Raw genomic sequence first — 144,179 nt, forward strand, 5'->3', positions numbered from 1 at the left:
AGGCGTTTCTTTACAACAACCCACCATCTCTCAGACATTGGAGCGGCGGCAGAAATACACTGCTAACCACCCACACGCGCAAGCCTTGAACGCCAACATCGCTAAACTGCTGGCCCAGGAGATGTTGGCGTTCCGGCTTGTTGAAACTCCCGCCTTCCTGGACCTGATGGCAACTGCGGCACCTCGCTATGCCGTCCCTAGCCGTCACTACTTCTCCCGGTGTGCCGTCCCCGCCTTGCACCAGCACGTGTCACTCAACATCAGGCGGGCCCTTAGTTCCGCGCTTTGCACAAAGGTCCACTTGACCACCGACGCGTGGACAAGTGCATGCGGACAGGGACGCTACATTTCACTGACGGCACATTGGGTGAATGTAGTTGAGGCTGGGACTGCTTCCCAAACTGGCCCGGTGTACCTCGTCTCCCCGCCTAACATTCCTGGCAGGGACACGAGAAGAACACCCCCCTCCTCCTCCTCCTCTACCGCCTCCTCCTCCGCCACCGCCTCCTCCTCCGCCACCGCCTCCTCCTCCGCTGTTAGATTGACCCCAGCTACGAGTTGGAAACGTTGCAGCACTGGCGTTGGTAGACGTCAGCAGGCTGTGCTGAAGCTGATCAGCTTGGGGGACAGACAGCACACTGCCTCCGAGGTGAGGGATGCCCTCCTCGATGAGACGGCAATATGGTTTGAGCCGCTGCACCTGGGCCCAGGCATGGTCGTTTGTGATAACGGCCGGAACCTGGTAGCAGCTCTGGAGCTTGCCGGACTCCAACATGTTCCATGCCTGGCCCACGTCTTCAACCTAGTGGTGCAACGTTTCCTAAAGAGCTACCCCAATGTTCCAGAGCTACTGGTGAAAGTGCGGCGCATGTGCGCCCACTTTCGCAAGTCGACAGTAGCCGCTGCTAGCTTAAAATCTCTCCAGCAACGCCTGCATGTGCCACAACACCGGCTTTTGTGCGACGTCCCCACACGCTGGAACTCAACGTTTCAGATGTTGAATAGAGTGGTTGAGCAGCAGAGACCTTTGATGGAATACCAGCTACAAAACCCTAGGGTGCCACAAAGTCAGCTGCCTCAGTTTCACATCCATGAGTGGCCATGGATGAGAGACCTTTGTGACATCCTACGGGTCTTTGAGGAGTCCACAAGGAGGGTGAGCTCTGAGGATGCGATGGTGAGCCTTACAATCCCGCTCTTGTGTGTTCTGAGAGAATCCCTGATTGACATCAGGGATAACTCAGATCACACAGAGGAGTTAGGGATAGCATCCGATCCGTCACAGCTGGAGAGTAGGTCCACACATCTGTCCGCTTCACTGCGTTTAATGGAGGAGGAGGAGGAGGAGGAGGAGGAAGAAGAGTTGTCCGATGATGTGATGGTGATACAGGAGGCTTCCGGGCAACTTCGAATCGTCCCATTGTTGCAGCGCGGATGGGTAGACATGGAGGATGAGGAGGAAATGGAGATTGAACTTTCCGGTGGGGCCAGAGGAGTCATGCCAACTAACACTGTGGCAGACATGGCTGAGTTCATGTTGGGGTGCTTTACAACCGACAAGCGTATTGTCAAAATCATGGAGGACAACCAGTACTGGATCTTTGCTATCCTTGACCCCCGGTATAAAAACAACATCTCGTCTTTTATTCCGGTAGAGGGGAGGGCCAATCGCATCAATGCTTGCCACAGGCAATTGGTGCAGAATATGATGGAGATGTTTCCAGCATGTGACGTTGGCGGCAGGGAGGGCAGTTCCTCCAGTAGGCAACCAAGTTCTCACCGGTCCACACAAACGAGGGGCACACTGTCTAAGGTCTGGGACACCTTGATGGCACCCCCTCGCCAAAGTGCCGCCACGGAGGGTCCTAGTGTCACCAGGCGTGAGAAGTATAGGCACATGTTGCGGGAATACCTTTCCGACCACAGCCCTGTCCTCTCCGACCCCTCTGCGCCCTACACGTATTGGGTGTCGAAGTTGGACCTGTGGCTTGAACTTGCCCTATATGCCTTGGAGGTGCTGTCCTGTCCTGCCGCCAGCGTCCTATCTGAGAGGGTGTTCAGTGCAGCCGGTGGCATCATCACTGACAAGCGCACCCGTCTGTCAGCTGAGAGTGCCGACCGGCTCACTTTGATAAAAATGAACCACCACTGGATAGAGCCTTCATTTTTGTGCCCACCTGTGTAAAGCACCCCAACATGAAACTCCATGTCTGTACTCAACCTCTCCAATTCCTCCGCATCCTCATACTCATCCACCATAAGCGTTGCACAATTCTGCTAATACTAGGCTCCCTCCAACATGATTTCCCCCAACTCTGCTGGTTAGAGGCTCCCTCCACCCTGATTTCCACCAACTCTGCTGGTTAGAGGCTCCCTCCACCCTGCTTTCCCACAACTCTGCTGGTTAGAGGCTCCTTCCACCATGAATTTGCCAAAACTGGGCTGTTTAGAGGCTCCCTCCACCATGAATTGGTCCAAACTGGGCTGGTTAGAGGCTCCCTCCACCATTAATTGGTCCAAACTGGGCTGGTTAGAGGCTCCCTCCACCATGAATTTGCCCAAACTGGGCTGTTTAGAGGCTCCCTCCACCATGAATTTGCCCAAACTGGGCTGTTTAGAGGCTCCCTCCACCATGAATTGGTCCAAACTGGGTTTTTTAGAGGCTCCCTCCACCATGAATTGGTCCAAACTGGGCTGGTTAGAGGCTCCCTCCACCATGAATTGATCCAAACTGGGGTGGTTAGAGGCTCCCTCCACCATTAATTGGTCCAAACTGGGCTGGTTAGAGGCTCCCTCCACCATTAATTGGTCCAAACTGGGCTGGTTAGAGGCTCCCTCCACCATTAATTGGTCCAAACTGGGCTGGTTAGAGGCTCCCTCCACCATGAATTTGCCCAAACTGGGCTGTTTAGAGGCTCCCTCCACCATGAATTTGCCCAAACTGGGCTGGTTAGAGGCTCCCTCCACCATGAATTGGTCCAAACTGGGGTTTTTAGAGGCTCCCTCCACCATGAATTGGTCCAAACTTGGCTGTTTAGAGGCTCCCTCCACCATTAATTGGTCCAAACTGGGCTGGTTAGAGGCTCCCTCCACCATGAATTGGTCCAAACTGGGTTTTTTAGAGGCTCCCTCCACCATGAATTTGCCCAAACTGGGCTGTTTAGAGGCTCCCTCCACCATGAATTTGCCCAAACTGGGCTGGTTAGAGGCTCCCTCCACCATGAATTGGTCCAAACTGGGGTTTTTAGAGGCTCCCTCCACCATGAATTGGTCCAAACTTGGCTGTTTAGAGGCTCCCTCCACCATGAATTGGTCCAAACTGGGGTGGTTAGAGGCTCCCTCCACCATTAATTGGTCCAAACTGGGCTGGTTAGAGGCTCCCTCCACCATTAATTGGTCCAAACTGGGCTGGTTAGAGGCTCCCTCCACCATGAATTGGTCCAAACTGGGTTTTTTAGAGGCTCCCTCCACCATGAATTTGCCCAAACTGGGCTGTTTAGAGGCTCCCTCCACCATGAATTGGTCCAAACTGGGCTGGTTAGAGGCTCCCTCCACCATGAATTTCCCAAAACTTGGCTGTTTAGAGGCTCCCTCCACCATTAATTGGTCCAAACTGGGCTGGTTAGAGGCTCCCTCCACCATGAATTGGTCCAAACTGGGGTTTTTAGAGGCTCCCTCCACCATGAATTGGTCCAAACTTGGCTGTTTAGAGGCTCCCTCCACCATGAATTGGTCCAAACTGGGGTGGTTAGAGGCTCCCTCCACCATTAATTGGTCCAAACTGGGCTGGTTAGAGGCTCCCTCCACCATTAATTGGTCCAAACTGGGCTGGTTAGAGGCTCCCTCCACCATGAATTTGCCCAAACTGGGCTGTTTAGAGGCTCCCTCCACCATGAATTTGCCCAAACTGGGCTGGTTAGAGGCTCCCTCCACCATGAATTGGTCCAAACGGGTTTTTAGAGGCTCCCTTCACCATGAATTGGTCCAAACTTGGCTGTTTAGAGGCTCCCTCCACCATGAATTGGTCCAAACTGGGTTTTTTAGAGGCTCCCTCCACCATGAATTTGCCCAAACTGGGCTGTTTAGAGGCTCCCTCCACCATGAATTTGCCCAAACTGGGCTGGTTAGAGGCTCCCTCCACCATGAATTGGTCCAAACTGGGGTTTTTAGAGGCTCCCTCCACCATGAATTGGTCCAAACTTGGCTGTTTAGAGGCTCCCTCCACCATGAATTGGTCCAAACTGGGGTGGTTAGAGGCTCCCTCCACCATTAATTGGTCCAAACTGGGCTGGTTAGAGGCTCCCTCCACCATTAATTGGTCCAAACTGGGCTGGTTAGAGGCTCCCTCCACCATGAATTGGTCCAAACTGGGTTTTTTAGAGGCTCCCTCCACCATGAATTTGCCCAAACTGGGCTGTTTAGAGGCTCCCTCCACCATGAATTGGTCCAAACTGGGCTGGTTAGAGGCTCCCTCCACCATGAATTTCCCAAAACTTGGCTGTTTAGAGGCTCCCTCCACCATTAATTGGTCCAAACTGGGCTGGTTAGAGGCTCCCTCCACCATGAATTGGTCCAAACTGGGGTTTTTAGAGGCTCCCTCCACCATGAATTGGTCCAAACTTGGCTGTTTAGAGGCTCCCTCCACCATGAATTGGTCCAAACTGGGGTGGTTAGAGGCTCCCTCCACCATTAATTGGTCCAAACTGGGCTGGTTAGAGGCTCCCTCCACCATTAATTGGTCCAAACTGGGCTGGTTAGAGGCTCCCTCCACCATGAATTTGCCCAAACTGGGCTGTTTAGAGGCTCCCTCCACCATGAATTTGCCCAAACTGGGCTGGTTAGAGGCTCCCTCCACCATGAATTGGTCCAAACGGGTTTTTAGAGGCTCCCTTCACCATGAATTGGTCCAAACTTGGCTGTTTAGAGGCTCCCTCCACCATGAATTGGTCCAAACTGGGGTGGTTAGAGGCTCCCTCCACCATTAATTGGTCCAAACTGGGCTGGTTAGAGGCTCCCTCCACCATTAATTGGTCCAAACTGGGCTGGTTAGAGGCTCCCTCCACCATGAATTGGTCCAAACTGGGGTTTTTAGAGGCTCCCTCCACCATGAATTGGTCCAAACTTGGCTGTTTAGAGGCTCCCTCCACCATTAATTGGTCCAAACTGGGCTGGTTAGAGGCTCCCTCCACCATGAATTGGTCCAAACTGGGTTTTTTAGAGGCTCCCTCCACCATGAATTTGCCCAAACTGGGCTGGTTAGAGGCTCCCTCCACCATGAATTGGTCCAAACTGGGTTTTTTAGAGGCTCCCTCCACCATGAATTGGTCCAAACTGGGCTGGTTAGAGGCTCCCTCCACCATGAATTGGTCCAAACTGGGGTGGTTAGAGGCTCCCTCCACCATTAATTGGTCCAAACTGGGCTGGTTAGAGGCTCCCTCCACCATGAATTGGTCCAAACTGGGCTGGTTAGAGGCTCCCTCCACCATTAATTGGTCCAAACTGGGCTGGTTAGAGGCTCCCTCCACCATGAATTTGCCCAAACTGGGCTGTTTAGAGGCTCCCTCCACCATGAATTTGCCCAAACTGGGCTGGTTAGAGGCTCCCTCCACCATTAATTGGTCCAAACTGGGGTTTTTAGAGGCTCCCTCCACCATGAATTGGTCCAAACTTGGCTGTTTAGAGGCTCCCTCCACCATTAATTGGTCCAAACTGGGCTGGTTAGAGGCTCCCTCCACCATGAATTGGTCCAAACTGGGTTTTTTAGAGGCTCCATCCACCATGAATTTGCCCAAACTGGGCTGTTTAGAGGCTCCCTCCACCATGAATTGGTCCAAACTGGGGTGGTTAGAGGCTCCCTCCACCATTAATTGGTCCAAACTGGGCTGGTTAGAGGCTCCCTCCACCATTAATTGGTCCAAACTGGGCTGGTTAGAGGCTCCCTCCACCATGAATTGGTCCAAACTGGGGTTTTTAGAGGCTCCCTCCACCATGAATTGGTCCAAACTTGGCTGTTTAGAGGCTCCCTCCACCATTAATTGGTCCAAACTGGGCTGGTTAGAGGCTCCCTCCACCATGAATTGGTCCAAACTGGGTTTTTTAGAGGCTCCCTCCACCATGAATTTGCCCAAACTGGGCTGTTTAGAGGCTCCCTCCACCATGAATTGGTCCAAACTGGGGTGGTTAGAGGCTCCCTCCACCATTAATTGGTCCAAACTGGGCTGGTTAGAGGCTCCCTCCACCATTAATTGGTCCAAACTGGGCTGGTTAGAGGCTCCCTCCACCATGAATTGGTCCAAACTGGGGTTTTTAGAGGCTCCCTCCACCATGAATTGGTCCAAACTTGGCTGTTTAGAGGCTCCCTCCACCATTAATTGGTCCAAACTGGGCTGGTTAGAGGCTCCCTCCACCATGAATTGGTCCAAACTGGGTTTTTTAGAGGCTCCCTCCACCATGAATTTGCCCAAACTGGGCTGTTTAGAGGCTCCCTCCACCATGAATTGGTCCAAACTGGGTTTTTTAGAGGCTCCCTCCACCATGAATTGGTCCAAACTGGGCTGGTTAGAGGCTCCCTCCACCATGAATTGGTCCAAACTGGGGTGGTTAGAGGCTCCCTCCACCATTAATTGGTCCAAACTGGGCTGGTTAGAGGCTCCCTCCACCATTAATTGGTCCAAACTGGGCTGGTTAGAGGCTCCCTCCACCATTAATTGGTCCAAACTGGGCTGGTTAGAGGCTCCCTCCACCATGAATTTGCCCAAACTGGGCTGTTTAGAGGCTCCCTCCACCATGAATTTGCCCAAACTGGGCTGGTTAGAGGCTCCCTCCACCATGAATTGGTCCAAACTGGGGTTTTTAGAGGCTCCCTCCACCATGAATTGGTCCAAACTTGGCTGTTTAGAGGCTCCCTCCACCATTAATTGGTCCAAACTGGGCTGGTTAGAGGCTCCCTCCACCATGAATTGGTCCAAACTGGGTTTTTTAGAGGCTCCCTCCACCATGAATTTGCCCAAACTGGGCTGTTTAGAGGCTCCCTTCACCATGAATTGGTCCAAACTGGGGTGGTTAGAGGCTCCCTCCACCATTAATTGGTCCAAACTGGGCTGGTTAGAGGCTCCCTCCACCATTAATTGGTCCAAACTGGGCTGGTTAGAGGCTCCCTCCACCATGAATTTGCCCAAACTGGGCTGGTTAGAGGCTCCCTCCACCATGAATTGGTCCAAACTGGGTTTTTTAGAGGCTCCCTCCACCATGAATTTGCCCAAACTGGGCTGGTTAGAGGCTCCCTCCACCATGAATTGGTCCAAACTGGGGTTTTTAGAGGCTCCCTCCACCATGAATTTGCCCAAACTGGGCTGTTTAGAGGCTCCCTCCACCATGAATTGGTCCAAACTGGGTTTTTTAGAGGCTCCCTCCACCATGAATTGGTCCAAACTGGGCTGGTTAGAGGCTCCCTCCACCATGAATTGGTCCAAACTGGGGTGGTTAGAGGCTCCCTCCACCATTAATTGGTCCAAACTGGGCTGGTTAGAGGCTCCCTCCACCATTAATTGGTCCAAACTGGGCTGGTTAGAGGCTCCCTCCACCATGAATTTGCCCAAACTGGGCTTTTTAGAGGCTCCCTCCACCATGAATTTGCCCAAACTGGTCTGGTTAGAGGCTCCCTCCACCATGAATTGGTCCAAACTGGGGTTTTTAGAGGCTCCCTCCACCATGAATTGGTCCAAACTTGGCTGTTTAGAGGCTCCCTCCACCATTAATTGGTCCAAACTGGGCTGGTTAGAGGCTCCCTCCACCATGAATTGGTCCAAACTGGGTTTTTTAGAGGCTCCCTCCACCATGAATTTGCCCAAACTGGGCTGTTTAGAGGCTCCCTCCACCATGAATTGGTCCAAACTGGGGTGGTTAGAGGCTCCCTCCACCATTAATTGGTCCAAACTGGGCTGGTTAGAGGCTCCCTCCACCATTAATTGGTCCAAACTGGGCTGGTTAGAGGCTCCCTCCACCATGAATTTGCCCAAACTGGGCTGTTTAGAGGCTCCCTCCACCATGAATTGGTCCAAACTGGGTTTTTTAGAGGCTCCCTCCACCATGAATTTGCCCAAACTGGGCTGGTTAGAGGCTCCCTCCACCATGAATTGGTCCAAACTGGGGTTTTTAGAGGCTCCCTCCACCATGAATTTGCCCAAACTCTGCTGGTTAGAGGCTCAATCCACCCTGATTTTCAAAACAAATGTTGGTGCCAACCTCAACTTACTACAAGGGCCAAATTCACTGCTGGTGACAAGCTCTCCTCACTGCAAGTGCCAAATACACATGTTTCAAGGTGTTTTCCTACTGTCAGAGAGGTGGTATTGAGTGTGTAAAGTGTGTAGTTGTTAGGCTGTGATGTTGGGGTAATAGAGGGTCTTTGGTGTGTTAGATGCCCCCAGACATGCTTCCCCTGCTGTCCCAGTGTCATTCCAGAGGTGTTGGCATCATTTCCTGGGGTGTCATAGTGGACTTGGTGACCCTCCAGACACGGATTTGGGTTTCCCCCTTAACGAGTATCTGTTCCCCATAGACTATAATGGGGTTCGAAACCCGTTCGAACACACGAACATTGAGCGGCTGTTCGAATCGAATTTCGAACCTCGAACATTTTAGTGTTCGCTCATCTCTAGCTATGATCAGTTATAGCTGACAGACTCCATACAACAAGTTGAAACATATAAGAAAAACCCTGGAGCCTGAGAAGGCCATTTTCTATGACATAAGAAGATACCAGTATTAGGGATGAGGGCCCCTTTATCAATTTTGCATTGGGGCCCAGGAGCTTCATGAACCTGTGGATGTTTTAACACATTGTTATCTGAAAGCTAGCAGTGCATCATTTCACTATTTTACTTAGTAGAGTTAGAAAGTGTATACATGCTCATATTGTTTAATACCTGCAATATCTTTAAGTTTTAGGCTGGTCTTACACGACCGTAGTTTTGTACCGCAAATGGTCCGCAATTGCGGGTTCAAAATTGCGGACCATTTACGGTCCCATAATTTTTTTTTAATGTAGATTGTGAGCCCCACACAGAGCTCACAATGTACATTTTTTCCCTATCAGTATGTCTTTGGAATATGGGATGGAAATCCATGCAAACACAGGGAGAACATACAAACTCCTTGCAGATGGTTTTCTGCCCTTGGCGGGATTTGAGCACCAGGACTCCAGCGCTGCAAGGCTGCAGTGCTAACCACTGAGCCACCGTGTGGCCCCCTACGGTCCCATAATTTTCTATGAGGCCTCTTGCGGATGTCTGCGGAATTAATTTTTAAAGTGAAATTTGTGTTTCAAAAAAACACTACAGTCGTGCAAGACCAGCCTTTGATTGCACTTTGATCCTCTGCATTATTTTAGTTTACCACTGTATTTATTGGGTTTAGGTGTTGTAAATGTCAGATTGTCTTAATCGTCTGTCAATAGATACGACCAACGCAGGGACCTTCTATTCTGTGAAACCTGTCCATGATTTCCTTGTGATGTGATTGTATTTCTGTGCAAGCATTGTTTTGATAATCTGTCCACAATAACAAAATCATGGCTGGGTTTTGGCAAATGTCAGACCATAGAAAGTTCCTGCATTTATGGTCGTATCCACTGGCAAGCATTGAAAACTAAAGACTATAACCATTAAGAAGAAAATCTTAACATTTTTTAAATAATTTATATATGCAACATGTTAGTATCTAGTTGTCTAAATCTAAATATGATTATATTGGTGGAAATACCCCTTTAAAGAAGACATTTCACATAGATATACCATTAGAAAGCTGAATTCAGTACAGTGTCGGCTTTCCTGGTATGCACCCAAAATGCTGGAGCTATAGGTGCCGTTACCCTGAGATGTAAGGGCCCCTTCGCACGGCGTAAGCGCTCGGCTCATTCCGAGCCGTACACGCGAGTGCTTCTAAACACTTTCCATTCACTTCAATGGGTGCGCGTGTAAAACCGGCTTTACGAGCGCTCCCATTGAAGTGAATGGGAAGTGTTTAGAAGCGCTTGCGTGTACGGCTTGGAATGAGCCGAGCGCTTTCGCCGTGTAAAGGGGCCATAAGGCCTGCTCTTCTGACAGTGGAGAGATATAGGTGCTGTTACCCTGAGATGTAAGGCCACCCTTCCGACAGTGGGGAGATACAGGTGCCGAAATGAACAGCACCAATATCTCCTGCACCAGGGCGTATGTCAAGAAAGCATATGCTGAATTCAGTGTACCGTTGGCTTTTTAGCGGTATGCAATACCACATATCTATGAGGACCTGAAAGATCCTCTCTAAATTGAAAGAAAAGGTCACCCTTAAGAATGACATACTTTTCTACACTGATTACTATTAAATTGTGGTCTGGTTTATTATCACAATTACAAAGTCAATCTAACTATACTAATAATACTAACCAATGTGCTGTTCATGTTTTATTGAGCCCAATGAGTAAACATCCACAGTGCAGAGAGGAAGAGAACCCTTAGATTTAATAACCTGTGCATCCCCCTTTAGCAGCAGTCACCCTTACTAATCAGTTTCTGTAGCTGCTTGGTCGGTCCAATATACAAATTGTCTTCTGTTTTTTACAATTCTTTGCAGACAAATGGAGCGATGTACACCCTGATCTTTAACAATGCTTTTGCAGCTTTTTCCAGCTTCATGCCTTTGTTTAACAAGTCTTCTGAAAGTTGTTTGCCTACAGGCAAGGTTCACACTAGCCAATCTTTCTTGCCTTTATTTAAAGGGTGAAGGACCTGTGAAACCTACATTTCCAATCTCATTTACTTAATTGAATTACATTTTGCCAATTAGTTTTTGGAGACATCATTAACATTTGCCTTCACGTGTGTCTTATTGTGGGTGTTTTGCTCTATGTGCTCAGTAAAGGACATGAACTCTACATTGTTTGTGTGATACTAGTTTAGTTAGATTGTCTTTGTCTAGAATTGTGACTTATTAATGTTAACTTATTATGTGATTTATTAATAATGAATACAGAAATCAGGGTAATTACAAAGGTTTCAGTTATTTTCCCATACAACTATGTAAATCCCCCCAAAATATAAAGCAATATTTAAATCATAACATCAATGACATAAAATAAAGGGAAATGAACGGGGATTGGATATTAAAGAATGTATACACAAGAGAATCCGATTCCTCTCTCAGTGTCCTTCAGTGCAGGAAGTAGTTCAGAATTCATTGTCATTACAGCACATTATAAGGTTTAACAATAATCTATTGGCATACTAGAGTATATAGATTATTCTGACCTGCTGAGGCATTCCAGTTTTACAAATCTTGAGGTGTACATTCATTTTAATGGCTACATTGGATTATTTACATAATCCAGAATAGAAAATTGTGCAAAGGTCTCATGAGAAGCAGGTGAGCAGCGCTGCCCTCTAGTGGTGGTTGTATGAATGAACTGCAGGCAAAGAAGATCAGCACTTTCAGTTCAGCAAAAAAGCCCCTGTCCAGAGCGAAACCTACTTGGCATTACATAGATATTTCTAGGAATCAATGGTAGTCCAATATCCAATACTACACCAATGAATTTTCTCATCTGTATCTGTGAAATATTGTGAGATTTTTTTCTTTTAATTAAAAATTTTAACGTCTATGGTACGTCTTAAACCTTTCCTTTTATAAATACTCTTGATATTAGAGGGCTGAAACGAAATAATCTTGAAACCAGACCCAATTACTAATACGGTAAGGGTTGGCTAATTTGATCATATTTATGGTAACAAGGCGTTGATTAGGCAATCTAGGTATGTGTATCTGCGTTCGGCAATCCGTTCACAGGAACCTCCCAAACACACTACCGGACACATTGGCAAGCAGTGTGCGGTGAAAACACATGAACCCTATAAGAAAGCAGATTGTGAAGTACTTTTCTGTCCACATGTTCCGTGCGGACACCACGCAGAAGGCACACGGAGCCATTACAGTCTATGGGGACAGTGTGCTTTCACTGCACACCACTTGCTAATGCGTTCGCTAGTCCGTTTGGGGGGGGTCCCAGGCGGACTCCCCGAACGGATTACCGTTCATAGATTGTAAGCTCTTGCGAGCAGGGCCCTTAGTCCCATTGTGTGAAATTACTTTCTTTGTAATGTATCTTTCTGTCTGTATTTGAACCCTACAAATTGTACAGCGCTGCAGAATATGTTGGCGCTATATAAATAAAATTTATTATTATTATTACCGAACGCAGATGTGAACCAGTCCTCAGATACACTTAGCGACAGAGAATTGTTCCAATCTTATAGTTCCCAGCTATGATAATTGGGATTCCATACTGGGACAATGGATGGTTTCATTAGAAAGAGGATCCAGGGGGAATGTCTATTTCATAAATGAGATTTAGACTTTTCTTATTTTTATAAAATGCTTTATTTTTATACACTCATTTTATATATCACACAGATCTGTGCTCACTCCTCGTATATAACATGCAGCCCTTATGTACTGCAGAGCAGTATACCTTGCCTTTTAGGTCTTCTGTGCCATAATCCTTAGGATCACAATGTGTTCTCCTGTAAGGTGCTGTGGATAGAATTAACGCTCTCCAGCTGTTCAGCTCTCTGTTTAGAGAGAAGGTAATTGTAGTGTTAGGATTTCACTCTCCCAGGAGCAGCAGCAGCAGCTGGAAAAACAAAAACTGCTTGTACAAGTTTTATCAACTGTGTAAGAAATTAACAAGAGCTCTCCCTGATGATGGTGGGGTAGCCACTGAATGAGGGACCCTGCTCTACTGACAGCTAACCAGACAATTATTCAGATTATCAATAGGAAATCTATTGATGATCTCAATACTTAGGTAATCGTCTAAATAGGAAATCATTTTCTGAACTGCCAGAAGACATCACACGTGTCAAAAATATCTTCTGGCATGTGTCGTGCACAATAGAAGTTATGGAGGGTACACTTTGCTTTACTGTGCATGACCAGGAAGTTGAATAAAACATTGCTGGTTTCAGAGGTCAAGAAAGGATGTAGTGTGGCGTCTGTAACATTAATCATACTAGGAGGGATGTCTTCAGATGAGAGTGCCTGACTCCTCAGACTTACAGCAAACACCTCTCAAGATAATTTACATATGGGGGGAAATTTATTAAAATTGGCATTCTGAACGTCAGTTTTAATAAGGTCTCAGACTGTTGGTGTGCTTAAATTATTCAGAGACTCCAGCATCTTAATTCTGGGTCACTCCCCTATACCAGAATTGAAATTACACCAGTCTCAATCTGGCATATATTTCCTCTAAAACTCATGTCAGTTTTTAGGCACGTGTTATAGTAAATTTGTTGGGTCAAGGCATACCTATCTCGCCCTATCACCCACTTTCAAAAAAAAGTTGTCGCAAAACAGTCTGATGCATCAAAAATGTGCCACAACTATTTCTATCTAGGCCATATTCTAATGTGGAACCTGTCCACACTAAATTATGCTGCATTGGCCACATTATATATCAGGATTATAAAAACTGAAAAGTTTTTCTACTTGATCAAATTCCACTTCAAAATTTTTCTGCCTCCCATTCACTTCAATGGGAGTTATCATGTGGAATCCACCTGGAGATCGAGCATGTGTCCTAGAATGCATCCTTTTAGGCAAGCCTATCATATTTCATATCTTGATTCTTGTTTCTTTATCACCAGAATTCCTTAGAATTGTTGTTTGCTATTTTTTTTCCCACTAACTGAAAAAAAATCATTGGAGCTGATTTTGAAATTCATCTGTGTGAACATAGCTCAAGAAGTTAATAGTGACTTGGGTGCCAAAATCCTTCAGAAAGGCCCCTATTACTTTTATATTTCTCTAAATGTAGGAACCTTTGTTGCCTGTCAGCTTCAGAAGAGCTTAATGTAAAATAATAAAGTAAAATCACAAAACCCCCACAATCATTCAATTGCAATAATATCAAAATCCGAAATATAAACATGTGACGTAGTAAATACATTTTAAAATAAATGTGGTTTATAAAATGTGGCAGGATTCATTTGAATGTAAAAAGAATTATCATTAAACGAATGACTTCATTATTAATAATATTTTTAAATATATGTTGCTTATTATACATTTATTTTATAATTCTAAAATATATATTTTACCAAATGCTGCCTAGTGAATTATATTTACATTATCTCTCTATCTTATATCTGTCTGTCTATATGTCTGTTGTATGTCTATTTCTTGTTCCAATTGCTGTAACTCATTACTAACCGGTCTTCCTCCTCTCACTAACCCTCTTCCCCTCCCCCCTTCCAACTGTCCTGAATAGAGCAGCCAGTCTCATCTTTCTCCCTAACCAGTAACCTCCTCTGTTCTGCCAATGATCCAAGTAACATTCTCCATAATCTAAACCTCTCGGTTTGACAATCAGCTTCATTTCCAACATCTACAGTAGTTTTATACGTGTCTTAGAATATCTGCCTATCATATTTCATACCTTGATTCTTGTTCTTTTATCAGCAGAATTCCTTAGAACTTGATCCCTTTATTCACAAGATACAAGCTACACTCCTTGTATGCTAATACACTTCATGTCTGTGCATACAGAGATACTAGCAGGTGACTGGCTCATATGTGTATGACCGTGTTTTGTACAGAAGAAGGCTGGATCATTGTATAGAACTAGTATTTTATTTTTTGTATTATTTCTCCTTCTTCATAGATTGTAAACTTTTACTAACATAGCCATCAGTTTGAGTTGTTATTGTTGTAAAGTGCTGTGAAATATTGTATTATTATATTAAACAGAATAATAATTTGTTTCCGTCCGGTAACCCTTTAGTTGCAGTATTAATAAATAAAGCAATTATATATGTTGAGATGAGTTAATGAATTATGCTATTACTAGTAATGATAGTTCTTCACATGTGACATTCTTTATGAATGTCTTCCCGCCTTGAGCTCTTGCTGCAGTACAGACACAGAAGGTTGTACCATGTCCATATGATGCTGCCAGTGATTGTTCTGGAGCAGGATGGATGGAGCCAGGCGGGATGAGGGCTCTCTTGTGATTCTTACAGCTCTTTGTCGTGTAAATGTGACTGGCCCGGGGTCGTTCTGTCTGATTCCCCCCAACCCCTCTCCTCTTCTTCTAAGCCATATGAATGGAACCTGCTGGAAAGGCTGATTAATCCTCAGCACAGTTTACAGATTACAATGTATAGGTAAAACTAAGCAAGAATATAAAGTGATGTACTGTGAGCACTGCCCGCCATAGACAGACAATATGCACACTCGTATGAAAGCAGAACATCCAGTTTTTCCAGACTGTGCTACACTGTGTACACAAACTGCACAGCGCAGCAAACCATAGTGATTATAGTGGTAGTCGTAGCCGGAGAAGCCAAATGGTACTAATATTGTAACAATAATTATATAATATTCTGTATTATAAAACCTCTTTATTAGAAGAGTGATCTGTATATGAACATATGAGATAAACTGGGTCTCCATTTACGTATGTGACCATAAAACAAAGGTTATAGTCACATAGCTTGTCGACAACTCTGTCAAGTTAAAAAGATAGAACAGGGCAGCATGTGACTGAACCTGTTATAAATCAGTGGAATCTGTTTTATGAATCTAATAGTGCAGCCTTGGGTAAGGCCCGGTTCACATCTACATTCGGTACTCCGTTTGGGGAGTCTGCTTGGGGACCCCCCGAACAGAAACCTATACGCATTAAAAAGGCTAAGCTAAGAAACCACACGGACCCCATAAACTATAATTGGGTCCGTGTGTTTTCCGCACGGTGTCTGCATGAGCCATGTGGAGAGAAAAGTACTACAAGCAGCACTTTTCTTACAAGCAGCACTTTTCTCTCTGCATGTTTCGTGCGGACACCGAGCAGAAACTACCACAGACCCAATTATACGTTTATGGGGTCCGTGTAGTTTCTTAGCTAGCTCTTTTTTAATGCGTATAGTTTTCCATTCAGGGGGCCCCCAAGTGGACTCCCCGAACGGAATACCGAACGCAGATGTGAACCAGGTCTAAAAGGGCCTGTCTTCTATACTATTGTGTACATGGACGGCTTCCATAGAAGTAGGATTAAAAAAGAATACAGACTATTGGGGCCAAGTGGCTAGACAAAGAGGACCTAAGAAGATACAAGATATTCCATAGACGTGTAGCTGGCCATGAAACAAAAACTATTCTAAAAATAAACTGTGCTGTTATGTATGTTCTTGCATTGTTCATTGTATGTCAATTGATACTGTTTAAGGCCTGGTCCCCAAATTGCGAAAACACTAGGTTTTAGAGTACTTGAAAAGAGGATCGGATTGCAGAAGAAAACTCTATGGACTTTCTATGAAAAACACTGTGAGAACATAACACAATATGTTTACCATGCATTTTTTTCTGCAGCATTTTTTGCTGTGTCTCGCTACGTGGGGCCTTAACCTAAAGTGAAGTTGTTTTTACTTTATATTAAAGTTCACTTTATATTATTTGCTTGTAGGTCTAAGCTCCTGTGTTGATTTTTTCTTAATATATTTTTATAGCAGCCGCAGATCTATTTCTTTTTGCTATGGAGTCATACGTGCCTATAGAGGGGAATTTATAAAGCTCTGCACACTGGAATTCTGCTATCAAAAAGTTGCAAAATTTGATTTTTGCTGACTTTTTGGACTTAGGCTACGTTCACATCTATGCACTACTGGTTTCTGTCGGTCCCAGGGGACCCCAACCACAGAGACTCAGACTGCTAAAATAGCAGTTCCCTGTCGTCCCTACCAGCGGCACAATGTGGGGTATTTCGTGCCCCTGTGTGCTGGTAGGACAGGCGGAATTTTAATTAGCCATGTATTAATTTCACATGGCTTGTTCCCTTTAAGAGGGCACAGATACCTCCCCCCTGTGCGTTTTTTTCTGTCCTGTGTAAAGGATCGGACAGGTGGGGAGGACTCTGTGTCCTCCTAAAGAGAAAGAGTAAGAAGAAGTTTCAGGTACTTACCTGCTCAGACCTGTTCAGGTGTCTTCAATGATGCACTCTGCCCCTTTGGACTTCTGTCGGTCCTGCAAAGAGAATAGGTAAGATTAAAGTTACCTATTTTGCCCACCTCCCTCACGCAATCCTACCTCCTGTTCCCCGGCATCCAGTCCTGCTGGGCTTCGGAGCCGCGCGCAGCCAGCCGGCGTGTTCGCGCGGCTCCATGAGGGGAACTTCCGGTTTTCGCGGAACCTTTCCTCTGTGTAGGAGGGTTCCGGCCGGTCGTTTAGAAGTGTAACACCGGCAACTTCCGGTTTTCGGCATTCGCCGCTCCGGGACCACGCGAACAGCAGCGTTGGACACTGGAGGTCCTCAGGAGATTAAGGTACGTGCCAATGTAGTTGGCTCAAAGGGGGAGCGTGACTTGAAGGGCTAGGAGTGTTATGAAGGGCAAAGGAACGGAGCTTTTGACTAAGGCCACGCCCCTTCCGGATATGGGGCTGTAAAAAAGGGGGCAGGTTGCATCCCTCATTGCCTGCTAGTCTAATCCCTAGCTGGTTTCTCCGCTGTGGCTTGTGGTTACCGCTTCAATCTGCATTTATTCTACTGCAAACTCTGCTGAAGGTTGGTAAGTGGCCTGCAGAAGCTGGGTGAGTCTCCTCATATGGTTCCTTGAATGTACTCCTCTGATGTTTCATATTCCATGCTTAGGTATCGCTGAAAGCTAGTTTCTATTTGTCATGTCTTCCTCTTCTACCCCTCCCGGGGATCAAGTAAGACGGAAGAAGTCTTCTAAAAGGAGACACCTGGCTTGCATTGATTGTGACGTTCCACTACCTGATGGTAGGTGCGGTTTTTTCGTCTGCTAATTCTCCCAATGGTGGGAGTATCCTGAATGTCATTGTTTTGCCTTTAGGCTATGACTGGTCACGCTGCCAGCAATGCAGGGGACCTCTGCGGGAGGAACCCGTTACCAGTGATATGGTAGCATGGGTCAAGGAGTACATGGTGAGTACGGTTGCCGCAAAGAGGGGAAGGGTCCCCTCCGGCTTCTAAGTATCCTTGTGTTTTTTGCAGGATGATTCTTTAAAGGATATCCGTACTTCACTGGCTCAGCTCACCAAGAAGCAGCGCGTGGAAAGGCGTTCTGCTTCACTGCCCTCCCTGGAGCGCCTCCAGGTGGAGGAGGTGTCCATATCATCGGACGATCAGTCCTCCTGTACCAGCAGACCAATTTTCCATCGGGAAAAGACTAATAAACTGCTGAAGGCCATCCGGTCGTGGGACCAGGTTGGCGAGGGGGAAGCCTCTGCGTCCACCTCTGGGAAGCGGAGGGTTTTCCAAGTGGACGCCTCCATGGCCAGCCTAATGGAACAAGAATGGAAGCAGCCGGAGAAGGCTTACGTCACCACCAGAGCTTTCAAAGCAGTGTATCCGATTGATCCCTCCCAGCTGGATCGCTGGGGTCCGCCACCCAAGGTGGATTTAGCCATCTCTAAGCTTTCCCGTCGCACTGTCGTGCCCATCGATGACGGGTCAAATCTTCAGGATTTGCTTGATAGAAGAGTGGATTCAACGCTCAAGAAGGCGTATTCGTCTGCTTCAGCCCAGGTGACGGTGGGCATCGCCTCAACGGAAGTAGCTGATAAGCTTCAAGCCCGGCTGGACCGCCTGGAACGGGATATCGACTCCGGGGTTAACAGGGACGACATCCTGGCATCCATGGGGGAGATCCGTCTCGCTACGGATTTCCTGAGAGAATCGGCAAGACAGCAGGTGAAGCTGGCTTCCAAGGCCATGGCCCTCAATACCGCCGCCAGGAGGCCCTTGTGGCTCAAACCTTGGCGGGCTGATGTCGCCTCCAAGTTTTCTTTGTGTTCCCTCCCCTTTCAACCTGGGAAGGTTTTCGGCCAAGGGCTGGACGATCTGATGGAGGGATTGGCTGATGGTAGAGGGAGATCACTACCACAAGCAACCAGAGAAAGAAGGCCTCCCCCTTCTAGGGGTCGAGGCTCCACGTCTCAATACAGGCCTCAACAAGGAAGCCAGAGACGCCCCAGATACCGTCCGAAAGGGGCGGGTCGCGGGATCCCCAAGGAGGACCCTAAGAAGAAGGGGTTTTGAGGAGACGCCGCTCTCTGTGACCAGCTCTCCCGTAGGAGGGCGCCTTTCGAATTTCCTTGTGGCATGGCATCTTCACATTCTGGACCCATGGGTCTTTCAAGTTGTTCAGCGAGGATACGCAATAGAGTTCTCCCATCCTCCGGTGGATCGTTTCATCACTACGCGGGTCTTACCAGCCCTACAACAAGACTGCCTGGAGGCTTCCGTCGCAGAATATCTCTTAAAGGGGGCCCTGGAAAGGGTCCCTCCTCCCGAAGTGGGTCAAGGAGTTTATTCACCCGTGTTCTTGGTTCCAAAGTCCACAGGAGGGTGGCGGATGATTATAGATCTTCGGTTCCTCAACCTCTTCATAAAGAAAAAACCTTTCAGGATGGAGTCCATAGACTCAGTAACCAATTTCCTATTGCGCAACGAGGTCATGGTCACCCTGGACCTGAAGGATGCCTACTTACATATCCCCATCTTCCCGCCACACAGGAAATATCTACGTATAGCCGTTCTTATGGCTGGTCACAGAGAGCACCTACAGTTCACTGCTCTGCCATTCGGCATATCGTCAGCTCCGTATGTATTCACCAAGATGGTCGCACCAGTTGCCGCCGCTCTCAGACTTCAAGGCCTCTTCGTGGTTCCCTACCTCGACGACTGGCTTATAAAAGCTCAGTCTACTTCAATTCTCCATCACCACCTCCAGATAGCCATCGCCTTCCTCCAGGAGTTAGGTTGGCTGATCAATTGGGAGACGTCAGAAATAGTGCCATCCACCCGGAAGAAATTCCTAGGGTTTGTTCTGGATTCCCAGAGCATGCAGATTTTCCTATCTCGTCCAAGGCGAGCAAAAATAGAAGCTTCGGTTCGGGGCCTCCTCAGGTCCCGATGGATCACCATTCGCACCGCCATGCGGGTCCTAGGCCTGATGTCTTCTTCAGCCAAGGCGGTCCCTTGGGCTTTATGGCACTTGCGTCCCCTTCAGATGGAAGTGTTGAGAGCCTGGAACGGATCTCCACGGGGACTGCACAGGAAGATCTGCCTTTCTCCCGGTACCCGTCTTTCCCTCAGATGGTGGAGACACCTGAAAGACGGAAGGTCCTCGGTTCAACCTCGTTGGACCCTGTTGACAACAGATGCGTCCCATTCGGGATGGGGAGCCCACCTGGACGGCAGGACTGTCCAGGGTCTGTGGAGGAATCCAGAGGTAGGAACCTCCAACCTGAAGGAGCTAAAAGCAGTGTATCTGGCGCTGAAGTACTTCGCCCCCTTTCTCGAAGGGAAGGCAGTCAAGGTCCGGTCAGACAATATGACGACGGTAATATACTTGAGCAAACAGGGCGGCACCAGGGTTCCAGCCCTACTGAGAGAGGCGAACTTGATCTTCACGTGGGCAGAGAAGAATCTGACCCACCTATCCGCTGTTCACATCAAGGGCTCCCTGAACATAGTAGCGGATCAGTTGAGTCGGGGTATCCCTGTATCAGGAGAATGGTCTCTCAATCAAGACATATTCCATCAGATTGTCCAAACATGGGGCCTTCCGGATGTCGACCTCATGGCAACCCGACTCAACGCCAAGGTGGAAACCTTCTGCTCTCTGTACCAGGAGGACAATGCCTTGGCAGTGGATGCCCTGTCCATCCCATGGAGGTTCAGGCTGATATACATTTTCCCTCCAGTTTCCATCATACCCAAGGTATTGATGAAAATCAGACAGGACCAAGTCTCGGGAATTGCCATAATCCCGTTCTGGCCGAAAAGGACTTGGTTTGCCCAGCTCATGTGGATGAGTCAAGGCAGGTATTGGAGGCTTCCCCCCCTCCCAGATCTGGTGACACAAGGAGAGCTGAGACACCACGATCTGAGGAGATTCAATCTGACAGCCTGGAGGTTGACCAGTCCCTATTAAGGAATAGAGGACTGTCTCAAGGCGTCCTAAGGACTTTAGCCAGCGCCAGAGCCACCTCGACCAATAAGAATTACCGTAGGATCGGTAATATTTTCCAGGCCTGGTGCACGGAACACGAAGTGGACTCCTCCGATCCCCCTGTGAGGGCGATCCTGGATTTCCTGCAGGACGGCCTAGACAGAGGGCTTGCAGCTTCTACCCTGAAGGTACATGTAGCCGCTTTGTCCGCCTATCTGGGGAGGCGGTTGTCTCAGGATCCTTTAGTGAGCACCTTTATCAAAGGGGCAACTAGGCTGAGACCAGCAGTTTCTGCTCCTGTCCACCAATGGGACCTCAGCAAGGTCCTAACGGCACTTTGTGTTGCTCCATTCGAACCTCTGGAGGAGGTGGATCTAAAGTGGCTGACCTATAAGGTATCTTTTCTCCTCGCTATCACCTCGGCAAAAAGAGTAGGGGAGCTTCAAGCACTCTCATCGGAAGCTCCTTACATTGCCTTCTTTGAAGACCGTGTTCAGTTGAGATTTCTGCCAGGATTCAGGCCGAAAGTTTCTTCTAGGGCGAATGTGAGTCAGCTCATTTGCTTGCCAACCTTTTTTCCCGTGCCCACTTCCCCTGAGGAGGAGAAGTGGCATACCCTAGATTTAGTCCGGAACCTGCAGATTTACCTTCAGCGCACACGCGCTTTCAGGAGATCTGAGAACTTGTTAATAAATTATGTAGGGGGCCATAAAGGCCGCAAGGCTTCTAAGGTCACCATCTCTCGCTGGGTGAAGGAAGCAATCAAGTTGGCGTTTGTGAGTCAGAACTTACCTCCGCCGACCGTCCTAAGGGCCCATTCGACGCGGGCAGTATCGACCTCTTGGGCAGAGGTCAAGGCTCTCACCTTGGACCAGATTTGTGCAGCAGCATCCTGGTCTTCAGAATTGACCTTTGTGAAGCACTACCGACTTGATCGGTATGGCTCAGAAGCTACTGCCTTCGGGCGTACTGTATTACATTCTGCTTGTGTTTAATCTCCCACCCTTATGGGGATTACTTGCTATTTCCCCACATTGTGCCGCTGGTAGGGACGACAGGGAACAAAGGATTATGTAGATAATCTTGTTTCCCTTAGTCCTAACAGCGGCACAAGGATTCCCCCCCTATTGTTGTTTATTTTGGAATGTATGTATTATTACTTGTTATTTACGCACAGGGGGGAGGTATCTGTGCCCTCTTAAAGGGAACAAGCCATGTGAAATTAATACATGGCTAATTAAAATTCCGCCTGTCCTACCAGCACACAGGGGCACGAAATACCCCACATTGTGCCGCTGTTAGGACTAAGGGAAACAAGATTATCTACATAATCCTTTGTTAACTGCAGACTCCATAGACTGTAATGGGGTCCGCCAGGTCTCTGTAGTTTTTATACTGACACCTCTCAGTATTTTTCTCTCCGATGTCTATGGTGGATTCTCTAATGGAGACTCCGGCACAGATGTGAGCCTAGCCTAATAAAATTGTGACATTGTACATTTTTACACTGCTGAATCTGTTTTAGAGGAGTGGCTGCGGTGCCTGATGAGGTCATGTACATAAGATTTAGCACATTTTGACTCCTTAAGAAGTTGTTGCAGTCTCAAATCCACTAAGGAGAAGGAGTAGAAGCAGTAGAGAAACTATGGTAACAAAGACTTCAGCAACAACGATTATAAAAATTCCCCTCTTGATAATTTTTTTCCATTATGTTACGTAATAAAATTCTGTGGACCTGCAGCCACTATCAGGGGGAATTCCGGCACTTCCTACATGATGTGTTACTATTGTGCTGAATGTCATAATAGTACACTGAATTTATTGAGAATTTGGCGCATCTTTTGGCTGCCAGTGCACCACAATCTGAACACTAGACCAGCTAGCAGCTGTCCTCTAGCCAGTGCAGCAATAGGTTGTGGGGGAGGGGAGTTGTGGGACACTTTAAGCCAAAAAACTAGATTCCATACTCCATTACAACCAGTAACAACATTAGAAGAGCAAAGTCTATGTGTCCTGAGGTGTCTCAGTTCTCGATAACAATTCTTAGTCTCCCGCTCTAGTTCCTGCAAGAAGACTCTCAAGAAAAAAAGAAGGCATTTTCTTACAGAGAAGTGAAATTGTAGCAGGTATTTATACAGTGAAGCATCAGAGCACTTCCTCTGTAAACCAAAACCTCACAGAAACAGATAAAAAAAAAACATCCTTAGCTCCCAGAAGTCTTTGCAAACAACTTCCTTTTTTAAGTAAAAACCCCTGTGACTATCAGCGGTGAGGGAGGGATATGTCATGGCAGAGACGGTCTACAATTACACACATCTACACGTATAGAATGTGTATGATACCATATACTACCTATAGGAAATTATCCTCCAGCTGGTTGTTCTGCTGGAAAATGTTTTTATTTTATTTATTTTTTTAAAATTTATATTTATCATCCTAAAATGTTAAAGAAATACGCTATAGAAGTAATACAAAACAACACTGTGAGTACATATTTTATTTCCATACTGCTCTGTATAATGCAGTCGCCACCTAAGTGACAGAATGGAAGCGGTCGGTTATAGAAGTCAGGCTGTAATACCTTGCATTGTTCTCGCTCAGCAGTTTTCCTTATTGTTTTGTACACACATCCTATCACCACCTGCTGCCCCCTGGTGGCAGTGATGCCTTATTGCAAATCCTGGAAGAAACTCTCAGTGAATAAAACACCTGTCACCACACACATGGTGGGGAAGCCATTTTGTGTACTCAGTTGTTATGAGACCTGTTGTTTTTCCACAAGATACTGGTTTTGATATATTACATCCCACTAAATATCAGTTCAGTTTAAAATTGGTAGCTAATACAGTTTAAGATACACTTCTGCACAGTGTATCTAAGCGCTTTATATACAGACCACCTGTTTCTAATCTTATTAATTGTGATTCTCTTTGCTGATCTGCTGTATCTAAGCCTATCGTGTGTGGCATTGCATGTAGAGCTGGTATAGCTAAGCCTATCATGGGTGATACAAACTGCTGAGTTGTTGTATCTAAATCCTATCATGAGTATGTATGTTTATCATACATTATTGGGTTCTGCTGTATCTAAGCCTATTATGTATTGTACTGTCTAATGAACTGATGTCTGAGACTATCAGGTCACACTGTCTAATAGTTATAGAATGTTTATTGTACAATACTATATATTGATACTGTATACAAGTCTATTATAAGTAATATTGTTTGCATTTCTCTGCTGTATCTTATCTTGTCATATTTGATACTGTCTGCTGTGCTGTGTACCTAATCCCTTTAGGTTTGATACTGTATGCTCAGCTGTGTATCTAATCCCTTTAGGTTTGATACTGTATGCTGTGCTGTGTATCTAATCCCTTTAGGTTTGATACTGTATGCTCAGCTGTGTATCTAATCCCTTAATGTTTGATACTGTCTGCTGTGCTGTGTATCTAATCCCTTTATGTTTGATACTGTCTGCTCAGCTGTGTATCTCATCCTTTTATATGTGCTCCTCTCTGCTCTATCTTGGATTGTATGACTGGTGAATCCTGATAGTTTTCCGCTTGTGCTGTGACTATGTAGGATCCTTTCCTATCCGCTGTGATCCTACAATGCTGAGCTGATTCATTGCAGCCCCATGTGTAATATTTTCTGTCAGCAGGAACAATGACATCAGAAATTATAATTGAAAGTGAATGTCAGGTGTTATTTTGCATGAATGAGTAAGAAATCTTACTACGAAGAAATGATAGGGAGAGAAATAAGAAGACTGAGATAGTTTCAGGTCCGCACAGAGCCCTATGGACGACCACATACCTTACAGTCATTACAGAATATGTGTAAATCCTAACATAGTCAGGGAAAGTCCTTTTGCTCTGGTGAAATATTGAAAATCCGGCACTTCCGGAATACCTCTGCTTAGAAAAACAATATGATGCCGGCAGATTTTATGGTGATATTTTATTTTGGGCTGCCGGATCCCACAAAGGTTCACTATCCTCTCAAGAAAGACTTATAGACTTTACTCTGACTGATAATTCAGAACCTGTAAAATCCTATTGAGTATGCTGGAACATTTCCAAAATAGAGGAGAAAATCGTCAGCTCCATCACTGGGAACCTCCTGCTTGTCAGTCCCTGACCCTGACATTAGTTCAGACATAACTAAACAGTCAACCCGATAAGAGAAAGTCCTAGAGACCTCCTCAACAACATATCTATAGGAGATTCTGAGGTTGGACAGGAGGTTAAGGTGGTCCAATGGCTCTTATATAGGAGGATTCCCCAACCAGAAATGGCATGTGATATTTTGGGGGGTGTAGAGGCGTTTCATCAGGGCACAGAAGCTTTATCTTAGGTCTCTGGTACCTCCAATCTGTAGTGGAGGTGAATATAAGTGATTCCCTAATATCATCTACAGTATAATGAACCAAAGAAGAGGTTTCCTTGCTTTATACATTGCTTTATATAAGGAAGTGACTGAAGAAAATGTCCTATAAAAGGTGCTAGAGACCAGGCCTGAGTCTTGTGAGCAATTCTATAGTAGTTTCCTGTTTCCTTGTGAGAGAAATCTGAGAGCCACTACATATGCGAGAGATCCTGAAGCAGGAATTTATAGCTTTCGTGTCATAAACAATGTTTACAGACTTTTGCTGCCGTCCATTGTGCTGCAGTATTATTTCCATGTGATTGTATCTAGTATAGACATGATCCAACCACATCAAGAAAATTAAAGACGCCCGTGCATGAAATCACTCTTATCTGACAACAAGCAGAGGTCTACAGAAATTTACTCAATGGCCCCTTTACTATCAGACCTTTTAGGCTGGGGCCACACGGGACATCCCATGGTGGCAACACATCGTGGTTCTTCCCGCAGAGCTTTAGACAGAAAATTAGTGGAGTTTTTGTCTGCAGACTTTCTGTTACAATTATACCTATGGGGAAACTACCGGTGTTTCCGTAGGTATAATTGACATGCTGTAATTTCCAAAACCGCGCCGGTTTTGGAAACCACATCATGTCCATGACCATGGTCCATGATCATGGTTTTTACCGCAAAGTGGGCATGAGATTCTCTAGAATCCCATCCACTTTTCCCTAAAACTCCGTGATTTTTTACCGCAAAGTGGGCATGAGATTCTCTAGAATCCCATCCACTTTTCCCTAAAACTCCGTGATTTTACAACGTAGTCAAATTATGCCGTTTGCGTCCCATGGGGCCCCAGCCTTAGGGAGCCTTCACACGATGTAACACTGCGCTCATTCTGATCGTAAAAACACGTTTTGAATGAGCACGTAAAAAGCAGCTCTCATTGATCTGAATTGGAGCCCGCATACGTGCGCTCCCCATTGAAATCAATGGGAGGCATAGGGAAAAAAGCCCCAATTGATTTAAATGGGGAGCGCACGTATGCCGGCTCCCATTAAAGTCAATGGGAACTTCTTTTTACACGCTCATTCTGAACATGTTTTTACGATCAGAATGAGCGCAGCGTTACATCGTGTGAAGGCTCCCTTAGATGAGAATCCTAGGCAGGTATTCAGTACTGAAGTCATGTCCATGTCCATGCACAGTACAACTGGGATTTCTCATACCAAGCCGAATAACCTACCCAGTGGTAGACAGCCAAATTGTGCATGGGTGTGCCAATTCACCAGTAATTCTGAGAAATACAGATGGGCCACCATTCCTGCTAGGCTCCAGTGTAGTCTGCAAACACATTGGAGGGAATTCATCAATTCTTCTATTCTAGTTTTCTGGTGTGGAGGGATGCTATTGTGATGCACATTTGGTGCAAGTCACTGTCTTCCGCCAAACATACCCCACAAAATCCCATTTCCTACCTTTCTTGCCACAGTTTTCTGGCTTGAGCTATAATAGAAACCTACGTTCCTACCTGGCGTAGCTTTCCATCTGGGATGTGCAGGTGATTTATGAAGAGCCCAGTCTGAGTAAACTTTTGGCCCTCACTTTTGGCAGATCATCATTTGGCACTCACCCAAATGATGATCTTTTTCTTAAAATTCCTTAAACTTTTATTGAAGTATATTGTTTAAAAACAGAGCCAGAAGGGAGAAGTGACATACAGTGGCGTTGGCAACAGCCGTTTCGCACCGATACAGGTGCTTTCTCAAGCCTAGTATGACAAGTGAGTGCCCCCCACTTTTTTCCTCTACAAAGTTTATGCTATTTTGTTTCTTTTTGGGATGTTGAGCACCACCCTGAAGATCCCTATGTGACCAGTTACAAATATATACATGATGTTGGATTTCTGGAACATGGAGTGATAGTGCCACTGTTTTCTTCAAAACCGTACCAGTCTGAGTAAATCTGGCCCATTATGTCCATTCCTGGCCTCCTATATTATATAGCTCATATAGCCCCATTTTTAACCCCGTCACCAAGAAGAAACTACTGCGTGACATTCGATTGCCGCTATTCACATAACCAGTTGAAGGATGTCATTTAGCACTGTGTACTTGGTGACCAATCCTCTATAATGCCATTGATGATACAGCGTGGCTACTGGATGAACTTAATGTAACACTGCACAAGTTGACACCAACTGTTAGGAATGGATTGAATTTATTTATCTCTGTACACCAAACAGAATTTTTTTTATTGAATACCATGGAGAAAACAGGGAGCAAATATTACATACAGAAATAAACCGGCACATGAAATGAAAGGTTACAGATAGCAATGGCAAGTGATTTTCCGACAAAGACTCGTTAGTGCTCATTAGCTAATCAAACAACCACAGCTCACATTAGACTTGATCATCAAACAAGTGGTGTAAGTTATCATACAGTGATTTAGTGTGTGACAATGTCGCCCCCTGCTGATGGTTTTTTTTATACCTATCATACCAAGCTTAAAAAAGAATCATGTCATATATATTTAATAATTTTTGTGATATTATTGTATCAATATAACTCTCCACATTCTATTTCTTTCATAAATGACCCCAAATAACATGCAGAACCTTCTGGAACAGCCGTATAAGAAGAAGGAACATTGTTAATTGCTGGAAGAAGCCACAGGGTTAACTTTGCAGTATCTGTAAGTGCAAACAATCATCTCTATGTCTCTTTTAGGGTTCTGATGATGTTGTTAGAGAATATTACATAAAAAGTGAGAACATTTCCATTTAAAGGAGACTCTATTTACTGATATGTCAATGAGAGAAGAGCTGGGTTTATAGGCTTGGACCCCCATGACCTGGGTTGTTCAAACAAAATAAATGGCATTTTCCATCTCTCAGACACAATATGGCAAAATCTAGTTCACAGTTCTCCATTGCAATATGTAATGGATTTATCATGCTAGACATCTTCAAGCAGTGATGGATTTGGGCTTTCTTGGGCTCCCTATGACCGCTGCATTACTGATCCCTAAATATTGCAACTCCCGACATGAATATATATTTCAGTGGAATTCCCATTAAACTGCTATTTTGCATCATCATGTACACAGTTTACACTCAACATGTTTTAGTATTTCCCTTTATATGTATACATCAGCTGAAGGTGTATGGACGATTGCATGTTCTCGTGTTGTAGCACAGTCTTGTGTCAGTCTACCGTGTTGCAATACTGTAGCGCTCACTAGGGGTCACCATAGTCCCACTTTCTCATACCTTCTGTAAGCCTATTACTGTTTGCTACAAAGGGAGATAATAAACCAGCTGCAGCCTAGACAGACATGAATAATATATAAAACCCTGGGTCTGTCACAAACTTGCGTTTTCCCTCCATCACATCACAGGGGAATGCACCGAAATATCTCTGTACAGATTACAGCTGAAATATACATTAGCGTCTTCTACACTCCTCCCCGCTGCAGCCAGCGCCGCCTCAGTTTTACAAATAGTCATTTAGTCTTCTCTGCAGGTAAGATGGTGACTGGATCTGTCTGCACCTCGGCATCACACATGCGTCTTGGCCCCTGAAATGATGAATTACATAGTCAAGTTATATGAGTACAGCTGGTTAGGCTAAGGACACACATTCAGGTTTTGTAGATGCAGTTTTTGAAGCCAAAACCAGGAGTGGATTGTAAATGGTGAGCGCTGATGTATAATAGAATAATCTCTACACACCAAGAAATAGTTCATTTCTGAGAGCCACCTAACTGGATGAATCTTACCACTCTTTATATAAGGTTTGTAGTGAGGGAATCAGCAGCGAGGAATGGAAGACCTCTTCACCTGAAAACTCTTTCAGAATGGTGTCTTGTATCTTAACACTGTAAGGAACGTTGGACCATTATAATCTTGCCATCTTGTAGACGTGCATGGTGTACTTACGATGGCTTTAAAAAAGCTGCCCAGGGACTGCCTCTTCTCTGTCCTCTTCAGCTGGCCATCTTTAGATGTGCCTACCCCGATATCCACTTGCACTGGGTCTGGACTTTGGAGCTGTATCGACGCAGCTGCCTCAGCGCTCTCGCGACTCTCCTGCTTGTTTAGTTTCTCTGCTGATGCTTTTTTCTCCTTCATGTTGTCCTTTCCCTTCTGTGGTGGTGGTGGTGGTGGTGGAGGCTCCACTACAGCAGTGACCACTGTTTTGTCATTCTTACTGACCTCCACTCCATCTGTGATGTCCAGAGTCTAAAAAGGTATAATGAATACATGCAGCACCTATTATACAGTGGTTAACCATAGTCCATGGTTTCTGCTGGTTGGATAAGAATTTCGACCATCTATGGGGTAAAATTCAACAGCTTTGGATAGGAAGCATCTCACAGAAAAACTTCAAGATGTTTGAAATATGCATTTATGGTGGTACAACTCTGAGATGACTGTGGCTTTAAAGTCAATCTTAGTAATATTTTATTTTTGGATCTAAATTTTTCAGAGTAATGTTTATGTTATTATTGATGTCAGCGATGAAGAAACTAAAGCTTTAACAGAATGTTTAAAATGGATTTAAGTCACCAAATATTTCTTCTGCTACGTATGAACACCTTGACATTGACCATATGCATTAGATGAAATAAGGGTCTTTTTTAAGGCTAAAGTCCCACGTAGTGGGCTACATCAAAAAAGCGCTGCAGGAAAAAACTGCAGCGGCAACGTATCGTTTAGGGGGCATTCAAATGGAGTAACGCCAGGCGTGTATCACAGCCGTACACGCCGGCGTTACGGCAGACTGCCAAACACTTCCCATTCACTTCAATGGGAGCGCTCGTAAACACCGCTGTTACGAGCGCTCCCATTGAAGTGAATGGGAAGTGTTCGGCAGTCTGCCGTAACGCCGGCGTGTACGACTGTGATACACGCCCGGCGTTACTCCGTGTGAATGCCCCCTTATTTTTTCCGCAGCGCTTGTCACAAAAAGTCTGCAAAGGTTTCCTCTGTGGAATTTCTGCTTCCATTATACCTATAGGGAGACTGCTGGATATTCTGTAGGTACAATTAATATGCTGCGATTTATAAAACCGTAGTGGTTCTGTAAATTGCAGCATGTCCGCTGCACATGTTTTTCCGCAATGTATAGATGAGATTCGCTAGAGTCCCATCCACTTTACATGGACTGTTAAACACTGTGTTGCTGGCAACACTGCCTCAATATCACCGTAAACCGGGGCCCTAAAAACACTGTGATTTGGCCGATGCATTTTACAGCAACCACAAAATGGGTGGAATTCTGGCTAATCCTATCCAGACACTGCAGAAAAATAGCAGAGGAAATGATGTGATTTAAAAAACTGTTGCGTTTTTGTAAATCACAGCATTTCAGTTTTAACACAGAAATGCTGGCATTTTCCGTATAGGTATAATAGGGACAGAAAGTCTACAGAGGAAAACTCTGTGGACTTTCTTTGAAAAGCGCTGCAAAAAAAAAAAAACCGCAACACATTTCTGCCACAGTCTTTTACTCAGCATTTTTTGGATCACTACGTCACTAATACTCAAAGCAAGTATTAAGGCTCCCATACACAATAAAAATAAACTGTTTTATGCATATGTTGACCCCTTGACTCTCTTATAACAGATGTTGATAGATGGAAGGAGTTTACTCGCCTCTCTACATTTTAAACACAAGCATGCTCATCTATCTAAGTTGTACAGTTCACCTAAAGGGAATTTATCACCACCAAAATTGTTTCTAAACTACTGATATGCCGTTTTAGGGGCTGTTAGTGACTTTGTGGGCATACCTTTTATGTGTCAAAGTACAAAGCAACTTAGAATTTGTTTGCAAATGAACCGTCCAGTGCACCTCGGATGTGGCCACATCTGCTAGAGCACCTACCTTCACCTGTGTTATCAGAGTGAAAAATGGGTGCATACAGAGTGCATACAAATTAAGGATTGATTTTCTTGGCATATTGCACTATTCCATTTTGGTAGTGATAGATTCTCTTTTAAGTTTATTTAAATATTCCATCAAAAGCTGCTAGCCTTCCGGTTAGATTATTCCATTAGAAGCAATCTTTATCATGACTCAACTAAAAAATATGTAAGAATCACCCAACAATTTTAATTACAGATTACAAATTCTATTAACTGATTGACAACCATATATATATACATACATATATATATGAGACTGATAATGTAGATTTCAAATAGATAGGGAAATATGAGGCACACATATAAGGATTTTACCACCACCAAAATCGCCCCTAAACCATTTATATGCTGTTTTGCATAGTCTTGATGACCATTCTCTGCAACAGTTTAATATCCGTTGCTGTCATCCTATGACGGAAGACAGCATCGGCCATTTACAATGGTAGTGTGATCTCCCCCTAAGCCACTATCTTCCAGCATATACATAAATGGTTTGGAAGCAATTTGTCTATATCCTTTAAATATAATTTAAATGAAAATCCCATCACCAGAGCCATCTGTATTATAAAATCTTCACTTACAGGCTCCTGGTTGCTTTTCTCGGTACTCTCCTCTGGGCTGATATTACTTGCATCGCCCAACACTGACTATAATAACAAGTAATAAACAAGTAGTTTTGTTTTTTCAGTTCTACGTTCTCTTTAGTGAAATAATAATAAAATTATAAAATAGGTATTACAATAAAAAGGCTTCAATATTTGGTTACAAGGTAGGGAATATCTCTGACTGATCCCAGGTGGTGTCTTTCAATAGGCTAAATAGGCTTACCAACTGTTTGAAGAACATCATGATTTTGGGTTTGGAAGACTTTCCATCTTCTGGTCTCTTGTTCTCTGGAGTTTTGCTCCCTGGAGTAGCTGCTCCAGTGTTGGATTTGCTGCTTTGGGGTTCTGGTTCGGATGAACTCTATGTTTAAAGATTATAAAATTTCAAAAAGGTAAAGAAAAATTCTGTAAATTCTGTGTAACTCTGGCACCAAAGAGCTAATCTATTAAGGGCGAGAATGGAGGAGGATCAGAAAGTTGTCCACTAACTATCTCATAATATTGTTCTGACCCATTGATACATAGAATCTAGGAGACTTCAGGAAGTGTACTATGGTATCAAGATGGTAGCAGCAGATCCTTTTTTAAATTGAAAGGTAGACCCTCAATTGATCAGACATGCATCAGTGAGCTTAGAGTACCTATGATCCTGTCATCTTCTTTAGATTACTATTGGTAGATATTATGAACATTACACCCAGTGCACAAAAAAAGTGGGAGTGCCACTAAGAAGAACATGTACAGGATATGTCTGAAAATGGTGACTCATCTCAAAAGAGAATAGGCTCCCAACTTTCCCCAGACTACTGGACCAAAAGGTACCAAGCAGCCTGAGGCTTACAACTGCTTCCTGCCTGAGCAGGGAGGCTACTTGCTCTAGTTTCCTCAAGGGCTCTCACCCCAAGAGTACTCCAAGAGCCTGCAACTATGTCCACCTCCACAAAACTCAGGGAGGAGGAAACGTAATGGCACCAACATACAACTCCTACACGTCAGGAGGGACCCAAAAGGGTTATCCACACCCCTTAATCCTAAAACTAGACACACAGTGACAAAACAGTGATGAGATACAAAAAATAATAAATAAGTTGATAGAGTGCCAGTGAAGGCCCGGTCTATCCGCTGGATCTATAAAAATTACCCATGCTGGTAAGACCAGGCATAAGCGTGGGTGCTCTGAAAGTGTAATGTAGTGCAAAGAACCACAATGTTGCTAGATCTAGTAGTGCTCCTGATGTAGGTGAACTTAGATGGGACTCCAGGGGGTAGGGCCAGGGGATCAGGCAATCTAACTAAAGGCCAGGGCAGGTGGTACAGAATCCGGTTTGTGGAACAGATCCAAGGTTAGGTATAAAGAAACCCCATATGCAGCAATTGCTTCCATGGTGAGCGAAAACAGGTGATTGTTAGCACTCCTATTACCCCAAATTGCTTTGCTGTATGCAAATTTCATCCCTATCACCTTGGGGGACACATGCTGTAATTTGTAGATAAACAGATGACCTTCTTAATGCTTTACTCAAGGATACTTACATTAATAGTCATATAGCAGAGAATGATTTGGACTCTGACTAGTAAGAGGTGTACATACAGTGCGTGTGGCATCATACAGAAGATCCTGGTGCCAGTGAGCAGAGTCAATTGTACAATTAGGACACTTACACAACAGTGGGCCAGGGGCATTGCCAGCTTCATATATTTTTGCATACAATCTATATATTGGTCTCACATTGATTTTTGGCTACAGCAAGTTGTTTAAATAAAAAACATGATTGTACTTAACCTAAGTTTCAACCTGTGTAATGCTCTAGAGCTGCGCTTACTATTCCGCTGGTGGAGTCAGCGGGGGCAGTTTTCTGGTGTAGATGGATGATATTGTGGCGCACATTTGCTGTAAGGCCCTTTCTTGCACCTTGCCTTAACTGTCTTGCCTTAACAGTTCTAGATCTCCAGTCTGGCACAAGGGAATACACATGAGTTATGTTCTGTATAGATTTTGCATTATGTCCTACTTTTCAAGCCACTCTTGGCTTTGGCTGAAATTCAGCATAATCTACAAGAAGAAATTTCTGCAACTGACAGTTCCATTCATTTGAATGAGATTGTTTTAATGTGAAGCACCCAGGATTCTGCAAATCCAGTTTACATGAATGAAGCTGATTTTATGTCACAGAAAGTACTGCAACAAGATCTGCTGTGTTTGACAGCCCCCTTTTACTCCTGAGCGGTGCTCACTTTTCTGCTGGAGGAGTCAAGATGTACATAAATTACATTATCCAGTTCCTTATCCAGTTCTGTATCATACTCCAGAGCTGTACTCACTAGTCTGCTAGTGGAGTCACTGCATATACACTACTTATCCTGTAATACCCCTGAATTACCTCTTGTAATATATTCCAGATCTGCACTAACAATTTTGCAGGTTCTAGAGTTTTAATCTCCAACAATATCTGCATTCTCAGTAGGGATTATTTTTATACATCTGCCCCTTTTCTGGCTATATTTTTCACAGGTGTGCCTTTTATTTTGACTAGTTTTACTGTGGTTCCTATTTATGATGTTGGTGCACCTACTTATTAAATGTTGGGTATGTGATAGTTTATAAAGGTGTATTTGAACACTGTGCACTTTGCCTATTTTTTGTTCAAAAAGGCGCAGTTGCCTCCTGGTAATGCTTTCTGGCATCCTGGGCTCTTTTACACTGTCTATGTACTGGGCACAGGGCACAAAAAGACCATAAAAAGGTGCCATTTATACAAAAAAAGGTGCAAGTAGCTTAATAAATGTGCCCCACTGTCTGCACACGATTGCCCTGCTCATTTGCATTATGAAAAGTGTAGTCTTTATGTCTTTAGGCACTGTGCAGTAATCTGATGCTCTAGAATATCATCCAGGCTGTAATTGTACAAAATAAGTAATTTTTGGTGTTTACACACTGACCTAATTTTTTAGATAGCTACTTTATGGTACCGTCATGTAGAAACCAAAAATGGCATTCAGACTAGTCACACCCCAACACCCTAACCCTTCGTTCACATCTGCGTTCGGTATTCCGTTTGGGGAGTCCGCATGGCCCCCACCCAACAGAATACTGAACGCAACTGCAAGTGGTGTGCAGTAAAAGCACACGGAGCCTATAGACTATAATGGGGTCCGTGTGTTTGCCGTGCGCTGAATCAGGCGGACAGGAAAGGAGATTGTGAACTACTTTCCTGTCTTATTGACTGTGCTTTTTATTTTCACCTTTTTTTCTAATCTTTTTCAGTAGTGTATATTTAATAAATAGCCATAGTTTGTTGATAAATGTTGAGCAGGTTAGTTCTTTTAGGTTTGTCTTTTTTTGGTCATGTGCACTTTTTTTGTGCTGCCCATGTACTGGAGTGCAGTGCACCTTTTTGTGCTTTTTTATAGGCACAAGTTATAAATACGGCGAGAAAAGAACTCCAGGCAAGGGAACAAAAATATCTGGAAAAAAGGCAAATGCATCATAACTAAAGTGCAAGGAGCAAACAAGTCCCCAAAACGGCGTAATTTACGGTGGATAAAGCTGCAAGTTACTTGATAAATGAGCGCCACTGAGTCTGTTAATAACACTTACAGCCAGGGTTAGTTGAACAGTCTGCGGCTCCTCTGGTAAGGACTAAGAAAAAGACATTGAAGTCCATTACTGACCGAATCCAAATTACTAATCATAAAACATGAAATATACAAATATACCACTACTATTGTGTGTTGAAATGCTATATTCAATGGAAAATCATATATAATCTAGAAAAAATTCTGAATATTTTATGTAAAGTTAGTATTTTGAGATGTATTATACTAGAAACATGTGCAATTTTATTACAATAACTTGACTGTGACTTCTTATTCTGACCCAATGCAACCACTCTATTGGTTGAATGTTTTAGATGCATTGTCCTATGTTACATGGGGTCAGCCAGTGCAGCTGCTCGGGGCTCTTGGAGAGGTTTGTTCCTGTCTAATTTGGTTCCCTATCCATTTTCCATTTTCTTTGGTTCCCTATTAATTTCAATACAGAGGGCTCTGGGGTCAACCTGCTTTTTCTTCTATATGTGGGTGAGGCAGTGAATAAGTTAGTTTTTTGATTCTGGAGTAAAGTGGCATCATGAGGGGGAGACCATTTTCACTTTCGCTTTTGGGTCCAGCTTCCAGTACAGTGCCATCCAAACTGGAAAGGTACCTACTGAAACCTTTAGGCTAGGGCTGCACTGCAATATTTGTTGCGCAACTTTAATGTGATATTAAGTTGTGCGACAAATGTTGCTTAATTTGCCTTACTTTCTATAACATTACAAGCAACAAGTGACATGCTGCGACTAGGACGCGGCTGTTGCACAAAATTGCAACTTTGTCCAACTTTCTGTCGCATGTCAATGTCGCATGTGACATCGCTCCCTGAAACAGCAAATTGTGTGTTTTTTAATTTATGTGTATTTGTTAAGGTGTACACAGTTAATTGCAAATGTATATGTTAAAAAAATATAGGCAATCGCCGATGCATGTCACAGCAAAATCGCATTGTGAGACATTAAAGTTGATTTTAATAAAAGTGATTTTAATGTAATTTTAATTGCTAGACTAATGGCCATAGCCATATCCATAGCCTTATACATACTGCACAGAAATTTCTTTAATCATTTACTCAAGGATTTCAAATGCTTCTAATACAGTATGATACTTGGTACTCTTTTGGTAATCATTTTGTATCATCTGCTGTTTGTTAGGGCCGGTTCACATCTGCGTTTGGGTTTCCGTTCGGGAAGTCCCCTTGGGGAACCCTCTGAATGGAAACCTATCCGCATAAAAAAGCGGTTACCTAATGAAACCTGCAGACCCCATAGACTGTAATGGGGTCCGTGTGGTTTCTGCTCAAGTTCCACATGAAAAGAGCACAGAGAAAAGTGCTGCTTGCATGACTTTTTTTTTCTCCACATATTTCATGCGGTTAGGGGAATGGAGTGGCCTGAACGCAGATGTGAACTGGGCCATGGTTCTGCAATTTACTACTCAATTTTATATGTAACACACTAATCCTGTCCAACAGGTTTCTGTTGTTATTTGATTATCAGAATAACACAGCTTGGATGCATTATTCTACATCTAGAACCCATTGTAAGACAATGGGGGATAAAAATGGATCATAACAAACTCGCTATATTCCCTATTAAAAATGAAAGTCCTGAAGTCTGTGTGAACAGATCCAAATTTTTATTTATAACTTTTATAATTGGATATCTTTGGATTTTCATTTTTCTGTTGATTGATTTGTTATAGTCAGACTTAGACTTACAATTTCCTGGACCTTAGAGGGGGTTTGTGGGTCTCCTTTAAAAGACTAGAAAGAAAAGTTTCTTGTTAGAAAATTATACCAGCCGAGGCCCCCCCCCCCCCATCCTTACAGTATTCAATCTGGTTCACAAGAGCCCTTACAATTTATTGAATAACACATAGAGGGTTACACTAAGAGACTGAACCAATAGCCAATATATAGTTACAGCGGTTATGTTAGAATTCTTTTGGGGTATGATAAGTGCCAGTGTTTGGTAAATTGGGCTAAGCTATGCCTGGGAGTTCAGTAACATACAGAAACATTGCTTTGGCCTGGAATGATCAGAGCTACTACATTTTCTAATGCATATCGCTGCTGATGCCATTCCCACTTTAAATCTATACAGATAGTACTAATGCTTTTGGATTATTATTATTATTATTATTATTATTATTATTATTATACACTACAATGATTTGTTCAGTGTTATTTACTCGCTAGCAAGCAACCAATAGCAAGTCTATATTACATGTTATTTACGTGGACCGGGCACTAGTGTGCACCCCCACTTTGGTATTAGTAGAGTATATTTTATTCTATATTGTTATATGGTTGATCTTGTGATTGGTTTATTAACTTAATTGTTAATTATAACTATCTTCCATTTCTTACGTGTAAGGCTGTACCATGGAAAGAATATGCAAATATGTCTTCCATGATGTAATTAGGAAGTCAGGTGCCTCATTGTTGCAAACCAAATAAGTCTCCACACACCTATATGGTGGTCTCTCCCCAAGGAGTGACGATATCCCCCTAACCGTGTAAGGCTGTATTCACACAACAGTTAAACACTAGCTTGTGATGGCCATTTTTGCAATGCCCTTCATACAGCTATTTTAATGACAGTAGCACTGACTGGATATATTGACATGTCCATTTTTATATGGACTTTTGTCAGTTTCAAGTTATTTAATTGACCATTGTGATTTTTTCTTTCTTTAATGGAAGGGTTTTTTTCACATGTGTAGATAGACCAATAGATATTCATGGGTTTTATAATGGCTGCATCTGAATGTCATCCGAATGTCAATGTGAATGGGCTGGCATGACCTGATGTCCATAAAAAACACCATATACAGAAGCTCTTACCTTTCATGTTCAATAAATGATAAGGGACCTTGAGAATTGGTTTCTTGAGTCTTATTAGTTAATTACTGAAGAATATTGCTATTGGGAATTATAAATCAGCATAAATCACACAATCATATTATGGTGGAAATCTCCCCTACAAACATTGCTGCAGTGACTAGAATACAGCGGCCCATCGTGTACTTCACATGTAGTGAGACACGTAGCACCTTCAGATACATAATACAGAACAATGCATGTGTTGTGTGCTGCTGTAAGGCCCCATGTCCATAATCATAAGGCATCAATTTCTAATTATGGGGTTGTGGAAGAACTGGAAACTTTCTGTTCAAGGCCTTGACAAGAATTGATAGACAATAGAATAAGGCTCGGTTTACACCACGTACAGTATACACAGTATTCATTGTATGCACCAATCATATACCACAAACAAAATGTGAACAACCCCGATTATTATATATATGTATGAATGTGGGAAGTGTAGGGAGAAGAGATGCCTTCTCCTACATGTGGCTGACCTTCCTCCAGAAAGGCATCGGGCGGGCAGTGGCTTCTTTTTGGGGTTTTTCACTCTCTGACTGTTGAGTCTCAGAGTCTAATGCTTTGTTGTCTGGTGTGATAACTTGTTCTGGAGCTGACTTCTCTGAGTTTACAGACACAGACACAGTAGGCTGCTCTACCACAACCTACAACAGAGATTAGTAATTATATTATAGATGTTATATAGCAAACAAACACAGAGAAGTATTAATACCTTGTATACTAAATGTAACAGAAGAAAATTAATTCTATGTATATAATTGTTAATTTCTATAACTCTAGGATAATACATATATACATCCCCATATACATGTGCACTCAGCCGATCTGTAGGAGCTAAAGCCTACCTCACTAAGTGCAAAAGGATTGTGCAGTTGAAATCCAACCCAAACCTTATCTCCCCAACTTCTGCTGCCAGGGAAGTGTCCCATACACATTTGATGGTTGGCTGAATCTATCAAAATCGGTAGGTTCAGTCAATACTAAATGTGTTTAGCCAGATGACCAATAAATAAAACTAATATGAATACCCAATAAAATTAACATGGACAAACCACAAAGTAACAAGTGGAATTTACCACAGATTAGCAAGTAAGGCAGAGAGAAAAATATTCCTCAGATATGGCCTTATAATGATCTGTAGAAACTAGAGATGAGCGAACAGTGTTCGATCGAGTACATGTTCGATCAGATATCAGGCTGTTCGAGATGTTTGATTCCAGTTGAACACCACGTGGCAAACTCACTAAAAATTCGATTCCCCTCCCACCTTCCCTGGCGCTTTTTTTGCACCAATAACTGTGCAGAGGAGGTGGGACAGGAACTACGACAGCGGAGGCATCGAAAAAAAATCTGAAAAAGTCATTGGCTGCCGAAATCAGGTGACCTCCACTTTAGAAGAATAGTGGATTTCAGATCCGGTTCATATGAGACTGTGAACTATGTGACTGTGAGACAGGGATAGATGTACAGGCAGGGTTAGCTAGGGATTACCTTTATTTAGGTGGGAATGTTAGCTCTGTCAACTCTGCTATTCCTGAGATGTAGCAGTGCTGTGCGGTCAACGCTGCTACATCTGAGATGTACAGAGCTCTGTCAACACTGCTACATCTGAGATCAGACCACAATGGAGACTGCTGTGGACCGATCATAGACTCTGCCTCCTCCGGCAGAACCAGCGTTGATTGGCCGAATGCTGTACACTGTACGGCATTCGGCCAATCAACGGTGGCCAATGCTTTCCTATGGGAAAAAGTCAGCTCCCGCATTATTAGTGGCGTAATACAGGAACTTTGGCGTGTTAGATGCCCCCAGGGCATGCTTCCCCTGCTGTCCCAGTTGCATTCCCGAGGTGTTGTCATCATTTGCTGAGGTGTTATAGTGGACTTAGTGACCCTCCTGAGTCGAATAATGGTTTCCCCCTAAACGAGCATTTTTTCCCCATAGACTATAATGGGGTTCGATATTCGTTCGAACAGTCCAGTTTTGAGGGGCTACTCGAATCGAATATCGAACTTCGAACATTTCACTGTTCGCTGATCTCTAGTAGAAACTACTGTGATATTCAGAATATTCCCAAACGCATTAACTTACATTCTCGGAAACTTTTTGTGGTGGTGGATCTAATTTAAAAGACTGAAGAAGAAAATAATGTTTAGTTAAATATCTTATTGGGATTAGAAAAAGCACAATAAATGGAAAGAAGTGAAGAAATTGTTAATTTTAGACTCAACATGCTAATATTTATGTCCACAAATAATTTTTTTTAAAGATATTATTGAAATTGACAGATTTATGAGTGCTCTCTTCCTGCCAATACTGTCAGTCACGCCACCCCCTTCCCCAGCGCTGTTTCATGTATAACACTGCCACAATATTACAAAATCATAAATGGCAACTGTACTGCTGTCATGAACTATATTGCCTTCATGAGTGTCAGTCATAATGCTCCCCAATAGGTAGGAACCACAGTACTCCCATCAGTCCTGCCTATAGTGACCCTCCTATCCTATAGTACTACTGTCACTCCACACCGCTCCGAATGAAAGAGCTCTGTGACTGGTGCAAACAAGAGAGAGTGGGGTGACACCAAACAAGGACTGTCTTTTGCCATATTTTTCTTTAGAAATGGCAGTAGTGCTGTTTGAGAATACAGGCATTACAGTAGCAGAGGCTGCTGTACTCTAGGCAAGGGCCTCTCTAGCCTAACCCTTGTCCCTCCCTTGGACACAGAGAGCAAGTCTTTTTTAGGCTGGGGTCACACAGGGTGCTGTTAAATTTCTGTCATGAAAATTCAGCAAGTTTTCGTAAAAACTGGTGCCCTAAAACCCCTCAAAATGCTTTTTGCAGTGACAAACATGCCAATATCACTATGGGTCTCATTCTACATTCAGAGGTTAAATCCACAGCTTAAACATGTGTCACAGTGGGTTAGATGCCAGTGAGTCCACTGCCAGTACACCCTGTGTGATGCCAGCTTTGAGGTGATTGTGTATGGACCTAGTCTTGATCCATTGTACACAGCAGGCTTGAGTAGGACATTATTGACACAATAGGTTATAGGTTGGCTGTCACTGTCTAGTCATTTACACTAGCCCCAGAAGAGACACAATTGTTGATGTGGATATTTTTTCATTTGATTTTGCCAACCTTCCTCCAGAATGGCACCGGGCGCACAGGAGCTTCTTTTTGTGGTTTCGTACTCTCTAGTTGTATGTCAGATTCTAATGGTTTTGTGTCTGGTGTGATAACCTGTTCTGGAGCTGACTTCTCCAAGTTTACAGACACAGATGCAATTGGCTGCTCTACCACAACCTACAAGAAAGATTAATCATTAGAGAGACAGAGAGATGTTATATGAAGGCAATGACAGATACAAAGATGGATGTACATCTGGTTAATGGTTGATATGACAGACAGGTAATGCACTGGGGAGGATTTATTCATAAGTATATAGGATAAACGAATTTACAATTGGGGTAAAGTAACTCTGAAAGCCATATTAAACAGTACTATTGCAATGAAAGTAGTAGGAGACTGTCAGTCTGTATCTATATAGAAGGCTCCCTCATGACATAGAAATTCATGTGCTTGTGTCAGCATCATTTACAGTCATATGAAGCAATGTCTGGACTGTGGAAACAGAACAAACAGCAAGCACTATAACAACACAAAATATGAGCAGGATGCATGGCGCAAGAAGTAAACTGACATATTTCTTTATTGTGTGCTATAAGATTTACTTACATTGTCTTGATTTTTACGGGGTTGAGAATCTCCTTTTAAAGACTAGAAACAAAGTATTAATGTTTTAATATTGGTTAAGATGTTAATAAACATTTGACAGATAACTTAAGAAAAAGAAAAGATATAGTAACACAGTCAGTAAGGTGAATAGAAGATCAGGGTAGATCAGTGTATTATTCAGTAAAACAGCCCCAAGAGGGAATTCAAGAAAAACATTCAGACCCCCATCTTTCAACAAACTGCATACGTACACATTGGCATTCAATTCCCTTGTGTGGCTTTCCTTATAGTAAAGAATCCCTATCTATTCTGGAAAACATTCTTTCTTCTAGACACATGACACACACGTTCTTAAAGGTCGTTAAAGTGAATCTCCATCTTTTATCATCATGCAGTTTTTGGACCTAATATATCCTTGTAGTAGTTGGAAATACAGTAAAGACTGAGCTATCCGGCAGAGTTTGTAAGCCCAAGTTTTGTATGGAACATTAAGCCAGGATAGAACCAAAGAAGAAAACATAAGACTTTTCCAACCTTCCTCCAGAAAGGAACAGAGCGAGAAGATGATTCCACCACTACTTTTTCATTCTCCTGTGGTTGGACATTTGAGTCAGGGGGGTTATTGTTCTGAATTGAAATCTGCCCTGGAGTTGTGTTTACAGTCACAGATTGCTCTGACTGCTCCGCCACACCCTACAACATGGATGACTGGTCAGTTATTGATGGATTATTAATAATAATCTATTACTGTTAATGGTTACATTAATATGACATAACATTATTGTATCTATTTATATACTCTGATAGTTTTTACAGGTGTTAACAGAAATTGACATGGATATAAATCTATCATGAAAGTTCATTGAAATTACCCTAGAGGTTGATACATATGGGGATTTGGCAAAGGCCCTGACACTACTGTTTAATTTGGGTGATATATCTCTTTTCCACCTAAGTAGTACAGTGAAACTTTTAGTATGTGGAGTATGTTTTATGTGGGGAAAACAAGTATTTAGTCAGCCACCAATTGTGCAAGTTCTCCCACTTAAAACGATGAGAGAGGCCTGTAATTGACATCATAGCTAGACCTCAACTATGAGAGACAAAATGAGAAAACAAATCTAGAAAATCACATTGTCTGATATGGAAAGAATTTATTTGAAAATTATGATTTGCCGCATAGCAAACTTTTGACTCAGGGCCCACTCCCACACACAATATAATGCCACCTTTCCTGGCCCTCACATGGTGTAATGCTTTTCTAATGGTATAATGTGTGCTTTTACACACACTATAAGTCCAAAAATGGCCTCCACACAGTATAATGTCCCATATCAACCTCTCCACATAGTATAATATTCCATAGTGGCCCCGTCACAGTATTATGTCCTATAGTGGCCCCTATGGTGTTTGTTACAAATTGCAAAAATTTCAGGCTCAGCAGAAATTTTGGGAGTATTCCACCCACAAACTATTATTCTCTGTGGTCTTTTCAAACCCCAGAGTTTAATGATCAGAGGTCCAGGGGTGGTGGCAAACATAAAAATCAGTGTTACTCACCTTTCCAGGGTTCCAGCGTGACTCCTCTTCAATGACGTGGGTTATGCCTTCCTGACCCATGTGACGTCACTAAAGAGACCCAAATAAATCAGGGCATTCCGCTGGAGCCCAAGAGAAGTAAGTAGCACTTTTTTTATCTCTCTATCCCTCTGCCTCCGATCATGAAGGCCCCCCAGTATAATAGCAGTTTCAGTCTGGACGTATTCGGTTCGAATGGAACTTCCCAGAAAACCTCGTGATTTTTGCCTAAAAATTACTTTTGCCGCGGCCTTACTTACTGATCCATGATACTGATACTGATAGAATGGATACACTGTATTACCCATATGACATGAAACTTATAAATTAAATGTGGGGGTTCAATTTAAAGACTACAAATAAATTTATAAATATCTCTATACATGTATATGTATATGTATGTATATGTCATTATACATCTTATTTTTAGGAATAGTAAGAATATTATTTGTATATGATCACCTCTCTATTAATATTTTCTACCTTGTGTATAATATAATTTTAATACAGTTCATTTAAATACTAAAATAATAGCTACACAGACAGAAAAAAAGATAAATATCAATTATGGATGTGTGTACAATTGGTAAAAATAATAGAAACATTTAACTTTGTCACAATATGTGTATATATATATATATATATATATATATATATATATATATGAATTTTAAAATGAAACATCAAAATTAAATATGTAATTGGGATTGTCAATAAGCAATGGAACAATGTCACTCTGAATATATTACAATGAACTTACATTTTCCTGGATTTTATTGGGTTGTGGTTCTCCCTTAAAAGACTAAAGAAATGTTAAACATTAGAACTATTAGAGTATTAGATAATTAATGTTTAACATCTAGAAAGTAATAGTATAGTATGTAAATTTAAACATTTGCTGATGGTTGGGTAACTGTAAATGGTTGGGTAAATATATATACATAGATAGATAGATATATCCCTAGTATATATTTATCCCTTTATAATTATACATGTATAATATACATCTCTTCAGGATAAATATATATATATTTTCTTTATCCAATAATACAATGAAATCAATTTTTTTTTTGTATTGTTACATGTGAATTGGGTTAATCATTAGCCTCTATTGTCATTAAATCAGTAGAAAGATAGTTCTGATCAATACATTTATATACATACAAACCTATAAAGAACACACATACATATGTTACAGGGGTGTCTCCTTCATCATTTGTAATTGTTCCCCTTTGTACCTTATGTATGCGGTGAAGTGGTTTGTGTTCCTCATAAATTAGGGTGTCTGTCCCCTCTATGTGTGTTCTCTGTATTAGTGCCATGGTTAAAATGGCTGCATGAGGTAGAAGTTAAAGGGCAAAGCTATGGGGAGCCAATAGTAGTTGCTGAGGAACCATCCAGTGGTAGTTAGTGAAGAGCCATCTTAAGTTTAGGCACTCCTGATGGGACATGGATAGCTGAATCCCTAAGTTTTAATAGACTTTTGTCCAGCATTGCTATGCATTTTTATGTCCCTGTAGTGTGTGGAAATACCTTAAAGTTTGCATAAGACCCTGACAACAAGTGGAAAGAAAGCAGGAGTATCATTCTTGCAGCATACATTATACATGTATGTTGAACTTTTGTAATGTTATGTTCCTTGAATTGGATTGAATGCCTGTACATCAGTTCAAGTGCCTGGGAGTGTATACATGTATTACGGTATATTAATCCCTTTATGACATGCACCAGAATAGTACTGTGCCACCAACAAGGGTTTCCTGCAATCTACTGTAATAGTACAGCAGAAGCATGGTGCCCACTTGGGAGCTGAGCACGCACCAGACACAGCAAGTGTCAGCCGTTACATGCAGCTGAGACCTTGCTAGCAACTCCTAACTCTAAATCGGGCCATGACATCTAAGGGATTATTGGTATTAATGTGGTAAAAGCAGTCCCGGGTCTGAGCAGAGACCCCAACCCTAACTCTCTTCTCTTCACTTGTGATCTTGCCTCTGGCAGGATTGCTGAGATATAGCTTAACCCCTTCCCGACATGCGCCGTAATAGTACGGCGCATGTCGGGTGTGTAACTATGGCGACTGCTCGGGAGCCGGGCGGCTGCCATAGCTGCCGGGTGTCTACTGCTTTAAGGCATTAACCCCTCCGGCGCCACTGTCAAAGGCTCCGGAGGAGCCATTTTCCCGGCGGCGCATGGGCACCGCCATTTTGCCGGTGATCGCTGGCTCCTGGAGCATGCTCCAGGGCCGATTTCACGTTGGCATGACAGCCGGGAGCCTTTACAAGGCTCCCAGGCTTGTCTGCAAATTCTTTCTTTTGCAGGCTCGTCTATGGCTGGTCTATGATGATTTTTTGCAATGCATTGCAATGCATTAGCATTGTAATGCATTGCATTAGTGATGAGACCCCCTGGGGTTCAACACCCCTAGGGGGTCTAATAAATTCAAAAAAATAAAAATAAAGTAAAAAAAATATAAAAAATATAAAATGTATTAAAAGTTCAAATCACCCCCCTTTCCCTAGAACACATATAAAAGTAGTTAAAAACTGTGAAACAAATACATGTTAGGTATCCCCGTGTCCAAAATCGCCCACTCTACAAATCTATAAAAATATTTTTCCTGTTCAGTAAACGCCGTAGCGGGAAAAATAGTCAAAAGTGCCAAACCGCTGTTTTTTCACTGTTTTGATTCTGATAAATATTTGAATAAAAAGTGATCAAAGCAATAACATTTCCCAAAAATGAACTAAAAAGTACACCCGGCCCCGCAAAAAAAAGACGCCCTATGTATCCCTGTACACTGACGTACAAAAAAGTTACAGCTGTCGGAATATGGCAACTTTTTTTTTAAAAAAAAAATTTTTAACACAATTTTGGGCACACCAAAATGGTGTCATTAAAAAGTACATCTCATACTGCAAAAACAAGCCCTCATATGGCTCCATAACTAGAAAAAATTAAAAATGATAGCTTGCACAATGCAATAACAAATATTCCCAACTATAGCTGCATCTTTAGGACAGAACTGGCTATGGGCTGAAGGAAAATGTATACTCTGTGTGAGAGTACATCAGGGTAGACCGTATGCTTAGAGTTTACAGGATAAAAAATACCAGTACTGACCCCCACCCCCAGAATAACCCCCAGTCATAGGAGCTAGCGGTGTAATATTCAAAATGGGGTGACTTCCTGGGGGATTTAACTGTGTTGGTGCCTCAGGGGCTCTACTAACATGACATGGCATCCAAAAATCAAACCATGTACGCCTGTGCTCTAAAAGCCAAACAGCACTTCTTCCCTTCTATGCCCTGCTGTTTGCCAAATATATGACATTGTTGTACCCATTATAACCCACTTAATATGTGGGTATTGACTGCTGTTTGAGCACACAGCAGTGTACAAAGGGAAGACATGCTATTTGATTTTTGGAGCACAGATTTAGACAGTTTGATTTTTGGACAACATGCCAAAGCCCCTACAATGCCAGTAAAGTGGAATCCCTTGACATGTGACCACCCTTTGGAAACTATAATTTATTTTCCAGAAATTAATGCACAGCTAATGGTAAAAAGTAAATACTGCAGAACATCATTTCTTTTCCAAGCTTCATCATGTGCACAAACAGCAAATTACAACCACATATGAGGTATTTCTGATATCAGTGGTATTCCTGGCAATTGTACCCCCACAATTTATGAAGTGGTAGCATGTCCTGGCCATATACAAGTACTTACTGTAATTGGAAAACTAAATCTAACACCATCATCATCCAACTATAATACATTTATTTAAAAATAAATAATACAACTCCTATATGAAAGCTGCTCACATGTTGGTGAAGTATCTTAATTTTTGGGTGGTTTAGAAATAATGTGATATATGAACAGTCCACGAAGCAGCTCATCGAGATCTCATAAAATCCAGCAACAATGATTGTTCTAATGTTCTGACACATAATCCAGCCTTCTCAAGGCTACATAGGTGATTATTATGTCAGTGCTCCTCTAACAGCAGAAATGAAGAACATATGTTATAGCTGAGCAGTGAGTTTCTTATCAGAATTTACATGTACATGCAACCTTTCTGACTTTCACAGAATGTAATGACTCGATGAGCATGAAATGTGACAACTATTTTTATAAACCAGAAATATGCACAGAGTAGTTGTCACTCTCCATGAAGCACCCACAATTATTCTGTGTGAACAAGAAACAACCTAAATAACCTTGATAATGCTGAGGTGTCCAAGTGTTATCTTTGGTGCTGGTCATACTGTTACCAGGTTATATTTGGTGATACTGACCTTCCTCCAAAATAGCTTGGGTCGGGAGGCTGAGGACTCTTTAGCTGCTTTGCCTTCTTCTGAAGCTGTGATCTGCGTTGAGACATCAGAGGATTTAGGGTCCTGAATTATTACCTGCTCTGGGGTGGACTTCTCTGAGTTTACAGACACAGACACAACAGAGGGTTCTAGCACAACCTACAACAGAGATTAGTTGTTAGTAAAAAGTGTTAATTACATTAATATGGATGGGATGCAGAGAATTATAATTATTAATTATTTAACCAATTAATTATTTAACCAAATCTAGCTCTGTCATATGCACAGTGGACACTATTACTTATTATTGGTGCTTGCCTCGTCTTGATACGACAGATGATATGACGGCAAGCATGGCAGGAACTGAACAATGACTGTTCAATTATCAGCCACAACAGTGTGAGCTATGGTTATGGCCTCACATAATGAGTGACTTCCAGTACAGGCTCCGAGTGCACAATGACAGCTCCAGATAAAAATATGTTTATATAAGAAATGCAGACCAAAGAAATCTCACAAAATATTAGCTAGTAACACATATGTATCCCTATATGTATGTATCCAAATGAGTAGGCTCGGTCAGAACTACTCATTGGAGCGGGGACGGGGGATATTCATTCAATGGTTTGCATTCAAAAAATGAGATAATTTGTGCCTAAATTCATCTGGAATAACTATTAGCTATAATAATCATACTTTTACATCATTTTCTGATAGATCTGTGCCTGTCTAGTATTCGTGGCAATTTCTTGTAAAAAAAAAAAAAAAAAAAAAGTGTGGCCTGTATGACACAGTCAAATTCAATAAAGGTCCAAAAATCAGAAAATAAACCTCTAAAAATTGTCATTGTACACTTGTAGCTCCTAAAACAAATTATATTACTACAGGAGTTTTAAAAGAACTCCCTTTTTAAAATTGCACAAGGTTTATCAAAGATTTGCAACTATTTGATACATTTATCTCAATTTGCCCAATTTTTTTTTATAGTACATGAACTGGTAAATTAAGTCATTTTCATGCACATTTGATGAATCTCCACCCCCCCCATTATGTATTAATTAGGGGAAGTTAATAACGTTAATTAGGGGAAATTAATAACCTAATCTAGCAGATGGACTTGGTCAATGTATAAGAGATCGCTACTTACTTTGCTTCCATCTGAATGTTGCTCGTCTTTTTTCGACTGTGAAGGAAAGAACAGTGGGATTTTTTTAGTACATCTGAGAAGAAATTGGCATGTTTCTTGTAAGTGAATATCCTTATGGTTGTTATGATGAATATTCGTAACTAAAGTTAGTATTCATGAACTGAAACACTAATTGTTATACATCATCACAGATTATATATAAGATCACCTTATAGAGCAAATCATGTAGCAATATTTTATTAGATGAACATACTATTAGAGATGGTTACTATAAATTCAGGCATTTAATGGGTTAATTGATCCTGATCCCTGATCCTCAATGACTACTACTGAGTCTACTGACCTGCATTCAAATGATGCTTTGCGTACAAGACAGTCCCTGATTCTGGCAAGGTCTAATAGATGTTGTAAGATGACTTAAGGAGACCCTGTTAAGTAACCCATTGCAAACCACAGCAATCTATTAGCAATCTGAAATCTTTTCATGGGGGTGGGGATGTAATGGTTGGACAAAGGGATTCCCTCTGTCCCATTGTAAATTACTTAAAAGTACATTCCACAATTGGGATTGATCACAGTATTAAAGGGCCAAATCAGAATTGTCTTTAATTATATTGGAAGTTATAGCTAAAACCTGTTTGTAGATCGCCGTGTAGATCTCTTGGGCACATCTTATTGCAAGGGTATTTTACAGATTGTCAATCAAATGAAGATTGGCAGGTGTCTGCCAACTGCCCAAAACCCCATCTTATAATTGTTCTAAAAAGAACTGCCACACATTTACACATTTACAGTAGCTGGGCTTGGTATCGCAATTCCGTCTCTTTCATTAGAATGGAGCGGAGCTGTGAACAGATCACGTGACTGATGAACATGATGTCAAATGGCCTGTAAAGCTTGAACGGCACTCGGGGAATGCTGCTGTTTCAAAAAGCTGATCCGCAGATGTCCCAGGTGTTGTATGCCACATATCTTCAATTCATGACCTATCCTAAAGGACAGGATCAGATCAAACTCGTATTTCATACTTTGAGGAAGGTCTCCTATAAACACCGTATTTCCACTTCTAGATAAAAGCATCTGCAGAAGTTTCTAATAAACAAAGTGGAGATGTTAGATTTCAGCATCTAGGCAGTATAAAAATGGTGCCCGCTGTGGGAGAGTCTAACTTTTCTGCTGCATTTAGTTACCTTAGAAGATCCAGAGCTTGTTATCAGTGTGATAATGTTCATTAGTATAATTAATACTAACATAGCACACAATCACATACGGGGTACTGGGTTATATAATATTAGTGGATTACCTCAGAAACACTGTTTTACAGATGGTCACTTATTGTGGGGACACCAAAAGTAATTTCACCCACAAAATACATCACCATCTGTTGTAAGTCAGTGTTTCATAACGGTCTCTACAAACCTTGTGCTTAAACAATCTGCTAAGTGTCCCAGATTTAGGGCTTTCCGACTTCTTCATGCTTTTGACCTCTGTTTCCGAGGTCTGTTGCACAGTACTCTTGTGTTTTTCTTTTTTTGATGATTTTCTAAAACCTCCATTTTCTTTCTTCTTTCAGCAAGAGGTGGAGAAGGACATATTGGTTACCTGGGATCACTTATTTATGGTCACAGGGATACATATTAAGACTAGAGTGCATTTCCAGTCATAGTCCTGTATATTAGTTTATGATCAGTGTCAGAACTATCAGACATTTTATATGTTAAGGCTATTATGTTTTATTAAGTTTTTCTGAGAACTGTCAATCTTATGAGTTCAATATGATTACAGAAAAAGGATCAAAAGCCCTAACCCCATGTTCTATACAGTATATATGATAAAAAGACCAGAATGTTCACAGTCAGTGGCTGGGCATACTTATGTTGCCAAAGTCCCTCTCGTTGTCCTTCTGCAGCTGTCTTCATAGCAACATGAGTGTGTGCTCAATTTCACCTTAAAGGGATTCTATCATTGGCTCTAGTGATTTTTAACTAAGCATATATTTGCATAGCCTTTAGAAAGGCTATTCCAGGCTATTTCAGCACGGAGCACCGGAAGTTCACTGAGCACTGTGTGCTGTGTGTAAACAGGGGGAGGTGAGAGCAGGGAAGGCTGATGAGTCATCAGCAGCATCAGTCTTCCCTGCTCTCACCTCCCCCTGTTTACACACATCAGACAGTGCTTAGTGAACTTCCAGTGATCCGTGCTGGTTAATTAGCATATAAATAAAAGCAGGCTAATTCAACAATGGCTGAGAGGATTACTAAACAAAAGGTATGTCTGGAATAGCCTTTTTAAAGGCTATGCAAATATGTGCTTAGTTAAAAATCACTAGAGCTAATGATAGACTCCCTTTAAAGGAACAAGCCCATATCAGCTGGTCAGTACCCTACCTTTGGCTGATCACCTCTGAATAGATAAACATACTGTGATATGCCCCACTTTGCATGATTGTTTGGATCCTGTCGATTTGTGAAAGTGTTATAGACCGCTATCTGATCCAGTCTGTCTCTTGTCTTGGGATTGGTGACTACCTGCTAATACTTTTGAGGTTTGGCCAACCTCAAAAAGGGTGGATTTTAAATAAAATGTGCTACTAAATTGGTCCATTTGTGGGCATTCCCTGGTGGGGCTGGTGGTGATGCTGAAATCTCCTAGAATTTTGTTAGCAACTATGGTCTGTCTCTGTGCCTGCTCTGCTCTGGACAACTCTGTTTGTCCTGTGCCTGCCCTCATATCTATCTATCTATCTATCTATCTATCTATCATCTTCCCTTAGGGCGGGCTCACACCTGCGCCCCGGTCTCCGCTTTCAGTTTCTGTCTTCTGCTGGCAGACCGTGTCTGCCCGTGAGCGCCTGTGAGTGTTTTATGGTCTCCGCAGCGAAACCGTTTTTTTTTAACCAGACACAAAGTCCTGCATGTCCAACTTTGTTTCTGGTTAAAAAAAAATGGTTTTGCCGCGGAGACCAGAAGACACTCTCAGGCACTCACAGGTGGACACTTTGCTAACCCATCAAATGAATGGGTTTGCCAGCAGTGCTGAGAGAGAACTCATTTGCATACTGGCGAAAAACGGGATTTCTACGGAACAGCGGCGCGGAGAAGACATCTAAAGGTAAATAGCCTTTCTTAAGGCTATTCCGACGTGTTATAGACAAAAAATTCCATCAGAATGATAGGATCCCTTTAACCAGGGTACTTACAAAAACAACAACAACAAACACCGTTGTTGCGGAACAGCAATCAACTGACTGAAGACTGAAGAAAGGAATACCCAAGGGACAATATTGTAGTGACTACTGTATGTGGCCCGGTTATATATAAAACTTGGAGAGTGTTTAGATCAAATGTAACAGACAAAACCTACTGGATAAGGAATTTCATAATCTTAGGTCAAGAGAAGTCTTTTTCAAGATGACCTGTACTTGAGAAGGAGAGTATATAGGGAATACAATCCATGAATTCAAACACTGGGTAGAAGACTACCTTGCAGATATTAACAACTAAGCATGTCAGATAGATTCATAGGGATGACCTAAGGGTTATTAACTTCATCTGTATCCGCATGGTACAAAAGTGAGGTAGAGGAAGTGACTTGGACACAAAGTCCAGCTGTTTGGATTTTTTGTTTGCAGACCATGACACCAAATGGTCTGAATGACAATTTAAATTTTGGATGCTTCATCTGCCTAAATGGCTTCCTTTATCTTGACATATTCCAAGTATATTACTTCAGCAACTAGGTAAAATATGAGAGGTAATTCTGGGATAAATAGTATTGGCAACCCAGTCGGTTAATTATTTACATCTATGCCCACTTTAGCTTGTTTGCATTAAATAGCTTTGGGCCTTAAATAACTAATATATGTTGGTCTACCACAAATTGATGTCTATCTGGGACTGTCTTGGCTTTAAAGAGTTAATGTTTATTTAACCAATGGCTGAATTATACTTATATCCAGGGCTGGTTTAAGATAAAGTGTGGTCCTGAGCAAAATTAAAAGCGGGACCCCAAATGCTGATATACAAACAACACCATCGTCTTTCAATGGCAACCTCCTTTAATAATGCATCCTTTCTGCCCTTAAAACACCTTATAAATAGTTCCCCTCTTATAAATAATAGCCCCCCATTATAATAGATGCTTTATATATAATAGTTTCCTCCTTTTTATAGGCCTCTTATAAATAGTTCCTCCCTTACAAACAATAGCCTGCCTTATAATGATGGCATCCATTCAATCACGGCCAGTGGCCAGCGTACGATCATGTGCATTTAACCTAAATAATAGTTCCCCCCATATAATAGCCCCACTTATAGTTAACAGCTTATATATATATATATATATATATATATATATAAACAGTTTCTCCCTTGTAAATAAGAGGCTCCTTATATGTAACTGAAGGGCCTAGGGCCTACCAGAGGAACTTGTTCTGGGGCCCACCTAATAGTTTCCCGCTAATAGCCTACACCACTGTTCCTGCACTGACATGTTACATATTTGATGACGATCCTATGTTACTGAGTATGTTCCCAGTATAGTCATGCCATATTCATGCACAGGACAGCAGTCTTAAATACAGAAGTATACAGAACTCTTGTAGGTATTCATATTAACAATTCAATCCAGGAATATTTATAGGAGTGCTCAGAAATAGTTAAATCCAGGGAGCACATATTAGAAAAGGAGCAAAGTTTGTTGATGTTAATGGCAAATAACTCTTCATTTATACAATGTTCAGTCATCATATCAATCAAAGAAAGGCAAGTCTGGAGGCAATGAGATCTCCACCACCAAGCCACCATTAGCTTTGCAAAAATCAGCAAGTGTCCCACTAATGGTCTATATTTAAGTGGGTAGTCATCAAGCCCAAGAAATATGAGGGTTACAGGAGTGTTGAGAGTAATGTTGGCACCAGTTAAATTTAGAATTAGTTTGAATATGTTCCTCCAGAAATCGGATAAGACTGGGCAGCTCCATAATATATGAAACAATAAGCCAACGTGCCCCTGCACAATATGATGCTCCACAGTGGCCCCACACAGTATAATATCATCCACTATCAAACCCTTGCACAGTATAATATGCTTCACAGTGCCCCTGCACAGTATAATGCTCCACAGTGGCCCTGCACAATATAATATGCCGCACAGTCACCCCTGCACAGTATAATATGCTCCACAGAAGCCCCTGCACAGTATAATATGCTTCTCAGTGGCCCCAACACAGTATAATATGATTCTCAGTGGCCCCAACACAGTATAATATGTTTCACAGTGGCCCCTGCACAGTATAATATGTTCCACAGTGGATCTCGCACATTATAATGCTCCACAGTGGCCCCTGCACAGTATAATGCCCCACAGTGCCCCCTACACCGTAAAATGCTCCACAGTATCCCCCACACAGAATAATGCTCCACAGTGGCACCATCACAGTACAATATGCCCCACAGTGGGCCCTACGTATAATGTTCCACAGGTAGGTTAACAGTATGTCACGTCCTGTGCTGGAAGGGGAAACAGAAATTTTTCTCTAAGACATCACTAAACCCTAAAAAAAATGTCACATGACCCCATTCCCCTCCCATAGTAGTAACACCACGGACATCAACTCCTCAGCTATATGTGGTAGAGATCCTGCAGCCATGCCTGTTGCCTCTCATGACAGGTCATCCAACTGGTATTCTTTATCAGAATAATGCTTGCCCACACAGAGCAAGGGTTTCCCAGGAATGTCTCCATCCAATTACAACTCTGCCTTGGCCTACTTAGTTGCTAGTTTTATCACCAAGCGAACATTTATGGGACAAGCTGGGATACCAGTCACGGCAGCCTACGAATGTGCAGGATCTACAGGCCTGGCTGCAATATGTGAGCAAATGTAGCGCAGGATACCTTACGAAACCTGTTTGCCTCCATACTCAACCGTGTCGTATGTCTCATATTGTCTCCAGGCTAGAGGCGGTCCACAATGACACCAGAGCCTCCATTCAGTTGTACTGTTTTCGCCAATGATCTTATCCGTTCACTCTAATATTGTAATCACTTTCATATTTCATCTTTATATTCACACATTCTCGTATATAGTTCGATTCCAAAACTTCCTTCTGTGAATGACTGTAAATGCTTCTATTTATCATCACTAACCCTCCTTAGCCTTTTTCCTGTAATATCAGGTCATGTAGTCTAATGAAAACGTCTTTTTGTGCCTTATAAGTGTGATTACTGCTCGTGAGGAAAATCGCCGTTCATCCTTTATCAGTTTTACTCCTTGGTTGGAAGCCTCTCTGTACACGGAGCCTGACAGATGGAAATGTCCTTAATGCTTCTTGTCCAAACACTGGGCTTGGCATGCTTGCTCATGGGAAAATAAACAAGGTCTTTCCAGCAGGATATGCAAATAACATCAAGGCTGTATTAAAGGTTATAACTGCATTGTATTCATGTGCCACCAGCTCCGAAGTGTTGTATGTCAATCCCCAATTCAGCACTATTATGTTTGCTGTATAATTGTCAATTCAGTAATTGTCTACGTCAGACTTTAAGAAATCCAGGTTATAGCATATCACTTTCTACAAGAAGATACATAAAACCTATACCAGCTGTATGCATATAATAATATACCAGAAAATAAAGCTATACCAGCAGGGTCTATATGATTATGTACAAGAAGATGCATGACTTATACTAGCTGTATATAGTTCATTATATACCAAAACTAGGCGCAGTTTATTCTAACGTGGTCTATAACATTATACACCCTATAGACAAGCTGTAAAAGTTATACTAATTGGGCATAAATAGAATAGATTGTAAGTTCTTGCGAGCAGGGCCCTCACTCCTATTGCTTGATATGTTAATTTATTTGTCACACTGTAATGTCTCATATTGTCTGTTCATGTGTCCTCTGAAGTGCTGTGGAATATGTTGGTGCTATATAAAATAAAGTTATTATTTATTTATTACATGTATATCAGACAATGCCCAGGTTATACCAGTATGGATCATATCATTATATACAAGAAGAAGTAGAATTTATACAAGATGTGCATGCATATTTATATACCAGAAGACAACCAGGCTATACCAGCATGGTCCATATCACTATTAGAATGGGACCTTGATCCAGGGATTTATTCAGATATTAGGAGTTGAGAAGGCTTATTTTCCCCATATATAGAATAATTTGTATCCCCCTTTGGGGATTTTTTGCTTCCTCTGGATTGACATGGTTGGATTATAAAATGGACTTGATAAACTTCAGCCAACTTTATCAACAATTGTTACTATAGGCAAAAAGATACTTAAAGTGGTTTTCCTTGAGTACAATACTGATGACCTATTACTAGGATAAGCCACGATTATGAGATTCTGCGGGTCCAACTCTTAGCACTCATTTTAATGAGCCGCAGCACTTGGCCTGTTTCTATGGCTTCTTTATTTTTTACATTGGCCTCAAACTGCTCACCTTTTATTGAGTGATGGCACTATAGTGTTTACAGCTCTGCCCCATTTGTGTGAGCAAAACTGCAATAAGTAGATAGAAAGGAGACAAATGGACCGATGTAGACAATAAAGCTGCAAAAGACAGTGCTCAGCCATGTGATGTAACTACTTTAAACTTTTGATGACAAGCCGTTATTATTCTGACCCTGGAAAACATGTTTAACATTTATGGAGAATGCATAGATCATCCAAGATCAATTCATACACCAAAGTCTACAAGAAAATTGTCATCTATTAAGAGAACTTGTATATGAGGATATCATAAACAGATAGCAGTGCTAAGAGTTGGGCTAGGATTTGGGGCCAACAGGTTCCTTACCTTGTCCTCACCCTCAGTCTTCACCTCCTCTTCGGATTTTACGACAGACTTGTTGGGTGTAACCTAAAAATGGGAAATCTTTAGTAAACCACAATTGCATTTTCTCTTTACGCCAGAAAGATTTTAAAAAAACAACTTGAAAAACAGAGATGTGACGTGTCCAATGGTAGCACAACTTGCTCTATACACATAAAGTATCAAATGTCAATCTTTATACATGACAGAGCAGCGCCCCTAGTGGACACTCGGTATCTTGGGTTCAGTTTACATCACAGATGTGTCTAGATCTGAGTAAAATGGTTCATGTTCATGGATTTGTCATGAATCTTTGAAAATTATTTAAGCAATCTGAACATTTTGTGGTTCAGTTTATACAAACCAAATAAAGTGGTAACTACTATGTGAAAAGAATAGAGAAAGGGATCACAAGACCGAGAGGCTAGGTAATCTCACCTAGTGATAGCCAGTCATGAGAGACTACAGGTCACTGCTGGGCAATATTAAGAGCCCATTCAGAAAAGATCAGACAGTTAAAATGAGATAGTTATGAAGTAATATACTGATAATACAACATCAAGGCACCAAAGCTAACAGTATTCATTGCTCGGGAACAGTAGGAGCTACAGAAGAATCCATGGAGCACTTATTATTTGATGTACAGAGCTGGACTTGTTTTATAATTGAGTTTTTTGCTGCATAAGGCTAATTTGGTTATTAAAAATTGACCTTTTTTCATTGATAAACATTAATTACATACAAGTTACATAAATCCCCATGGATAGTAAAGTTAAACAGTAGCAGCACCAGCACTAGTGTTCCTCTACGTTATTAATTGGGTATTTGCTGCATAAAACTTATTTATTTATTTATTTATTTATTTATTTATTGATAAACACACTACCACTCTCTGCCATACTGAACTGTATAACTGTCTTCTTTCCCTACACAGCACCGATATGCAAGCAGCAGCACATGTATCTTCTATCGTCCTCCTGGCTTCCTTGTCTTCCTAGACTTTTACCTTTGGAGAGGTGCTATTATCTATGTGGTATCTACTAGCTATGTGGGGCGTCTATTGCCTATGGCGGAACTATAAGTTTTGTGGGGCACTATTACCTATGTGGGGAGGACCATTGCTTATGTAAACAGCACGAGGGTGGGCATAGCAAAGAGGAGGACTAATACTTTACTGGGATCACAAAATGAGTTCTATTACTTTGCTGGGGGCACTGTTATTAACTTGTAGGGAGGCCAATGAACTTTTAGGTATGCCCCTGGGTGACAGCAATAGTCACCAGTTGTGTACCTCCAATGGAGGCAGACCATGTCACTACTATTGAGCAGATGGGCTCAAGGCTTCCACCACTTAGGCTTCACTGCAAGGTGCCGCTCGTAAATGAATGAATGACAGCAAGCAGAGATCTAGAAAACTGTAAGGAATAGATACAGAAAGTATATTGGAAAATTGTATATCTTTTTTATTGTGCATTTGTTTCTCAATATTGGTCTGAAAGTGGCCAACCCCTTTAACTACTCTAGAACAGATCCCAGCACCTCCTCTCTCCCAGGATCTGCCCAGAGTGAAGGCTCTCCAGCCTTTTTGTTTGGCACAGTGATGAGCCCAGCCATCACACCTGGGCTGAGGTCAACTCCTTAGCAGCACTGGACCATACCACTGCCAAACATTTGTGAGGAACCTGGGGGGATATGTAGCGACTCTTCAGCACCCTGCCTGTCATCATCTCACAATATATATATATATATATATATATATATATATATATATATATATGTACTATATATAGATTATGCTAAGATATGTAACTATAACAATAATATATATATATATATATATATATATATATATATATATATATATACACACATATGTATAAGTACATAATTAAGTATACTCGGCAAAGGTGCAGTGGGTGGTTGTTGGTAGGGGCTGACCAGAAATTTTGTTGCAGATTTTGCTGTATTTTTTAGCCAAACCCAGTAGTTGTTAAGAAAATAATGGGAATTACAAATGGAACATGTACACCTCTGCCTTCTGCTCAATCCACACCTGGCTTTGGTTAAATAAACACAGCAAAATTTGCAACAAAACAGCAGTTTTTCCGCAACATAGGGACCCACACAGCAAACTGCATCTAAAAAATACAGCAGAAACGCATCATGGTTTTTTTTTTCTGCTGTTTTTAAAATGCTAGGAAAAACTCAAGCGGTTCCACAACTACTGTAAGGCTAAGGCCCCACGGGCCAGAAACGCAGCACTAAAGCGCTGCGGGAACAACCGCAGCATGAACACATCGCAGTTCTTCCCACAGCGCTTTGAACAGTAAGTTCACAGAGTTTTTCTCCGCGGACTTACAATTATATCTACGGGGAAGCCGCTGCCGTTTCCATAGATATAATTGACATGCTGCGATTTTCAAAACCGCAACGGTTTTGGAAATCACAGCGTGTCCGCACTGTGATTTTTTCCGCAAAGTGGGGATGGGATTCACATGAATCCCATCCACATTGCAAGTATTATAAAACGCCACGATTTTTCCCACAGCATTTCCGCCGCGGGCAAATCACGGCGTTTCCGGCCTGTGGGGCCCCAGCCTAAAACTGACATGCTACGTTTTTTTTTCCCATGGTATATAGTAACTATAAGTGTATTATGGGGATAACGTCTATCCTTAGGGAGAGACCACCTTCTCAGGTGTGTGGAGACTTATAGCCATAGTTGCGCCACTGCAAAGGAACATGGGAAGAATATGCAAATCTGTCTCCCAAGATGTAAACAGGGAGACAGTGCCTCTGTTATGCTGCCCTCTATAGCAAGCACCCTGAACAACATGCCCGACTTCCCAGAAGCCTTTGCTGCATGATGCGATGTTATAACCAAATCAGTTTCTCAGCTACGGACAGCACCGTTTCTGTCTCTTTGGACGTCATCAGCGCAGCCTAGAGAGAACTGATTTGGTTTAAGTGAGAGGCTGAGAGACCAGATTGTGGGGATAACGTCTATCCTTAGGGAGAGACCACCTTCTCAGGTGTGTGGAGACTTATACAGCCATAGTTGCTCCACTGCAAGGGAACATGGAAAGAATATGCAAATCTGTCTCCCAAGATGTAAACAGGGAGATGTGTATTAGACAGTGATGTTACATGCAATTAGCCTGTATCATAAAACTATATCAAAAGCCAAAAATACCTGTATGTTTCAATTTAGTTGTAGTTTCTAAAGGTGTAACACATTTATTTAACCTATTTCATTTGTAAAATAAAGAAATACACCAAAAACTGTGGCAATACCACATGTATTTTTTGTAATGCAGGATTAGCCCCTTCTCAAAACAGCTATTTTTCAATTTTCATTTTTGACTCCCTACTTGTCAAAAGCCATATTATTTTTTTAATTTTTCCTGTTTACAAATCTTTATGAAAAATTTTGAAATTCAAAAAATTCTGTTTTTCTCAGGCCTACATGCTGCATGGGATAAGGCGTAAGTATAGATATCTACATGTCTGCTCTCCAAACCCTACTGCTCCTTCCTACAGACAAGTAATTAAAGGGGTTGTCCAGGAAAATTTTTTAAAGTTTAAAAACATTGGGGACAGTGAAAGGGATAAAAAAAAACTCCACATACTCATTGGTCCCAGTTTCTCCGTTGTCGTCCCTCACATCCCAGATCATTTGCTTTCCCGGGTCTGTTCCGCTGTTGTGCTGAAGCCAATCCGTGATCTCAGCAGACCTCATGAAGAAGACCCACGATGTCACAAGTAGTGACATTCAGGCCCTTTGCTTTTTGGCCTCAGTGGTCACGTGACTGCTGAAGCCAATCAGTAGCTTCAACACAATGCCGGGAGCAGATGACTTGGGAGGACACTGAATCAATGGGGGCAGGTGAATATACATTTTTTTTTCATTCCCTAGCTTATTTAACTTTAAAAGGTTTGTTAATTTTTGCCTGGATAACCCCTTTAATGACATAATACTGCTTTAGGGGGGCAAGGGGCCTATGGACCTATTCAGACTGCAGAAAATGAAGAGAAATTGAAGCAGACTTCTGCCTCAGATTCAGTGTCAAAATTAAGTGCCTAAGACCCACTAGAGAAACTTTTTTCAGGGGTCTACCCAACAGCGTCCACTTCCTGGTAATAGACTACAACATGGCAACTTTACACAAATAGCACTGCACAGTGGCGTAACTAGGAATGGCGGGGCCCAGTGGCGAAATTTTGACATGGGATCCTCCCCGACCGACACCAACGCCAAAAACCTCAACCAACCCCCTCCTCCGCATTCTTGCGTGCTCTATTATGTCCCTTAGTGGCTCCTGCACACAGTATTATGTCCCTTATTGGCCCCAGCACAAACTATTCTGTCCCTCAGTGCCCCCTGCACACAGTATTATGTCCCTCAATGGCCCCTGCACACACTATTATGTCCCATAGTGGTCCCTGCACACAGTATTATGTCCCTCAGTGGCCCTTGCACACAGTATTATGTCCCTTAGTGGCCCCTGCACACACTATTCTGTCCCTTAGTGGCCCCTGCACACACTATTATGTCCCTTAGTGGCCCCTGCACACAGTATAATGTCCCTCAGTGCCCCCTGCACACAGTATTATGTCCCTTAGTGGCCCCTGCACTAAGTATTATGTCCTTTAGTGGCCCCTACACTCAGTATTATCCATCATAATGGCCCTGCACACAGTATTATGTCCCTTAGTGGCCCCTGCACACAGTATTATACCCCATAGTGGACACCCATAAACAATTATTATACTCTGGGGTCTTTTCAGACCCCAGAGTATATTAATCGGAGACCCGGGGGAATAAAAACATAAAACACTACTGTTAACTTACCTGTCCCCCAGCTCCTACGCTGTCGGCCTCCGCTGACGTCGGACGTCACATGACCTGGGACGCAGGCCGGGGTCATGGGACGTCAGAGACGTCAGACAACTAGGCCTGAAAGCCTGCCCGGATCGTGAAGAGGTAAGTAACAATGTTTTTTATGTTTCTTACCTCTCCCGGGCCTCTGATCATTATCTTTGCACACCCCCGAGTATAACGATAGTCTTTGTTGGGCCCGCGGTGACACTTACCGATCCCGGCCCAGCCAGGATCGGTATTAAAAAAAAAAAAAACACAGTGGTAGCGGCTGTCACTGGGCTGTCACCGGGCCCTTTGGCAGCTGCCTCTGCTGCTATGGCGGTAGTTACGCCACTGGCACTGCACCTTACTGAGTACTTTCCCTGTTTGCTCATTCCCTGTTCTAAATACTTCTGACATACCTTCTACATCTTCGGCATTGTACTATAAAATGTACATATGTTTTTTTGCTATTTTGGATCTATTCATGTGAATTTATTGTTGTAATTGTATGGGACTATGAGTGCGAAATGCATTGTATGATTTTATAATTGGTGATATATATTTTTGGATATACTATTCCATGCCTTATGTCACAATAAAAGGAGGAGTGAAGTCTACTAGACGCCGATGAGCAAATGACTAGGCAGAGATACTGCCTGCACAACCAGATTCAGTCATAAATGAACTGTGCCTTTACTTCAGCAGATGCCTTCAAGTTGAGCCCTCATCTTGATGACTTCTGGGGATCTGGCCCAGTTTGCTCTGGATCTACTGTGTTGTCCAAATCCCTTTGTTATGTCACAGAAGCTATGTATTGCAAAATATGGCATTGTTACACCAAAGGAGACCACATTGACCACCAGAAGTGTAGAAAAACTTACATTTGTGAAAATGAATTGGGTATGGACTCAGGGAGAATTTTCCCATACCTTTGGTTGATGTCACTGATTAGATCTGCCATTGCTGACAGTGGGGATAGGGGACACTGACTATCACTGGCCTAGTAATGCCACTGTTTGCCTGTCCATTATGTTCCAAACTGTTCTGATGCTATCCCTACACAGCCAGACATAGTCTTCTGCTTTGTTCGTCTTCTTCCACACTGTCCTGCCACTACTGCCACGACTACTACCACTGCCACACAGCGGGCCATCATCTTTCCCTTTGTCCATCCTGCTCTGTACCTTTCTGTCACTGTCGCCACTACCTACCAAAATCAGACATCTCCTACAGACTGTCCATCCTTTTCTGTATTAGTTTTATGGAAATAACAAGAAACAAACAATTGATTTCTTTACTTTGCAAACACCAATTGTGTTGCTTGTTAAATTGCTAGTTTGCTAGTACTACTGGTACTCTGAGCCCTAAAAAGGGATATTTTTGGATGCATCTGGTTCTTGCAGAGAGTTTGTAAATGGTGCTTGATACAACCGTTTTCCCATAGCTATATATGTTGCTGTAACTTTGAGATTACAAAGGCATTAGAGAGCTAGAAAGAAGTTAAATAATATCCCACGAGCCTCCAGAGTGTCATACACAGCTTTTAAAGGCAACTTGCACTTCTGGTTTGTAACAAACCATTTTGGATCCAAATCAAATTTTTGATTGAAAACAGTGAACCTGAACACAAATCAAACATTGAAAAGCTTGCTAGATCTATAAGCATTCTAAAAAATGTCATTGTTCTAAAAATATCAAAACCAATTCTTGTTCTAATGAACAAAATTATCCATGCCCTTAAGGAGGTGGCCTTAAATCTCTGACCTGTGACCGAGCATTGTAGTTATGAAACAGCTGGAGATCTGCCCTCAAGGGTTAAATCCAGAATGATAAATGTTATTATCATACTCTTATTGTTTACTATACAAAGTATTAAGAAACATACAATGAAATCTCAGCGTGGACAACAAATGTCTCATAGTGTATCAATCACTAAGACAAGAATCCTATAAGCACAGTCACAAAGAGCATATTGTACAAGCAGTGACAGTGTGTGGCTGATAACAGAGAAAGAAGAACCTCCAGCCTGTGCCAGCAGTGCCCGGCGTATGGCATTCCATGTTCCCAGTATGTAATACCCTAATAATCTCAGTCATTATAATTTGATAAATTATATTCATAACTGGGACATGTCACATAATAAAGCACGGGGTTTGCTGATGCCGCCACACTGAGACACCCATATGTGGGTTTCATCTGACTGGTTCTGTCTCGGCAGCAATAAAAACTCACAGCACGGAACTTTACAGACATTGTTACAGGTTTTTTCCCTCTATATAATAACATCAGTAATCACATCCGACTCACAACTTTCGACACATTAACTCCTTCTATATAACTACGTCACACACATCTACAGTACAGGTGTAGCAGAGCTGATTCTGTTGTTGCTACTTTTCAACTTTATTATTTTTTGCTATTTGATAACTGTAGATGATATTAACTGCAGTCCTATGTAACACCACAGGAAACATAGTGGTGACCAAGTACAAATAATGAAGTCAATGTTATTTGTAGTCCTATTTAACACCATAGATAACATAATGCTAATTCTCTGAGAACTGATAATGCAGTAGGTGTAGGTAACACCACAGATAACATAGCGATAACTTATTGTTATTGGCACAGTTCTGTATAACACCATAGACATAATATTATGCTGTCCCCAAGAGTACAAGATGGCAAACTCAGCTTTCCTACACTTGCCAGTCTCCTCTCTGCTATTCTATGATTCAAATAGACAACCTTGTATTCCTTCTAATGAATATACAAAAGATCCGCCATCCTAATACTACATTTTCTTCTAGACTGCAAGCCTTTTAACTTTTCTGCGCAACATGTGGTATATGCAGAACTAATATCAAAAGTAGGGGCCACAATTCTTACCAAGGTCTTGAAGAAGCTCATGACTGGGTGCAGCTCCTCAGGTGAAGTGCTCTCTGCTTCTTGGGATTTGCTCTGCTCCTGTGCACTCGCTGCCTGGTCGTAGTCATCTACGCTCTGCAGGGAGAGACAGATCCTGTTTATTCAGTTCAGTGCAGCCCTATTCTTTATTTGCCTCATTCCTCTCTCACAATCCTAATTCCTGTCATTCTTAATCCCACATGGGGCGAACAATTGGCCATTGTCAGCACATTGTTATTGGCAGTAATATATTCACAATTTACCAATGGCTCGAGTAACATTTTGTTCAGCTGAACAGAGCTGGCCACAGACATGGAGCCGTGCGCGTGCCCGCCCAGACAAATCCCCTTTTCTTTTTGCACAGTTCACCAGTTGCGAGATGGGACACATGTCCGTATCACTGGCTCAGACTTCTTCAATGGACGATTATTTTCTGGCTATAAAGCTTCTCCCATCTTTGCATGCTCCTCACTAGTGTAGACAATATTCTGGTGTAAAGTACGGGAAGGGGCTTACAAACTATAATTTGGCAACAAGATTGTTGGACAGACTAAAAAATTGCTGCATGACAAGGTAGTGCCTATTTTGCAACATGAATGTCAAGTGATCCAAATTATTGAATTAGGCTAGGGGTGCAGATACATATCTCCGGGAGAAAGGTACTCTACATCATAGCATTCTCAAAGCCCCCAATATTACCTTTTTTCCCCATCAGAATTGTGTTGTGAAACAGATTTCAAAGGCGCAAGGTGTCGCCATGTTCAGTGGCATAAAGTGGGAAGAGGGAGGTTCAAATTTTTGGAGGAATACATTCTGGTATAATTTGTTTATTGTACACTGCCTCTATTATGAACTGCTGGTCTGGTTGTATATTATTTTCATGGATAGATGTAGGTGTCCTGGTCACAATGCTTACCAATTGCCATAGCTGCCGGTCCACCTGCTTAACCCTCTCATAAGTTTTATAGCAGTAATCACAAGATCCTAGCAGCTGCCGGATTTACTGCAAGCGGCCATAAATGTCATTATCACTACAAACTCCACAAACAAGTCAAGCTCCTTAATCTCTGCTGTTTTCCAGCATATGGTGCGTTCATGGATTATGAGTTTGTGTGTTATGCTCTTTACACCCTTTCATGTACATAGAATGCAGAGGACTTTCCATTTAAAGGGATAATATCTCTGCAGTCTTCATTCTCTTTACTTACTCTGTAAGTCAATGTATTCTATTAGTCCCTGTTACTAGCTATTTGTCTTACTGTAACACAAAAGTACACCACTAGGTCTAAAAATAAATATATAAAAAATGTAAAATATAAAAAAAAGTTAACCTAAAATTTCAAATCAGCCTTTTCAATAATTCATAAACAAAAATAAATTAATTAAAACAGTCAAACTCCCCCCAAATGTCTCACACAATGCTCTCACATAAGATAATGGCCCTCCTCAATGCTCCCATAAACTTTAATGCCCCGCTCAATGTCTGCACACAGTTTAAAGGGGCACTAAAATCTGTAAAATAACAAACCCCTATAAAGATGCAGTATTAAGTTCATCCATAAATTTGTCTGCAGCCATATTTGGCTATAGCTAGGGTTATAAGCTTGACATTACAGACTATAATACTATAATGGAGTTCCACTGAGTATAATGAAAAGAGTAAAAATACATAAAAAAGAAGCAGAAAAAACAGGTGGCACTACTTTGACACCCGACCTATTAGACGTATGCTCATCAATGAAGGCTGGCACCAGGAGGGCAGGAGTAACGAAAACTCAGGTGGTGCTCACATCCCAATATATATAACATAATGAACTTCAAAATAGAAAAAGATCGAAAAATAGGGGGTACTCGCCAGAGTATTCTTAAAAGTCAGTCTTTTAATCTAAAAAGGAGACAATATACAGTCCTATGAAAAAGTTTGGGCACCCCTATTAATCTTAATCATTTTTAGTTCTAAATATTTTGGTGTTTGCAGCAGCCATTTCAGTTTGATATATCTAATAACTGATGGACACAGTAATATTTCAGGATTGAAATGAGGTTTATTGTACTAACAGAAAATGTGCAATATGCATTAAACCAAAATTTGACCGGTGCAAAAGTATGGGCACCTCAACAGAAAAGTGACATTAAAGGGGCTCTATCACTGGGAAAAGTCATTTTTATCTAAACACATGCTTGCATAGGCTTTAGAAAGGCTATTCCACACTTACCTTTTGTATGTAGATTGCTTCAGTGGTCTCTGAATAAGTCCGTTTTTATTCATATGCTAATGAGCCTCCAGCCAGCACAGGAAGTTCCCAGCAGCATCCTCTCTCCCATTATCTTCTATGTGTGTGAAGCAAACAGGAAGCGAGTCATCAGCAGCAGCAGGAGCCGTCTCCCATAGAAGACAATAGGAGAGGTGTGCACCTTCTATTGTGCACTAGTCTAATTAGCATATGAATATAAACGGACTTATTCAGAAACCACTGATGCAATCTACATACAAAAGGTAGGTGTGAAATAGACTTTCTAAAGGCTATGCAAAGGTGTGATTAGTTAAAAATGACTTTTCCTAGTGATAGAGCCCCTTTAATATTTAGTAGATCCTCCTTTTGCAAAGATAACATCCTCTAGTCGCTTCCTGTAGCTTTTAATCAGTTCCTGGATCCTGGATGAAGGGATTTTGGACCATTCCTCTTTACAAAACAATACAAGTTCAGTTAAGTTTGATGGTCGCCGAGCATGGACAGTCCGCTCTCAAATGATCTGAAAACAAAGATTGTTCAACATAGTTGTTCAGGGGAAAGATACAAAAAGTTGTTTCAGAGATTTAACCTGTCAGTTTCCACTGTGAGGAACATAGTAAGAAAATGGAAGACCACAGGGACAGTTCTTGTTAAGCCCAGAAGTGGCAGGCCAAGAAAAATATCAGAAAGGCAGAGAAGAAGAATGGTGAGAACAGTCAAGGACAATCCACAGACCACCTCCAAAGAGCTGCAGCATCATCTTGCTGCAGATGGTGTCACTGTGCATCGGTCAACAATACAGCGCACTTTGCACAAGGAGAAGCTGTATGGGAGAGTGATGAGAAATAAGCCGTTTCAGCAAGTATGCCACAAACAGAGTTGCCTGAGGGATGCAAAAGCACATTTGGACAAGGCAGCTTCATTTTGGAAGAAGGTCCTGTGGACTGATGAAACAAAGATTGAGTTGTTTGGTCATACAAAAAGGCGTTATGCATGGCGTCCAAAAAAAACAGCATTCCAAGAAAAACACTTGCTACCCACTGTAAAATTTGGTGGAGGTTCCATCATGCTTTGGGGCTCTTTGGCCAATGTCGGCACCGGGAATCTTGTTAAAGTTGAGGGTCGCATGGATTCCATTCAGTATCAGCAGATTCTTGAGAATAATGTTCAAGAATCAGTGACGAAGTTGAAGTTACGCCGGGGATGGATATTTCAGCAAGACAATGATCCAAAACACCGCTCCAAATCGACTCAGGCATTCATGCAGAGGAACAATTACAATGTTCTGGAATGGCCATCCCAGTCCACAGACCTGAATATCATTGAACATCTGTGGGATGATTTGAAGCGGGCTCGGCGACCATCATGCTCGGCGACCATCAAACTTAACTGAACTTGAATTGTTTTGTAAAGAAGAATGGTCCAGAATACCTTCATCCAGGATCTAGGAACTGATTAAAAGCTAAAGGAAGCGACTAGAGGCTGTTATCTTTGCAAAAGGAGGATCTACTAAATATTAATGTCACTTTTCTGTTGAGGTGCCCATACTTTTGCACCGGTCAAATTTTGGTTTAATGCATATTGCACATTTTCTGTTAGTACAATAAACCTCATTTCAATCCTGAAATATTACTGTGTCCATCAGTTATTAGATATATCAAACTGAAATGGCTGCTGCAAACACCAAAATATTTAGAACTAAAAATGATTAAGATTAATAGGGGTGCCCAAACTTAATCATAGGACTGTATATAGGGCAAGGCTACAAGTCGTTTCACGCTATATGCGCATTTTCAAGCCTTAAGCAAGGACAGCCTTATATTATATTATTATTAGAGATGAGCGAACACCCAAATGTTCGAAGTTCGAAATCCGATTCAAACAGCCGCTCACTGTTCGACTGTTCGAACGGGTTTCGAACCCCATTATAGTCTATGGGGAACATATACTCGTTAAGGGGGAAACCCAAATCCGTCTCAGGAGGGTCACCAAGTCCACTATGACACCCCAGGAAATGATGCCAACACCTCTGGAATGACACTGGGACAGCAGGGGAAGCATGTCTGGGGGCATATAAGTCACTTTATTACATGGAAATCCCTGTCAGCTTGCTAACTTTTTCCCATAGGAATGCATTGGCCAGCGTTGATTGGCCAGTCTTCAGAATTCGGCCAATCAGCGCTGACTCTGCCGGAGGAGGCGGAGTCTAAGATCACTCCACACCAGTCTCCATTCAGGTCCAACCTTAGACTCCGCCTCCTCCGGCAGAGCCAGCGCTGATTGGCTGGAGACTGGCCAATGCTTTCCTATGGGTATGCGGTGATGCAGTCGAGCTGAGCGAGTGCACACACTCACCACTGCTGTGCAGAGACTCAGCAGTGTTGAGCCAGTTCTGCTCAACTACACTGTGTGCCGGTCAGCACTGCTGTGCGAGCTCGGCACACACTCAGCTCTGCATCACCGCTGGCATTTGCCAGCGTTGATTGTCCAGTATACAGAATCAGTATACAGAATCAGCAGAGCTGAGTGTGTGCCGAGCTCGCACAGCAGAGCCGACCGGCACACGGTGTAGTTGAGCAGAACTGGCTCAACACTGCTGAGTCTCTGCACGTCTTCTGTATCTCATTCGGCCAATCAACGCTGCTCAATGAATTCCTATGGGAAAAAAGTTTATCTCACAAAAAACACAATTACAGACCTGATAGAGCCCCAAAAAGTTATTTTTAATAACATTCCCACATAAATAAAGGTTATCCCTAGCTATCCCTGCCTGTACAGCTATCCCTGTCTCATAGTCACAAAGTTCACATTCTCATATGACCCGGATTTGAAATCCACTATTCGTCTAAAATGGGGGTCACCTGATTTCAGCAGCCAATGACTTTTTCCGATTTTTTTCAATGCGCCCGTTGTCGTAGTTCCTGTCCCACCTCCCCTGCGCTGTTATTGGTGCAAAAAAAGCGCCAGGGAAGGTGGGAGGGGAATCAAATTTTTTTGGAGTTTGCCACGTGGTGTCCGTATGGAATCGAACATCTCGAACAGCCTGAAATCCGATCGAACATGTGTTCGATAGAACACTGTTCGCTCATCTCTAATTATTATTATTATACCCCTTTATGGTCTATCATGAACCAAATTATCACATATAAGTTGATGTCTAATATGCAGCTAGGAACCAGATAGTTTTTGGAACAATATAGTTAACTGTATAAATGCTCACCTATTTCTAATATCAAAAAGAGGCACATGCGACCCCTTCCCGTCATCCGACATCACTGTATTACACAGGGGTGACCAGTCGGCAATTCATACTCTGATCATGGGTATTAAGCTTTTATATGCATTAATGAAATGTGACAGAGGCATCTAAATATTGGCAGCACATCAATATTTAAAAAAAAAAAAATACGGGAAAGAAAATCAGGAGCCAAACCATCATTTTTTTTGCCTTTAAACAGAGCGATCAAAACATCAGACATTCCACAAAATTGTATAAACTGAGCCACATTAACATAGGGCTAACGGTGCACTTGCATCAGGCCCTATGGTAGTGGGGCCTGTTGGGACAGCCTGCATTTGTTGTCCTGCCGGGCTGCCCCAATTGCATAGAATGATGAAGCAGGGAGCTGTGCTTCATAGCCCTAACAGTTCTTGAGATATGGGGGCCCAAAGTTTCCTTCCCTTCCTGTATAAGGTAGCATCTTATAGCAGCGGTAGCAGGAAGGGAGGAGCAGAGCTGCAGACTACACAGAGATGATAAATCATCATCATCATCTGTGCATAACCTGTATGTGACTACAGGGAAGTATCAGGGACTTCTGTCCATGTTATCTCCTCTTCTATCAGTCACATAGCATACTGTACTTCTGCTCTCTGATTATTATATATATTAAATAATGTAATACCCCTCTGAGCCTAATCACAGGGGTATTCCTATGTAATACCCCACTGAACATAACCAAGAAGTTTTTTGGCACTGTGACCCAGATGTTTACCATCGTCGAGGTTGCAGTGCCAAGAGAGTTACACCAAACACTTATATAACACATACACAAAGTCATCAATAAAGTTTACATTTTTTCACTGTCCCTGTACTGTACATACCTGATCCTTATAGAGTAAAATACGCCGACTACCTCTCTAGCGATATCCATTACATGCTAAAATAATAGCAATAATGATTATTACTAGAGATGAACGTATAAAACAATTCTGACAGGCGGAAAAGTTCCATCAGTCACATAACACATTGCTACCCATTGAATGTTACTATATAAGATCCCAGCTTTACCAGAACTCTGAAAGGAGAATCTGGCAAGCTGTGTTAGCACTGAGTTAGTAAGTAGAGATGAGCGAGTAGTATTCGATTGAGTAGGTATTCGATCGAATACTACGGTATAAGTTCGATGCAGAACCAGCATTGATTGGCCGAATGCTATACAGTCGGCCAATCAACGTTGGTTCTTCTCCTACCTTTAGAAGTCTTCTCCGTGCAGCTTCCCCGCAGCGTCTTCCGGCTCTGAATTCACTCTGCCAGGCATTGGGCCTGGGCAGAGTCGACTGCGCATGCCCGCTTTAGGCATGCGCAGTCGGCTCTGCCCAGGCCCGATGCCTGGCAGAGTGAATTCAGAGCCGGAAGATGCCGCGGGGACGCTGCATGGAGAAGACTTCTCGGAGGATCCAGCCTGACCCACACTCGTGGACTTAGTAAGTATAATTTGATCGAACGTTGCCTACCCCTGAAATGAGCATTTTCCCCCCATAGACTATCATAGGGTTCGATATTCGATTCGAGTTGTTGAATATTGAGGGGCTACTCGAAACCAATATGGAATCTCGAACATTTTACTGTTCACTCATCTCTATTAGTAAGATGCAGTCAGCTGATATCACTACTGCTGAGACTGTTGGTACAACTACTGGCACTGTTGCCGCATCTATTTCATACTGGCAGTTACGTGGCGGATTCTTCTCAACAAATAACTCACAGTTACACACTCTCTCTAACCTTCCTGTCTCACTTGCAGTGACATTAGAGCCTTTACAGCTCCTCAGAGTTATAAAACAGTTAAGCGGGACCTCTCAGTGACACCATATTGTTTAACCCTTTATAAAGTGGACCTTTCACCAAATCCACCAACTCTAATTCTAAGCATCTGTTAATAGGTGGCGCTCCACTGATCCCAGCGCAGCTTTGGTACCTGAGATACTACTTAGGCTCTTGTACCATCAGAAGGGCAATGGCAGTGTTCATATTTTTAATCTGCACCTTCCAAAATTAGTCCATATAGGGCTTATTCTTTGTATTTTCAGTTGGCATCATTTTGGCATACACATAATGTTTTGATTGGATTAATTAAGCACAAATAAATGATTTGCTAGGGATCACAGTAACACTGACATCCTCTTTTTTTCTTGAAGAAGCTATTTTAATACTCTTTTTTTGCAGGACCAGCTGTAGTTTTGATTTTGGTATGTGCAATTTTTTGATCCTTTTTACTGCTTTTTTAAGGGGAGTAAAGGTGAACAAAACATAGTAACTTACGTTTTATATTTATTTTTTACAGCTTTTTTTATAGCATACATAATTTGTGGAGTGGTAGAGCCGGAAGCTTGTGACTTCCTCTTCTATCTGTGTTTCAGGACTGGGTAAGGGTACATCTTCACTCCACTCCTGTGAAATTGCAGAATTTTAACAAGTGGATCTGCAGAACTGGGGAGAGCAGCTTCAATCTAGCTATGTATCTATGGATCCTAATATCTAACATCTAATATCTGTCATATATATTTACATATACCTATTTGTATATGTCTTTTTCTCAAATGTATCTGTAACTCTTTCAATATATCTATTTCTATCTGTCTGTCTATTTATCTATCACATACATTTTCCTGGTATTTATTATCATGTTGTAACCCACTACACAATACTGTCACACATTTCTGCATCTCATTTTAAGCTGTCAAACAATAGACAAGAAGACATGCAATGTATTGAAAGTGACATATGTGGCATTTCTGCATGTCAATGATGAAGGGCTAATTTGGAGTGGGACAAGGTCACTACTTCTTCTTTCTCACTGAGACTATTGTCCTTGCTACTGAACTGTTGTTTCAATGACGTTGGCATGAATGGGAGGTGGATTTTGTTTAAGCACAACAATTAAAGAACTATATAGGGAAATATTGAGGAATTAATGCTGAGTGGAGAGAATATATTAAAGGAAAGTTGCCTTTGTATCAAACGATACAGGATCCGACATATTTGGTATCTGGAACTTCTGCTGGTCCGCCAGGTGTCCAAAGGCATAACTAAAACCATTAAGCCTGTGTGTTTGGGCCATTCTGTTCTAGATCATGAGACTCATAGATTTGTTTTGGTACTAGTCTTATTTATCTGCTAGTACCAGAAACCCAACAGTCAAGCCTGCTATAATCTGATTGGAGTCTTTGTTGTTTGTGGTGATAGCTTTATGTATTGGCTACCTGTGATTGGATAGTCATAGGATATACAAGGAAAATAAATACAGGTAGGTTCCCCTTTAATAATCTTGTTTGTGTGGCTGAATGAATAGTAATGACTTGCACTAGTGTTCATATATGGTACTGCAACTCATTTTTGCATTTAGCTTCAGCTTTAGTTGTTAGGAGTCTATCACGTGTATGAAGCCAGTTTCTTGTACCCACTACTCTCTGAAGTACAAAGCTGCTCACTTGTTTAGTCTACGTGGTTGATCTGATTCATTGTACATATCAACATTTCCTAAATATCACCACTAACTCCCTGTGTACTTCTTGGCTTCAGCTTTTGTTTACTCTTGTTACATTTCCCATTGTCCAGGATCTGCGAGTGACTACTAGAAAATCCACACAGCCTTTAATGTTATCCGTATATTAAATAAAACCCTGGCTGGCCGCGATTGTGCCAGATTGTAATAATTTCTAACATTAGAGCCTATTCACAAGTTGGCAAATGCCAGTGTGCCACCTGTATATTTGTAATACTGCTCTAATATTGTAATCATTTACATGTATCACCATTACATTCACACATATATAAAGTTTCATTCAATTCCAAAAACTCCTTCCTGGTGCATTTTTTTTGTCACTGAGTGTGTTTTGTTGTGTTCCCATCTTGTAAATGGTCGTGTTGGGCAAATGGGTTCACAACAAACTGGATTTGACCTGAATATTCCAAAATGTTTTAACCAAACAGAACAATTTGGGATTCGTCTCGTACAAACTAAAATGGAGATATAATTTGCGATAAAATATTACACTCTGGGGTCTCTTAAAGTGTAGGCCCAAGGGAGGTGTAAAAAATAAAAAAACATTTATACACACCATCACTCATCTCTTTCTAGACTCCGTGCTGCATCTGTTGATTTGTGTCTTGCCCTCCCCGGGGCTCTCTGGTACTCTTCTGTGGTATAATGTTCCTGAGTTACCACAGAGGCCTGTGATTGGGCCTCAGTGATGACATGGGCACATAACGTCACAGAAGAGTGCCAGATGCCGTGTCTGGAATGAATAGCTGTCTGACTCAACAATTCTGATTTGGGGCACATTTTTGAGGCAACAATTCTGAGAATCATATCAAATCATCATAGGCTAGCACTGAAAAAAAGACTTCAGGTTCTCATGGAAGAGGGGGGTCATTATCAAATTATAATTCGGATGGTTTGGGTGGAAACTTGGAAACCAAGGCTCCAGGAGGGTCCATGGCTGCTCAAGTCATCTACCAATTTTGATTCAGCCCTAAAACTATAACATATATGTGTGCCAGCTCCTGACATGGACATTTGCAATATCTCTTCAAGATCCTCAAGCCTCTGGAGGACTGCAGAGAGAGAAGATAGAATATGTGTAAATGTAGCTGAATTGAGCTATTATACTTTATATGGCTACTGTACAGTACCACTACTGTCTTAGATGTACCACTTATAGCTTGCTGAAATATGCAAATCCTTCCCTGAAAGAGATTTTATCTAAGTGGGAACCTCTATATACTGCTATTTCAAGATGTGCACGGTGCCTATGCAATATAGACACCAATGTAATCCCATACCATCAGTGATACAGGCTTTAGAACTGTACGCTGATAACAAACTGGATAGTCTCTCTCCTCATGACTTCACATGACACAGCATCCATGGATTCCAAATTTAAGATTCATCCGACCTCAGAACAGTTTTCCATTTTGCCTCCATTTATTTAACCCCTTCCCGACATGCGCCGTAATTGTACGGCGCATGTCGGTCTGTAACTATGGCGACCACCCGGGAGCCGGGCGGCCGCCATAGCTGCCAGGTGTCTACTGCTTTAAGCCCCGGACCGATCGGAGGCATTAACCCCTCCAGCGCCACAGTCAAAGGCGCTGGAGGCGCCATTTTGCCGGTGATCGACGGCTCCTGGAGCATGCTCCAGGACCGACGTCACGTTGGCATGACAGTTGGGAGCCTTTACAAGGCTCTCAGGCTTGTCTGCAAATTCTTTCTTTTGCAGACTGGTCTATGTGACATGTGACATCGTTCAAAATTGACCCTCTAGCTTTGTTATTAGTATCACATACTTTTCAAGCCTTTTGTTAACCCTAACCCAACATTTTTAAGTTGTGTTCAATTTCCAAATGAGTTACTTTTTTTCAAATAAAATGGAAAAATGTCTAACTTTTTATATGTGTTCTATGGGGCCAAAAAACGAAGCCTGTTGTGCGTCGGAGTTGAGTGCAGGCCTAGTGAGATTATACTGGGATGTTTGTTTGTTATTCTATGTGAATATTTTGAGCTTATGGGATCTGAGTTATATCACTGTGTATTTGGGACTCTTGTTTTCTCAAAGATGTACTAGATAGACTGTGATTGTTAATGTCTCAGTGGTTCTCACAGACCGTGCTACAATATTGTCTTATATTTATATCTGTACTAGCAGTACCCGCGACTTCATCCGCGGAACCCTGACCCCCTGCGCGAGCCACCTGTAGCGCCACGCAGGCTTCTTCCTTTGCCTTGTGTCCACAGCGGCTCCCTTTTCCTCATCTCCCCCTGGCGCCCGCCAACCCCCTTTTTTTCTACCCACTCCCTCATGTGCTCGCTTCTTTCTCCTACCCTGTCCCTTTTTTCCCCCCTAGCCCCATGTCCCCTTCCCCCGTTTTACCTACCCCGTGCCCCCCTTTTCCCACCACCCCATGCCCCCTTCCCTATCTTACCTCCCCAGTGACCCCTTTCCCCCCCCCAGACCCTGTGTCACCTTTCCCCCCACCAACCTGTGCCCAAGGCCTCACAAAACCCCGGGCTCTCTGTGCACCGATGTTACAGGGGTGCCTATGAGGGCCCCCCTCCCGCGGCAAGCCATGTGCCCCCATTCCATCTGTGGGTGCTGTGGCGGCCCTGGAACCATCCCCCCAGGTTTACCTGCCCAGGCCCCCGCATTCCCGCGTCTCCCACTGGACCGACAACCTCCTCACTCCCAATACCCCACCCCTCTCCCTTCGCAAAGTCCCCTAACTCGCCTGTCGTCACAACCCTTCTCCTGCGGCCGAATGACACTGTAGATAGCCCTGAGCAGACATCTGCGACATCCCTGACGGACATGCAGAGTCCAGAGGCCGCAGCCGCCACGGGATAGCAGACAAAATCGGCGTTCCAGTCTGAGGCGCAGGCGAACCCCTGTCCGGCCACGGCAGAGCACTGCGGTCCTGTGGTAAGCCCACACAGGCGGGGCAGCGTACGCACTTCTAGCTGCCCCAGAGTATGGGCGCTGGTTCAGGACACTCTGGACCTCTGAGAGCCGCCATGTTCTTGTGGACGCCGGCTGACCGATAGCTCTGCCCACATAGAGAAGCGGCACCCATCCAGGTGAGCTGCTGATGGGGCTGGGATGACGTTATCCCAGGTCCTACAGCGTCCCAGGTCCTGCAGCAAATTCAAAAGTGAAAAGCACCGGTCACGGGAGTAAATTGCGGTGGTGTACGAGAATTCCATGTAGCCTATCGTTCAATCCGGGACCCAAGGTATGCATGTGCGCAATTTCAGCCAAATCCGTTCGCCTGTCTAGTTGTCATTGCGTCCCCTTTCCAACCCCCCTTTCCCCCCCCTGACCCCTTTGCACCCACCCCCGCAACCCAGGCCTCGGCCTCCTCCCCTGCCTGGGGTTAGGAGCTAGGCCTGAGAGGGCAATAGGGAGTTTGTGGCTTGCTATTCTAAAAAGTGTGTGGCATTGCAGAGCTGGTGGTATGAGTTGTGGTTTTGTGGGGTCCTGGCAAAAACGTATGTCTGCGATTGTGACGAAAAGTAGCCTATCGTTCAATCCTGCCTAGGAACTATGTTTGTTGAAAATTTGAGCCAAATCGGTTGAGCGTTTTTTGCGTGATTGAGGAACAAACATCCAAACATCTAAACATCCAAACACACAAACATCCAAACAGGATACCCTGTATTTCTCATTTGACCTTTATCATGTGGTATCTTTTTCACATCCCCTTTTCTTCTTGTGTTGTTTCATGTATTTATTAATAAAATGCAGTTGTTTCATTATTTAGTGGTCATGATGCTTTGGGTTTGGGTGTTCTATAGTGAATAAAATATGGTTAGATAAGATTTCCAAATCATTGGATCCTTGTTTTGTTTTTTTGTTTGTTTTTTTACAAAGCATCCCATCTTTTTTGGAGTGGGGGTTGTACATGCACATGGCATTGAACCACTACTTATAAAATACATACATGGGCATATATGGGAATTGCAGAGTGTCTCCTTTCTAAGTTGAGTCTTCAGTAGTTGATATCTTTTTAGTGGCTAAAATGATGACAGATTACAAGCTTTCGAGACTGCTCAGGTGTCTTCATCAGGCATGGTATGACACAATTTCTGAATGTATTTCATATCCACTGGCTAATACGGTACAAAGATATATTTTCCTTTCTAAGTGTCTTGTCTCAATGTTTCCCTCTTTTGTGTGTGGAGGGCCCACAATCTTCATAAATTCCAGGGTGCATGATACCCTTAGGCTACAGTTCCACCTTGCAGAAATGCAGCGAGTATTTTTTACAGATTGTGCTGCATTTTTTTTTTTAGCCAAAGCCAGGAGTGGATTTAACAGAAGTCTAAGAGCTTCTGATATATTTTTCATTCCTTCTCAAGCCACTCCTGACTTTGGCTCAAAAAAACGCAGCAAAATCTGCAACAAAAACGCTGTGTTTCTGCAGTGCCTTAGCCTTAATCTGACCCTGGAGGTGGTATAAATTAGTGAGTCAAACACCATCACATGACACAAAGGGGAAGGGGATCAGAGCGGAGGCTGAATTGAAAAAAAGTAAAGTAAAGCAACAGCAGTGTTTTCAAGATATCCATTGCTAACAGGCAAAACAACCAAAAATATCTAGAGCTACTCTAAAGGGGTTTATCAGGGTTTTAAATTGTACAGCAGCAGCAGAAGCTGTGCTTCGTAACACAATTCAGAAAATTCAATACAAGGGGGCTATGTGACCGATGAATATGACATCACATGGCTTGAGAAGTGGTGCTCAATGAAGTGCCATGGTAGCTATGAACTGCATCCTAATCCTAATGATAAGTAATCAATATTTAACCCTTTTGCTGACAAGGGTTTTTGGATATTTTGCACCTCTAATAGCCAGGGTAATTTTTACATTTTTTAAATGGGCAAATAAAACCTAAATTACAACGTAAAAAAAATTATACCCCCTTACGTATATATTTTCTGAAAGTACACACCTGCAGCATTATTAAAAAATGCTCTTGGTACTGTATGCGAACAGGCACCTTCATGCAATTTTGATTTAGTGTATGTTTAAAAAAAATTCAAATAAATTTATATTAGATGCTAAAATTGGAAACCAAACAAAAATACACATATAAGTACTCATAAAATTGCACATATCTTCATAAAATCACGAGAACTGGAAAGAACAAAAATCTGCTTTGAAGCTGAAGATGTTAAAAAATGTATCATCCTATAAAATGTAGAGAATTACACACCACCGTAAAAAACAACTGCGCCGCTAAACATGTAAGGATTACATGTGTCTCAATGGGTTATCAATAGCCATGTCCACCTTCATGTAACTTTGTGAAATACACAACTAATTTTTTAAAAAAATTCACTAAAACATATACAGTCCTATGAAAAAGTTAGGGCACCCCTATTAATCTTAATCATTTTTAGTTCTAAATATTTTGGTATTTGCAACAGCCATTTCAGTTTGATATATCTAATAACTGATGGACACAGTAATACTTCAGGATTGAAATGAGGTTTATTGTACTAACAGAAAATGTGCAATATGCATTAAACCAAAATTTGACCGGTGCAAAAGTATGGGCACCTCAACAGAAAAGTGACATTAATATTTAGTAGATCCTCCTTTTGCAAAGATAACAGCCTCTAGTCGCTTCCTGTAGCTTTTAATCAGTTCCTGGATCCTGGATAAAGGTATTTTGGACAAACAATTCAAGTTCAGTTAAGTTAGATGGTCGCCGAGCATGGATAGCCCGCTTCAAATCATCCCACAGATGTTCAATGATATTCAGGTCTGGGGACTGGGATGGCCATTCCAGAACATTGTAATTGTTCCTCTGCATGAAAGCCTGAGTTGATTTGGAGCGGTGTTTTGGATCATTGTCTTGCTGAAATATCCATCCCCGGCGTAACTTCAACTTCGTCACTGATTCTTGAACATTATTCTCAAGAATCTGCTGATACTGAGTGGAATCCATGCGACCCTCAACTTTAACAAGATTCCCGGTGCCGGCATTGGCCACACAGCCCCAAAGCATGATGGAACCTCCACCAAATTTTACAGTGGGTAGCAAGTGTTTTTCTTGGAATGCTGTTTCTTTTTGGACGCCATGCATAACGCCTTTTTTTTATAACCAAACAACTCAATCTTTGTTTCCAAAATGAAGTTGGCTTCTCCAAATGTGCTTTTGCATACCTCAGGCAACTCTATTTGTGGTGTACGTGCAGAAACGGCTTCTTTCTCATCACTCTCCCATACAGCTTCTCCTTGTGCAAAGTGCGCTGTATTGCTGACTGATGCACAGTGACACCATCTGCAACAAGATGATGCTGCAGCTCTTTGGAGGTGGTCTGTGGATTGTCCTTGACTGTTCTCACCATTCTTCTTCTCTGCCTTTCTGATATTTTTCTTGGCCTGCCACTTCTGGGCTTAACAAGAACTGTCCCTGTGGTCTTCCATTTCCTTACTATGTTCCTCACAGTGGAAACTGACAGGTTAAATCTCTGAGACAACGTTTTGTATCCTTCCCCTGAACAACTATGTTGAACAATCTTTGTTTTCAGATCATTTGAGCGCGGGCTGTCCATGTTCGGCGACCATCAAACTTAACTGAACTTGAATTGTTTTGTAGAAAGAAATGGTCCAAAATACCTTCATCCAGGATCCAGGAACTGATTAAAAGCTACAGGAAGCAACTAGAGGCTGTTATCTTTGCAAAAGGAGGATGTACTAAATATTAATGGCACTTTTCTGTTGAGGTGCCCATATTTTTGCACCGGTCAAATTTTGGTTTAATGCATATTGCACATTTTCTGTTAGTACAATAAACCTCATTTCAATCCTGAAATATTACTGTGTCCATCAGTTATTAGATATATCAAACTGAAATGGCTGTTGCAAACACCAAAATATTTAGAACTAAAAATGATTAAGATTAATAGGGGTGCCCAAACTTTTTCATAGGACTGTATTTGCACCTAAAACCCAGATTTAATTGTTCATTCACACACAAAACACAGATAAAATAATAAAGTAGGGTGTACACAGCGCCGCACCTCCCATGAGGCGACCTGAAGCGAGCGCTTCAGGCGGCGCTATGCCAGAGCCCCGGGGGAGGGCGGCATTTTTGCTAACCTAAGCCAGTCCAGGACAAGCTGTCCTGGACTGGCTTAGCGTCACCATGTCTGCAGCCCGACACGGGAAGCGAGCGGTGTATTGGGGCGGCCCTGCTGGACGCAGCGCTGCTCCAGCGGCCGCCCCTCACACTCAGGCAGAGAGCAGGTATTCTCCCTGCCTGCTCTCTGCCTGCAAACGCTGCTCGCTCCGCTCGGCCACGCCCCCTTTTCGCTCGACCCCGCCCCCTTCTGCTCTGCCCCGTCCCTTCAGCTCCGCCCCTCCTCCGGGGGGTAGAGGCGGCTTTCTGACGCCGCTTCAGGCGGCAGAAAGCCCAGGTTCACCCCTGGGTGTACACGATGTATAAATACCGCAAACATCAACTACAACAAGAGCTCATACTCTCAAAAACACTCATGCAGAAGACAAGCAATATTTTGCTGTCATTCACTAATAAGATAAAAATCTATACTGCACCTAGTAATCTGTGACTGTGACACCAAAATCTAGCTTTTATGAGATTGCACAGCTTACCATATATAAAAACACAACTTAATATTTCATATATACAACCACCTTCAAGCAACTTTGCAGCAAATAGGTCACTAATTTGACACTAAAATTCATGCTCCAACAATCGCTTTCTGCAAACAAAATATACTTTCCAAATAACTGTGAAGATCTGAAGAACTCATACATTCCACACATATATAAGTGTATTCACAAGTGATTTCATCTTTAAAATAAATCCAAGATAATCTTCATAGCCTTAACTGAGAAACTGGCATTAGTAACAAGGACGTACTACATACTGAAGTGCCACCCTAACTGGATGTAGAAATAGGTGGGTGGTAGGCAAAGGATTAACGGATACCTCAGTTTTCATGAAAAATTGAAATATGTGCAGGGTATTGCAGCTCAGTCTGTTCGAGGACTGTATAAATCTTCATACCTGATTTCCTATCACTTTTTCTGCTCACATTATAGCTGAAGCACAGTTTACATTTGTCCCTTTAGGGTTCATTCACATGGAGTAAACGCGCGCTCATTTTGGCAAAGTACACGTGTAAAAAATACACGTTTAAAAATAAGACTCCCATTGACTTCAATGACAATGACCGGGATTTTGTTGAATGGTGCCAGCAGAACCACCTCAGGATTAATGCTGGGAAGACCAAGGAGATGGTGGTGGACTTTAGTAAACAGAGAAGTTCTCCGACCCCGGTGGAGTTCCAAGTGACATTCATTGAGATAGTCAGGACCTATAAGTACCTGGGTGTGCTCCTCAACAATAAACTAGACTGGGCTGATCACCTGGATGTGCTACACAGAAAGGGCCACAGCAGACTCTACCTGCTCAGGAGGCTGAGGGCCTTCGGAGTCCAGGGGACACTTCTTAGGGCCTTCTTCAACTCTGTGGTTACTTCAGCCATCTTTTTCGGTGTGGCCTGCTGGGGGAGCAGTATATCAACCAGGGACAGAAATAGACTTGACAGGCTGATCAGGAGGGCCAGCTCTGTCCTGGGGAGCCCCCTGACCCAGTACAGGTGGTGGGTGACAGAAGGATACTGTCCGTGGTGACCTCCATGCGGGAGAACAAATCCCACCCCATGTATGGGACCTTGATGGGACTTGGCGGCACTGTAAGGGACCGTCTGCTTCACCCCAAGTATGAGAAGGAGCGCTATCGCAGGTCCTTACTTTCAACCGCGATCAGGCTGTATAATCTACATCAGTCCAAGCGAAGATCACTCCGCACAGAAAACTAATGATTATGATTATGAAGTCTTCCTTCTTTCTTTCTTCTTCTGTTCCTTAGCTGCTATGGACTCCTGGTATAAATTCTCTTCTCAGCATATGTGTGCCTACGTCTGTAATATATTACTGTGTATTTTCCTGTATCTGTATTACTATGCTGCTGTAACATGTTGAAATTTCCCCACTGTGGGACTATTAAAGGATTATCTTATCTTATTTTTTTACATGAGTAAAAAAAAAAAACATAAGAAACATCAAAATACACGTGTAAAATGTCATTGAAGTCAATGGGAGTCTTAGTTTTACACGTGTATTTTGCCAAAATGAGCGCGCGTTTACTCCATGTGAATGCGTGGGCATGAACAATAAGGAGCAGTCTGATTCCCTCCCCTATCCATTACTGATAAGATTGTGTCATTCTACCAGGATTAACTAAACAATTGCAAAGAAATACCTGAGAAAATCATAAGTGCCTATAATAAAAGAGATATGAAAAAAAAAACAAAAAAACTTTTCATGTCTTCAGTAGGTGATACCTTTTTTAATGGCTAACTCATAATGATGACAGAATATGACGTTTTGAAGCTTCCTCTGAGCTCCTTCTTCAGATATATCTAAAAACACTTTCTAGAGGCTGCATATTTATAACTGGACATAGGGGTAGAGTTACAGGAGGGAGGGAGGAAGAGGCTTATTACTATATACTTATAACAACAAACAATCAATTGCCAGATCCCAGGTTATCTTAATGGCTGTCTTAATGATTTGTATAAAAAGACATAAACCCACGTGAGACGTTAATTCCATTGTCCAGCGTCTGGAATAGGGTCATGGCCTTGTACTCATAAATCAGTCGCTGTTTCCTTGATTTAAAGTTCCCTTTTAAGATCAAGATTTTCATGTCATTGATGATGTTGTGATCTTCCTGGCAGAAGTGTTTTGGCACGGGAAGATCAGTTCTCTGTTGTTTGATTGTATGGCGATGTGAATTAATTCGCATTCTGAGTTTCTGTCCGGTCTCTCCAACATACAGATTTTCAGTGGAACATTTGGTGCAAATGATCAAATACACTACATTAGGTGTGTTACAGGTGAACGTACCTGGGATTTTATATTCCCTGTTAAAGATAAAGATCCCCTGAGTTTGGGATCTTTATCCTGTCAGTGGTCAGTATGTGGAGGCAGGTCTTGCACCTCTTCTGTCCACATGGGAATGTTCCTTTGTTATTTGGAGGTGACAGAGAGCTGATAATAATCATATTCCTGAGGTTTGGTGGCTGTCTGTAGCACAGGAGAGGGTGGTTCTGAAAATATGGATTTTAGACGGTTGTCTTTTTGCAGTAGTGGATGTAATTTGCGTGTGATTCCTCTCAGTGTCTCCAGGTGGGGGTTATATGTGACGACCAGGGGCACCTGATTGTTCTCCTGTTTGGTATTGTATTGTAATAACTCTGATCTTGGTATTCTGGTGGCCCTGGTGATTTGGTTATCAACTGATCTTGGATGGTAACCCTGCCTCAAGAATGTGTTTTTGAGGCCCCCAAGGTGTACGTCTCTATCTGCAGGGTTTGAACATATGCGATGGTATCTGATGGCCTGGCTGTATACAATGGAGTTTTTTATGTGTTTAGGATGAAAGCTATCCCATCTTAGGTAGGTAGGGCGGTCAACTGGTTTCCGATACAGCGATGTCTCAATTTTGTTGTCCTGTATCTTGATGACTGCGTCCAGGAAGTTTATTTCGGAGAAAGAGTGATTGAGCGTCAGGTTGATGGTGGGATGGAACTGGTTGAATAGTTCATGGAAGGTTTTCAGCTGTGCCTCAGACCCAGTCCAACTGATTAGGATATCATCAATGAAGCGATAGTAGGCCAGAGGCCTGATGGTGCAGGTGGATAGGAAGTCACTCTCAAGCTTGGCCATGACGAGATTAGCGTACTGTGGCGCCATTTTGCTCCCCATTGCGGTGCCGGTCTGTTGTAAATAGATGCAGTCACCAAAGGAGAAGTAATTGTGAGTGAGGATGAATTTTGTGAGTTTCACCACTGATTCAGCGTTCATACTTCGCTTTTCCATGAAAAACTGGCAGGCATTTATACCGTCCTGGTGTGGGATGTTGGAGTACAGGGATTCTACATCCATGGTGGCCAGGATAGTTCCATCTGGAAGGGGACCTATAGTGGATAGTTTATTTAATAGGTCTGTGGTGTCCTGAAGGTAGCTGGCTGTATCCTTCACTAAGGGTTTAAGAGTACCCTCCACCCATCCAGAGATCTGTTCAGTGAGAGTCCCAACACATGAGATCATCGGTCTCCCTGGGTTCCCAGGTGTGTGCAGTTTTGGAAGCATATAAAAAGTCCCTGTCCTTGGGCTTGCTGGTATGAGGCTGTTTAGGCTTATTGCTCCATCAGATAGGCCGGAGATCACCTTTTTCAGTTTTTTAGAGTATTCCACTGTGGGGTCTGAATCCAGTTTGGAGTAGTAGTGCGTGTCATTCAGTTGTCTGTGTGCCTCCTGTATGTAGTCTGATGTGTTCATCATGACTATAGCACCACCCTTGTCCGCTGGTTTAATGATGATGTCGTTATTGTTTCTCAGAGATTTTATAGCCCTTCTTTCCTGGGCACTGATGTTAGATGGCAGTGCTTTGTTTGTATCCAATATAGTGGATTTGACCATGTGTCTGAAACAGTCTATATAATTATCCAAATCAAAATTTCGGCCAGTTGGAGGTGTCCAATCAGATGTCTCCTTTTTTGCTAAAAATGGAAACTCTGAAGGGGTAGGTTGGGTCTCCTCTGTGTCATGAAAATATTCCCTCAGGCGCAGTCTCCTGAAAAAATCCTCCATGTCGCTGCACAGTTCAATTTTATCCATGGTTTTAGAAGGACAAAATGAGAGTCCCCTGGAGAGTACCCCAAATTCTGCTTTGGTGGGTTCATAGGTTACATAAGATTAAGATTGATAATTATAGATTATAGATAATTAAGAAGTTAAGATTGATAACACAGTTCGGTGTTTCCAAATCCACGTGTGAGTGGTCCCGGTTGTTGTTAGATATATATTTTGCTTTGTGTGTGTTCTTGTAGAATCCTGCAGCAAGTCTCAGTCTGTGGAGTTTCTTTTTTTTGGTTTGGATTAGAGATTTCTGCAGTTTCTCATAGTATTGTAGTAATGTTATCCTGGAGCTCTCTTCGATATTGTACCATTTTGTTTTAATCTCCATTTGGATTTTACTCTTGATGCTGTAGAAGTGATGTATGAGGTGATTCCGCAGTCTCTCTGAAGTTCTATAACACAAGTTTTGTGCATAGTGAGTATTGTAGGTAGATGCGATGGGGTTTGTGAGCCTGAGTCCTTTAGGAATTAATTTCTCTTTTTTGCAATTAGATAGGAAAAAGATATCGCTGTCCAGCTGTGCCCGTTTCTTCAGAATTGTTTTCAGGCCTCTTCCCCCCTCCCTCCTGTAACTCTACCCCTATGTCCAGTTATAAATATGCAGCCTCTAGAAAGTGTTTTTAGATATATCTGAAGAAGGAGCTCAGAGGAAGCTTCGAAACGTCATATTCTGTCATCATTATGAGTTAGCCATTAAAAAAGGTATCACCTACTGAAGACTTGAAAAGTTTTTTTGTTTTTTTTTCATATTTCATAACCACTGGCTAACACGGTACCAAAACAAACATTTTCCTTTTATAATAAAAGAGATCCAGGAAAATTGGATTGTAAATACATGGCAAGTACATGCACCCAAGCAGATAAAACACAAGGAAAAAAAAAATCTATGAGCGTAGTCAGGAAAGCTACTTGCTATCTCTGAATAATATCCTATCAATAAATACAGAAGTAAGGGGGCATTCATACTTGCACCACTGTCTGCCCCTGTAATTCCACCAAAATTCCAGGAAAAACAGCTTGTGAGTGGCTTACGGCAGTCAATTTAAAAACCCATTCATTTCAATGGGTTTATAAAGCAAATCACTGGTGTCCGTATGCAGCCTCTCTGACGTGATACCATTTTTTTTTAACCCCTTCCCGACATGCGCCGTAATAGTACGGCGCGTGTCGGGTCTGTAACTATGGCGACCGCCCGGGAGCCGGGCGGCCGTCATAGCCGCCGGGTGTCTACTGCTTTAAGCAGTAGACAACCGGCTCTAATGCCTCCGATCGGTCCCCGGACCGATCGGAGGCATTAACCCCTCCGGCGCTGCTGTCAAAGGCGCCGGAGGCGCCATTTTCCCGGCGGCGCATGGGCGCCGCCATTTTGGCAAGGATCGCCGGCTCCTGGAGCATGCTCCAGGGCCGACGTCATGTTGCAGTGACAGCCGGGAGCCTTGTTAAAGGCTCCCAGCCGGTCTGCAAATTCTCTCTTTTGCAGGCTGGTGTATACAGCCTGCAAAAGAGATGATGCTTTTTTGCAATGCATTAGCATTGTAATGCATTGCATTAGTGATCAGACCCCCTGGGGTTCAACACCCCTAGGGGGTCTAATAAATGCAAAAAAAAATTAAAAAAAAGTAAAAAAAAATATAAAAAAATATAAAAAGTATTAAAAGTTCAAATCACCCCCCTTTCCCTAGAACAAATATAAAAGTAGTTAAAAACTGTGAAACATATACATGTTAGGTATCCCCGCGTCCGAAATCGCCCGCTCTACAAATCTATAAAAATATTTTTCCTGTTCGGTAAACGCCGTAGCAGGAAAAATAGTCAAAAGTGCCAAACCGCCATTTTTTCACTGTTTTAATTCTGATAAAAATTTGAATAAAAAGTGATCAAAGCAATAACATTTCCCGAAAATGGTAGAACTAAAAAGTACACCCGGCCCCGCAAAAAAAGACGCCCTATGCATCCCCGTACACCCATGTATAAAAAAGTTACGGCCGTCGGAATATGGCGACTTTTAGAAAAAAAATTTTTTAACACCGTTTTGGAATTTTTTTTAGGGGTCAAAATGTAAATAAAACCATATAAATTTGGTATCCCTGGAACTGTACCGAAACACAGAATACAGGGGACATGTCATTTTGGCTGCACAGTGAACGCCGTAAAACCAAAGCCCGTAAGAAAGTCGCAGAAATGCATTTTTTCTTCAAATCCACCCCATTCTGTATTTTTTTCCTGCTTCCCAGTACATTATATAGAATAATTAATGGTGGCATCATGAAGAAAAAATTGTCCCGCAAAAATGAAGACCTCATATGACTCTGGGAGCGGAGAAATAAAAAAGTTATGGGGTTTAGAAGGAGGGGAGTCAAAAACGAAAAACGAAAATCAAAAAATGCCATCGGCGAGAAGGGGTTAAAGGACACAAAGTCAGACATGCAGGACTTTGTGTCCATGCATTAAAAAGAAATGTCGGTGGAGAAACTGCATACGGAATCGGTGGTTTGCTTTAAAAACCCTTTGAAATTAATTGGTTATTAAGCCATCCCCAAGCTGTTTTACCTGGCATTTCGGCGGAATCACAGGGGCAAACAGCGATGCATGGGCAACACCCCCTAACTACAGCCAGAACTAGATACAAGTACAAAGACTTTTCTTACATTGTAAACTGTGAGATTTGCAGTCTTTTACACACAGCAGCAGATTGCAGACATGTCTCTGCAGGCTGTGAGCAGAATCAACACCTCTTCTCTCCATTCATTGTGTGAAGAGAGAAAAGGACCACCCTCTATGTTCACTGTCTTTCTGTTTTTCCTGGCATCTACTATCTATGGACAGACTTGGTAAAAAAAAAAGAATGAACAGCAAATTAACTAGAAGGGAGACACCCTGGAAGATACACTCAGGTTCGGCTTTAATGCTATGTACATGAGCATCTTCTTTTCAATGTAAATATAAAATGATGTAACCAAGTAATGTAAGGGGGCGTTCACACTACCGTCGGTGTCCGACATGTAGTGTCCGCTCCTAGTGTCCGCTCAAAACCTGTCACGGACACTAGGAGCGGACACTAGCTGTGTCCGTGACACCTGTCATTTATTTCAATGGGCATCGGGTGCGTTCTTTTGCACTCCGTGCCCGTCCTTTCCTGTCCGCAAGTGAAGATGTCCGACTTCTCAAGCGGACAGAGGAACCCTGCATGCAGGGTTTTTCTGTCCGCTTGAGAAGTCGGACATCTTCACTTGCGGACAGGAAAGGACGGGCACGGAGTGCAAAAGAACGCACCCGATGCCCATTGAAATAAATGACAGGTGTCACGGACACAGCTAGTGTCCGCTCCTAGTGTCCGTGACAGGTTTTGAGCGGACACTAGGAGCGGACACTACATGTCGGACACCGACGGTAGTGTGAACGCCCCCTTAGTTATCATACGTATCTAAATTTGCATTGGATTTCTCACCTCTGACTGAAGACTATTGGTTGGTGCAGAACTTTGTAACGCTGCATTTTGGTCCACAGTAATGAGCACAGGTTGGTTAATTGTCACCTCAGGTGTCAGAGTTGACTGCATCTTCTTCTCTGGCTTGAATATCTTGTGGAAAATGCTGACTTCTTTGTTTTTTGTGGAAGCTGATTCTTCTTCTTTTGGGTTTGTTGAAGACAAGGAGGCCTCTTCAGCTGACAACATCAAGGGGGAGGCCTGATTTTGAATGCCTCCAACATTCTCCTTCACCCCTGTGCTGTCAGGATCTATAGGTGTCATCAGCTGGGTTTGAACTACAGGCGACTCCTGTAAAGTTATCTCTGGTTTTACAGGACCAACATCTCCTTGACCATTGGGCTGGAAACTTGTGCGCCCAGGGGATGGACGCGATATAGTTAATCTGAATTTAGATTTAGCAGGTGGAGGAGGTGGGTTGGTGATAGATCCATTGGAGATTGGGCTGAAAACTATGGTTTTCTGAGATGAAGTAATGTTTTCCTGTTGAGCCACTTGTTGGGAAGTCGCTATAAAAGAGAATAATAATAATTATAGTAACAATATGTGAACTGTGATCATGTTCATGAGAAGTACCAGAAGACTAATGTAAGAAAACAGATGACAAAATAGTGGGGGTCTGAAGAATGTGAACTTACTACCTATCGATCAGCTCTTTCTATTGAAGTCTGTGGTACAGTAATCTGAAATTCACTTTCTGCCTCATTTGAGACTTGGGGGGCTCTGTTATCCTTGCCTGCTTTACAGAGTAGCTCTGCGTTTTTTTTCCAGACTATCTGCTGTGTATAACCACAAGCTCAACTGGAAGACAATGCATGGATATTTCTCATACAACAAGGACATATACTTAGAAGCTACAAATAACTAAATGATAAATCATCAAATGAGTTTCAATAAGGAGGGGAGCCCGAAAAGCAGCTTTAAGTAACTGCAATATTATACATAACTCCAGTAAATTTAACGAACAATTCTTTCTCACACAACCATGTAGTGTAAACCAGCCTTGGACTGAGTTGGATCAAATGGCCTACAGGCTGAGGGGAACAAAGGCCCTATATCTACTTCTTGCAAATGATGGGACAAAGCATTGGTGACATCAATGGGAGATGATATACAGTAATGCTGCCCAGCCACTATACATTGTTTGGACCTGTATAGCATGGGGATCCAAAGCAGCTCCAAACAACATATTCTTGCAGGGGCTGACTGTCAGACCATCAATCAAATGTTGTATCACAAAAATCCTGGACAACCCTGTTTACATGGCCGTTTCTCCTTTATTAAATATTTATTGTACTTGTAGTCTTGTTAGACTAAGTTCACACTACCTTTATTAATGTCCCTTGCTGTCGTCCATCATAGGATGACAGCAATGGACATTAAATATTGCAGAGTAAGGCATGTGTGCTGGAGTCTGTCACAATGTCCACCTGAAATCAGCTGATGAAAAAGGCTGCCAATGAGGACGTTTTCCTCTGTTGGTTTTGGTTAAGGGTCCATTCACACAGAGGAAAATGGTTGGGAATTTGCTGTGGAATTTCAGCGCTAGCAGAAAAGGGAACCATTGAAGTCAATGGGAGGCTTTTTTTTCAGTGCTGAAATTCCACACCAAATTCCCAACCATTTTCCTCCATGTGAATGGACCCTTAAAACAACAGACTGCCAATGGATCCCATTATAGTACCAACACATTCTGATTATAATTACTTTCTGCCCCCAGTAAGGCTCCCAATCTAAATCACTATGGGGCAAATTTAATAGTTCTGGCGTATCATACAGTTTACTGGCCTAGAGGGAATGATAAAGTCCCCTCTATATCTTTAGACTGTGAGATATATAAACATGACCCACAAGCACACGGGGAGAATATACAAACTCTATGCAGATGTTGCCCTTGGTGGAATCTGAACCCAGGATAATAATAATAATAATAATAATAATAATAATAACAATAATAGTAATAATAATACTGGAAAACACACTGGATATCATTAAATGACATTAAGTGTTTCTTAAACAGTTTTTTATGCTGATTTCACATCTGAAAACCGTTTTGCTCTATCAGGTCAAATTGTTAAGATATTGTCGAATAAATGTTTTTATTTTGCTTAACTAAGGCTTCAAGCTTCTGACAGTATACAAAATTATAGAATATACATATTCTCATAAATATATATATGATATATAGGTCTGCTAATTGCATTTTGCTGATAAGGGCTGAGACAGGGAGTCCACTACCTCTGTATGTAAACACAGACCTAAAATAGAGTTTATTGCAAGCTGACTCTTGGTCCTGTAGCATGTAAATTTGGGATTCTCATCACCTAGCAAATCCAGCTCTGCTACATCAGCTTCATATTGTGCATCTACCAGTGATACTGTGCTAATTTACACTCACCGGCCACTTTATTAGGTACACCTGTCCAACTGCTCGTTAACACTTAATTTCTAATCAGCCAATCACATGGCAGCAACTCAGTGCATTTAGGCATGTAGACATGGTCAAGACAATCTCCTGTAGTTCAAACCGAGCATCAGTATGGGGAAGAAAGGTGATTTGAGTGCCTTTGAACGTGGCATGGTTGTTGGTGCCAGAAGGGCCGGTCTGAGTATTTCAGAAACTGCTGATCTACTGGGATTTTCACGCACAACCATCTCTAGGGTTTACAGAGAATGGTCCGAAAAAGAAAAAACATCCAGTGAGCGGCAGTTCTGTGGGCAGAAATGCGTTGTTGATGCCAGAGGTCAGAGGAGAATGGCCAGACTGGTGCGAGCTGATAGAAAGGCAACAGTGACTCAAATAGCCACCCGTTACAACCAAGGTAGCCAGAAGAGCATCTCTGAACGCACAGTACGGCGAACTTTGAGGCAGATGGGCTACAGCAGCAGAAGACCACACCGGGTGCCACTCCTTTCAGCTAAGAACAGGAAACTGAGGCTACAATTTGCACAAGCTCATCGAAATTGGACAATTGAAGATTGGAAAAACGTTGCCTGGTCTGATGAGTCTCGATTTCTGCTGCGACATTCGGATGGTAGGGTCAGAATTTGGCATCAACAACATGAAAGCATGGATCCATCCTGCCTTGTATCAACGGTTCAGGCTGGTGGTGGTGGTGTCATGGTGTGGGGAATATTTTCTTGGCACTCTTTGGGCCCCTTGGTACCAATTGAGCATCGTTGCAACGCCAAAGCCTACCTGAGTATTGTTGCTGACCATGTCCATCCCTTTATGACCACAATGCACCCAACATCTGATGGCTACTTTCAGCAGGATAATGCGCCATGTCATAAAGCTGGAATCATCTCAGACTGGTTTCTTGAACATGACAATGAGTTCACTGTACTCCAATGGCCTCCACAGTCACCAGATCTCAATCCAATAGAGCATCTTTGGGATGTGGTGGAACGGGAGATTCGCATCATGGATGTGCAGCCGACAAATCTGCGGCAACTGTGTGATGCCATCATGTCAATATGGACCAAAATCTCTGAGGAATGCTTCCAGCACCTTGTTGAATCTATGCCACGAAGAATTGAGGCAGTTCTGAAGGCAAAAGGGGGTCCAACCCGTTACTAGCATGGTGTACCTAATAAAGTGGCCGGTGAGTGTATTTAGTAGTAGCTATTCTAACGGGAATGCAGACAGGATACACAAAGTACTGCTGCTTCATATGCAAATGGGACAGCAAAGATAGGAAGCAACACTACATCAAGAAGAATTGGCCAATCAGAGACAGAATGCAGCCAGGAAATAAAAACGTTCTTCATCCACCATTGGTTGAACGTGACAAGATTCTCATTTCACCACTTCATATAAATTTGGAACTTATGAAAAATTTTGTCAAGAAATTAGACAGCGTCACTGATTAGAGATGAGCGAGTACTGTTCGGATCAGCCGATCCGAACAGCACGCTCGCATAGAAATGAATGGACGTAGCCGGCATGCGGGGGGTTAAGCGGCCGGCCGCCGTCAAAGCGGAAGTACCAGGTGCATCCATTCATTTCTATGGAGCGTGCTGTTCGGATTGGCTGATCCGAACAGTACTCGCTCATCTCTATCACTGATGCATTTTGGTACCTGCGCAACAAGTTCCCAGAATTGAGTTACGCAAAGGTAAAAGAAGAAGGTGTATTCATAGGTCCACAAACAAATTATATCATGGCTGATGAACACTTACAGAACATTCTAAGTGCTGCTGCGTGGGTGACATTCAAGTCAGTCGTAATCAATTTCCTTGGAAATAAGAAAAGTGTTGACTACGTGAATGGTGTACAAAAATGCATTAGTGTGTACAAACATATTGGCTGCAATATGTCTCTGAAAATTCATTTACTCGACTCGGATCTGGACTTCTTCCCAGAAAACCTAGGCGCAGGCAGCGATGAACATGGCGAGCGCTTCCACCAGGACATTTCGGTGATGGAGTCACACTATCAGGGTCGGTGGAGTGCAGTGATGTTGGCAGACTGCTGTTGGACGCTTCAGCGTGATTTGTCAACTCATCAGTATAAGCGGAAGTCCACAGCCAAGAAATTTAAACCATGAACATGTTGAACCTATTTTTGCACATATTTTGCAGATATTAGACTTCAAACTTAATTTTTGTTTACCATACAATTATGAATGTTATATATAATTTCAGTAGCTATAGCCACGTTCATGTTTATATTTAAAATTCATGTAGCAATAACTTTTAAAATACAAGTTTTTGTGCAAAAATGACATCTCTTATGTTTTGAAGCAATTAATTGAAATATAAAATATAAGATTGTGGAAATTTCAAGAATGGAGGGTGATAGAGAAAAACTGTTTGCATATTCGAAATCAGCACGTTCAAATTGACTAAGATCGATTATTGTATACCAAGATATCCACATAAAAATTTTTTTTTGTTGTCCAGTGTAATTGAGTGTGATGATCAGGATGAGTTTTGGTTTACAGTTTGATGAATATAAATTGGACACATAATGAATGAGTGAGGAGTAGTCAGATACAGGTTGCCACTGGCTGATCTCCAGACCACATAATGGTTTACTTACATTGAGTCACAGTTCTGCTGCATACAGACACCCAGTTACCAAATATAAATATGTGCTTGTATTTCTGTGCAGAGATAGCAGCCACAATATGATTAAATAACGGAGTGGATGACAATAATTAATCAGGGTGGGAACAGGAACGTCTGGACTCTGCAGTGCACTAAAGTATGTAGACTGGTAGAAGGTGTAAAGGCTTAGAAATTCACTGATAGATTGTGCAGCACAAAAAAAAATTTTTTTTTCTTTAAACAAAGTCTTTGATTCATTCATATCAGTCATTCACCAAGTCTGCTCCATACATGTAACTAAGTGTAGGAAAATGGCAGTCACCTAGACAGGAAGCCACGTTATTGCTTGGCAACATGAATGCACAACCTCTGTATAAGGGAAAGAACAAATATAAATTCTGAGAATTTAGGTAGTATGTATATATGTATATACAGCTATAGCATTGTATCCTTTTAAAAGGGGTTGTCCTCTTCAGTGTCCGACTGAAGTACCTAGGACCCACCAGGGGAACTTGTTCTTGGGCCCAACCAACAAATTCCTGCTAATAGCCTACACCAAGACTCCTTTACTGAAATCTTACATATGTGCGGACTATCTGACATTACTGAGTATTTTGCTTGTATCATCATCCCCTATAGTACTGTGCATGCTCCAATAGTTCCATGGCACGTTCATGTACATGTATGGGGAGTTACAAGCCCATGGAGCACTACACACAAGATTTTAGTGAAGGAGCTGTGACGCAGGGCTGACATCACAAATTCTGAGCACATTGCTGGCATATTTGTGGGTTCCCTTCTCCCCCCAATTTATCTTACAGTTTCCTGATATTTGGCCCCCACACAGTGTATAATACTCCCACAGTATAATGCTCCCCAATGCCCCCACAATATAATATTCCATCTGATATATATTGGACCGCATTGCCCCCATAATATAATGCTCCTCAGAGGCCCCATAGAGTATAAAATGTTCCCCCACAGTGTCCCCACATGGCATATAATTCTCCATAGTGGCAACCACACTAGTATAATGGGCTCCTCACAGATCCCTCCTAGGTATAGTAATCCACAGTGGCCCCACACAATATAATATTCTCTCAAGAGCCTCAAGTCACTTCACTCAAACCCCTCAAAGTTTGTTTTAACGAATATTCATGAGGTTTGGCTTGCTGGTTCATTTTAGTGTCATTATACTCTGGGGTTTCTTCTGACCCCATAGTATAAAAATAGAGGCCTAGTGGAGATGAGGGAAAATAACAGTTATTCTCACCTTGCCTCACCTCTCCTGGACATCCTTGTTTCCTCCCACTGTCTCCAGCTTCCTCTTCAGGTCTGTGGCTGACATCACGCAAGATTTGTAAGATTTGTTTGACATATAACTCCTGGCTATTTTTTTTTAGCGGTGTGGCCAAGGCCCCCAGCTCTGCGTGGGTCCAACAGAGGATCCTCCAGTCCAGCAATGAGCCAGTCCGGCGGTGGTCCTCTTTAAACAACCTATCTGCCTTTCCCTAATGTAAGGAATGTTTCTTATGCATTCTTACCTTATGTGTCTTACAGTATTCTCTGCCTGTGATTTCAAAGGGTGAGCTCAATAATGTTTCCCCTATGCTGTATTCCCTTGGATAACTAATACTGTATTAATACTTAATAATAACTACCTGACAAAAAGCTTCACCTTCTCAAATATGTTCTGCAGCAGGTGATGGTGTGAATAATAAATGTCCTGTGATGAAAAAAATGTACCTGTATGTACTAGGAAATGATATTGTTTATGTGTGTACATCTGTGATGGTATGGTCTGAAATCTGTGATTGGTGTACGCCTATGAAGCAGCACATGATAGATGAGGACTTATAGAACTACCAGATTCAGGAACTTCTTCCTGGGCATTAGAGAAGCTTTTTTTCCAGAATGAGTGATCACAAAGAAGAAACAATCACCTCCGCCTCCTTTTATTTCTACAACTGTTTTTCTTGTTTTATCACCCTTTGTTTTTCTTTTATATAGAGTTAGGTCCAAAAATATTTGGACAGTGACACAATCTTCATGACTTGGACTTGAAGTTTAATACAAGGAATTGAACAAAATATTTAGCCTGAGTATACAATATTGAGTGAGTGGAGTGAATTAACCCCCTAACAGCTGCAGCCATATCACATGCTAGGACACTATGTATGTGAAATGCACATTCTCCTGCATCTCATTGTATACATGCAAGAAGGCTACTTGTCGCAGGGGTTATGTTCTGCCAAAATATTGCAGACAACTGTTACAGGATAGAAGAGCAATGAATGGTCAAAATAACGCTCCTATATGCCCCCTTTATTTAATAGTGCCCACAATTAATAGTTAATAATGCCCACTTTATCTTCTTAACCACTTCCGGACTGCCCATAGACTATATACGTCCAGGAAGTGGTTGCCTAGTTCTGACAGGACGTACCGGTACGTCCAGTCAGAACACAGTAGCTTTACGGAGATCGTGCAGCTACTGAAGCTGGGAGCCGGCTGTAACTTCAGCCGGAGCTCCCACAGAGATGGCAGGGAAGATTTATTACCTTCCCTGCCATCTCGATCGCTGTGTATACAGCGCTCAATGAGCACTGTATACACAGCTATGGACGCTGCCGTGATTTGGCCGCCCTCTGACCCGGCAGTCACGTGATCTGCCGGGAGCAGCGTCTTGCAAAAGCTACAGGACCCAGATCAGCTCTGTATACTGTGTATACAGCGTGCAGGAGGCTGTATTCCTCCTGCAACTGAGGCTAAATGTACCAGCCTCAGTTATAGGAGAAATCAGCCTCCAGTACAAAAAAAAAAAGTGATCAGATGTCCCCAAAGGTCTCTTATTACCTTATGGGGACACAATCTGAAAAAAAATAAAATAAAAATATAATAAAAAAGTTTTTTTAAAAATGTAAATAAAACAATAATTAAAAAAAATAAAATAAAAAATACGGTAATAAAACGCCATTATTAAAGGTTATAGCCCCACCCCCGACGACACCATACAAAATAAAAATTACCGTAACGGAGGGGAAAAACTATTTTATAAAGTTTTTCAGTGACACTTTGTGTTATTAAATAAAAAAAATAATAATAAATTGAAAACCAGACACAATTTCCCTCTTATTTTGTTTATATTTTCCCGGATATAAAAAAAATAATAAAACACATTTGAAAATAAAAACAACACAAAAATAAAGCCCTATGTGTCCCCGGAAAAAAGACGCAAAAATTAGTTGACTGAGACATACGAGAAAAATGTTACAGACCTCAAAACCACACATACAAAATAAATCTAAAATGTGTCTGGTCCTGGACCACAAATTGGCCCGGTACTGAAGTGGTTAAATCAATAATGCCCAAGTGCCACCTAAAATTAATATTGTCCAATTTCTCTCTTATTAATGATGCTCTCTTATGTCTTGCTGTATAAATTATGCCCTCTTACATAAATGCCCCTCTTGTATTAATAGTTCCTATCAATAAATTGTATTAAAAGGGTTGGGAAGGGGACAATTCACAGTGAAAAAGTTCACATTGAAAGCAATAGGGAAAAAAGCAGCCCATTCATTTCAATGGGGAGCACACGTATGTCGGCTCCCATAGAAATGAATGGGATCTGCTTTGTCCACGCTCATTCTGAACGTGTTTTATGTAGAGGCAGAATTTCAGTTCTGCTAGCAGAAAAAGGAACCCATTGAAGTCAATGGGAGGCTCTTTTTTTCAGCACTGAAATTCAGCACCAAATTCAGCGCCATTTTCCTACGTGTGAATGGACCTTATACCTATACAGAAAACACCAGCTATGGATTTTGAAATTGCAGCATTTCTTCTGTGGATATTTTTCTGCAATGTGTGAATGGAATTAGCCAGACTTCCATCCACTTTGCAGATACTTTAAAACACCGTGCCAATTCTACCGCAGCCAAATTGAGGCATTTTTGCTACATTGGGCCTAGACCTTAAACAATGTTAATCCCATGTCCGGCACTGTCAGTCAGTGACCTGTTTATATGGAATGAGGGCTTTGTTATGTATGCTATCAGTAAAGTTGGTGCATTCAGTCTTCTGCACACACGCCCTGTAGACACACAGGAATGTTGACTTATTGAAAGAATGACAGAGCCTCGCCCCTGATAAATTCTGCATCTGCTCCATAGCTGAGAATAACAACCTGATGTAGGTGCCATAGAGCCGCAGTGGCTCTGGCAGTCATGTGGGCCTGCTAGTTACAGTGGTAACAACCAGGGGTAAATTTTAAGTCTTAGACTTTCACACTAATGATTTTTCTGCTGTTTCTGCGACCATGGAGCAATTCACGTGTCCTTTTTTTTTTAAGGACTAAGAGTGAAAAAAATCACGGCATGCACTATATTTTTCTTATCTCTACTCGTCTCAACTATGCAATGTGGGACCTTAGCCTTACGCAGTTTGTCTGGCATTTATTACTACACTACCATTCATATACACGATATATTTTAGGCAACATTTTCTGATACATATAAGGTTTCTGAGCAGATAAATAATATTGAACATACTTTCATTTGTTCCCGGGGCAGAGTTTACAGTCGGTGAGCTCTTTAAAGTGACTGGTCCATTCTTCACCTCTACAGAAAACTGCAAAGAAAATACATTCATCAGTGACATGTGACAATGTACCTGGACAGTATGGAGGTACCGAAGCTGCGTATGAATATGTGAGATGTCCATGCCAGATATCCATTCTCCAGATGGGTGGTTCACTCCTCTGGGTTGTGCCTTAGAGTTATTAGGACTGCTCAGAATAATTTACTTTTAGTTTCCCAACATATAATCTCAGTAGGAAGCAAAGTCTGAGCATTGCAGTATGCATCCTCTCAAATAGCCCTATACTCACTACTTAAAGGGGTAGTTCCATAAAGTGATGGTATATTGCTATAATATAAGGTCAGTCCGACATCTGAAATCTTACATATTGTGGGATTGAAAGGGCATGGAGGGAACTGCAGCACATTTATATTCAAGGAGATGGAGCAGGTGCTGAGGCTGGGGATCCTGCTGAGAACACCAGGTCAGACTGCAATAATAATATATTGTTAGCATATACTAGCAATATAACCATCACTTTAGAGCATGTCTCAACCATTTAAAGACAATTTAGCATTTAAAAACATGTATTTTTTTAATTTAAAGTACATTATACATTTACATTTAGCATAATACAACAATATACAAAATCATTAGCTTTGTGCCATTTTCTGTCCACATGCAGCTGCAATATACAGACATAAGAAGTTTTACCAGTGTAAAGGTTACATGCTGCCTTCAGGCACAGAGTGAGGAACAGAGACGCAAAGTGAGTAATTCAACAATACAACATGATTGTCCTACCCAGCATGTTAAATAAAAAGGATGTCACAGGAAACCAGACAAACAAGTTCCACGCGTTTTATCACAATATGTATTAATCCGAAATATGCACCCATCTGAATGATAGCTGTATATAGTCTACTTACTTAAAGGGTTTGTCTACCTGTCAATGCCCATTTATAGGTGGTACGATCTATGTAAAAGTTAAGTCATTGCGCAAATACACGATATGACTTATCCTGAATTATCACTCAGTATACTATTCTAATAATATTACAGTCAGTATTAGATTCTTCAGAGCTGTACTCACTATTCTGTTGGTGGAGTCACTGTACAAACACATTATATTACTTATTCTGTACTGATCCTTGGTAACACCTTTGTTATACTTTAGAGTGGTACATAGTCTTCATCTGGTGAATTTACTGTGTAACATTAAGGATCCTGTACTGATCTTGAATTACATCGTCCACTATACTCCAGAGCTGAACTCGCTGTTCTGTTTGTGAAGCCACTGTACATATACATTATATTATTCTGTACTGATCCTGCTGATCCTTGGTAAAACCTTTGTTATACCTTAGATCAGCACTTACTATTCAACTTGCGAATTTACTGTATTACATTACATTATGTATCCTGCAGTGATCCTGTTACATCTTTTACTATACTTCAGAGATGTATTCCTAATTCTGCTAGTTATTATTGAAAATGGCATACCTGTGGAAAGATTCCTGTGCTATTTCTTCTGACTAAAACAAAATGAATGTAGGTGAACAGGACCTTTTAGTTTTTTTAGTCTGTTCTGATCTTTTGACAAATGAGAACAAAGGATTACAATGGATTATAATGTGAATTTAGCGAAAAACATTAACTGAATGAAGGTTGAAGATGGAGAATTCTAATGTTAATAAAGACTGAAGCTCTTTCATCTGTGTTTGTTGTTTATTTATTTCTATTTTCAGCATTAGAATGAATAATAGCAATGATAATAGAAATCATCATCATCATCATAATACATTTATATTTATGTAGGCCCAACATATCCTGCAGCATTTATACAACATAGGGTTCATGTACAAAGTAAGACCGGGTGAGCCTGGTTTGCAGGAGTTTACAATCCATGAGGTAGAAGGGGGTTACACAACAAGAAGTGTTTATACAGTGGACCTGCCATTTTTATGAAAAAGGTTACTTTAGGCCAGGGCCCCATGAGGTGTAAACACCGTGGTTTGACCACGGCGGGAACGCCGCCGAAAAAAACATGGCTTTTTACAGTCTCTGCAAATTGAATCTAGTAAATCCCATCTACACTTTGTGGAAAAATACTTGCAGCGGACATGCTGTAATTTCCAAAATCAACGCTGTTTTGGAAATCAAAGCATGTCAAGTATACCTATGGAGACACCAGCGATTTCCCTATAGGTATAATGGAAGTGGAAAGTCTGCAGAGGAAACCTCTGTGAATTTTCTTTGAAAAGCACTGTTGGAAAACCATGATGCATTGCCACCACGGTTTTCCCCACATCGCTTTTTGCTGTGGCCACTATGTGAGGCCTTAGCCTTAATTGCACAAATAAATAAAGGTGTAAGAGCCGGTCACCAGCCAGTGTCCTTTTTATATAGATCTAAAGTGCCTAGGCATATAGGGTTACATTCAGATAAAAGCATCATGTCCTGTGGAATAATGTGGAAGGGGGTGAACAGAGGAGGGTTGGTTAGGGGAGTGTAAGAGCAAAAGTGTTAGATTAGGAAATGTGATATGACTGCCAGAAGAGATGTGTTTTTACAATGCGCTTGAAGCTGTTGAAGTTGGGATGTTAATCTGATTATCCAGGGTAGAGTATCCCAGAAAAGTGGTTCAACTTGAGAGAAGTCTTGGAAAAAAAGTGGGATTGATAGTCTTAGGTCATTGGCTGAATGAAGAGCAGACAGAAATGAGAAAGAAAATGTAGGGAGGAGCAGTGCCATAAAGATTTTTCTGAATGATGATGGTAAATTTACGTTATGTTCTATACTGGATAAGCAACCAGTGCAGTGACTAACAGAGATGGTAGTCATCAGTGTTACATTTAGACTGATAGATGATCCTGGCTTCTGCATTCAGAATAGATTGTAGAGAAATAGTAGAGAATTACAGTAGTCAGGTTTAGAGGGCTTCAGGGCATTTAAGGGGTTTTAATGTTTCCATTGTAAGGAAAGAGCAGATTTTGGGCTTGTTTTTGAGGTAAGGGTGGCATGAGTGTGCGAGTGATTGGATCCAGGGGTAAAGTAAAGGTCTGAGTCAAACATTACACCAAGGCAACCGGTATGACCACAGACTGAAATAGAAATATCAGGGTTGGGTCGGTTAGTAGATGGTGGAAACACCAGTCCTTCAGTCTTTGAAAGATTCAATTTCAGATAGAGGGAAGACATGATGTTAGAAACAACAGGGAGATATACATTCACTGGTGTTTTGTAGTAGTGCAAGCAATGTTGTGAGAGAAGGTATATAGTTGGGTGTCATCAGTATAAACATAGTGCCATAAACCAAATCTGCTTATGGTTTGCCCAATAGGGACTGTGTAGAGAGATTAGAGACGGGTCCGTAGTTAGCAACACAGGATGTGTTGAGGGAGGATTTTTTCAGTAGTGAGGTTGTAGCATCATGTTTGAAAAAAGAAGGAATGATTTTAGAAGAAAGACAGAGGTTAAATATATTAGTAAAGTAAGTAGTAACAGGGGACAGAGAATGGAGAAGCCATGATAGCTGTGATAGGGTCACTAATACAGATTGTATGGTGAGAAAAAAAGTAGTTCTGAGACTTCTTTTGTAATTGGCTCAAAGGATGAGAGTGAAAAAGATGACGGGTTGTAGGTATGGGGATCAATGCTGTCTGAGGAGTCGGCGATTGTATCCATTTTTGTCTTTGAAGTACTGTATATACTCGAGTATAAGCCAACCAGCATATAAGCCGAGGCCCCTAATTTTACCACAAAAAACTTGGAAAACTTATTGACTCGAGTATAAACCAAAGGGGGGGGGGGGGGGGAATGCAGCAGCTACTGGAAAATTTCAAAAATTTAAATGGTCGTAGTTTTTGGGTGCAGTAGTTGCTGGGGAAGGGGAGGGGGTGTTTTGGTTGTCTGTCTGCCCTTCCCTGAGCTTGAGGACTGTTTTTTTTTTCCCCACTTGGAATTCAGTCTGGCTGAATATAGGGTATCTGCAGTGCTCCTATTAACCCCTTCCCGACGGAACAGGAGCACTGCACATACCCCATATTCGGGCACTTTCAGACACAGAGATACCTAATGTGTATGTGTTTCACAGTAATTTTCTACTTTTATATGTATTCTAGGGAAAGGAGGGATTTAGAACTTTTATTTACTTGTTTTTTAATTATATTTTTATTAAGGCTTCTTTTTTTTCACTATTTTATGGGAGATTCTATACATTAATGTTGCGGCTGGCCATAGACCCCCCTCCCCCCCCCCCACACACACACAAAAAAAAAAACCATTTTTTTTTATGCTTAATTCTTAGTATAAGCCGAGGGGGGGCTTTTTCAGCACAAAAACTGTGCTGAAAAATTCAGCTTATACTTGAGTATAAACGGTAAGTGGTCAGGTCCTCAGCACAGGAATCTACAGTAGGTGTCTACAGTAGGTGGTCAGGTCCTCAGCACAGGAATCTACAGTAGGTGTCTACAGTAGGTGGTCAGGTCCTCAGCACAGGAATCTACAGTAGGTGTCTACAGTAGGTGGTCAGGTCCTCAGCACAGGAATCTACAGTAGGTGTCTACAGTAGGTGCGAGCAGGGCCCTCAGTCCCATTGTGTGAATTGACTATTTCTTTGTAATGTATCTTTTTGTCTGCACTTGAACCCTACAAATTGTACAGTGCTGCGGAATATGTTGGCGCTATATAAATAAAATGTATTACTGCATTATTATTACTATTATTATTATTACTATTAGTAGTAGTAGTAGTAGTAGTAGTAACAGTAGTGGTAGTAGTAGTATTAATAAAGCCAGATTCGCACACTTTATACCTCAGGATCACTTTCTTTTATGGGTCCTTCTTGCTCCTCTTCAACTTCTGAACTGCTCACTTCATTCCCCATGGTAAGATCTCTGCTAAGAGAAGACAGTGATAGTGACTCTGCTTTTTATGAGGGTTCACTCTAAACAGATGCAACAAACTTTACCCCCTTTAAATGAATGGCGCTGAGGAACAGAACCACAACCTGTGGATAGCCGTAGCAATGTTCTTGGAAGAATAGAGGAAAGTTTATGCAATAAATATAGGTACAAGTATTTACTATTTTTTCCCCTATCAGTATGTCTTTGGAGTATGGGAGGAAGTCCACCCAAACATGGGGAAGAACATACAAACTCCTTGCAAATGTTGTTTTTGGCAGGATTTGAACCTGGGACTCCAGGACTCTTGTGGATGAATCAAAATGTTTTTGTCCCCTAAATTATTTCACGTACAGATATAGCAAACCTTCACTTGACATGGGGCACTATCACCTTCATAGCAGTTTTCTACTGTATATTAGATTGCGGATAAATGCTTAAAGGGGTTGTCCCGTCACAAGGATCCTATCTATACTGCTTGTAAATGTGAATGTAAGACTTTTCCTAAATACATTGCTTCAGCAGAACTCTTTTGTTTGTTCACTATATTACTTTATTCATTTTTTTGTGGCCACAGCCCTGACCTAGCTGCTCCTGAGTCAAGTGATGTTTCAGCCTGCTCTCAGGGGAGAGGGAGGAGGGGCTAAGTGCACGGGAGCGAGCCTGGAGGGGGGGGGGGGGTAGTTTACCCTTTGGGGGAAGGGGCCACCAATACACTGTTAGACGCCGGCACAGGTGAAGCCAGCAACATCTCTATACTTCTGCCCTGCATGAAGCAAGCAGCGGCAGAGGCGATGCTGTTATTCCGGGCGGGGGGCGGAGGAGCGGAATAACAGCATCGCTTCTGCTTGCTTCATGCAGGGCAGAAGCATAGCGATGTTGCTGGCTTCACCTGTGCCGGTGTCTAACACTCCCCAGCATCCGCTGTAATAGAGGCTGTAATAGAGGCGGATGCTGGGGACTACGCCGGCACAGCTGAAGCCAGCAACATCGCTATGCTTCTGCCCTTCATGAAGCAAGCAGAAGCGATGCTGTTATTCCGCTCCGGGGTCACATATGCAAGGCCAAGCGGCGAGATGCCGCCGGCCCTGCGTGCACGCTCATACACCAGTCTAGCCTTCACAATGCAGACCCGGCACCCTGTCGGGTCTGTATTTGCATTGTGAAGGCTAGACGGTCTATGAGCGCGCACGCAGGGCCGGCGGCATCTCGCCGCTTGGCTTTGTATATGTGACCCCGCCCACCAATGACGAGACAAAGCCGGAAGACAGAAGATTTTAGAGGAACGAAGACTGGTAAGTATGCGACGTGGGAGTACCCCTTTAAGGCTAGGTTCACATCTACGGTCGGGTTTCCATTTGGGAGGTCCGTTTGGGGACCCCTCCCAAATGGAAACCTATTCCGCATAAAAAATCAGTTACCTTAGGAAACCCGCTCATCCCATAGACTATAATGGGGTCTGTGTAGTTTCCAGTCAGTTTCCTTCTGAAAAATGGACAGTGAAAAGTGCTGCTTACAGCAATTTTCTATCCACATTTTTCATGCAGAGAGTAGAATGTAAATCCCGAACGCAGATATGAATCAAGCCAGCAGTAATCATTATGGTTAATGATTACTGGTGGTTTGTTAGAGAACCAGCAAAAATAAATGTGTAGATCATAGTTTGACCTACCTAAATACTAATAAACCAACTCAAATGGAAAGGACTAAAACTTAACCTTTATTAGTAAGTATCACTTATAAAATTCACACATAAAATTGTATATGCCAATGTGATTGCGGGGGTATAATAAAAATAGAGAATACAAAGTGTTAGCACCCAATCCCTATCTCACTCGGCTGGTGTGAGTAGGATAGTTGTTGTCCCCTCTACCTAGGTCTCGCTGGTGTGTGTGGGGAGGGGGAGTGTGTAAGGACGCTCCCACTCCCTCATTGGCCAAGATATGCTGATGTCATAGGTGGGTGGAGCGTATACACATAGGTAAGTGGGCTGCCGGCGGCGGCCTTGCGGCCACACCACAGTACCGAGGAGGAGACTCCGATGTCTAGCTGTTAGACGGCAGCAGCCCGGGCTCCCCATCTGTATAAAATGTGCTACAAAGTAGATTAAAAGTATATCACACAGCTTATATCTGCTAGAGCAAAGTTTGTTGAAATAACAGCGACCATTTAAATATTGATGACCTATTCTTAACCTGCAATAAAAAAACATGAGAAAATGTGCAAAACACACCAATAAAAATATAGTGTATTTAAGGTATTCAGAATTATTTCTTAAAAAACGTGTAATTTCTGGCCAGGACATTTTTAACTATGTTTTTCATGGTAACAATAATGTGAAAAGTCCAGCAAAAATGCAAAGAAAATTCTGTGTGCAATTACCCTGAGGCTGAAGCCCCACACTGCGGAAATGCAACATTTTGCCGCTGCTGAAACACCGTGGAAAAAAATGCTGTGTTTTTAAAGTACTTGCAAAATGAATGGGTGTTCACGGAGGTGGGATGAGCTCTCGCATGTCACTGTGATGTCATCTGAAGAGTTGGAGCCTAGGGTTTATATACTGCTCACAGACACCAGCTCCTCATGGCCGAATATCACTGCCAGGGACTTATGAAGGAGGACTATTGAAGCTAAATATTATCATTAGAAGAAACGCGTTATGTAGTGAGAGATTGGCACTGAACAAACTAATATTTATAGAGGGAGATCTGGTATTTACCTATTATAGGCAATACGTAGGTGACGGGCATAGGGTAACACTCTAACTTATAGGTTAATATGGGACCAGTGTTTTAGAGAGTGGGGGGAAGATATCAATACCCTCTAGGGCACCTATATCACCATTCTCCTTACCAATGAAATTGTTGGATTTTTCGTGCTGGACACTGTGGGGGGCTAATAATATCTTATGAAAAATTGTGTATAGAGGTGGGGGCTGAGATTCTCTATCTGTCCAGAGATGAGCAATTTGGAGACTTGCCAGACTGGTTATGTAAATACTATGCTCTGTGTATTGGGTGATGCTATCGTACAAAGGATGGTGACAGATCGTCTGGAACCAGGGGCATTGTTAGGAAAGGATCAAAGACCAAAGACCCTTTTAAAAGATAAAGGGACAAGAGAAGGGTAATTAAGCTAATTGTCTCCAACAAGGATGTCTATTGTCTTTAGAATGCCATGAGATAGACAACTAGGGTGTGTATTTGAGACATGTGCTGATGGCTGCCATTTTGATTGATACCATGCAGCCACCATGCGGTCACTGACTCCATTTTATAGTAGAGCTAGCCCTCTGGGGGGTGTGACCTCTCTCCAGTTTCTTATCCAATAGATATGCATCAGGGCTATTGTTACAAACTTCTCCACCAATAGATGTTAGGCTAATTATACTAGCCAATCCTGTTCTGTCTATGCCATGTGATATATACTTTGTTCTAGCCACCATTAAAACAGAATCCATTTTGATACACCACCACCATGTGTCTCTGTTGATTCTCCAGGTCAAAGATCGGCTGTAGCCGATCTTGGCCTGTTAATTAATTTTCCTTTACAGACAGCATATCTCTGGGGTATTATGATTCCCTCAACAACACTATTAAATAATTTTGGGGCTGGATGGATGTTTGGGAAGTGGCAATAGAGGCAAAGTCACAATATATGCCTTTGCCTATACCGATCCACTCAAAAGCCCTCCAACACATTAATTTGACCCAATGAAGGAGATATAAGTATTATTTTAATCTGTACCATCTTAATAATGATACAATTAAAATAATTTTTGCAGTGTACTCAGTTATTTCACATTTTCCTTTAATTGCAGCTATGATGCAGCTTTAATTGCACCTCATGATTTTGGCAATAGCTGATCCCATTCACACATTGCAGATAATCTGCCTTGGAAAAGTGTTTTTGAAAACTTCTGCATGGAAAACTTTGCCAAGACGCAATAAAAAATGCTGCCGAAAAAAATGCAATACATTTCTGCTGTGTTTTTTCCTCAGTGTTTTTTCTGCAGTGATTTTTTGCTTAATTCCGCCACATGGGATGTTAGTGTTAAGGGTCCATTCACACGGAGTAAACGCGCGCTCATTTTGGCAAAATACACGTATAAAGAATACACGTGTAAAAATAAGACTCCCATTGACTTCAATTACATTTTTTTACATGTGTAAAAAAAAAGCATCAAAAAACGTGTCTCATTTTTTGGCACGTTTTTTACACGTTTTAAAAAAGTCATTGAACTCAATGGGGAGTCTTATTTTTACACGTGTATTCTTTATACGTGTATTTTGCCAAAATGAGCGCGCGTTTACTCCGTGTGAATGGACCCTAAGGGCGCCTTCACTTGGTGCAATTGGGCACAGTTAAAACTGCATTACAAAAAAAAATACAGTTTTGATGCAATTTTGGTGCAGTTTCTTAATTTTTACCTGTAAAATCCAAACTACATTAAAACTATATGCATTTTTTTCTGATGCAATTTTGCACCATGTGAATGCACGCTCACTTCTTGTCACAGCACTAGTAGTGGTAGAGCAGTAAGCACCCCCAAAACACTTATGCACACATACATAACTAACTTATTGTAAAATATATTATAACACACATATGCACACATATTATAATAAACACTTAAAAACACCTGCAAACATATGTCTATAAGACTGGGGCACCGCATGGCGTAAACAATGTGGTTTGGCTGCAGCGGAAACGCCACAGAAAATAAGTGCAGCATTTTACAGTTGCTGTAAGATTGATGGAATTCGCTAGGATCCCATCCACAGATTGCAGAAAAATACATGCAGCAGATACGCTGTGATTTCTAAAACCATTGTGATAGCTAGGGTTTCTTATACCCAGGGCAAAAGCTCTGTTACCACCCTCACTTTGTATGTAAATATATAAAAGTGGCTTGTTGCTGCTCCCCACCTGGGGTACCTGCTCACATGCCCTCCACTACATCCTTTCTTATATATATGAAAGATTCCTGATACGATGGCAGGGTTTCTGAAAACCATTAGTCAAGTGCACTATGCTTTCCAATATGCACAGTGCACTTGACTAATTACTTAGTATACATTACATACACATAATGGGTTCCGCCTGTTTTCCGACAGTTTCAGTATAAAAACAGCAGGGCTTTTCTCTCTGCCGATTTTAAGCAACAGAGTCTCCCATGAAAACTTGAACGCTAGTGCGAACCAATCGGGACCAGCGACAGCGACCAGCGAAAAGCTTCATGTCCCTGCCCCTGAACCACTGCTGCCATACCCCAGCTACTGGAGGTGATCACTAGCGCCAAAATGAAGAGCTTGGAGATGCTATTCCTCAGCTGTAGTGATGTAACCCATTACAAGCACGTTTCAGGTGTATAGCGCAGAACATATCTTCTCATTATGTGCTAAGTGCGACTACTTGGGGATACTTTTAGGTTTCATCTTTAGTTGATATGAAGCTTTACTCATATTGCAGGCAATTTCTTAATGTACCTGTATATCAGAATGAATGACTTTATGATTGGAACTATTATAGGAAATCAATGTCCCCATCATTGCAAGTCCCTCAGCAGAACACTGGTGCCATTTACCTCAGCTTGTATTCTGTCTGTAGAGTAGCAGCATGGATAGTCTGCCATAACTTATCGATCTTTTATGAGTCTCCTATGTCATGGATGGGAGATTCCATAAAGCTGAGATTCCGTAAATTCTGACATTTACCCCTGTAGATTTTTCACCCCATGTATTGTTACAATCAATAAGACAGTGTATGATCCTAGAGCTTATGCTCTGAGTGACACAAGACGTTTCAAGGAAGGGGATACCTGTAAAGATTAGGATAAGTCTCCTGTCCTTACCTGACAGACCTCCCTGCTGTGTACGGATGGAAGGTAGCAGAGCCAGTTGTGTGCACCTGTCACTGGTTGTAACCTTGTGCAGTGTACAGTCTAGGTGGAGCTCGGGGTGGAGCACTGCTTGAGCACTTTGTTTTCACAGCTCTAGGCTAAACATATAACTTACTTCTACCACATGCTGTATTTCCATCTGAGATAGATCCACGCTGATGCACAGTTGTTAAAAAGTACATATCTTAGTTATATCTGTTCCTGTAAAGCTGGGTGACAAACGAGTTATGTAGATATATCTATAGATCATTATTACTGATCCTACAGGGATGGTCATTTGTCAAATTCTGCAATACAGCATGTGATCTCATGTCGGTACATCATAAATCAGGTAAGCCATAGGCCATAGAGAAGTTGTCATAGTCAACATATAGGTTGTCACCCAGCTCTCATAGAATTTAAACGTAGTTAAAGGGGTTATCCAGGTTTTCAATTAGACAAATCTGCAAGTATGGCAGCTATGGTGTTGTACAGGACGTACTAATGTAGCCAATGAAGAAATGCATTACTGCTGCAATCTCTGTGGCTCCTATAAACAGGTGAATGGTAGGGGGTTCTGGGAGTAGGATCCCCACAGTGCTAATATTGCTAGACTATGGTAAGGATAGGACATTAGGACATGCACAGCACGGCAGCAGTCCCCATTGTGAATGGATCTATAACTTTGTTCATATTCTGCTTTCAGGATAAGTAGAATACCAGAAATACAGTTAGAACCGACACACAGGCAGATCAGGAGGAGTTATGATGCAATGGATTTTTTTTTATTACATTGCAGATTTACAGGTTATTCTGGGTTTATGGGCTGCAGACAAGTAGGCGTTGCAAAGACTCCCTATTATGGTAAAAGTTTGAATTCAGGTGGACTTTTCCTTTAGTCTTGGACTTAAGACATAATGCTGAAGATTCTGCAGATGGTTGTATTTCTCTGTTGTCATAACTGTGTGGATTGTGCCTGCAGTCAGTCCTACTGTCATCTACCCCGCTGAGGTTAGGTGAAAACCTTACAAGTATCATCCACCCTCCAATGAGGCATAGTTAGGGGATGCCATACAAGTAGCTGCACCCAACCTATAGTGCCTAAGGGTCCCACAAGTCTTCTGCCACATAAAAATATACCTGTATTATGAACGAAATAATGAGTGTTACAATAGTATGAAGGTTAAAGAAGAAAATGTTTGTTTTTTTACTGTGTTAGCCAGTGGGTATGAAATATAAAAAAACAAAAAACTTGAGCGTCTTCAGTAGATGATACCTTTTTTAATGGCTAGCTCATAATGATGACAGAATATAACGTTTCGAAGCTCTTTGGCTTCTTCTTCAGATGTAACCAGAAGAAGCCAAAGAGCTTCGAAACGTTATATTCTGTCATCATTATGAGTTAGCCATTAAAAAAGGTATCATCTACTGAAGACTCTCAAGTTTTTTGTTTTATATATATAGTATGGAGGTTATAAATGATAGGTGGCCTATTCTGCGAATTACCCAAGACTGGTCAGTGACCTTAGGTTGCTGTTGGATAAGTGGCGCCACTTTCATATCTCTATTCTCTGCGGATTGCTGCAGTCAAAATGACCCTACTCCTGAAGCTCCTATATTTCTTTGAAACCCTCCCTGTGGCAGTCCCTCGCTTGGACCTCCCAGACCTCCAGAGGGAGGAATCTTAGGCATCATCGGATCCCCAGATCTGTCATGCTGAAAGGGAGGGGGGGTGTTATCAATCGCACACAACTCCCTCTTTACCATTGGGCCACCCATCTGCGGTGCATTGCCCTTTGGCTAACGTCTCAGGCTTTTATGAAATGGGTGGAGATTGAGAAGCTGTGGCTCACCCCCCATGTACCCTAATGTTCTCCTATGGGCTTAGTCCTTGCCCCTCCCCCACATTAGGCACCATACACTTCACCAAAGCGATCTAGCTTAATAGCAGTAAATTGTCATCTTCCATGGTCTTAGTTTGGTCCAGGGCTGGTTTCTTCAGAATGGCAGACATTATTGACCCCTTTACATTGGAGTTCTGGCCTTTTGAATTCTTAATCACAACATTGCACCTCTCCAAATCTACCGTCAAATAGTTCACTTCACATTCTCACTATTCTGCTTCCTTAGGTTTCTGTTAAAGAGGACCTTCCACCGATTTGGGCACAGGCAATTCTATATACTGCTGGAAACCTGACAGTGCACTGAATTCAGCGCACTGTCGGCTTTCCCAATCTGTGCCCCGGGTAAAGAGCTATCGTTCCCGGTACCGTAACAGTCTGTCAGGAACGTCCTTCTCCACAGCAGCGCCAATAGCGCTGTACAGTGTGAGCGGGGAGGAACGCCCCCTCCCTCTGCTCACAGTGCTTGTCTATAGACGAGTATTATCAGGAGGGGAGGGGGGAGTTCCTCCCCGCTCACACAGCACAGCGCGATAGGCGCTGCTGTGAAGAAGGACGTACCTGACTGACTGTCAGAAACACCCTTCTGACTGTAAAGAGCTATGGTATTGGGACCGATAGCGCTTTACCTGGGGCACAGATCAGGAAAGCCGACAGTGCGCTGAATTCAGCGCACTGTCAGCTTTCCAGCAGTATATAGAACTGCCTGTGCCCAAATCGGTGAAGGGTCCTCTTTAAGTCCTCACCAGTTTGAGCTCCTGCACTGTCCTCTGGCCTCATTGTACGGCACCAGAGGTGTGTCCACTCATAATTACCTGCTCCTGACTCTGGTTATTCTGTGTTGGCACTGTTAGGGTTACTTTTGTGCCCTTTTGATTGACAGCTATCTGCCAATCAAGCCTAAGGCGGGTTCTGGACTTCTTTAACTGACCATCAGCCCACACATAGATGCTGGCTATTGTGTTTTTCCTGCTCTTGTATTGTATTTACTGACCTCTGCTTTTAGACTAATCTTTTGGATTGCTATTTGATACTGTTCTGTTTCTCTAGTTGGACCCTTGACGTGCTGACTGCTCTTCTGTGTTGTCTTGTCCTGTTCTGTGTATGCTCAACAATAGGAAAAATGGGAAAAAGGAAAACACAGCCCACTTATGAGACCTTCCATGGAAGTCAATATCCTGGTTCACACCATTGTCTGTGGATGACGGATGCATGGACCAATGAGTCCCATCCTTTCTACCCTGTTCTCTGTATCACTTATCTAGAGTAGGGTTTGTCGTCCAGTTGTCCCTGTCATTAGGACAGTTGTGGTAAATAGGTAGGGACACGGGATGGGACCTAGGTTTAGGGCTCACTGTCTCTTTGACCAGCATTGATTGGCCAGTGTACAGCATTTGGCCAATCAACGCTGGTTCTGCTGGAGGCTCGTCTGTGAGGAGGCAGAGTCTAAAATCGGACCACAATGGAGACTGCTGTGGTCTGATCTTAGACTCCGCCTCCTCACAGACGAGCCTCTGGCAGAACCAGCGTTGATTGGCTGAATGCTGTACACTGGCTAATCAACGCTGGTCAATTCATTCCTATGAAAAAAGTAAGCTCCCTCGTAACAGCAAGCTGCCAGCTCTCCTGACTAGCAAGGACGAGCCTGCTGCAGAACCAGCGTTGATTTGCCGAATGCTATACACTGTATAGCAATCGGCCAATCAATGCTGGCTCTGAATCGAGTATTTACTGTGAATAGCTAGTAGTATTCGATCGAGTACGAATATTTTGAATATCGTAGTATTTGATTGAATACCTATTCGATCAACTCTATTTCTCATAGCTCTTTGGTGGAGGTTCACCAACTCCCCTTCCAGTACTGACTTTCCTGCTCACATGAAAGACATCTGCAATACTTGACAGCCAGCATGAACAATTATGTTACTGTTTTTTACTTGATTTGGTCCCCATGGGAATCTGACCTCTATTCTACTACTCCTACAGCCCTCTCTTCCCTTATGTATCCTTTTCTTGTCTTTTTGGCACACTTACCACACACACCATCTTTTCTTGTTTCACCAATGAATTATTTTATGCTATGCCCTGGTTATTGTTGCTGTGTTTTGTTTACTGTATTGGAAAAAAATGTTAATAAAAAAAGGAAAATGATAGGTGGTGCTCCTACCGTTTTTTTGCCTTTGAGCCACATATATGGTGTAGCATTTGAATTGCTGTTTTTTGTTAATCATGTCAAATTACAAAGTTGAATGTACCTCAAGATATTAAGAATCAAAAAGTGCTCGTGCAGTTTCATTAAAAGTAATAAAATGTTAAGGAAATAAAAATGAGTCTTGGAATGCAATACAATCAGGACCAGTCATCCAATTGTATGTACACAGGAAAGACAGAATAAAATCAAATGGATCCGCGTTTACCCTCCCAACGATTTTTATTCAGCATATAGTAGACAACACACAACGTGTTTCGGGACGCAACCTGTCCCTTTTTCAAGTGTCCGTTTCTGTCCTTATGACACATTAACATTATGAGCTTCTTTTATAACAAAACCAAAAGCACTTTGGTTTTGGTTTTGGACACTTGAAAAAGGGACAGATTGCGTCCCGAAACGCGTTGTGTGTTGTCTACTATATGCTGAATAAAAGTCGTTGGGAGGGTAAGCGCAGATCCATTGATTTTATTCTGTCTTTCCTGTGTACATACACTTGGATGACTGGTCCTGATTGTATTCGTCTACTATGGGGATCCTTGCTGCTAAAAAACCCTTTTGAGTGATATTGTTTTTGCATTTAAAATATATATCACAAGGTGATTATTTATTGCCCTAGTAGTGGATAAAATTCCAATATTCCAGGGATAATGCGCTAGGTACGGCGCGGTGCTCTTTGTGTTTTTTTCTTGGAATGCAATGACACCGAAATAATTTTTTAAGTCTTTATTGTATAAATGCGGTAAAACATAAAAAGTAAAAAGAATATACATTTGATATTAACATAAGTGTAAAGAACAGCGCATGGTGAACAGTATCAAAATAAAACAATGGTGGAATTCCTTTTTTTCCCACTATGAATGTGGCGGAAACGCATCACATTTTTTTCCGCTACATTTTTTTTTCTCTGTGGACGTTCTGCTTCTATAAAACCTATAGGGAAAACGCCAATGTTTCTGCAAGAATAATTGACAAAATGTGATTTGCGAAAACACAATTTTTTATAAATCACTGCATTTCCGCTGTGGATTTTTTTTGCACTGTGTGAATGGGATTAGCCAATGGAAAACGCATAGTATTGTGGTGCAGCGTTTCTGCGGCTGCCAAAACACAGCATTTTTGCAATATGGGGCCCCAACCTTAGCCAACTCTCCTAAAATCCTGAATGTCATATCTGTAGTGATACAATAGGTGTGTCACTGTAAATGTAGGCAGGTTTGCCATTCAGGAGTCTGGGGAAGATGGATGGAATTCTTGATTGGAGCTCTTGTCATCCAGCTTTTTCAGAAGCATAAACAACTTTCTGCAAGGTTTCTATTTTCTATGGATTTCTTGATTTTGGTCAGGACATGAATAATTTTCAGAGTAAAGTTGTAACATAAACAATCTCTCACTCTCTGGAGGAGTCTCAAGGTCAGAATAAAGGTCATTCCACAACACAAGTGCAGATTGTTCTGTCTGAGCTTGGTGGGCAGAAGAAACATTTGTAGCATCAGTGATTCTTTGTGTAACATCTCATGTCCAGGACTTAATATAAGATACATGAGCACCCATGACTAAGGACATGACACCACCAGCAACATACTGGACAACCTCCTGTCAACCACAGCTGCCCACAGTATGAATTCTTCTCCTTGTTGTCCTTGTTCTCCGTAAGTTGGGTATATTTTAAGTCCTTTCCCGTAGCACCAATTCAAAGCATTGTTTGGTAAAGTGGTCCATGTGATGGGTGCATTTCAGGTTAGCTGAGATGATCTCACTGCAACATAGTGAACCATAGCTACTTTTCCACTGCATAGTACCAGATCGACTTGGTTCAGTAAGTTGTATCTGTTTGTCATCTAAGTGACGACTAATCTGCTGAGCAGCTTGTGGACATGTCACCATCTAGTAACACTTTGTCTCAATTGGTGCCTAGCCTAAAGCAGATACTAGAAAAGTACTTACTACCAGGTTTGTGATACTTGCTTGCAGTGGCATAACAACACAAATGGTCCAAGGTTATCTGGTATCATGCAGTGAAAAAAGGACTTTTCATGCTGTTAGTTCAAGTCTGACCAGCGGTCTCCTGTCCCATAGTTAAAGGGGCTCTATCATTGGGAAAAGTCATTTTTAGATAAGCACATCCTTGCATAGCCTTTAAAAAGGCTATTCCACACCTACCTTTAGTATGTAAATTGCCCTAGTTGATTTTGAATAAGTCTGTTTTTATCCATATGCTAATGAGTATCGTGCATCGGAAGTGTCTGTGAGCACTGTCTGCTCTATGTGAATGCACAGCAGAGACGAGTCCTCAGCACAGCAGCCTCTGCTATACATACACATAGCGCAGACAGTGCACACAGACACTTCCAGAGTGCACACTCGAATCTTATTAGCATATGAATAAAAATGGACTTATTCAAAATCTACTGAGGCAATTTCCATACAAAAAGTAGGTGTGAAATAGCCTTTCTAAAGGCTACGTAAGGATGTGCTTATCTAAAAATGACTTTTCTCAATGATAGAGCCCTTTAAATGATGCTGTGAGTAGGACAGTAGAGGTGCGGTCAAGTTAGACATCATAGTATAATAGATCACTTTTTTGCAGTGAATTCTGTTTTAGCTGAACTGATGTCAGTTTGGGAAATGCAGGCATCTCACAGACTGCATTACCTGACTCTAGACCATGCATGGCCATCTGAATTTGTCTTTATACTGTATCTCAAGACACTGCACAGTATTGCTTCTCTTATTCTGTATTCTTGGTGTATCTATATTTATTCTATATATATATGTACACTGTGCAGTACCACATATCTTATTCTGGATGCTGGATTTATTTTGCAGTATCTGTCCTTATTCTGGTGGGGTGCAGCCATTTCTTCCTGATTCTGGCAATGTTGTTGTTGAAAATACAGCTGGATTGCAGAACCGAGGAGAAGAAGAACTCTGACTTGGTGCTGAAACTGGCACTACTTTCTGACTTGTAGGCAGCAGGCAGTACTTACCTCTCCTCTCCTGGTTCCTCCTGCTTCCTCCTGATCTGGGTGCATATCGCACATAAGAGTAGCGTGCCCAGAGCAGAGAAAGAGCAGGGCTGAGGTGCAGTGAGGTAAATAATGCACTAATAGTCAATGCTGGGATGGGGACATGGCCATTGTATGGGGACACTGAATGTGGGCCTGGTCACTGTATAAGGGCTACTGATGGGGACTACTTTTTGAGGCACTGATGGGGGCATTATACAATATAGGGGCAGTGATAGAGGTCATTACCAGTAGCCACGCTGTCTCACAACATTTAATCTGCAGGGGTCCTGGCTGTCAGAACACTGCAGAGCTAATATTGATGGCCTATCCTAAGGTTAGAACATCAATATTACAAAGATAGATAACTAATTTTACAAACAAGGCATCATTTATATTAGGGGGACAGGGAACACTCCGGGTGACAGGAGGCATGGTGGGGGAGGGGGGCTGAAAATGTTTATGACACACTGCATGTGTTCCTCTCCTCCTCCCTTAGGACATTTTTATGGTGTTCCTGTAATTTTTCTGTATAAATGGATATTGCACAGTACCACTTATCCTGGCTGTTTGCAGTTCTCAGTATCTGATTCTTCTGTTTGTATGGACACTGCACAGTGCCACTCCTTATGTCCTGTATGTAGGTTCTAATTCTCAATATCTGCTCTTATTCTGTATTACTTTAGTTTTGAATGAGTACTGTTGGAACAGGACTTAAAGGGAGTTGTTCAGTGAGTTTTCCTTTACTTACATGCTTTGGGGTCTTATTCATGCTGCATTTGGGGGTTCTGGACTGGTTCCCATCCCGGGTCATATCATCATATCTTGCGCTTGGCTCATATTATGTTTTTGCAGATAGTTACTTGGGCTACGGGGACTAGCTGAATAAAATAAAGCCAGCCCCCATAACACAGGTAATTACCCATAAAATTGGGAAAGGAGGGAGTGACCCCTGGCCCGGCGTTGGTTCCCGGAGCATGCCTGTCATTTTAGTTTTGGTCCTGTCCTTAGGCATTTAATTATCTCAGTACTGTATATATATCTCAATACTTGGCATTTGAATTTTTGTAAATTCCTCCAGTTTTAGATAATCAGATGTGTGATCTGTGTCCATAGCCTAGACCTAGCTCATAGTGTTGTGGATCATGGCCTGCCCTCTGGTGGCAGATCAGCAGCATTACATGTTACATTGTTTTACGTACTCGGGGTAGTTAGTACGTTAATGCTTGGCGGCTTTTTTCATATTTTCCTTCCTCAACTTCAAAAATTCATAACTTTTTTGTTTTTCTGTTGACATAGCTATGTGAGGGCTTATTCTTTGTGAAACAAGTTGTAATTTCATTTGCCACCATTTTGGGGTACATATAATGTGTTCACTACCTTTTATTAATGTTTTCTCAGGTTGATTACAGTCACAAAGAGTGTTTAAAGAGAGGTGTGTATTCATCTTGTGTGACTTCAGACTGAGAATTATTTAGAGCAGAATATCCATCAGTACCAAGGATTTCAGAAGAAGAGTATAATGATTTGAGGGAGTCCACTGCAGCACAGAGTATTTCAATAGAGGAGTGTGTTGATACTGTGGAAGGTCATAGACCAGGGATAATTAACCGGTAGACCACAGTCTGAATGCAGAGCATGGCCGTCTGACAGCAGCTGCCGATTCCTCCTGCCACTCTATAAAGTATCAGAGCTTAGGGGATAATGGTTGGTAGATGAATGTTTCTCCTGACTACTGTTAGGGTCTGTTCACACTGAGTTTTTTGCAGGTGGATATTGAGGTGAAATCAATTTAAAAAAAACACCACCCAACCTCCCATTAATTTCAATGGGCGTTTTTTCCCACCTCCCATTGATTTCAATGGGCTTTGCCATAACCAGAAGCTATGTCCATCATGCCACTTTTTTTTTCCTCAATTTTTTTGCATGCTTCCCATTGAAATAAATCAGAAAGTTGGGAGCTGTTTTTTTTAAGGTGCATCATTAGATGACTTCATCCTCAAACATCCATCTGCTAAAAACTCAGTGTGAACTTATGTTTAGTGTCATTTATTTGTGCGGGCACTTAGGAGCATTATACTGCATAAGGGGCACTAAAAGGGAATTATACTGTGTGGAGGAAGGGGGGCATTGATCATTATAACAGGTTGAGGCAACTAATGGGGCATTATACTGTGTGTTGGGCACAAGCTCCGATTGCAGGTGTTAACTCCTTGAGATGTGTGGTCAAACATGACTGAGGCATTATATATATTGGGGTCTCGATCGTCTCCCCCTGCAACATTTTTGGGGAGGATGCCAACTGCTCCTATTCGTCAGCCCGGGGTCTGACCAGTGACCCCAGGTCTGCCCCATCGCTGCCCCTCCACATACCTGGTTGATCCTGCCTTGAATGGAGGCTATCAGCCTATGTGTCTGCATGGCTGACAGCCTCCTATACACTGCATTACATGTGTATTATAAAACCAATACATGTAATAAGACAAATGGAAAAGGAGTGGACATGTATGTCCAAAAGATACCAGTGAACCACCTAAGTGGTGGTGTGTTAGGAGTTGCCAAATGTACATACAAGGAAGGGGCTATAAAAAATCACAAGGTTAGGAGGTGCAAATTGCATAGGCTGCATTACAGTAGTTAGACAAATATAGATGGTAGCACATAATCAGCATTACTCTCCATGTAAAATTGTAAAGCCAATGACAATGCAGTTCATACAAACAATACCCTCCTATTGATAGGGCAAAAGTCCTTATCCAATCATAGAATAATGATCAAATTATGGCATACCTATAGAAGCCATGGTGCCCGACGCGCGTTTCACCTCCTCATGAGGCTTCGTCAGAGGACATAAAGTGAAGGAAACCCAGCCGTTATAAATAGGGACATAAAGCCAATGAAAAATTAGGGAAGACAGGTGCCTACTAATGAAAATAAATGACATGTACTAGTGCTTCCATGTTTGCGGTGGATGCATAGTCAGTCTCGTGATATTCGTAAATTGGAAAGTGATCTACAGAAGAAACTATCGCCCACAGAATTTGATGTATTGAAAAAAGATCTGGATGAGTTATCCTGCAGATGGGAGAGACAAATTCAGCAGACTAAAAGTAAAAAATATCAGCATGATCTAATGTATGTTAAAAACAACAGAGTATATACACACTGTGATGAAAAGTATCCAGACACCCCCCAAAACATCCGTTTTTCATATTAGGTGCATTGTGCTGCCCCCTACTGCCAGGTACTCCATATCAGCGACCTCAGTAGACATTAGACATCGTGAGAGAGCAGAATGGGTGCCACACATCATGCGGGTCAATGCCAAACAACGCCTCGCTTGGTGTAAGGAGCGTAAACATTGGACGTTTGAACAGTGGAAAAACGTTGTCTGGAGTGACGAATCACAATACACAATGTGGCGATCCGATGGCAGGGTGTGGGTATGGCGAATGCCCGGTGAACGTCATCTGCCAGCGTGTGTAGTGCCAAGAGTAAAATTCGGAGGCGGTGGTATTATGGTGTGGTCGTGTTTTTCATGGAGGGGGTTTGCACCCCTTGTTGTTTTGCGTGGCACTATCACAGCGCAGACCTACATTCATGTTTTAAACACCTTCTTGCTTTCCACTGTTGAAGAGCAATTCGGGGATGGCGATTGCATCTTTCAACACGATTGGGCAACTTTTCATACTGCACTGTCTGTGGCAGAGTACTTACATGACAATGACATCTCTGTAATGGACTGGCCTGCACAGAGTCCTGACTTGAATCCTATAGAACACCTTTGGGATGTTTTGGAACGCCGACTTCGTGCCAGGCCTCACCGACCTACATCGATACCTCTCCTCAGTGCAGCACTCCGTGAACAATGGGCTGCCATTCCCCAAGAAACCTTCCAGCACTTGATTGAACGTATGCCTGCGAGAGTGGACTCTGTCATCAAGGCTAAGGGTGGGCCAACACCATATTGAATTCCAGCATTACTGATGGAGGGCGCCACAAACTTGTAAGTCATTTTCAGCCAGGTGTCCAGATAATTTTGATCACATAGTGTAGGTGGAAGTTTTGACAGTACTAGGAGTCGATCCTCTTCTACTTCGTCAGTGAGATCGGTGAGTGGTGGCTCTACACATTCCTTAAGGCACGCGAGACATCTCACATGCCAATATGAACGGAAACAGGAGGGAGGAGAAGGTGAACAGAGAAAGAAAACATCTTTCATATCTAATAATTGGTCCTGAAATGGTGATAATCTACAAACTTTCAGATAGAATATTAAGTCCTACACAACTCCAGGTATTGGAGTTAGGTCTTCAGATAGAATATTAAGTCCTACACAACTCCAGGTATTGGAGTTAGGTCTCAGTTTTGCTCCCTCTTCCCGCTTTAACTCTTTTTTTTTTAAGCTATATAAGATTTACATCTTTTCGCACACAAGCTATTTTTTAAAAAGTTTTTTCATCAAGGAGTCTCACCTGCTTTGTTTCCTACTACTGTTGAGCAAGAGGCGGTACAGACCCTCCAGGATTTGTTGGATAAACAAATCAATGAAACTTCGGGCAAATTTCCACCTTCTATCATCCCTGCTTCAAAGCATTTTCCATCGTTTTCATCAGTTAGTAATATTGATATATTTCTTGCAATTGGACAGCAGAGAATTTCTGAAGATTCATATATGTAAGGGTGTGATGTAGTTAACAGTCAGTAACTAACTTTGGTCAGTAGGTGGCAGCCAATTGATAAATGCCCATAGGGAATTAATGCAATTAATTATTGTGAATGTAAATATTGTTCTAGGATGCAAAGTCTGATTAGAGGTAATTACTGGGACATTTTGGACTCCTACAAGCCTGGCAGTGTGCTGGGATCGCAGTATTGATGCCTTGCACTGGAGATAGTCACCTGCATTATCTTTATTTTAAATATGATTTTTATTGAAAAGAAGAAAACTTTTACAATATAATAAAAAAGAAACTGTTACAAACATAAGAAGAATCGGCATAGGTCCAATCAGTAGAACAGGAATTACAAGTTGGAACGTCGGGCTGCAACCCAAATATATGGATGACACAAACATGACCAAACGAGCAAAGACCAAAGGGCCAGATATACAAATGCTACAAAGACACCAATTCTACGAGAAGACAGGAAAAGAATGAGAAGGGGAACACAACCAGAGAGGAACAGGAAGGGAAAAGGAAAAAGAAAGAATAGGGGAGACGGAATAGGGACAGAAAAGAACAGGAAAATCAAACAGTAACATAAACAACATAACCACATACCTGAATACAATACTGAGGAGACACAAATTACATCCAAAAAATAAAATAAAATAAAATAAAATAAAGCCACCTGGGATAACAACATAGTAGGCAGATAGTGATCAAGGGGTCCCCATGGGGGCAGCCTGAGGCCGAGGAGAAAAAACACCCTTATTAGACTCTACATACGAGATCCAAAGAGACCACTGGGATCGAAACTTGGCGTAAGTATGGTTTTTGTTGGACAACAGACGTTGCAAGGTGCATGCCAAGTTCACATGGTGAAATAATTCAGCTAAGGTCAAACAAAGAGCAGACTTCCACTGACGAGCAATCATTGTTAGGAGTATTTAGGTTCTTTAATTTCTATTTTTCTTACCTGGGGAGTTTTTGGCTGCGCAGTGTCTGGGGTGGCATCCTGGCGCTGCAGGGTTGTCCTGTCGTGAGTATTGGTGCACACCTTCTGACTTGCACGTGCGCACTGATGGTAGGCAGCTTTATCTCCTGGTTGATTAGTCTGTCCTCCCATTTGCACCTGGGAGGAGTGGTCTCTACTCTGTATTTAAACCCATGCCTCCCATGGTTCTGTGCTGAGTGTCTCTTTTACAGAGCTAGGCCTTAGCAGGAGGAGTAGGTGGTGATCTGGGATAGAGGAAGTTCTGTGGTTGGTTTTTGGGAGGTTTGGGTGAACGAGTTGGTTTGTGTGTTTTCCCTTCTGTGTTCACCAATCCTCCCTCTGTGTATAATTGACTGTGTGAGTGAATTGCCTTATCCTTTGATTTCTACTCAGTTTCCCTGTGTTTGTTTCCTAGTGTATGGTTCCTTCCCATATTGGTTTGGGGGAATCCTTTCCTACATGTTTCCTGTGTGCTGCTTGTGTTGTTAGTCAGCGCACACCCTTGTCAGTCCCTGTCAGTAGCAGCTTCACTTGTTCGTTAGGGGTGACCCCCTTTAGTCTCCAGTCCCTAGAGGTCTTATAGGGCATTCCTTCTCCCACTTCCCTCTAGGCCTACGGTATCAGTGAGAGAGGAGCTGTCGGGGTCAGGCTTAGCCTGAGAACAGCCGACCCACACCCGTGAGGCAGGGACCGGGTTAGCTAGTGGGAGTAGTGCAGGGCGAGATTCCCTACTGCTATCCCTTAGCCCCGTTGCAGCTACCTGGACTGACATAACAGTACACTCAGCCGGTAAAAAAAAAAAAAAAAAAAAAAAAAGAGGTTCGTTTGCATTATGACGGACCTGAAACAGTTGTACCAGGCGGTGCAGCAGATTTCCACTGAGATGGAGGGGATCAAGCTACGAATGGATGCCATCCAAGCTTCTGGCGTATCTCAAGTACAGCAGTTGGCTCAACACACAGCCTCTCAGGTGGAGGGCATACAGAGGCAGGTGAGTAGCGCCCCTGTGGGTCGGCCTCTGGAGCCAAAAGTCAGCTTACCTGAACCCTTCCGAGGTAAGAGGTCAGATTTTTTCCGATTTCAAAAGGACTGTCTTTTGTATTTCCGGCTACGGCCGTTTTCCTCCGGTTCTGAGGTACAGAGAGTTGGGATTATTATTACTTTATTGAGAGATGATCCCCTCATCTGGGCACATTCGTTACCAGCCGACTCAGCTTGCTTACTAACTGTAGAGGCGTTTTTCTCCACAATGGGGTTACTGTATGACGACCCAGACAGGGTACGCACGGCTGAGTATAACCTACGACGTGTGGTGCAAGGGGATCACGCTATAGAGAAATATTGCACCGAGTTTCGTAGGTGGGCAGCAGAAGTACATTGGAATGACCCCGCTCTACTTAGTCAGTTTGAGACAGGGCTCTCGGACCAGGTTAAAGACCATCTAGTTTCTCACCCTGTTCCGGGAGATCTAGATGAGGCCATGCAGCTGGCAATTAGAGTTGGACGGCGCCTCCGGGAGCGTGGAGACAAGAGTCCTGGGGGGCTTAGCCCTCCTCAATTCTCTGTTTTTAGAGAGGACCCGGGGGACCAACCCATGCAGATTGGGGCCACTGTGCGAAGTGCAAGACTCAAGAGTGAAGGGTCCCGCACAGTACGCTGTTTTGTGTGTGGAGGGATGGGACATGTGGCAAGGGTATGCCCCTCCAGAGAATGGTTCGCCAAGGAGAGTAATAACCCCAGGTCTATTGAGGGTAAAGGGAGAAAACCTACTAAGGAGGGAGGTGTGCATATTTCCTGTACTCAGACTGCCGGGTTGACCCTTGAAGGATGGGTAAATGGGCAGAAGTGCCGGATTTTGGTTGATTGTGGTTCGGCAGTCAACCTTATTGACTCAGAGTTTTGTGAGCAATTAAGGGTGAGTCCTTTGGTCTTGGAGTCTCAGATACCGGTGTGGGCTATTGATAAGACCCCTCTACAGCAAGCTGTCATCTCCAAACAGGTGGAGGGTTTGGAGTTTATTGTGGGTGGCCACAGGGAAGAGATTGACTTGTTCTTGTTGTCTAAATTACCAGCACAAGTAGTGTTGGGGTGGCCCTGGCTGAAGCAGCATAACCCTATTATCAACTGGGAGACCGAGTCAGTAGTTTCTTGGGGGCAGGGGTGTAATGGTCGATGTCTGCCCATATCCGTTATGTCTTTGTCTATAGACAATTTGCCTCAAGAAATATGTGAGTTCAGGGAGGTCTTTGAGGAAAGGGCAGCCAAGACATTACCACCACATCGCACCTATGATTGCTCGATTAAATTTATACCTAATGCAGTGTTACCCAAGGCAAGGTTATACAATCTCACTATTCCGGAGAGGGAGGCGCTCAAAGAGTATATTGAGGGGAGTCTAGAGGTGGGGCATATTCGCCCATCTAAGTCCCCAGTAGCAGTGGGGTTTTTCTTTGTAAAGAAGAAAGATGGAGGGTTGCGCCCTTGTTTGGATTTTAGGGAGATTAACAAAATCACGGTGCGGAATCCCTATCCCATTCCGTTGATCTCGGATCTATTCAGCCAGATTACGGGAGCCCGCTGGTTTAGTAAAATAGATTTACGTGGGGCGTATAACTTGCTGAGAATCAAGAAGGGGGATGAGTGGAAAACAGCGTTTAACACACCCCTAGGACACTTTGAGAATCTTGTGATGCCTTTCGGTCTAACCAATGCGCCTGCGTTTTTTCAGAATTTTATTAATGATGTGCTAAGTGCCGTCATAGGGAGGGGGGTTGTGGTCTATCTGGACGATATACTCATTTACACCCCGGATTTGGAGACTCATTGGGAGAGAGTGAGAGAGGTTTTAGATCTCCTGAGGGTTAACCAATTAAGTGCTAAGCTGGAGAAATGTGTGTTCGCGGTCAATAAATTATGTTTCCTTGGCTATATCCTATCGGACAAGGGGTTCGAGATGGACCCTGAGAAGGTCAGGGCAGTCTTGGAGTCGCCGCGACCCGAGAACCTAAAGGCAGTCCAACGGTTCTTGGGGTTCTCCAACTATTATCGCCAGTTTATCAAGGGATTTTCTGAGGTTGTTAAACCTATCTCGGACTTGACTAAGAAGGGGGCTGACTGTGCTAAGTGGTCGCCAGAGGCGCTAGCTGCGTTTGAAGAACTGAAGAAGCGATTCTCGTCCGCTCCCATTTTGAGACAGCCGGATGAGAGGTTGGCCTTCCAAGTGGAGGTGGATGCCTCCTCGGTGGGGGTGGGAGCAGTACTTTCTCAGGAGTTCGAGGAGGGTACGCATCCCTGTGCCTTCTTTTCTAAGAAATTCTCTGCCTCTGAACGGAATTATGACATCGGAGATAGGGAACTACTAGCAATAAAACTAGCGTTCGAACATTGGCGTCATTTCCTGGAGGGGGCCAGAAGGCCAGTCCAGGTATTTACTGACCACAAGAATTTGATTTATCTTGGGTCGGCGAAGAGATTAAATGCACGGCAGGCCAGATGGGCTCTATTTTTTGCGCGGTTCCATTTTAACGTGACTTATGTGCCGGGTTCAAAGAATGTTAAGGCTGATGCTTTATCCCGGTATATGTCGACTGAGGAGGAACGAGAGGCGCCTGCCACTATTCTTGGGGATGGAGTGGTGGTAGCAGTATTGGGCGCGAAATTGGAGAAGGCCTTGATCGAAGCGCAACACGCTGCACCTTCCAAGATACCTAGAAACAAGCTTTTTGTCCCAACTACTCTCCGACAAAGTCTCCTGAGGGAGTGTCATGAGTCGGTTCTTGCTGGTCACCCGGGGGTTTCAGAGACCATGAGATTGGTGTCTAGGAATTTTTGGTGGCCAGGGTGGAGTAAGGAGGTCTTGCAGTTTGTTCAAAATTGTTCGGTCTGTGCAAGAGCCAAGGCGTCGCATACCCGTCCCCACGGTCTTCTACATCCATTGGAACCTCCTAAGGCACCTTGGACTCATCTGTCTATGGATTTCATCACGGGCCTTCCGGTGTCTAAGGGTTTCACGGTCATTTGGGTAGTCGTTGACCGCTTCACGAAAATGTGCCATTTGATCCCGTTTTCAAGGCTGCCATGTGCCAAGACACTATCTGAGGCGTTTATTAAAGAGATTGTAAGGTTGCATGGTCTTCCTGAGGAGATCGTTTCGGACAGGGGACCGCAATTTGTGGCTAAATTCTGGCGGGCTTTTTGCAGCAGGTTGGGAGTTACACTGTCGTTTTCATCCGGGTTTCACCCAGAGTCTAAGGCTGCATTCACACAGAGTAACGCCAGGCATTTTTTGTGTGTTTTTTGCACATAGCGCCGCGTTTACGCCGCGTAGCGCCGCGTTAACGCCGCGTATACGCGGCGTTAACGCCGCGCTATTTAGCGGTGGCGTTGCCCGGCGTTAACGCGGCGTTAACGCGGCGCTACGCGGCGTAAACGCGGCGCTATGTGCAAAAAACACACAAAAAACGCCTGGCGTTACTCTGTGTGAATGCAGCCTAACGGACAAACAGAGAGGAAGAATCAGGATGTGCAACAGTTTTTGAGGTGTTTTGTTCGAGAGAACCAGAATAATTGGGCTGCCTTTCTCCCCCTGGCAGAATTTTCCCTAAACAACCATGATTCCAATGCCACAGGTACCACACCTTTTTTTTGCTCTGGTGGTAGACATCCTGTTTTCGGAGTATTTTCTTCCATTTCTTCCCCAGTTCCGGAGGAGGAGCTATTTTCTAAAAAGCTGCAAGGGGTATGGTCTCGTATCCGAGAGAATCTGGTGCGGGCGTCGCACCAGGCTAGGGTCCAGGCGGATCGGAAGAGAGGAGAGTTGCAGTTCTTCCCTGGTGAGATGGTTTGGTTGTCCACCAAGAATATCAGGTTGAAGGTTCCTAGCAAGAAGCTGGGTCCCAGATTTGTGGGTCCTTTTAAGATCATCAAGATGGTAAATGAAGTGGCGGCGCAGCTGCAACTACCTAAAAGGTGGAAGATAAACCGGGTCTTCCATGTCTCCTTGTTAAAGAAGGCCAAGAAGGGAACGTCTCCAGTTAAGGTTCCACCAGTTTCTGAGTCCGGGGAGTATGAGATATCCCGAGTTCTGGATAGCAAATATGTTCGGGGGAAGCTATGGTATCTGGTGGCATGGAAGGGATACGGTCCTGAGAATAATTCTTGGGTCCTGGAGTCGGATGTGTCAGCTCCCAGACTCGTGGAGAAATTCCACAAGGAGTTCCCGAAGAAGGATGCTCCTAGAGAATCCGGAGTCTTCTCCTTGAGGGGAGGATCCTGTTAGGAGTATTTAGGTTCTTTAATTTCTATTTTTCTTACCTGGGGAGTTTTTGGCTGCGCAGTGTCTGGGGTGGCATCCTGGCACTGCGGGGTTGTCCTGTCGTGAGTATTGGTGCACACCTTCTGACTTGCATGCGTGCACTGCTGGTAGGCAGCTTTATCTCCTGGTTGATTAGTCTGTCCTCCCATTTGCACCTGGGAGGAGTGGTCTCTACTCTGTATTTAAACCCATGCCTCCCATGGTTCTGTGCTGAGTGTCTCTTTTACAGAGCTAGGCCTTAGCAGGAGGAGTAGGTGGTTATCTGGGATAGAGGAAGTTCCGTGGTTGATTTTTGGGAGGTTTGGGTGAACGAGTTGGTTTGTGTGTTTTCCCTTCTGTGTTCACCAATCCTCCCTCTGTGTATAATTGACTGTGTGAGTGAATTGCCTTATCCTTTGATTTCTACTCAGTTTCCCTGTGTTTGTTTCCTAGTGTATGGTTCCTTCCCATATTGGTTTGGGGGAATCCTTTCCCACATTTTTCCTGTGTGCTGCTTGTGTTGTTAGTCAGCGCACACCCTTGTCAGTCCCTGTCAGTAGCAGCTTCACTTGTTCGTTAGGGGTGACCCCCTTTAGTCTCCAGTCCCTAGAGGTCTTATAGGGCATTCCTTCTCCCACTTCCCTCTAGGCCTACGGAATCAGTGAGAGAGGAGCTGTCGGGGTCAGGCTTAGCCTGAGTACAGCCGACCCACACCCGTGAGGCAGAGACCGGGATAGCTAGTGGGAGTAGTGCAGGGCGAGATTCCCTACTGCTATCCCTTAGCCCCGTTGCAGCTACCTGGACTGACATAACAATCATGGCCCGAGCTGCGAGCACGATCTGACCCAGAACGACCTGCATCTCCGAGGGAAAACCACCAACATCTAAGAAACAAAGGGCGAGACCAGGAGAAGGACTGATATCAAAACCGGCTATGGTGGACATGAAATAAAATACCGCTATCCAGAAGGCACTAACCGGTGGAAGAAGGAACCTACTTGACCGCACCCCCTCCAGCAGAGTCTGGAGCACGAAGAATCAATGTGCGCCATTTGGGTCGGGGTCCTATACCACCTCAGCATAATTTTCAAAGCCGTTTCCCAATGTGCCGCCCCCTTAGATACGCGCTTAACAAATCCAGCTGCCGTATACCAGTCCGACAGAGGGATGGTTCTGGCAAGATCCGCTTCCCAATGGAGCAGGTGAAGAGGCTTGACCCGCTCCGGGGGGACAGAGAAAAAGCCGTAAAACACAGATAACCCACCTCTAACAGGCGTGGACCTATTCCACAGTTTTAAGGCTAGCCTGGGAAAGGTCAATCTAGAGGGCTCATAGGATTGAAAGAAATGACGCAACTGCAGATATTTAAAGAAGTCTGTTTTAGGGAGCTGGAACTCTTCCTGCAACATGGAGAACGACTTAAGCCCGTCATCAGAATATAGATGGGCCACTTTATAGAGACCCCTAGAGACCCATCCACGAAGTCGCAGCTGGGGGAGAAAAGAGGTCAAATACAATATGGGTAGCTTCGACAAAGGGACCAGGTCTTCCCTGGAGGTATATGACAAAAAGTAACGCCAAGCAGAAACCGAGGCCCTAATACTCAGCAAGGGAGAGGAAGCGATGGGCAGGCTCAAATCCTTAGGGCGTAAAATGCTCATAAGCGGGGCATCTAAAAGGCATTCCTCAATTTTGGCCCAACGCCATTTAGAGGTCTCATCCCACCCGGCCTTAAGTTGATCTAAGATAGACGCCATATAATATTTTCTAACATCAGGGACACCCGCACCCCCATGGGACCAAGGGCGCGTCATCACCTTAAGTCGGACCCTGGATCTCTTACCCTCCCAAATGTAGTTGGAAAGGATAGACTGAAGCTTAGTAAAATATGAGTCAGGGAGGGGGATGGCAACTGTACGGAACATATACAAAATTAGAGGTAACACCATCATTTTGACAATGGCGATTCTGCTAGCCCAAGACAACATTGGTCTTGAGAAGGAGGCGAGGAGAGAAGTGATTTTGGTCAGAAGGGGGATATAATTAGCAGAGAACAGATCCGAACTAGGGGCCGTCAGGGAGATGCCACGGTAAGCTATACGGGAGTCATTCCATTGGTAAGGGAATTGAGAACTGAGATCCTGTCTCAACGAGGGAGAGATGATAACAGGCAATATCTGTGATTTGGAGGAATTTACCTTATAATAAGAAACTGTACCAAATCTCTGTAGAACCTCCGTAGCAGCACTCAAGGAGGAACCAGGGGAAGTCAGGGCCAGTATGACATCATCAGCATATAAGCTGATTTTATGCTGCTGGCGACCCACAGTAATACCCGCAATATTTTCCGCCGACCGAATGGACTCCGCCAGGGGTTCCATCACCAGCGCAAAGATAATAGGGGAAAGAGGACAACCCTGGCGGGTACCATTCGAGATCCGAAAGGGCTCAGACAAGAAGCCCGATGAAAGCACACGAGCCGACGGGTGGGAGTACAGAGCTAGAATAGCAGATTTAAAGACTGACCCCATGCCAAACTTATCCAAAAGGCTATCTAAGTAATCCCAATGGACCCTATCAAAAGCCTTCTCAGCATCCAAAGCCAGAAGCAAAGAGGGCGTACCATCTCTTTCGGCTTTCTGGACAAGGTCTATGAACCTCCGTGTACCGTCTGGAGCCTGCCTACCGAATACAAAACCGACCTGGTCAGGACTAACTAACTGGGGGAGAAGGAGGAGCAACCGCTCAGCAAGGATTTTAGCGTACAATTTGATATCTGTGTTCAGAAGGGAAATAGGTCTAAAATTAGCCGGGACAGTGGGAGATTTGCCGGGTTTAGGGATGGTCACAATAGTGGCTGACAACATTTCTTCCGGGAAGCATTGCTCCTCCGCCGCCTTCCTGAACACAGCTAAAAGATGAGGGGATAAAATATCTGCGTATTTCTTGTAATAGATCCCTGAGAAACCGTCAGGGCCAGGGGATTTTAGTGGTTTCAATGAGGCTATAGCTTCCGTAACTTCAAACAAGGTGATAGGCGAGGCTAGGGAGGCAGATTGTGCAGGGGAAAGGCGGGGCAGGGCCACAGAGTCTAGGAATCTATCAATTTCTTTCTTAGACGGTTGGTATGTCTGGGGATCATCTCTAAGATTGTATAGTGACTTATAATATAAGCGAAACTGCTCTGCAATAAGGCAGGGGTCAATTACTTTAGTACCCGAGTCATCCACAAGGTAGGCAATACAGGTTTTGGGGCGTGACTGTTTGACTTTTTTTGGCTAAAAAGGCACTAGCCCTACTATTATGCACATAGGCCTGACATTGAAAACGTTTAAAAGCTAAATCCTGTTGGCAAGCCAGAAGGCCCTGCAATCGGAGTTGACATTGCCTAATCTCCGCAGAGACAGTGGGGGTGGGGTTAAGCTTATTAATTGCGGAGAGAGAAGATAGGGAGCGAAGCGTAGCATCTATGTCTTTAGATCGTTCCTTTTTAGCCCTCGCGCACGCCTGAATAAGCATCCCTCGCATATACGCCTTATGGGCATTCCAGAGCACATGGGGATCAGACACGGAGGGAGAGTTGAGGGAAAAATATTCCCTCAGGGTCTCACGGAGGTGCTCACCATAGGAGGGATGATCTAGGATGTACTCATTCAAGCGCCACTGGGTAGGCATAGCAGTGGAGAATTTCTCATGAAGAGAGAGGGACACCGGAGCATGATCAGTCCAAGTGATCAGCCCAATATCCGTAGATTCCGTCTGCATCAGCCCAATTTTATCAGTGAGAAAAAAGTCGATACGGGAATAAGAGGAGGACGAAGAGGAGAAATAACTATAATCTCGTTCCCCGCCATGCTGACAACGCCAGACGTCATAAAGACCCTGGTCAATCAAAGAGGAAGACAGTATAGGGGAGCGTCTCTTGGGGTTGGAAGAGTCTAGAGAATTATCTACTAAGCAATTAAAATCCCCACCAATGATCAACATACCAGTAGCAAAAGTTCGGATCTTGGAAAGCACAGATTTCCAATATTGCGCCTGGGAACGATTCGGGAGATAAACAGTTACCAAAGTATACTTAACATTGTTAATAAGGCAATTAAGCCCCAGAAACCGACCCCCGGGATCAACTAAAGTGGATTCAAGGGAGAAGGCTACCGAGTCCCGCACAGCAATAAGAACACCTTTACGTTTAGCATTGCAAGAAGCCTGATATACATGAGGGAAAGAGGGGTTAGAGAACTTAGGACTTTTACCAGCACAAAAATGAGTCTCCTGGAGAAAGAGCACATCGCAACGAAGGCGACGGGCCTCCCTCCAGACAGAGCTCCGTTTACAGGGGCTGTTCAGACCCCTAACATTAAGTGAAGAGATACGGAGTACCATAGTGACATACTAAAGAAAAATGGCGGAAGACCCAGGTGGCTACACAGAAAAACAAGGATGCATAAAGTATGTATGAACAGGCATAATAACCATACGACAGTCCAGGTATGAAACAAGAACAAAGAATGCAAACAAAATAGCATAGTGTCAAAAAACACCGAATAACCAAAAGTAATCAGCTGGGGGGGGGAGAAAAACAGGTCAGTAACACTCAGCGAGAGTGAGTATTAGAAAGGCACACAGGTCACCTAAAACAAAGGATAAAGTCATAACATTAGGCAAGGCAAGTCAGTCCGCCGAGGCGGCTAACAGATTCACTTACGACCGCCCACCACAGTCCATTCCTTAGTAAGATGAGAAGGCCGCACTGAGGATTCGGGCACAGATGGGTGAGAGTCAGCAGGGGCAAGCTTCCATTTACGGAGGAGGGACATGCCCACCTCCACATCAGGGACGGAATGGAAAACCCCATTGCGGGGAATCAGCAGCTTGGTAGGGAAGCCCCAACGATACCGTACGCCCCGGTCTCTGAGGATCTTGGTGATGGGAGCCAATTCACGCCTGGCCTGCATAGTAGCAGCGGATAAATCGGGGAACAGAGAAATGGATGCAAACGGAGCTGGTAAGGTGCCACATTTCCTGGCTTCCGCAAGAATCGAGTCCTTAACTTGATAGAAATGGACCCTCGTTAACACATCTCTAGGGACATCCACAGGAGCAGAGTTCGCTTTTGGAATACGATGGGTCCGATCCAGGGTGAGCTCCAGTTCAGTAAGTTGTGGGAGAATTTTCTTAAAGAGATGCTGGACATAGGCCACCAAGTCCTCCGATGCCACCTCTTCGGGGACACCACGGATCTTAATATTATTGCGTCTAGACCGGTCCTCAGCGTCAGCAGCTTTAATTTTGAGCCATCTGACCTCTGCTTCCAGGGTGTTGTGAGCGTCAACCAAGTCATTATGAGCAGACGAGAATTCCTCCATTTTATTTTCAAGATGGTCAGTCCGCTCTCCCAAAGCATCGATATCCTGTTGCAATTTGCCCACCGCAGAGGAAACAGTCTTGTTAATCCCCGCCTGTAGAAGAACAAGCATCCCTTTCAATGTATCACACGTTACAGGGTCTGAGGAAGCTGGGAAGTCAGAGATGTCCGAGTGAGCAAAGACAGAGGAAGCATCAGAGGCAGGTAGGACATCAGCGACCCGTTTACACAATGGCTCCTTGCCAGATGGAGAACCCTGAGGAGACACAACAAAACTTCTCTTACCACCATCAACCAGCAGGGGAGGACGTTCAGCTGGGAGAGAGCCCTCTTCAGGCAAAGAGTCCACCAATTCAGACCGTGGAGGCGACTTCGCCGGGGAGCGGGAACCTGATGGCGAGGAAGGCAAAGAGTGCGACATGTTGGTCGAGAAAAAGTCAGAAACCTTCCTAGGAGTTTTGGAGGAGGATGGCTTCTTCCGAGGCATCATAAAAACAACAGGAGAGGTCAGGGACGCAACGGAAGCGGATGGAGCAGGAGGGCAGTCCTATGCGGCAGGAACGAAGATTGCAGAGCAGTGCAGGAGGTCAGATAACAGCAAATTCCAGCAGGGCCGTGGGGGCCGTATAACAAGAAGCCTAACAATCATCTGGGAGCCGCCAGAGGTGACACTGTTAGCGATTTAATCAAACATGGTGAAGTAGGTGGCCGGCAGTGGGGACACACAGGCAATTACAGTTCCATGGGAGCCCAGTGTGAGGAGCCCCCCCTGGTGGTGGAGTAGGGGCTCAGCACTCACAAAGGGCTCAACCAGAAAAGGCAGGGAGCAGGCCAAGTAATATGCAAAGTCCAGTCCAGGTAGAAAGTGAGGAGCCCCCCCTGATGGTGGTGTAGGGGCTCAGCACTCACTTAAAATCTCCAGGTAGTAACAAGCAAGCAGGGGAGCATGAGGCAGTGTCCAGTAAAGTCCAGGGGGAAAGAGAGGAGCCCCCCTGATGGTAGTGTAGGGGCTCAGCACTCTCTCTCAACCCCCCCAGAAGCTGAAGAACACAAGTGCGTCACAAAATGGCTGCCGTCACCGCCAGTCCCAATATTAGAATGTACAGGCCGTACAACAGGTTCCACACAGGTAGAAAGCAGCTGCAGGGCACTGGAGGCAGCGTGCAGGAGCCAGGAAGGACACCGCTCACCTCTACACACCAGCCGCAGCAACAGGTCGGAGCAGGAGGATGGAGGCCAGCCGCCGCGATCCACAGGAGGGAGCCGGAAGTGAAGATGGCGCGGCAGGACAGGCCGATGAGTAGGCCGCAAAACTTCCAAGGTCCACAGGTCCGGGGGGAACAAGAAAAAAACCGGCCCAGAACGATCCGCCAGGGTCCAGGTATGCACCGCCGGGTGTCGCCGACCTGAAACTGGCAAGCGAAACTCCGATGCCGAAAGGAGAAGGCCGCTGATGCCGGGAGCTCCAGCAGACGCGTCCTCTCTCCTCGCCGGCTAACCACGCTCCCCCAGTCACCTGCATTATCCCTTACCAGGAAACAGGAAGAGAGTTCTGGGTGGAGAAGGGTCCTGGCTGCAGCAGGAGGAGATGTGCTGAGGGGAGCAGAGACCTGAACTATGTTGGATGGAAGAACTGCCATGCTGGCTTTGGACTGAGTCTTTGTGGTGCTACTTTTGGGACTGAGTCTGGAAAGCTCTGAAGCTCAGAAGGTAAAGGAGACCATATGAGAGAAAGGCCTCAAGGACTTGTAAGTACGACTTGGCCGCATCCGCATTTTCCACGTGGTGATATATAAGGGACTCTTACACTGACACCTTATCATCTGAGAAATTGGCCTGTCTGTTAAAGGGGCTCTATCAGCAAAATCATGCTGATAGAGCCCCACATATGTGTGAATAGCCTTTAAAAAGGCTATTCAGGCACCACTAAAGTTATATTAAACTACCCAACCCCCCCCCCCCCCCCCCCGTTTTAAAATAAAACCCTAAAAAATAATGTGATCTACTTATGCATTGTGCACGCTGGGCGGGCATTCAGGGTGTGTCTTCTTCTTCATCCACGCCTCCTCTTCCTCCGATGTCCTCCGGTCCCGTCCTCCTCCGGCGCTCGCGAACTCACACTGATAAAAAAAAATAGCCTGGTCGCTTGCGCAGTAGCCGTAGTAGAAGCCGCATGCTACTGCGCATGCGCTCAAGCCATTTTTTCATATCAGTGTCAGTTCGCGAGCACCGGAGGACATCGGAGGAAGAAGAGGCGTGGATGAAGAAGAAGACATACCCTGAATGCCCGCCCACCGTGCACGATGCGTAAGTAGATGACATTCTTTTTTAGGGTTTTATTTTAAAACTGGGGGGTAGTTTAATATAACATTAGCGGTGCCTGAATAGCCTTTTTAAAGGCTATTCACGCATATGTGGGGCTCTATCAGCATGATTTTGCTGATAGAGCCCCTTTAAAGAGGACCTTTCACCACTTTTGGGCCGGTACCGTAGTGCTCTATGGTCAGAAGGGCGTTTCTGACCATTAGCCAGAGACGTCCTTCTGCCTCGCAGCGCCAATCGCGCTGTGCTGTGGAGCGGGGAGGAACGCCCCCTCCCTCTGCTCGCAGTACTCGTCCATAGACGAGCATTATCCGGGAGGGAGGGGGGAGTTCCTCCCGGCTCTCACAGCACAGCGCGATTGGCGCCGCGAGGCAGAAGGACGTCTCTGGCTAATGGTCAGAAACGCCCTTCTGACCATAGAGCACTACGGTACCGGCACCGTAAGCTCTTTACACCGGGCACAGATCGGGAAAGCCGACAGTGTGCTGAACTCAGCGCACTGTCGGCTTTCTGGCAGTATATAACACTGCCTGTGCCCAAAAGTGGTGAAAGGTCCTCTTTAAGTGGAGAGCTGGAGCATAGGATATAACTGTACTTGTAAGTGAAGACACCATTTCCCTGTGGATTACAAATAGTATTGCGCAATACTTAGGGTGCACCCCAATGAGGGACCGATCGAGGAGAACCGTGTTCTTAAAGGACTTGTATCTGTTACCTGTTAAGTAACTGTGGGAACTTGGAGTATAGTGTTAGTTTGCTGCAATATTCTGTTCCATATTAGTTTGTATTTCTTTTCTGTTTATACCTTGTTGCATATTTTCCCAGGTCTCTATTCTGTGACTTATTCAGTAAACTTTGTCCTGGGAATTAAAACACTGCGTGTGTCTGTGTGGCATCGTGTACCTGCTGAACCTGTGGGCCAAGCCCTTGGTCCTCTTTCATATATCAGGATAATTGTACAGAAGTTCAGCGTAGGGCTATTAGGGAGTTGTCGCAGATGATCGACATTAAAGGGATTCTACCACTAAATCGCTTTAGACATTGGAATAGCCTTTAGAAAGGCTATCCGTCTCTTACCTTTAGACGTGGTCTCCGCGGCGTTGTTCCTTAGAAATACCAGTTTTAACCGGTATGCAAATGAGTTCTCCGCAGCAATGGGGGTGGGCCCCAGAGCTCAAACAGCGATGGGGACGTCCCCACTGCTGCCAGAGAGCTCTCTCCAGCGACGCCTCCATCTTCAGCTTCAACCCCGCCTCTTCTGTCTTCCGTGTCGGTCCAACCTCCGACGCCTGCGCAGTATGCTCCTGTATTGAACTACAAGAGGAAGGAATCTGATAAAAGCGGCAATGTGGTGTTGTGGCCTAAGACGATGTACAAAAGAGAGGCACTGCGACAACTGAGGAATCCTATTTGTTAAAAGAAACTTATCTTTAACCCCCTACAGAAATTTTCCTCTGAATTTTTTATTTTATTAAAGGATGCCGTAGAAAGAGCAGTCATTACCTAAAGAGAACTTACATACTTATCACCTGAAGCCCTGTCATGTGCAACCTATTACCTAAAATCCACAAAGATGCTCCCTGCTCACCTGGTCGTCCCATAGTGTCAGGTGTGGGAATTTTGTTTGATTCCATCTGTAAGTTTATCGACTATTATCTAAAATCCCTTATTGAAGTTCTTCTATCTTTCACCAGGGATTATACCAACATGATATCTAAAATTGATGGTATACACCTGGAGCAAAACATGTTTTTGGTAATGTGCGATATAGGTACTATACGTCGATTAGACATGATGATGGATTACATGCAGCTGAAGTTTTCATTATGATGTTAGACATGGACTGCGAACTTGGTAAGTTCATTGACACCCTTCTCAAATTTGTGCTAACGCACAACTTTTTCATGTTCAATGGCTCTTTCTTCCTGCAGCTCCAGGGAACCATGATGGGGGCATCTTGTGCGCCCTTATACGCAAATCTTTTTCTGGGGCTGTGGGAACGAAAGATCTTTTTTACTGAGCCCTGACCTTGCATTGCAGTCCCTCCTGGGTCCTATATAGTTTCAGAGAGAGGTTTGGGTCTCCCTCAAAGGGCACTTTTTTCCTTGCTTCATTATGTCTCTCTTTGATACCCAATTCTATTTAATTCCTCTGTCCCCCAGGGTTTGCATTGCAAAATTACATTGGGCATCTTAGTGTGTGTTAGGGCGGCTTCACATCTGCGCCCGTGCGTGCTTTAGCCAGCTGGATTTCCGTCTTCTTCCCTGAGAAACTGGAAAGGGGACGGAAACCCGGCAGTCACATTTCAAACCCATTCAAGTGAATGGGTTTGAAAAGTGACCTGCCCGTGAGTGTTTTGTACCTGTCCGTGTTGAAATCGTTTTTCTCTAACTGGACACAAAGTCCTGCATATCTGACTTTGTGTCCAGTAAAAAAAAATCGTTTTCACTTCGGACAGGTACAAAACGCTCACGGGCAGGTCACTTTTCAAACCCATTCACTTGAATGGGTTTGAAAACTGACTGCCGGGATTCTGTCCCCTGTCCAGTTTCTCGGGGCAGAAGGGGGAAACCCGCCGGATTGGCTAAAGTGCACACGGGCGCAGATGTGAGCCCACCTTCATAATGGTATCTTGCGGACAGCTCCACTGTTGTTCTTCCGATCTTTACCTATCCCCACCCTAACCTCATTGTGATTCCCCTTGTCTTTTAACTGGATTACATTATTTACTTATATTGTTCATATATTTTTCACTCTATTTCAATTATTTTCTTTCTATCTCTTGTGGTTCTGGTTTAGAGATTTTTGGTGATAATGAAAGTAGACCTTAAGCTTGTAGTAGAATTGTTCTGCAGTCCCTTTCTGTACTATGCATATTAATTTTGTATCCCATTTCTTTATCTTTGAATAAAAATAGTTTTTTTTCTTTTTTTATGTAGATTGTCAGCCCCACATAGAGCTCACAATGTACATTTTTTTCCCTATCAGTATGTCTTTTTTAGAATATGGGATGGAGATCCATGTAAACACGGGGAGAACATACAAACTCCTTGCAGATCTTTTTTTGCCCTTGGCGGGATTTAAACACCGGGACCCCAGCGCTGCAAGGCTGCAATACTAACCACTGAGCCACCATGTGGCCCCATAAATACAGTTAAATGTAAAAATCACTGTGTAAAGCTAATCTAAATGAGCATATTATATTGCATAATATCATTTTGCAGCACAAAGGCATGATGCTGGACTTTTATAGGAGCTGCAACTGTGCATCTCCTATAAACATCATATCTACCTAAACATTTAGCAAAGAAGTAGGCAGCACTCCAAATGGATGTGAAAAGCCAGTGAAGGAAGTTAATATCCCATGGGGATCAATGAGTAAGGCAGCAGTTATTTGTTGGGCAATCCACACGAGAGTTTTCTTGTGAGGTTCGCCTGACAGTTTTGTTTGAATCCTATTATTATACTCCTATTATATTATACTCCTATTATTATACTATGGGCTCTCTTCTGACCTCTCATTATATTGATCAGAGGCCCATGGAAGGTGAGCGAACAAAAAAAAAAAAAAAAAAAAAAATATAATATATATATATATATATATATATATATATATATATATATATATATATATATATATATATGTTGGTACTTACTCTCCTTGGCTCCAGGGGTACTCCCAGCTATCTTCGAGACTCTTTAGTAAAGTCATAGATTTCACGTGGGTTAGGCCGGCGTAACATGTCTGTGACATCATTGAAAAGGAGTCGCACTAGAGCCCAGGAGAGTTGAGTACCACAGTATTTTTAATGTTTTTCAACTCCTCTGGGCCTCCCATCATTATGCTCTGGGGTCTGAAATCAGAGTACAGGAATAGTTTGTGGATGGTGTACCCCCAAAATTTTGAGTTTTGCCAAGATCTAAATTTTTGCAGTACCTGTAATAAAATCCTTTTTTTGCTAAATTTTTAGGCAGATATGATGGTTAAATGGGCATCCATTATACTGTGTTATTATTGTCGTTTTTTTTCTGCACGTGCTCAAAGCAGAAAAAAAAAGTATAAATACGGACACTAACTGATGCTAATGTTAACATCAGTTAGCATCCGTTAATGTCTGTTATGATAGGTGTCCAGTTTTTTTCAGAACAGACATTTAATGGTAGCGTGAGCCCACCCTGAGAAAGCTCTTTAAAGTCGGGCCCCACATTGCAGAAACACGGCAGATAAAACTTATAGGTTTTACAATACCTGCAAAGTGGATGGGATTCTGACTAATCCCATCTACACTTTAAAAAAAAACCCTGTGTTTATGTTTTGAAAATCGCAACATGTCAATTATACCTTTGGGAACACTGCCGTTTTCTGTATAGATATAATAAGGGCAAAAACATTGTAAAAAATGCTGTGGAAAAAAATTTGATGTGTTTCCGCAGCATTTTTTCCGCAGTGGTTTTTTTTCTCCGTCTCGCCTAGCCTTAGGCTAGGTCCCAATGTTGCAGAATAGCAGCCTTTTTTGTTGCAGATTTTGACCAAACATAAGAACTTACTATATTTTCCCATTCGTTTTTCAGCCAGTCTTGGCTTGGTTAAAAAAAAGTACTAAAATCAGCAGCAAAAAAGGTTGTGTCTTAGGGGCCTCATTCTAATAAACATTTTATTCCCCAGGGTATTTCGAGCCATAGTGACCAGGTTAATCCAACTGTTTTTTCATGCACCGTTCAAATAATTAAATCACATTTTCAGTTTTTAGACTCTTAAAGTGATGTTTATGGTTTTCTTTCTTCCCCAGAATGTTAGTGGACTTCATTGTTTTATTTTTTTTGTAACTGTTCCATTTTTTTTCATAGTCCCAGTTACATTTAGTTTTATTTAGACCTGGCCAGTGATATAATTGATGATATTCTGCGTTATATAAGAATGTAGACACATGACACTATCTGAGCACCTTACAGTGATATGTTAGCGAAGAGCTAATGGTTAAACAAAAATGCTTTTCAGGTCTTTTTAGCAGGATAATGTAATAAGCTAGTGAAAGCTGAGAATGCTGTGATACTGCACTTGGCCACTAGGTGACACCAAAGGACTGAATGATGTATAGAATCAACAGCTGCAAGTTATATGAAGTTTGCTTGTAGTCTCACTGCAGTATGCTATGCCAACTATTTAATGCCAGGATCACAATAGCATTTGGATTTCCGCCCTTTGAGTCTACTTGGGGACCCAAAAAAACGGAAATCCTATCTGCGTAAGAATCTGCGGACCACTGGCATAACTAAAGTCTTGTGGGCCCCGGTGAAATCTTTTGTCCGGGGCCTCCGTACCTCATCCCTACAGCAAATTCTTGATTGTGATGGTTACGGGTGCTACCGGTAAGGAGTTTAATCATCCTTAGTGTGGTTAGGGGAATCTGTGGGTCTCTGTGGCTTATGGGCCAGATGGAAGCTGCAATCTCAATACTGATGCCAGTGCTTATGGGCCCCCTAAGAATCCTGGGCCCGGGTGCAACTTTAGCCTCTGCATCCCCACAAGTTACACCCCTGATGGGGCAACATGGTGGCTCAGTGGTTAGCCTTGCAGCGCTGAAGTCCTGGGCTCGAATCCTGCCAGGAACTGCATCTACAAGGAGTTTGTATGTTCTCCTTGTGTTTGGATTTCCTCCCATTCTACAAAGACATACTTAAATGAAAAAGAAAAAAAACCCATTGTGATCCCTATATGGGGTTTGCAATATATATATATATATATATATATATATATATATATATATAAGTTACACCCCTGCTGCGGACCGCATAGTCTATAATGTGATCCACCAGGTTTCTGCCCTGTTTCCATCAAAAACATCGGGAAAGAAATGCCCTCTTTGCAGGACTTTTCTCTCCCCCTATTTTAAGTGGAATGGGAGATGGAGGCACACTGAGACTAAAACGCTAGTGTGAACATAGCATTACTCCACTCAAATAGTCACTTGGCATTTTTGTGCCAACCTCACCACTTTTTTGAATGATGTCCCAGACAGTCTGAAGGTAGAAAATAACCTTACCCCAGCCCTCTTCAGTCCAATCCCTATACTTCCTGCAGAATTTCAGAGAGACCGCCATAACTACTTGGTTTCTGCTGTATTCAATAGAGTTCACTTTGATCACGGACATTACGATTCAGTACTCTCCCCAAGTGAACAAATGGCCCCTCATCATTGCAGAATGGCTCCTGCATGGCAAGATCACAGGAATCGTCCTGTTCCCTTGACAGACAAGAGCCTCATAAAGAAGACTCCCAGGCTTGTCATTGTACCATACCTATTGTGGATGGTTTATGTAGCTGGTCTATGTCAGTGTAGCATCTTAGCAGAACACTGGGGAAAGAATTAACTTATGTGTATTTATCTGATGCTGTTTTATAAGAATTTACACTTCATGATATTGCTGTATATGAATTGTGTCACTTTAACTGAAACAAACCATTTAAACTGATATAGCTGATACTGAGCCTTGTTCTAGCTAGGGGGAAAAGACTGGAGAATTCTCTTTCTTCATTGGGAGGAACTGACATTTCTCTTCCTTCCTAGTCTGGGAGAAGGATTGCAGAATCCCAGAGCGCTCCTGCTAACATCGTGTTTGTCTTTGTGTCTCTGGGCTATGTTAGTCTGTCCTGTCTATACATTCTGTGCTTTATGTAATTTGCAGCATTCCCCTTGTTATTTTCCCTGTAGTTCCCCCATTATTATAACCCCTTCACTTAGTACAGCTCTTGCCTATCACAGGCCATTGGGCAGGGTCTAGGAGACCTATGTCTCCTGGGGAACCATTACAGTCTCATTATACTGAGTTACAGAGTTTTGCTAGCTTGAGCCGTGTGAGAGTGCAGAAGAGACAGTGCATGGCCAACCAGTTCCATACAGCCTCAGAGGAGGAAGATTCAAGCCCAAGGATTATCTTAAGACAGCCCTGAGTCAGGGAAGACCAACTGCCAGCATTTTGGACATTGTGCCAGGAGGAGCCGTGGAGTCCAGTGGCGTTATCTCAGCACCTTCTATAAGGTAATCAGACCCTGTCAGGACTACCCTGGAGTACAGGCCTCAGTATCTGCTTCTGGAGGATGAGGAGTGGAGTTACATTAGGAGTAAAGTACTAGACTAGAGCCTTAACATGACTGGACATCCTCTCAAGACAAAGGCTAGGGAAGTTGAACAACTACACTACACAACAACTCCTATTTGGAAGCTGCTTGTTTTCATTGTTCAGTTGCTAAGTACAGTTCAAACCTGCTTCAACAGCACAACTGCCTTCCTATGTCCTTCCTGCAAATACCATCAGGGCCCTTCTGAACACCATAACACTGGCTAAGAATAGAGAGGTCCCCTCTCCAAATGGAGGTGCCCTGGGGGAAATTACTGCCACCACCATCAGATAGTACATCAGGCCCTCTCATCAGTGTCTGGCCTAGGAGCTGAGCTGGGGAGAGTGGTTGAGTGTACTCGGCCTATCTGGTGGTATCATCTGCCATTGCAACTCCCATCCTATGTTTCATTCCATCTGGGCTGTGGCATACCAGTTTTGTGAAGAAGTTTGAATAAGGGGGGACCACAGGGAAAATAAAAAGGGGAAAGCTGCAAACAAATCATATAAAGCACAGAATATATAGACAAGACATACAAACATAACCCAGAGGCACAGCTGGCGGTGGGTAGTAATGTACAATTTGTAACCGTTTGGAAATATGTTTTTTTCTTATCCAGAAAGCTGGACCTCAGCCACCTTTACCCCTACCTCCTTCCCCTTAATGGATTGCAAATACAAGTTCATCTGCAACTCCTTGAAGGCGAAGAAGCAAAGAGAAGAAAATCTGCTATCAGATGTAAATGTGTATCAGTCACCATATCTATGTAATAACACTGCCATGAAGGCAACTGTTGGGTTAGACCAGGGGTAGGGAACCTTTGGCTCTCCAGCTGTGAAACTACAACTCCCAACATGCTCCATTCACTTCCATGGGAGTTCCCAGAACAGCAGAGCCAGTATGCATGCTGGGAGTTGTAGTTTTGCAACAGCTGGAGAGCCATACGTTCCCTACCCCTGGGTTAGACTATTTAGTATTAACAGCCCCTGGGGCAGATTTTGGTGCCTGGCATCTAGTTGTTGGCATACCTGTTTAACTTTTTATGTATACCTTAAAAATTGTAATGTACATTGACCTGGCCATTAAGAATCTTTACACTGTATAAATATGGGACACACCCGGGATATCTTTCATCTGATTGGATGCTGTAGGGCGACATTACTATCATATATGACATCACGGAGCTATATAAACATGGAACAAGCTCTCAGACTCCATATTGGATAATGTACTTCTCTTTTCCCCAAAGATCCAAAGATGTCACCAACTTTGGGGAGCAAGGGATATGTCAAGACTGACAAAAAGAGGAAGAGAGAGAATGTTTGAGATGATGACAGAGTGCTAATGAAAAGAGCAATGAAGACTCTGATGGCTCCAAAAAGCATCAACAGGAGCAGGATTTGAAGGACCAGATCCTGAGTCTTAAGAGATCCAAAACCTCTGGAGGCCTAGTCTATGCCAAACATTCTGTAAGGTCAGGGCTTAAATGGAAAATAAAGGAGGAGGCTCACAAGAAAATCAAGTGTGAGGAATTCCAGGGGAAGGGAGTTTGGGGGGGAAGGGTCTTTCTATCAAGCAGCAGAGAGGCTAGGTTCGCCACTGGCGGCCGCGGGTAATAATTGGAGGTTACTGGCTGTGGTTGTAGGGTTGGTGCCTTAAGGGACCCCTCCTTGTATAGGGGTAAAATTCAGTTTTTCATGCTGCTGTTATTTAAAAGTTATGTAAATGGTTATTTAAAGGTTATGTAAATGATATTAAAATGTTATTTATGATCTTTATGAACATGTTGTTTTAAGGATTCATTTACAGTTTAATATAAGGTTGTGTTATAATAAAATT

At 42.9% G+C, this 144,179-nt stretch overlaps 1 protein-coding gene across 1 annotated transcript; it reads right to left on the reverse strand.

Moving 5' to 3' along the window:
* Positions 1–27,579: 27,579 nt before the first annotated feature.
* BCAS1 (brain enriched myelin associated protein 1) lies at positions 27,580–109,507 on the reverse strand. The gene is made up of 21 exons (XM_075276849.1): positions 109,435–109,507; positions 103,493–103,574; positions 98,649–98,727; positions 89,011–89,558; positions 64,785–64,898; positions 57,020–57,082; positions 50,612–50,758; positions 49,193–49,228; positions 48,028–48,204; positions 44,485–44,526; positions 42,681–42,839; positions 42,147–42,188; positions 41,550–41,714; positions 40,494–40,535; positions 38,879–39,046; positions 37,233–37,277; positions 35,517–35,558; positions 32,142–32,279; positions 31,895–31,960; positions 29,322–29,624; positions 27,580–28,960 (listed from the first exon to the last, which is right to left on the reverse strand). The coding sequence occupies exons 2-21, from the start codon at positions 103,562–103,564 to the stop codon at positions 28,886–28,888; spliced, it is 2,523 nt and encodes an 840-aa protein (XP_075132950.1). The 5' UTR covers positions 103,565–103,574; positions 109,435–109,507; the 3' UTR covers positions 27,580–28,885.
* Between the last annotated feature and the right edge of the window lie 34,672 nt (positions 109,508–144,179).

This window comes from Leptodactylus fuscus, chromosome 6 (genome assembly GCF_031893055.1).
Source record: "Leptodactylus fuscus isolate aLepFus1 chromosome 6, aLepFus1.hap2, whole genome shotgun sequence".
NCBI lineage: Eukaryota > Metazoa > Chordata > Amphibia > Anura > Leptodactylidae > Leptodactylus > Leptodactylus fuscus.

Bases quoted from the DNA above. Each gene is read 5' to 3' on its own strand.
- BCAS1 (XM_075276849.1), bottom strand. From the start codon at position 103,564: ATGGGGAATGAAGTGAGCAGTTCAGAAGTTGAAGAGGAGCAAGAAGGA. The intron at 40,536-41,549 runs GTTGGCAAAATC...TTTCTTCTTCAG, and splicing joins CGGTGCCATTCTGGAGGAAG to TCTTTTAAATTAGATCCACC. The intron at 28,961-29,321 runs GTAAGTACACCA...TCATCATTTCAG, and splicing joins GCAGCTTTTTTAAAGCCATC to GGGCCAAGACGCATGTGTGA.